Source organism: Amblyomma maculatum, chromosome 6 (genome assembly GCF_055883805.1).
Source record: "Amblyomma maculatum isolate TAMU_Amacu chromosome 6, ASM5588380v1, whole genome shotgun sequence".
Lineage (NCBI taxonomy): Eukaryota > Metazoa > Arthropoda > Arachnida > Ixodida > Ixodidae > Amblyomma > Amblyomma maculatum.
The window spans coordinates 115,888,392-116,032,570 of record NC_139349.1 but is presented as its reverse complement, the minus strand read 5'-3'; the positions used below and the strand labels follow the sequence as shown (position 1 = coordinate 116,032,570).

Below are 144,179 nucleotides of genomic sequence, written 5' to 3'. Positions count from 1 at the left end.
ACAAACGTTATTAAACAACTTCGAGCAAAAGCGTTCTGTGGCTGTTTACAAAACAATATTTCACAATTGTTAAATGGTAGCCCGCCGCGTATTTCCGGTAATATGATTACTATTGTGACATAGCAATAAGCATGCTAGCGTTTGACAGAGATAATTAGAATGATGGGCCAGATTACGGGCTACCATCATCGTAAAACGGGTATCAAAACGCTCATAACACTGCGCTCGTATTTATCGTTCTTGTTTGACGAACACGGCAACAATCAAATAAAGCGGGGCACTGTAAGCGTTTTGTGACTGGGTTTGTGTTGAGCATGGTACGTATTTTGGTCCTATATTAATCAGAGAAGTTAGCTAACATTATATTTCATTCTTTTAACTAATGCACTCTTCGAATTGTTTTACTTCAAATTTTTCATAAAACTGCTCATTCTGTATGAATATGAATGTATAGTTTCCATCAGCTTTTAATTCAGAACCTCATTATTACACTCTTTATCCGTGTTTAATAATAATATAACTGGTTCACAGGAATAGAACAGCGCAGTATCTGTCACACTTGTGTCTGTGAACACCTAAACAGCACGGTAAGGGAAGGGAGGAAGGTGGGAGTTAAAGTGGACAGAGAAAGAGGAGCTGTAGTGGAGGGCTACGGAGTAATTTCGACCACCTGGGATCTTTAACGTGCGCTGACATCGCACAGCATACAGACGTCTCTTCGTCTGTGTGCTGGACGATCTCCACATACTCGTCAAAATGTTGCACCTATAACTGGAGCGTTTTTGGCGCGTATGTAGAAAGAGCCTAAGAGTTGGTTGGTTTGGTTGGTTTGTGGGGTTTAACGTCCCAAAGCGACTCAGGCTATTGGTACATGTTATAAATTAAAATTCCGCTTGTATAAGTGAAAGTGCCACTTATAACTGAAACTTTTTTTGGCACGCAGGGTGGAACAGATTCACATGGTAATTGCGTTTTAAATTAAAATTTGACTTATATAAGTGGAAGTTCCGCTTCTAACTGGAACTTTTTACACGTGTGTAAAACGAGATTAAGTGTGATCTTGCGCGGCTAGCGCGTCCATTAATGCCAAATATGGTGGTACCTAAAAATCACGCGCCTGCAGTTACCGAAACTTGGCGCCCTGGTCAGCTCGCTATTTTTTCAAATAGAGCCACGTGACAGTCTGTCCCGCGACCATACCGGGGTTGCTCACTGTCGCCTGTCAAGCTCATTTAAGGGAGAACAAAAACTCTTTCACGCTTTCACTTCCGCGCCGTTATGCGTTCACTAATTTCCTCACTAACCATTCTAAACAAAAGAATAATATGTAGGCTATGTGCACAAGTATAGCGAACAACTCTCACGCATTAGACTCATATAGTAAACGGTCGCGAAATCAGAAACTGTGAAATTTAGGCAGGCAGGGCTTCGATGCAGATTAAGTGCTCATAGCTGTACATCTAAAGAAAAAGAAACAGTTTTATTTCTTTGATAGAGTTCTTCGCATAAATGATTTAGTCTTGTATTAGTGCACATTTTATGGTCCCGAAGAGCCATTTTTCGATGATGCCAAACATATGAGCAAAGAAAATGTCACAATTAAGCCCAAAGGCACGCAAGAAAGACAAATTCGCTCGATCTCAAAGAGAGCGGAAGAGTTTATACCCCTAATCCGATTATCAGAGTTCAGGGTTCGAGACTCAGTTCAAAAGCTATGGCAAAGCTGGCGCGCGTGTTTGAAGTCACTTTCTGTCAGATGACAGTAATGCTATTGAGAGCTATCGAAGAAATGCCGTATACAACTACGTTACATTCAAAAAAGCAGCACAGTGCCGAAAGATTGCCTCTTCCATCGGCAAACTGCTGACGAGAGCCACATAGAAGCTCTTCGCAAGTGAAAGGGATTATAGGGATATTCAGCCGTCGTCAAGTGCTTTTGTTGCGACTGAAGTGAGTCCCGGATTAGAGGCAAGCACTTCCCAGGACAGATAGTGGATGCTTCAGCAGAAGTTTGTCATTCTCTGTGTGCACCGTTCTTTCCTTGCAAATGCTTTTATGAAAGGTTAAAAAAAGAAATGTCGAGTGCGACAACCACACTAAAATCGTGTATTCGGAAAACATGTTTCACCGTGGAAGGTGTTTTGCCGATTAATAAAAGCTTTACATTATGTGGTCGAAGGGTGCCGAGCGGGTTTCCTTGCTGGCCCATATAGCGATGTGAGGCATTTGTGTCACAAGCTGCACACAGTCTATACTACTGTAATTAACATGCTCCAGTTGGAAATATAGACGGTGGGAACATTTGGCACGCGAACCAAGGCGACAACCCCTTCCAGCTTGCTATTAAAGGCTAAAGATATCAAGCTGGAATGGAGCCCAGAAATCGAATTTCAACTTATGTTTCAAATCGAATGATAAAAAATAGTATAAAAGCTTTACTGTCTGAAAACTCCTTAAGATATGAGGGACGCCATAGCGGATGGCTCCGGATGGACTTCGACAGCCTGGAGTTTATCAACGCGTACTGATATCGTACAGTATGTGGGCTCTTTCCATCCCCTCCCTCGATACACGGTCAGCGGCATAGGGTCGAACCTTCGTCTTCGGAATCAACAGCCGGTCACTTAGGTGGGAAACAGGGCGAGCAGTACGCAGTGGTTTAATACATTGCTTTTTTATTCGGTAAAGTAGTCGCTCGTTCGAAATATAAAACCTGGCTTCGCAGTGAAGCATGTACATCAGTCGTATAAGTCTACAAATACTGTACAGTCAATGAAGTTTATTATTATCACGGCATCTAGGACATTAATATGTAGAAGACTAAGGTGATGTTCAACACCTTAAGGAAGGAACAGCAGTTTAGGTTAGGTAGCGAAGCACTGGAATCAGCAGGCAATTATGTATACTTAGGACAGGTAATAACCGCAGATTCGACAATGATAGGGAAATATCAATGAGAATAAGATTGGGATGAAGCGCATTTGGCAAGCACTCGCAGATTATGACTAGCAGCTTGCCGGTATCGTTCAAGAGGAAAGTATGCAACAGTTCCATTTTACCTGTACTTTCTTGTGGGGCTGAAACGTGGAGGCTAACAAAGGTGGTTTTACTTAAATTGAGGCCAACGCAGAGGACAAGGAAAGAAAAATAGTAGGGGTAACGTTCAGAGATAAGAAACGTGAAGAGTGGATCAGAGAAATAACTCAAGTCACTGACATTCTAGCAGAACTAAAGAAGAAGAAATGGGCATGGGCAGGACGTGTAGTACGAAGAGAGGATAACGGATGGTCGCTTAGGGTAAGAAACTGGATTCTAAGAGAAGGAAAGCGTGGCAGGGGGCGGAGGAAGGTTAGGTGGGCGGATGAGGTTAACAATTTCGCAGGGGTCAAGTGCATGCAGCTAGCACAGGACCGGATTAATTGAAGGAATATGGGAGAGGCCTTCACCCTGAAGTGGGTATAGTCCAGCTGGTGATGATAATCATGACCTAGGACATCGCCTCATGGATGGGCTTCAAAACGACGATGTGCGCAGAGGTTGGCGAGAGTTGAACAAAACTCACAGAGTCGTCCAGTACGAGCGGCACTTCCAATATTGCTCCTTTTACGATACCTGACGCCGGGACACACGACCTAATAGCGGAATCCGATGTGACTGTGGGAATCAACTACAGTATGTTGCTGATTTGAACTGAGAAAATGTTCATATTCGAGACAACAGTTCCCTACAGGATGATTTTCTTTTTTAATTGTCGTTGCTTTTTGAAAATCATAGATGAGCTTGGCATGGATGTGTGAGAGAAACAAAAATGGGCCATGCGTCCAATGAAAAACTGGACATATCGTGCCTTCTACTCCCCAGTAAGCTTTTGAAAAGTGATCGCTCGTCAGGGAACCTGTCCCGTGAGGGAAATTGCGTAGTAGGTGACGCTTGCGCGTGATACGAGCTTGCGCGCATTAGTGAACGCGCACTGATGTGGTTGTCTAACTGTTGCAATAAAATGTCATAATACCTGCCACGCGGTTGATGAGATGCACAATGTTCAAGTATTCCAGAAAGCTTTAAGTCGATTCACCGCCATTCCTAATTTACCTCAATATATCGAAATATTTTCGGCCCATTTTCGTCGTCAGGCTTCTGTATGTCCCTTAAGAACTGCATGCATAGAACTGCAATCGAAACTTCTAAAGCTAGAGTAAATCTGTTTTTATCCCTTGAAGTGTAATGTCCAACGTCTGAGCCATGGTATTTTTCTGCTGAAAAAGCCGGCACGACAGGGCGAGCTGCTTACTCACACAGCTATCAGACACCGCACCTGTTCCGCCCTGCAACGACAGCAGCAAGTGACACGCATACGTAGTTGACGCAGTTAAGTGTTCTGTCTTGATGATGATCTGTTTTTTCCTCCAGTCACATGCCATATGTTTTCCTCTTGGCTCTTATGGGCAGCAATGCTACTGAAGAATAAGCATCCTGGGCACATGAACGGTAAGGCAGGTTCTTTAGTAGACGCCGCGTGTGATTAAGTGACGGCGCGCTTCTCTTCCATCCGGGCTGTTGTTTGCCGCACCTGAGACAAGATAAAAACATGTGTATGTGCAGGCGGCATTTCTGCGCGTGGGAGGGTATGATTTGCGGCGGGCTCGCTACTGTGTCTTCTCTTACCGGAGCGGTTGGTACATGTTAGCGACCACTCATCGACCGACGTCTTCAAAGAGTTATGACGTGTTCGCTATCTTCGGGTCGTTACGAGCTTCCTGATGGGGACGAATGAAGTTGGTACGGTCGCTGGCTGTTTTCATTTTTAGAGTATACGAGGGGGCAATCTTCCTAGTCTCAACGCAGCTAACAATCCACCAGCAGCCCGTACATTTTTAGCACTGGAAGTGTGTTAGGCCACCAATAAAAAAAAAAAAAACACCCCATCAGTCTTCATTACTAGGATGTTTTACTTTGAGGCTTCTGGCGACGAGGACGCATCAAGACACTAGCTACCGCTAGTATGGTGCAGTAGGTGCAGTAAATTTACGGTGCAGTAGGACGCTAATGGAGCGTACGCCACCATGGCAGCTACCTAGGCGGTATGTGACCTTTGAAAACGTTTTGCGATATCAGCGGTTTTTATAATCGCTATTTCATAGTGACAACTCTTAGTGCCGTAGCTACCCATATCTCAGTCACCCGCAATGAAAAGTTGAAAACCACGGTAGAACTGCGGAACAGGTTGGCTCACATGTTCACCTGCAGTGCGGCAATCGCGAGGAGCACCTGTGTCAAAAGCAAAAAATGCTTGCGCTTCGCTACGAGCCAAGAAGCTGCTCGGTTTTAAGCATTAATCTGCAATAGATGCGAAACTTAACGCAAATGCCTGCCAAGCAAGGCCTGAGTACAACGTTGCAGGACGAGTAAGATTCTGCTAGCCCGAATTCTTGACTTATTCAATTATCAACGGTGACTGATGATTGCAATTGCAACATTTTTTCTTTCAATTGTTCTTTTTTTTTTTGTCCTGGCAGTCGGTGGCACAGCCTACAATTTCGCAATCGCTGTCAATGTGTTTCCACCAGCACCCCTTATAAAAGTGTGTTGTAACCTCTATCACAAGGGACGCGGTTTGCGCATCCGAACAGGAACAAGAGGAATGAATAAATTGAGTGAAACTGAGACAGAACAATGCGGATGCAGATGCCTCAGATTCCTACTGCATGTTTAATGTATGCTAAAGATACCCATTTTAAGCTATATGCGAGCTTTGTCAGTGATGGCAGTCTCGTTTAAAGCGACAGGAGCGCAGTTCGTTGTCCGCCATGTTCTTTTTATTGCTGTTGTACATGTCAGATTTACACCCGTACAAATATTTTTTCGTCCTTCAGGGCGTATCTTATGAATATATTGTTGTCTATTCGGTTTCAACTTGGAGGCCATTTAGCGACGATGTCCGAATTACAGTTCGCTGAATGGGAGCAAAGAATATTGGCTGCTTATAAAATAGCAGGACCAAAGTCCATATAGAGTTCCTTCATAGAATACTGAATTACACAGGTCAGAAAACTAACACTGCTGCTGTTAATATATGCACTCTATTAAAAGTTCCTACATTTCTTAAGGGCCAATTCATGTCCTCAGTTCTCCGGTACCTTCCTGGATAGATAGGAATCTTAACAGCTGAAATATGATACTTTGATAAACGCCGCTGGGCTGGTTAATTTGTATGAAGGAGTGAAGTATGTGCTGCGCGAAGTACTCAAGGCGGCGAAGAATATTATGGAGACACAAACTCACGTACATTTCTCTTAATAGTTTCTTCCTCGCACTTGTTACCGCTCTCCTTGGCTTCTGCTTCTGCTTGACTGAATCGCCCTACACTACCGCTCCCATAAAAAGCAAAGGCTAGAGTTCTTCGGAAGAAAATTTCGTTTTGAGAGTAATTTTTTTTTTCCCATGGGCAACAGCTCTGACTTGAAGTTACTAAGTAATTCCACACGGACGTTCTTGGAACACAAATTGGAGTTACTATCCTGTCTAGGCTCATGGAACGAAATCACGAGCGCGAGAGTTGTGCACGTGATCTGTCATATACGGTGAGATTCTGCGAGAGGTGTTCTTGTTTAGCATTCCTGCCATCTGAAATGCAGTGCAAATTTAGCGCCACAGTTCTGTGTCACATTTCGATAGGGATTTCGCGGCCAGTTTTTTAAAAGGGTTTGTGTGGCGCGTCTTCAGTAGATACTGATAGATCGCGATAAGTGGAACTGAGTGCTATTAGCGCCGTTCCTGGGAATTCTCAAACCGGTGGTTGGCGACGAATTCGAGAGAGATGTACACCGTACTTTCATGTGTTCTAATACCAATAATAGGGGGCTAATTTTTTTTCTGTACGGAAACACATAGATTACTTCGCTGCTTGCCCAAAGCACATTGTCTCCTGCGTTCTTGTCTGCTGTTGTGCAGTGCCAATTATGATATCGCAAAATAGGCGATAACACACTTCTTTCTCGTGCGACGTTTGAACGCAGCTTCAGTAAATTCATTGACGGTCTAAAACCAACTCGCGAGTCTAAGAATCAGTTCCTGCTTTTTCCCCATTTTTTCGTGTTCCGATCACTATACACAATATACGAGATTTTCGCTTAGACGGGCGATACACGTACTGAATGATGTTTGATATCTGAAACTGCACTGTCGCTCAAGACACCGTTGCCATCCGATCTCCCGAATGAGCATCGGCTTCATTTTGCTGAACGCACTGCATGAAACAGATATTATGAACTACGTTGGAACTTAGACACGCTTGTGTGTCGCAAGTTGAGGTATGCAAGTGTTTGGCTGCATAAGATGTTTATTTTTTAGACCCATAAGTAATGATTCTATGTATGGTTAAGCTGTTTAGTGCAAGACTTTACTCAGCCTAGAAAAACTTTGAATTTGGCTAGTTTGCAGACGTTCATAATGTGAACAGCGCAAGCTACAAGAGTCAAGTCGCGTGTGCCCTCTTTTCTTGTTTGTTGTAGTTTACGTTGTTTACATTATGAATATTTACTGAGCCTACTTTATGCCTTTTTATTTGAGCGTATTACATTACTTACAGCCCCATAATGTCTCCTCAATGTCAAGGAGAATCGCATACCCGCACATTCAACGTTATATGTCTCACTAAACATAAGCGCATACTTTATTAATGAAGTAGGAAGTTCGCTCCACAAGGATAACCTAATGGATTTTATTTGCGCAAGTAAATACGATGATGCTTATATGAAATAACTTGTTTTTTTGTTGTACGCCTTTCGCGAAAGTAATGCAGGTATACTAATATGGGGGCGCATTAAAATATATACAAGCTATTGAGAATGTGTAAAGTATTGTTAATACAGACATTTTAACTAAGAAGAATATAAATGCGAAACAGAATATAGCCCGAAGATTACAACAAAGAGTTACCAGGAATTATCAAAATACATAAACGGTGCATGGTCAAATGAGGACATGAAAGGCTTGTCGTGAAAATACCAGAAAAGCACTGAAAGTGCAGGTAATGATATTGACGACTTCGTGGAGGTATGTGTAGTATAAAAATCTTATCTGCTTTTGTTACGTCTGTTTTACTTCGCTTTGTGAATAAATATGTTTCTCTGGTGGCATACATTTCCCACTATAACAATCTTCAGTTTCTACAATCGATTTCATTTATTCCTAATTGTCGCGCCCATCAAGACATGCAGTTTATTTTCCTAGAAAAAACACTGCCTCAAGCGCCCCTCTCTAATTCGGGAAGGTTATTGTTGAACTGATAAAAGAGCACAGAAGCAGCATCATCTTCAACAATCTGCAGCACACATTTTTCTTATAAATACAGCACTATGGTGCCGTGATGTCTCCTTGAGGCTATTCCTCTCCTGGTGTTCTCTTCATTGGATATTTATTTTTTTCTTCCTGAAGCAAAGGCCTCCTCAATTAACGAACCAATCTTTGTTCATCCTGAGGCTAGTAAAAATAAAAGCAGATGACGTAGGACTGAGGCTACGTCTTAATTAATGGTGGGTCCCTTGCGTATCTCTTGCCCGCTTCCCTGCATATTTGTTTTCCTACTTTATCAACAAATATTTTGCTTTGAGTTAATTGGTGCCGGATCTCATCGATATGGAAAACGAAGATAACACATTTTTGCCAACTTGATCCGCACCGCTGCCTTGTAGGCTCAGCCGATTTTTTCTTCAAATAAAGCGCTCATAATGTCCTTCAAGGTTTAAGCCTCTTGTGAACAAGGACTTAGCTCTGGGCCTAGTCTCCAAGCATTCCAGCTTTGAGCAGTATGCCAAAGCACACAGGATACAAAGCACACTGCTTACCGGCACCGGCAGTGGTTAACCGCATAATTAAACGTTCGCGGTGTATACCTGGCTTTTTTATTGACGTTTATAGTGCACAGGTCAATTACGCTTATATCGTTTATTAAGTGATGGTGGTGGCTGCTCCTGGTTCGCTTACCCCTGGCGGTTGCAATTGTTGTAGGCCGACATTGCACCCGCCACCGCTTCGATAGCGCACGACGGCTGTTGCGACGCGCATCTTTCTTTTTCCCTACTCTTTTTCTTTCTTCTTTATTTTCTCTTCTGTACGCACGATGCAGCAGAGGTAGTTAAGCTACAGAGCCAGTAGCAGACCAGTGCATTTTCTTTTCCTTCTTCCTACAGTACCGACACTACAGTTTCATTCAATAAATATACTGGTGCTACCAGGGTTCCAGAAATAGGAATAACGCAGAATCCCATTTCTTTGGAAACTGGAGAATTAATCTGGAACATTTTTACCATAGTTTGAATATTTTGCTGCTGTGTAGGAACAAGTTAAAAAATGAAACGTAAGTTCGAACCAGAGACGAAAAAAATATCACGTAGCATTGAAAAGCATCTACCTCTCTTTGCCACAGAGGGCGCACAATGAGATGGGAGTCTCTTCATTCTGAAGAAGGCGCCATCTGAATAAGCAGCTTAATGGATGAGCGCACTTGAAGGGTGCACCGAACCAAAATAGGAATGGTGGGTCTCCGCTATGGGGAACTTGCACTTCTCTCCTGATCACAGCTCTGCATACACAAGCGAGATTCAATGTTAAGATAGACGGAAGAGGAAGCAGGCCAAGCCGACAGCTCCGCAGCAAGCAACAACTACGGTGAGATCAAAGCTCGAGTGGAGACGGCTGCCTTCTATGGAAAAAAGAGAGCCTCAAGGATGTGAGTGAGTTTGGCTGGGTTCATTATCCAAGCCTCTTCAAATCTTCTTGGCGTCTTCTGTCGTGGCATTTTTTGGCGTTTCTTCCTGCTTTCCTATTCACCACTACTCGCTTTACAGTCAGTCCCGAAGAGAGATCGACAAACAAAAGTTGGCGTCTGGAAGTAATCGAGGCTGCTGTAATACTCTGTCATGCGGGTAATTAGGGTAGAGAACCAACAAAATTGAATGAATGCATATTGTTTTCTTGCTCTGTTTTTGTTTTCTCGGCACACGTTTTTAATTTATAATATAGCAACAGATTGGTAACGATTAATTAGTGCTAAGGGACCTGAATACCTTATTAGTACCGCAATAATTAACCGGACGAAAAGAAACTTAGCTACGCTGCCATCAAAATAATGTACTGGAGCAGTAATACAATTAATTCACATAAACAGAATCATCAAGACAGAATGACATTAAGCGTCTCAAACAGAACGTGAACAGGTTGCTTTAAATATCTTTGCTCCGTCTTGCAAGTAGTTTGAAGCTACACGAAAGTCCAAAGGCGACCGGTGTCAGCCGGGTAGAAAACACTACACGAACCCCATGACCGGTTCAAAAGTTTGATAGGCGCATGGGAATACACTCTTGTAGTGCGCGGCACGGTTACTCTCCCAGGTCACCCTTACCAGATATGTTCGGACACAGCTTGTAAAACAGCGCGCGGTAGTCGTTAATGAAATGTTAGGTATTTTAGGATAAAGTTAAAACAGCCACGCATAACGGGCTCAAGATAAAAAAAAACTGATTCCTTGTCGAAGAGCAGGCGTTGTTTGTAGGATCGATGCAGACATTAGTCCGCCGCCTCGCAACTAACACTTCGTTAACCCCGTCATTGAGGCAAAAATTGTTTCACAACGACCCCGACGAAGAAATGTGCTGTCACTGCCGAAGTCAAGCGACCGCTGCTCGTATAGTATGCGACTGTCAACAGTATTCTGACATTCGAGTCAGGGCTCTCGCTGGAATTCCAATTGTCATCCGACAGGCTAGATACATCGACTGGGTCCTTCCGCTGTCTCTCGACAACGCGCCCGTCGCTATGCTCTGGATAAAACTCGGAGAGTTTGTTGACTTTGGCCCAAGAACCAAGCTTTATGGCAGATTTCAAAGACAATCAAACCAGCACCCGCCTCTGCCACCGTGACTGTGGTGGGGCCAGATGCCAGCACGCATGCCACAAGCAAAGGTTCATGACTCAGGGCTGTCAATAAAAGTGTTGCAAGCAATCAATTAACCAACCGATCAATCAATCTCCTTTACGCCGCAAATACTGTAAATGCGTAGTAGTGAACCCTTGCTACCTCAAGGAGACAAGCATGGCGCCTTACACGTGTAATGATCTAGATTTACTCATGGTGTCATCACATCATCCATCACTCTTTGTGATCACGGGGCCTCTTTTTTCTATTATTTGCTGTCATGCATGTCTCGACTTTATTTCGTGGCCTCAAGCCTAGTAAACACTGGGTATTCGAAAGAGTATGTGGAACTTTACCCCAGGTAATTTACCCTCCCCCCCCCCTTCCCAAAACTTCCCGGGAGGACTGGGAGGCGGCCCTGCTCGGCTGCTCTGACCTGGCGGCTCAACAAGCCTTGGTCGAGCGGGCTCGGGTACTCCCCTGATGGGGCTGGGGCAGGTAGGTCACCGCCGCTTGCGGTGGGGGGTAGCTTGCCACCGAATTTTTATCTGTTGTAGGCCGTCATTGCGCCCGCCACCAATTCGGTGGTGGACGTCGGCTGTTGTTGCGGCGCGCGCTTTCTCACCCTCTTCCTTTTCTTTCTTCTATATTTTCTCTTCTGTCCGCACGAGGCAGCGGAGGTGGCTCAGCTACAGGGCCACTAGCAGGCCCGTGCATTTTCTTTTCCTTCTTCCTACAGCCACAACAACAACAAACGGGCCGCGGCCCACGCCAATGGGCTCTCGTAAAAGGGAGACCACCAAGTAATTGTAAGGGATGGCCTCTTAAGGACCGCTCGTGTACTCTCCCTGTATATGTATGTAAAATAAATGTTTTTCTTCATTATCGCCTACAAGTAATGATAATGAAATTAGTTCACAGAAAGGGAAGGGCGCAATATCTGTCACACTTGTTTCTGTGGGCACCCCCCGCACCGTAAGGGATGGATGGATGGAAAAACTTTATTTTCGTCAGAGAGCATGTATGGATGAATCCGTGTTAGATGGCCATCAACCCATGGCTGACGGCGACCTGGGTGGCCCACTCCACGGCCCTGGTCTGGACGACCGAGTCTGAGCTGGCCAACACGGCCTCTTACTGCTCGAGGGAAGGATCACGCATAATATCCGCCGGTGGCGGTGCTATGCTACAGCTCCATAATATGTGGTCACAGGCTGCCAATTCCTGACACCATTTGCACTCCGGCTGAATGTCCGGGTAGATTTTGCTCAACACTTGTGGGTTGAAGAAACATCTAGTCTGCAATCGTCGCCAGACGCATTCCTGCGCCTTCACCAATTGCTTGTCCGGGGCTGGGTAAATCCTCCGCTCAAGTTTGAAATGATTAGTAATGTCATGAAAGGATACCAGCCCATCTCTCGTGGACCTTCCCGGAACGTCCGGCTCCCCTACTCGGCTGACGAAACCTCGAGCATCCATGTGAGCCGTCTCGTTCCCAGGATTCCCAGAGTGTGCTGGTACCCATACAATTTCCGCCTCCGTAGTCCCTCGCCCCGTGGCCCGATTCAGCAATCGTGCCGCTGTGACAGATATTCTGCCCCTCGCCAAATTTCGGATGGCTGTTTTGGAATCGCTGAAGATCAAGTCGGCATTACTACTAGTAATAGCTAGAGCTATCGCCGCTTCCTTTGCAGTTTCTGGGGAGCGGGTTTTGACTGATCCGGAGGCGATCAAGCGTCCCCGCCCGTCCACCACCGCAATTGAAAATGCGTCCTTGTCCTTATACTCGGCGACATCTACATAGACTGCCCCGTTGTACTTCCCGTACTTAACATGTAAAGCTTTGGCTCTTGCCTTCCTGCGGTCCTCGTGATGCATTGGATGCATGTTCTTGGGCAAAGGTTTTATGTACAAGCCCTTGTGCATTTCCCGCCTAATCTGAATTTTAGTGTCACCAGCTGGAGCGTCAACTCCAATGCCGATCCTTTCCAATATGTCCCTTCCTGCTTTTGTTTTTGAAAGCCTACCAAGCTGCATCACCAAGTGCGCCTCCCGTAGTTCTTCTAGGGTGTTGTGCACCCCTAATCCCAGCAGCCTTTCGGTAGAGGCATTGTGAGGCAACCCAAGGGCCGCTTTATACGCCTGCCTATTCATAGCTTCCACCTTGCCTTTTTCCGTCGCGTCCAACTTCAAATAAGGCGTCGCATACACTATTCTACTGAGCACAAACGCCTGCACCAGCTTACACAAGTCCTTTTCCTTAACACCTCTCTTACGATTGGCGATTCTCCTGATTAGCCTCACGGTAGCATTGACCGTATTTTTAAGCCTTTTCAAGGACTCGCTATTCTTCCTGTTAGTCTGCAGATACATACCCAGGATCCTGATCGTTTGGACCTCAGCGACCGGTACGCCCCCCCCCCCCCTTTCACCTCTAAAGGCGGCGGCGGCACATAGTGCCTCGCATATATCCCTCTTGGTTTGTCCCTCAGCACAAAAAGCTCGGACTTGGGCTGAGAGCACGAGAGTCCTGCTTCCCCTGCTAGCTCCTCAACAATATCCACCACGTGCTGTAGAGTTTCTTCCAAATGTGCTTCACTGCCTCTTGTTACCCAAAGAGTAATGTCATCCGCATAAAATGTATGTTTAAGTCCCGATATCCCTTGCAGCCTGGGTGGTATCTTGATCAAGGCGAGATTAAATAGGAACGGCGATAATACCGACCCTTGCGGTGTCCCCCTGCCCCCCAAAGGGAAGGGATCCGATTTCATTTCTCCGACTAAAATCTCCGCAGTCCTACCCTCCAGAAACGATCTGATGTACCGGAAGGTTCTACCCCCCGGTCTTATGTCCGATAGGTTCCTCAATATTGCCTCATGGGTAACATTGTCAAAGGCCTTAGTTAGGTCGAGCCCCAAGATAGCCTTGGTGCCCGTGCCGTACCCAGGATTAACCACGTCTTTTTTGAGCTGTATCATGACGTCTTGCGTTGATAAATTAGCCCTGAAACCAATCATTGTTTCAGGTATCAACTCCTTGTCCTCTACATAACCCTGAAGCCTGTTCAGGACCACATGCTCCATCAATTTGGCTAAACACGACGTTAGCGAGATGACGCAGATTCTCAATGCAGAGCTTCTTCCCTGCTTTAGAAATAAATGTAATCCTAGCATGCTTCCAGTCTGGCGGAATCTCCCCGGCCACCCAAAATTTATTCATCAAATTCGTGAGTGCCCCTACTGACTTGAAATCCAGGTTCCTCAGCATCTTATTAGTAACCCCGTCCGGACCCGCTGCTGATGTGGTACGAAGCTGACCCATTGCAAACTTCACCTCCGCCACCGTAAAGTCTGCATCTAATTCAAGGTTTTCCTCTCCCGAGTAATCCGGCAAGCAACCGCCCGCCTCTGCGTTTATGTAACGTCTTCGGAGTTCATGTATAAACTCCCCAGTCGTGCCTTGATACCGATGCACTAACCTAGCCATTTGCCCCTTCTGCGCAGATTTGGTTGCCGTAGGGGCTAAAAGGTGTCTCAACAACTGCCATGTTTTTTTACATCCGAATCGCCCATTCATCCGGTCACAAATCTGCCCCCACTGTTTTCACTGCAACTCCAATGTATACGTTTCAATTTCTCGTTCTAACTTGGCCATCTTTCTACGGAGCACACCATTATGCCTTTGTTTCCTCCACCTCCGAAGGAGACTCGCATGTGCTTTCCACATGTGTAACGATCTGGAGTCAGCCGTAGAGCCCTCCTCCTCCGCTGGAACCTCTTTTGTGGTACTCTTCACTGCCTGCTTGAGTGTCTCAACCCAGGCTCCTAAGTCCTCGCTTTCCCCGGTCACTGTGTCATTCCTGACTTCCCAAAATCGGTCCCAGTCCGTCACTCGAGTTCCTTTCACCTTGTCTTTGTGCTTAGCAGCACTAAATATCGTGGAAAGGATATAGTGATCACTTCCCAGTGGCTGTCCCGTGTTTACCCACTTTGCATCCCTGATACCATTCACAAATGTGAGGTCTGGAGAGGTGTCAATGCTCACGCTGTTGCCTATCCTCGTATGATCTAGCGGGTTGTTCAAGATCGTCCATCGCAGGTCCTGGGCAACCTGCCAAAGTTTATTTCCCTTCGGGCTGGCTCGGACGTAGCCCCACTCCGGATGAGGCGCATTGAAATCTCCCCCCACGATGAGTTGAGACCTAGCCGCTAGCCGTTGCGTCTTTATCAGGAGGTCTGGCAAGCCCACCCCCTTATCTTTTGGAGAAGAGTATACATTAAGAGCAAAGAGACTCTTATCGCCTTTTCTTTTGGGTAAAATCTCCAGCAGGACGTAGTCCTTCCTGCTGCTATCTATGGTATGCTGAATCACTGTGGTGTTACGACGGACTAGCATGGCCGTAAAGACGCTCGATACGCCCCCTCGATCAATCTCTGGTGGTGTAAATGTCTTATATCCCGGTAATTTAACCGAGCCGCTAGCCTCCTGCAAAGCTCTAATGTCCGGCTTATTATCTAGATTTTGTATGTGCAACTGCAGGTTCCCCGCTTGCGACGGAAGCCCCTGCAGATCCACTGCCAAACCTCAATTTGCTGGCGAGGGGCCATGGTGAGGCACTAGGTTCACTAACATCGGCTCCTGGCCGACTACGGGAGGCAATCTAGCCTATAGCATAGCATTTAGGTGTTTAAACATACCCATTACTTGGGTCTGGAAACCCTTTAAGTCATTGGTGAAGGCGTCAAGACGCTCCTCAATCTTGCCTAGTCTGGCTTCGATCTTGTCGACCCGACCTTCCAACCTATCCTGTCTTTCTTCCAGTTTTCCTACTCTCTCCGCAAGGGTAAGCATGTCCCTCCTAAGGCTAGTGACTAACTACTGGCTGCGGCGTGTCCGCCGCCGAAGTTTCTGCTATTCTCTTTGCATGAGCTCCCTCATCTGCTGGCGGCGGCCTTTTGACCGTCCCCCGATTCTCCACTTCCATATCTGTACAGTTATCGTCCACGCTAGAAGCGTTCGCCTGCGCCGCTTTCTGTGGGGCCTGGACCAGCGGCGTCTGTACCCTTTCTACTCTGCCGGTTTTAAGCGCGCGTTCCATCTCTGCCATCCTAGCTTCCATCTTTTTGATAGTTTCGGCTTGCTGCAACACCTGCCTTTGTAGCTCCTTCTCTCGAGCAGTCTCATTTTGGGAGCCGGCGTTTGGCCAGCTCACCTTTTTCCTTGTGGCACTTGGACTTCTTCCATGACCGGAACCTTGCCCTCCTCCTTTGCCAGGCTCGGGTCCGGGCAGTGACGGGAAGGAAGTTGACCTGTCCCTTCTCATGCTATCGTCTCTCGCACCACTAGATGACCGCTTCCTTGGCCTCGAACGCCGCTCTTCCTTGCCAGTTTGGCTCTTGTCCTCTTTGCTGTAGCGATGAAGGTGGGAGTGAAAGTGGATAGAGAGAAAGAGGAGCCATAGTGGAGGGCATTGGAGTAATTTCGACTACCTGGGGATCCTTAACGTACGCTGGCATCGCACAGCACACGGACACCTCTTTTCGTTTCGCGTCCATCGAAACGCAGCCGCCGTGGTCGCGGTACATCCCGGCTACTAGGGCACAGATAATCGGGAGTCTTACCAGTGCGCCGCGTATTTGGGTTTGCTCGGTACGGTGGCCCCGCAAGGGACAAAACGACAAAAGAGACGAAGAAAGCGGGCTATTCCGACTAGGGTCTACCGCCCCCAGGAGCCGAGCAGCCTAGCGATTAGCGGCGCATGCTTTTTCAATGGGCGTCATGTTGGACGCGGCACTAGCTTGAGAGAGCCTATAATACTATACTACTACTACTAAATAATAATAATAATAATAATAATAATAATAATAATAATAATAATAATAATAATAATAATAATAATAATAATAATAATAATAATAATAATAATAATAATAATAATAATAATAATAATAATAACAATAATAATAATAATAATAATAATACACACATTAATATTTCTTTGCTAAATTAAGACTGTGAAGATAATATTTAGCCAGTTAAATCGGTCGTTACCTACAGACAATTCAGTGCCAACTTCGTGTAACGAGTCTTCCTCTATACTACTCTACTACTACTAATAATAATATTAATAATAATAATAATTGTAGTAGTAGTAGTAGTAGTAGTAGTAGTAATAGTAGTAGTGGTGGTGGTAGTAGTAGTAGTAGTAATAGTATTATAGGCTTTCTAAAGTTCGGGCCGCGCGTCCAACATGACGCCGATTGGAAAAGCATGCGCCGTTAATCGCTAGGCTGCTCGGCTCCTGGGGGCGGTAGACGCTAGTCGGAACAGCCCCCTTTCTTCGTCTACTCTGTCGTTTTGGCCCTTGCGGAGCCACCGTACCGAGCAAACCCAAATACGCCCAGCGCACCACCCCGGCGAGGCAGTCACCCACCAGCTGCTGATGGTTTCGTGCCAAGGATAGGAAACATACGCAACTTCAAGCTTTGCTTAATTGCTAACGTGGAATTGCTACTTCCATCAATTAGATACGAATAAGACAAAGCAGAATGTCATCGCATCTCGGTTTGTTCACTTCGAAAGTGATTTGTCCTCGCTGCAGCTCACAATACTTTCTCACGTTAGTAAATTTTTCTTCCACATAGTAACGTCCTTTGCTGAAGAGAGGACAGATCCCTGAATGCGATGTAGTGCTGAGTGATGCCTCCTTGCATCAATCACTATGCTTTCGGGATGCTCTCTCCTCCGCTAAACCCCTACATTGAACCCTGCCATATACCCTTTTTCGTCTCCTTTGGTCCCGAATCCTGGAAATGTTAGACTTACTACGAAAACGCCAAGCCGTTCTTGCCGTTCATTCTCCTCTAGTTTAGGATTTGCATCAGAAATGATGGCACTTTTACGAATTTTGACTTGGACATCGCGTTTGTTTAACCGAACAAAATCATAGGTGTTAATAAATATTCTTCCTGAGCGTGACTTGGGTCTTCCTCTGTTATTTCGTTAAAGAATACGAATGGAAAAATTCAACTGTGATTTCATTCATCGCCGCGATGACCACCCAACTGCTGGGTCAAGGTCCCTCTGACGTCTCCAAATAGAGGCATCTTGTTGTATTAATTATCGCGCCCTTAAATAAACCGCTCACACAGAGCTTTACCTGCGGTCGGGGAAAATGACACTGCCAAATTTCGAGAGCAGGCTGTTCGGCGAACCTTTGTTGAGTTCTCTAAGCTAACTTCTCTCAGCTACGCTGGCACCACAAAAACCTAATAACGACTGCAAGTGAAGAATTCAAATGGCCGCTGTTGCATTGTGAGTTGCGTGCGCCCAAGAAACCTGCACATGGTGCTGTTGTCAGAGATAGACTTTTTTTATTTCTGAGATTTAATTTGACAGGATTACAGTAGTAGCACTTGCTTATTGAAAATCAAGAGGCGCACCCCATCAATAATAACATAAATCCAACCTCCATATTTACCCAGCCCACTAAAGCAGATAGGTGACTGCCCGAACTTGTAAAATAGCCTGAACAGTTTCTTTAAATTTCTAATTTGCGATTCACCTTACCACTTTGCATGAAGCAATCAAGTGTGGCGCTCCCCTCGTGCAAAACCCAAAACGCGCTCAATGTAGGAACGGCCACGGGCGCATCCACAAGGGCATCCATCCGTCAGGCACGTATTCATGATTTAACGTTTCTTAAGCACGCCGAAGAAGCTAGAACAGACACTGGTGACGCCGACTGGTCAACACTGGTGGTGTGGTGTATACGGCACTACGTGGCCATAATAAGATTGCATCTCTCCTTGTGCCACCAGGGCCATGTAATGAAATTTTGCTTCTTTATAACCAATGCAGTCTCCAGCGACTTGCGTCATCGCGAAGTCACAAATATTGACAAAATAGAAGTGAAGAAAAATATAGGAAAGCTTACCGAAACCTACTCATAAATGGTTTCTGTGAACCGCACACCCGCTCAACCCCGCAATGACGATTCGCAGCCCAAGGCGTCCGGCAACTAAGCCATCGTTTTTCACTCGCTCAAACGTTTGTTTATCCTGTCCTAACTCTGCTTCTCGCCTTGCTCCTTCCATCAAGACATTCAGTGGCCCACAATATCTTAAACGCCAGATAGATGCGAAGTGCTAACATATGTCCTACCCTCGGCATCTGGAAAAATACTTATTGAAGGCAGGAATGCGAAAAATGTTTTAATTAAAAAGACCTGCCCCACAGAACAATCAAATAAAAGCAAGCAGAAGGCCACAAACGGTCAATGTGGTACTGCTTATTTCACCAGATTGACTGACACTCATTCATCCCCCTCTTAAAGTGAAGATGAAGGGAGTCTGCAACGCACATTTAGGTTTTTATCAATCACGGCATCCTGTACGTATGGGCGCACCAGATCTCGCTGGCCTCGTGCTTACGACGTCGAAGCCTGCTCGATTTGCTAGCAGTGACTTATAAGTGTGTTGCTATTAGCCAAGTACATGAATGATAACGGCTCAACGTCTGACACCGAGTGCCGCATTTTCCTTTTGCTTTAGGAGGGTCAAGCCTGCCACTGCCAGTTCGTGAATTCCATGAGACATGTTTATTGAAAAGCTAATCTTTTGCTTATAGTTTATTCGAGAGGACAGCAGAATAAAGACTAATAAGCGTGTAGTTAGTTCCTGCGAGCCCCATGTCGTATATTGTGTTTCGGCAACACTTGTCACATTTTCCTGGTGCTGGAGGACTAACGTTTGTTCGTGAAATGATCGAGCGTCTGTGGAAAGCAGTATGTTAGTAGTTCGAAGCAAGAGCTATGCAAGGATAAGATTCATTGGCGTTTACATTTTTCTTGCAGTTGCTGAGAATTCCATGGCTAGAGCTGTCATTCAGATTATAACATTGAAAAAAAAGACAATGATTACATATAGAACTTTCTTACGCAACCGTTAATAGACAAAACGTTAATGCGGGTACAACATTCGTATCGTCCACAATTTATTGTAAAATAACCGCGCTAAACTTTCTCTAGAAAACAAATGTAAGCAAGAAATCGTTGTTTTTCTTCTCTTCTTGTTCGTACAAAGAAAAGTTGCCGCGCCCACCCCCTCTCCATAAAACCAGCTCCTAGAGCAGGCACTGGATGGACTGCATCTCACAAGTATTCTGAAATTATGAATGACATTTTTTTCCGCCGCCGAGGAAAGGGCGTAGTCTAACAACTGTATGTAAGTGGCACTCAGCAATGGGACAGAAATGTGGCGGCAACCAAAATATTGTACTTAAACTGACACTAACGCAGCCAGCAGGGGAAACGAATATAATAAGAATGACCTGTAAGTTATTCATTAGAGACGAATGGGTAAAGGACCAAAGTGCGTGAATGTTATTATTGCAGAAATGACAGAAACAGCGGCTTGGACTAGACCTGTAATTGGAAGACAAAGTAACGGTTGTTATCAACGGTAGCGCTTGTCTTCCAAAAGAAAACAATTATAGAGGGCGTCGCAGAAAGTGAGGTGTTCAGGTGAGATCAGAGAATCTGCGACTATAAAGCCACACCAGATGGCACATGATTTGATTAAATGCATGAATATGGAAAAGGCTTGCTCCGCATCTAGCGTAGTCAGGCTGCTGACAATAATTACGCATCTTGTGTTGGCTTTTTACTATGCCGCTTGAGGGTCAGAGTGGTCTCAAACTTTCTATAAGCAATACACACATGCAAATGGCTCATTTCAGACACATAGTAGAGAAGGAAAATAATCTGGCGATGCGTACACTCTCAAAACCTTACAACACGCTCTCGCATAACAATAAAGCCGCATTTGCAATACGCACGTGTGAAAAACCAAGACCTTTACGCATGGCATCGCTTTAAACGATGTTTAATGCGCTTGAGCGCGGTGAGCGAAGGAAAGCTGGTGCTCCCCAATCGTATGCAAAATTCCTACCTCACTGGGCTGCTATGGGCGTTTATTCAGGGTTCATATCTATTTTCAATACCTTATTCTGTAGTCAGGTAAAGAAATTAAAGGTAAACCTTAACACCTCAACATTATATACCTATTTATTATGCAAAGGTAATACACATGCGCTACATTTCTCCTTCAGGAACATTCTGAAGTCAAAAGCGCGAAGAAAAGAAGTCCCGTTTCTTTACACTTTTAAGGAGACACGTTTATTTCAGCTACCATTATTCATAAAGGAGGATGCATGCGGTACTCACTTGCTCTCTTGCGTGCAGGCAGTGCCACTGTGGAAAACACTTGTGCAACTGGATGCTGGAGGATCGCGCTGTAAATATTTTCCTGTGAAACCGACCTCAGTCTTCGAAGATGATTATGTAGAAACGTGAGACATGTGAAATTAAACCCCAAATAAAGCAAGAAAAGCAATTTAGATTGGTAAGACTGCAATGCAAGAAAATAAAAAATTTACCAACTGACACAATTTACGATATTTAACTTATTGAAACAATCAACCACGATTGAATGAGTCATGTCATCTAGGTAGTCAAGGAAACTATATGTTTGGCAGTGTTCGAAATTGTCTTCTACATAGCCAACTAAGAAGTAATTACGAAAACGGGCCGCTAAACAACCATTAGCTGTTGCATATAAAAATGAGTTGTGAAGAGGCAGATTTCAATGATAAGAACACAGTAAACATTCGGCTTTTTTGTCTGTCTCTCAAAAATGGCATATGATGAACATTCCCTTTGCTTTTTACTATATCTATTGTTTAGAATTTCGCTTAGGTAGTCTCAAATGTCGATATGCTCCATCCATGGTATAAAGAATAATAACTAATACCTGCTATCTGTATACGACTGAACAGGTCCAGACAGTACCAATATCGGCACGAATCAAAAAGAAGTCACCCACGGACACAAACGTGGAGACCAGCCTGGCCCATTTTTATTTCTGTGATCCAAGATACCAAGAAATCGTGTACAGTAGTTTGCGAATGTATTTCGGTTGGATGTTTACGATCGTTGCGCACTATACGAAAAGCCAGACAAAAAAAATACAAATCATGCGATTTCACACGTGAGCACCGGTACAAACTAACAAACGGGAAGTTTTAAAAACAAATTTAAATAGGCTGCCCTCACACAGTAAACACACAATATCCTAATCAGTGCGAATGTATCTTTAAAGTTTAACTGCACTTTAGAACGGCGGTAAGCTTTATATTTGAAATTGATTATCTTTCTTGCTCTTCCCTTTCCTTGAAGCACTATCCCTGTGGCATTATTCTTGGCACCAAAGCACTGTTATCTAAAACGCTATATTTCTTGGTTTCATCCTGATCTTCTCGTAGGCCAGCCTAATATCTCAATCAAATCATCAGAGACCACACGCCAAATGCCGAAAGAAACATGATTAAAATAGGTGACGCGAACTTGAACTGTTTTGCCTATTTCCAGGGAAAAAGTGACGGCGCAGGAATAGACACTGAATGCCTCTCAAAAGCTAGTTCCAGCTTTCCCTAACGAAGGCTAAAGGTATTTGAGCAACTATGTCTGAAAAAAGAACGAGGCAAAGAAGTTGTACAAAAGCTAATAATTTAATATCGGTGCCGTCAAAAACTTACGGTAATATCTAAATATTCATTACGCAGGGGTGATATAAGCACAAGCTTACCATAATGGCAAGACTTTTCGTACCAAAATGCTGGGTAGCCGCCTTTCATTAACCGACTAAACGGAATAGGAATTGAAGGAATCATATATGCTTGAACTTTGAATATCAGACAAGAATGCGTTACAAGAAAACAGCAGATTCTTTATTGATGTGGATACTACGACAGCTGGCGGCCGGAATATCAATAGCAAGAAAAAAAGCAGTCTTGCTGTCGCCTATCCTTAGCTGACATGCGAATCAACTGCATCCTAATATGAGAAGGTGACAAATTATAAGCACCCTGGCACGCGTAACTGAACTTCAAAGAGGTTTTTCACAATTAATCCTTCTTTACACAGGTAGCAAAATAGGTTCGTACATAACCATGATGGCGTCGAAGAGTGGTCAAAGAACGTCGCTCAGTCTAATCAAAAGTAAGCATGTGTTTAATTTATAAGAAACTGAGAGAAAGCTTGGTCTTTAAATGCACACAAAGGATTACTTCTGTCCGAAAGCATTTCCACGTGACTCTGTTTTCACAAGCAGATATTTTTGACAAAAAAATTCACCTCAGTGGTTATGAACAGCTTGAAGGTGGACATAAGCTCACCTCTGCGTGCTTCCAGGTTTGAATGTGGGGCCACCATTTGCATGAATTTCAATTTCAATACTAGAACGCACCCAGCAGCGAATACAGCCCGCGAGAAACTATGACAGCAACGATCGGAAAGAAATCTCTGATAAAGTGTGTATTTTCCTCTCTGCAGCCATTTGCAATACAACGTAACGTTATCCTAATTCCCTTACAAGTAAGAAATGAGCGCACAAGCGCTCTCTCTTGGACGATAGTGAAGATTGAGGAGTGCGGTTCAAAAGAGAAGTCGCAGATTTGCCTGACCCTTTGATGGCACTGGATCGTCGCACTTCTGTCTTCAGAACCACACTACAGACTTGTATTGGGGTAGTTTAACGCAAATCCACTTTGGCGAAACCCCTGTGATCACCACTGCTTCCTCAATGCGCAGCTTTCGCGGAGTCTTTTATTGATGTGCACGGCAAAGAGTCTCCCTCCAGGAAACTCGCTGCTTTTGGGGAGTCATGGGGAGTCTGGCTGACGCCATCATCACTTGCAAGCATATGTTAAATAGTAAAACAGGGGTAATGAATTTGCAAGTATTAAACTTGAGAATACACTTTCAAATAAGCGGTTGTAATTATAGCCGGAATTGTGCCGCGAAGCTTAGTGATAGTTTTCTTAATGTAACTTTCATAAGAAATTTTCGCAAGGCAATGGTTTGCGCTGCTAAATGTTTTCCAAGAGGGGCCTCTGGCGGAACAGTGATAACGTCTCCGTTGGGCGCTGTTCAATAAAACATTATCTAAATGAAAACCAAATGGCTCTAGGATATATTACAATAATCAGTTCAGTTCAGTTCAGTCGTTCAGTCGTGTCCGACTCTTCGTGACACTATGGACCATATCACGCCACGCTTTCCGGCCTCTCACTATCTTGATAATATCACATAACTTCATCTGCAGCGCCTCGAAATGCCATCTAACCATCGCGTCGCTGCCTGCCCCTTCTCCGGTGACCAGGTCTCAACCTTTCCCAACATCAATTCTTTCTCCAGCGACTCCTTTCTTCTCATCAGATGGCCAAAGTCAATAATACTCATGATTTGAGATGCCCACGAAAAGCGAAAGGCTGCGCTACAGGCCTTTCATAGGTCAGGTTCAAATTTTATATTGCTCTCCAATCGAGCAACTGTGCCCCGAGCAGCAAATATTATTATTTCGGCCTTCGTGCTCAGTTTTCGGAAAACCTCAATACTCTTGCCCTTTAGTATAGATAGTGTCGTCAGTCTCTTTTTTGGTATTGAGCCCCAAACTCAGTAACACGCACAAGCTGTAGACTGGCCTAGCACCTTTCATATATTCTTCATATTTTTTTAGTAATCAGCATACTGTGCCATGTGCAATTACATTCTGAAGATTCTTCATTTCGTGAATGAATAAAAGAGTTAGAGTTCTATCCCTAGGATTAAATGTTTTCAAGAGGTTTTTCCATCTTGGGTAGCATCATATATCCTGCCCTGTGGGAAACGCGCAGACCACTTGCAATATGGTTTATTAATGCCAAAATAACCAGACATTCGAGGTGGATGCACTGGCCAGCCAGATCAAATGTATTTATCGGATATAAAAATGAACAGCATAAACTGTTCACAGGATCATACAGGAGTACCACATAACAAAAAAGGATAAAGTCAGTTTCTATGAGCAATGCAGTGAACATAAGTCACATCTTGATATACTAGAAGGAAGTATTTGAAGGCAAACGTCGCTTTGTTAAGGGAGACGATGAGTTTACAGTACGGCAGTAAGGTGGTGATGCACTGTACGGCATGGTACGGCTCTGCTTAATGGGGTATTTTATGATACGGAATGGCATGCCATGGTATATTACGGTATGACATGGTATGTTATAATATGGTAGGATATTCTATGATGCCATGTGGTATAATATAGTATTGCTGATATGGTATCGGCGTATGGCAAATGTTACAGCCAAAACACAAAATGGTTTGTCTATATAATCGCTTCGGCCTTCCCGAGCTATTCGGTGCAATAATGCCATGCGGGAACTGTGCAGTTTGAGCAAAGTGAGATGAGAAAAGTAAAAAGAAATTAAAAACTTTTGCATCATAATCGTTAACGAGATATGTAAACTATATGACTAGTACAGTCAAGGTAACTTCTATGATTCACTCTCCGGCAAGTTTCTATTTAGCCCTCCGTGAGAGTTACCATGCAGTCTTTCCTACATGCAGATTGATCAAACCTAACGTTGACTGACGGCCCACAAGAAATGAAAAAAATATATAGATAGGCGCCTCCAGTGTGGAAACACGCAATAAAGGTTTGACATTCAGAACCTCTAAATTAATGCGCTGCTAGTAAATATCTTCACAGTAGGATATTAAGCAAAGAATGACAGCAATTAGTAGATCTGCAGCTGCGCTTGCACAATCATTTTTCAAGTCTTTTTTTTTGTTTTTCAGAAACAAGATATCACTCACGAAGAGATTACGGAAGCACGCACAGATAAACAGTCACGTGTGCTCACATGGCGCACCTCTTAGTGCGCCACGACAACAATATAGATGCTGAAGCTCAAGGCGACGACCGAAGTCGACATGATGGCCAAGGAAGACGCCTTAGAAGAACCTGAAAAGGAGATTAAGAGCAAGAAATTTGAAAATTGCTTAGATGAAGCAACAATCATTTAAACCTCGCTAAATATTTTCAAATAACAAAGGTGTTAATGGTGAATGTGAAGGCTAACATCTGTGCTGCCGCATGAGAAACAGGCATCAGTGTCATGACCTCACATTTGGGAAATCCCTCTGCTATTTTTTCTCAGCGCAATGGAACAGTGTACGGATGTTGAGGTAAAGCGGCATTACCTGCTCATATAGGTTTACAGTCAGGCACTTGCCGGTTCTCTGTGCTGCTCCATCATCCGACAGCCAACGCCATCACCTACTCGTTGGAATGAGTGTGTACACGCGCTTATTCTGGGGTGAAGTTACCGATTAAGATTTCCAAGCAGGTGCATTCTTTTTAATTTTCCTAACCATTACAAGTAGGAATAAAAGTTTACCATGGACTTAACTATTTGTGGCAGCAAATCTCCAAAGAACTTCAGGAACTCGAGTGCAATTTGCTTAAATAATGTTTTTAAGGAGGCACTCTGACCATTTTTTCTATCAGACTAGATTTTCGTTGGCGCAGAGGTTTCGAACTCGTGATGAACGGTTTGATAACTTTATCAAATTTGCTACTCTTGACAAAAAAAAAAACGAGATGGTGTCTTTCGAACCTTGTCCAGGAAAGACAGAACAGACGGCCCACTGATGGACACGCCTAGTAACTTTCAATGTTTTCGCATGCATTTTAGCATCTCTATGGCTGTGAATAACAAGAAAGATACACACTGCAGGAAGTGGCAGTCATTGAGAAGCCAAAGCCACAAGCAATTGACTATGCTAGTGATGAAGACTGCTCATCCTTTATGCTCATCTGCTGCCTAAGTGTTCGCCCAAAATGACGCTTAAAAAAATGTCTCCACCGGGAATCGAGCCACTATCCCATCAATTCCCAGCCGAGCGCACAAACCACTTGGCCAAGCTAAGAAATTGTTTTGCTTCTTCTTTCAGCGTGGTATTTATTACGAGCGTTTAAATGCAGGAAAGTGCTCATGGGAATCGTAATCCTTTTTATCTAGTATGAGGACAACGGTAGCGATGACAACGACAAAGCAGACCCTGACAAGGACATTGATAATAGTAGCGATGACAATGACGGTGCAGTAAGTGAAAACAGTCCTGTGAAGTGGCTATCGCCATTTTCTCTATTAGGCAGACTTAAGCGCAGTCCTGTAATTTTTCGGTTTTAACTGCCGTCTGGTTGTGGATGCATATTATCTCTATATTCTTGTTTTGAATATTTTCGCAATGTCTAAAAATCGTCTGGTAATGATTTTATTTTTACTTAATTTGTCCGCAATCACAAAATGTAGACATTTTACATCAAAATCAGCGCAGCTGTATCATGTTCAAAATAATCGCAGCTACGCAAGCTAGCAATACGCAAGAGAAGGTACACTTACCATAAGCTCCAAAGGTCAGCTCTGTGGAAGAAGACAATAAAAACACAATGCGCTCATTAGAGAGAATATTGACCGCAAGAGGGGAAGCATGCGAGTCTAGTTCCTCCTCCTCTTGATGCAGAGGATTGTGAACCTCATGTCATTAAGGTGATTTCAAAAGAAAGGTGTGTATTCTCTGTCATCTGCTAAAATTCCGCTATAAGAAACCAAATACTGATCTCTGAAGACTCTAAGTTTATTCCTAGTAGTGTTTTGGTATCGTAAAAAGTTACAATCTGTATTTCCATGGCAGTCATAACTATTTAAACTGAGCGAAGGAAGGACTCTAAAAGAAATATTTTATTGATCATCGCGTGATTGGGCCATCCCGATCAATATATCTGAGCTTTAACTTAGAATATCTAGCACCATCCTATCCCTCGCGAAGCTGTTCTGTGACTCGAGATATAAGTGACTAACAAATCACAACAGCTCACCATGTGCGTGACTCATTCTGTGCGTCAGGGCGTAGTTGTTGTACGGTATCTCTAGCACGCACTCGAAGAGGTCTGCGAGGGATGGAAGCTGGCCCTCAACCATGTCGGCGTGCAGGGCCACGTCAAAGAGCCCGTCCGGTGCGGCTCTCGTGAAGGTTCGGACTCCGACTTCCCCTGTCGGTTTCCGCGTGCTTCCTTTGATCCGCGTGCTTCTTTCAGCTCTGGCTTTGGATAAGTGCCCTGGGCCATGCACAAAAGGCTGACCGTTTGCTCGGCCGAGTGAGACCTTGGCTGCGGCTCAATCGGGGGCGTCGAGCTGCTGTAGTTGAAATTTGGATACATCGCAATTTGGACACATCGCAAGCTATGGATATTCTCAAATGTGCTGGTTTTTCAGCCTCGAGCGTTGTTTACGATCGCTCGTTTTGTCTACTTTATACCATTGCAGCTTCTTAGCTGGCATATGTAAACAAAATATGTGTCAATCATGGTAAATGAGTGAATTTTACTCTGAACGGTGCTCATATATAGCTTTGATATTTCGGGTAGTAAGGCACACCCCTTGGCCAGGCTATTTATTATGACCTTTGCTTCAGTAATGTTATTCTGAAGCTGAGTGTCTCTGGCAATTCTACATGACTCATTTGGCTTTCTATCAAGTGTCATTTTGCTCTATGCTCTATCACTGCAAACCCTCGCTACTATTTGGCTGGGGTCTTGCCAGCTCTCGCAAAAGGGTCCAGACTATTGCCATTAAAGTTTTTAAATACAAAAGTTTCCCAATGAGTTATAGTTATTCAAATTTAGTTCTGGTAGGATACTCGATCAACTCCTGTCACGGCCTAATTAAAAGAAGACATTCTAAAGAAACTCGACATTCTTGAGGCAATCTCATAACTCTTCTTTTCCTATAATATAAGTAGATTAGCCACTGTCATTGCCCTAAATAGCCTATTGTCGCCTCAGAAATGTGCCCGTTGCTTGTCGTTTGTTGCTTCAAGGGTGTATTTATTTTTCTATGCTTTCTTTCCGAAGGAGTGCTCTACATGCGAAGCAGAGATAGCTGTAGGGCGTTAGCTGTTTAGTGGAGATTTCCCCGACTCAGTGCTGAGAAACAAAGTCGGAGAGCTAAAAGAGTCCACGCGTTAACGCAGTAATCGTCAAGTGCGACACGGAGGACAGAAAAGAAGTGTGCAAAGTTACTTGAAATTTCTTCATAAAGCCATCTGATTTTAAACATCCAGACAAAGTAACTCGACCAGTTTTGTACATGATCTGCGCCTTACGACTTTGATTGCGGTTCCGACGAACCCACTGTGGCCTACTACAGTTACATCGATCTGTGTTCTCGCGTGGTTGTCCTACTTCGCCAATAAAAGGGCCATTTGCGCGGAGCTCAGCCACTGAGTGCCTTGTGACCTGCAGTAAAAGCACGGGAACCAAGTGAATTTTGTCATTGTTCATTCTTTCATCCAGCTGCACGGTGATAATCACAGCAGAATTAATTTGTCAAAAAGGTCATGAAAATACCAGAATATAATCATCGGGCTGACGAGGTAAAGGAAATCATTTACAGTGGGCATGCGACCATTGCCAAAAATGTTATCCTCTTTGAGTTTGGGCACTAAATAGATATGCAGAATCTGCTGGTGAAAATACTGCTTTAAACCACAGTATTTCAAATGAAATAGTTTAATTTTCGCTAAGGACGTCATCACAATTTGGCTCATATATGATAGAAAAAACAGGCCTTACCTCACACCTGTCAAAAGCAACCTAGCGCAGTGTACTGTGGTAAATCAGGAATCTATGCAGCATGAAGGTACGAAGCAGTCTGTGACACTTTTGAAGGCAGCTAGCAAAATTACTGCAGTTGTGGCAATACTTTTCACGGGTATGGTAAAGGTCCGGAGGCTGCAATAATTCCTGCTTTGCAAAATAAGCCGGTCGTCGCCATTTAAATCTTGCAATTAAAATGTACTCAACGATACTTTTTTCAACATTTGAAATTCTAACTTGACGATTTGATAAAAATTAAGAAAACATGTTTCTTCATAATTCTTCAGGCGGAACATCAAATTTTGAAGTGTAAGAAAGCAGCCGCATACGTGGCTAGAAATCTAAGCAAGGACTTGACAGTTGCATAATTGTTTCGTTTATAAAACGAAAACGTTACCATAATTGATTCGTTTCTACAAAATGATTTTGTACGTCCAGACATAGTCACATAAGACATCATTGCCAGAACGCTTCTTTCAACCGCAACCAATTGCTATAAGAAAATTTGCTTAGGGACATAATTAAATCAAATGCATCACCTCTGTTTTGTGCATGAGTTGAAGAAAGCCAGTTGTTGGGATAGAATACTCATTCTCTAAAGAATCATTAGTCTACAGCAGGTTGACTTCCATGCTTTTGTGGGGGCAGGCTTGTTTCCATTTTTCTGTCAATCCTTAGCATTTACACTGCTTCAATATATCCTCCCCACTTCTCCCAATGCTTCTTCAAGAGCATCCCTCTAAACAACGACACAGTAAATTACAGCTGCTAGCCATACCTTCTACCGCGTTCACGCAGCTTCTGGTGCTTAATTTCGTTCCCTCCTGGCTGAAAAAAAACTTCAAAATGGGTGTTCCGGCAAATCTGTTTTAGGGATGGAGAGGCAAAGCCTGTTTTGCCTAAACCTGTTTTGCCTCAGTGCATAAACGGTTCGCTCAAAGCTCAGAGAAACTACCATTCCATTTCTACGTATGCTAAGTGCTTTGAAAAGAGAAGATGGTCCTCAGGCTGGTAGCCAGCCCGCTTCCGTATACATAATAATGCTGATCCTCTTCTAAGTACCATTGCTTGACAAAGTCGCCGACCTCTCTCAATGCAGAGCCTATTTCTAGCTCATAACTGCACGGTAATTCTCGAGGTCATCAGTGAGCCTAGCTTCTGTTCAGCGCTATCAGTGAGTTGAGGAACGCAGGGATTCAATGTGCTGTGACAACCCAAAAAACCGACCACTGCTTTCATACCGGGGATTCCTTATACGGCGCGTATCTTGGCTCCCGCAGTTTAGTTTCCGGCATGCATATTGTAAACGACCGCTTAGACAGGCTTATCGACCTGGTTTGGCAGATGCGCACGTGGTCTTGGATTTCGCATCCACTCACGTTTTACCTTAGTAACGTTCTTTCTCCGTTACATTCCTTTTCCTGTATTTTGTTCACCTTTTTTTACGGCATAAGTTTCCTTCCTCATTTCCTTCTTGCTTCTTGTGTGGTGAAAGCCGCGGGATAGACAAAAACTCATGCGAAAAGGCGTAGGAGACAGCTGACATTATCAGCATATTTACCAGCGAAGCGAGCAAAAAAAAGAACAAATGCTGAAAAAACTCTTTGCCGCGTTTATGTTCCGCATATGAATTATATTTTTATGACACATTTATTGAAGGCCCATTGATTCATGTCTGTTGACAGTTCACCAAGGATTGTTTAATCTCAGACAATTAGGATCTCGGTCTGGGCTAGTTGATTCATAACTATCACGAAGTAAACACAGCGCGAAGAAACAGGACCCAGCGCCAGTCCCGTCTTGTATGTGTCTTCTTTCTGTGTCCTGTTTCTTCGAGCTGTGTTTATTACGTGATAATCTCCGACATCCGTCTATTCCAGCCTTAGTTTACCACAGCGATTTGCCTGAGAATAACTTTAATATGCTTCTGAGAACGCGTGGCAGAATTACTACGTGGGGTCCCCCCAGCTTTATATTTTGTTATCGAGCTCTGTCATTATTATGCACCCATATGTGGTTGTCCAGCGGCCAGCTAGTCCCGAAAACTGAGGCGACGACATGCTGTAGAAAACCCGCTTGACAAGAAGCATTCTGCTCTCCTTTGATTGGTGCAACCGTGAAAGGCGTGCTCTAACGCTATTGTGGGAGCTACATCACAGATATAATCTTGCAACTCCAAGATTTCATTGTAAGCTCTTCACTGCCTTGATTACATTTCCAAATTTTATTTACTTAAATAGTCTTGCTTAATTACTACCTGTACCACCTAATGTTTTTTCTAAACCTTTTTCATTAACATTCACTCGAAATCCATAATCTAGGCATGGTATAACCTACGTCATGGTGAATATCATTGTTTCTGTCTGCGCTAAAACTTAGCTAACTCCTCAGTGTGGTTATGTGCCATGCCTTATGAAACAAGAAGAAGGAGAGAGCGATTAGTTGACATCGCGGAAGTTACACGGTCGGGTGGGCGGCGTGCTGTCTCACTTTGCCTACTAATATACTCCCTTATTTGCGAGCCTTACTCAAAGATATTTTCGGACACCAGGCACAGGCTTTTGTCTGGGTATTTCTGCGCCACAAATATCTCGAGTACTCTGAACATTTAGCTAATGTACTGTCAGCCGCACAAGAACAAAATATTTGTGGTTTCATTCCCTGCTGACACACTCATGAGAATTGCGTCTGATATGTTTTGCATCTCGTACGAAGATACATCCGCTAAACTTCCGGCGGGGCCATCGACCCTTAGGAGGGTCGGAATACGTCACTGTTACTCCAGCATTAGCGGCAATCCTCTTTAGGCTGCTTGCTATGCTCCTAGGACGCAAGCCGAGTCAACGTTTCGACAAAGAGACTGGTCTTCTTCTGGGCCAAGACGAAGACAAGTCCCCTTGTCGAAACGTTGGATCTGCTTGCGAGCATGAGATTCCCCCCCCCCCCCCCCCACACTCAACCTCTCAACCCTTGTTCACTATCCTTTCATATTGCGTAGCGATGTTCTCTCGTTCTAACTTGGTATGCTGTCGACGAGCGGCAACACTATATATTTCCCGATCTCATTCACGTAACCATTACCGGTTACGAAACTCTTGCCCTTTTTCCCAATTTTTGATCAATTCTTAAACCCTTTAGCTAACCTCGCTGACATGGTCAGCCGAGAAGCCTGTGCTTTCAATTTCTTTAGCAGTTTCCTTTAGGATACGCAGAGAAGGTATAATGCCAGGAAAAGACATCCGATTTACTACATTTGATGCCAAGAGCCACTGCAAAATTACAACTTAGCCGTACCTCGTTGCATTGATTCTACCTGTGTTACCTGTTAAATTGCAGTGAGCTCAAGATAATATATAGTGCAGGTTAACGGAAACGCGCAGATGGAAAAGAATTCAGGCCATTCAGCTTCATTCGCTAAATAGGATTTAGAGCTCATCAACGCAAGAACGTAAGTATGTAGTAAAGTGTTTCTTTTGGCACAACACAGCATTTCAGTAAATGAGGTTGAAAAAAGCCACGCTGTAAGTCATTCCAAAATAAATCGACTGTGTGATAAGCTCCCATACTATTGAACGCTGCGACCTTGTGCTTAAAATACATAGGCCACAAATATATTTTGTTAATTTGCTTACCCGGGAAGAAATAATACGTACAGTGAGTTAAGCCACACCATGCCTTAATTATATAAATTTCATTGATGAGCACCTACGCCACACCGTTATTTAAGTTTTCTGCTAAACTGTGCTCTCTCCTGCGTAGGGAAAGAGGGGCAGAGTCTTTCTCTAGCCTCTCTTCCTCTCTCCCTCTTTCGAGTAATCAGGAACATTCCAAAGATCGCAGCTGGGCGGCCAAAATGCTTTCGCCTTGCTGCGCGTAAGTTGACAAGTGCGCCCCTGAAATGTTTTTTCGCGTTCTGAATTCCGCAGTTCTGACCGTGCACGAGATTGGGGCCAAGTGCGTGAATGCACACAGCAATTCTTTTTGTAAACTGATCATAGAAACATTTTATAATCAGCATGTTCTCTTTTACACCAGAAAACTGCGCTTTTTAAATGTCACTATACTGTAACTTCTAAACAGAAAGTCCTGACAGAAGATTTCGCACCATTTGAGGCAACAAAAAATACTACTGCTTAATTATGTTATGAAGCAATTGAAATGTTCGGCGAGTGCCGCCATGCTCATCTTCGTGCCCAATAGTCCTGATGCTTCACACAATCTAGCTGCTGCACAAACTCCTAGTGCAACCTCCAAGCAGATGGCAGTCAACCCCTCCCCCCCCCCCCCCACCTCTTCGCCGAAAAAACAATTGTCTGGTTTATTTGCCTTTTTCTTTATGTGTTTGTACCGTAGCGTGAGTGCCCACGCGACGCCTGCTTTTCTGTGTGCCCGTATGCGTGGATGCACCGACCGGATAGAGGAATGTTTCACGCGCGGATAGGTTTTATTTCGAAACGTTGCCCATCTGACTTTCTGCCCAATTAGATGAACTTCGGACACGCCGAAGAACAACCAAGGCAGCTATCAGGCCTTTCACTATAGAAGCCAGGAACTTTCCGCTCGCCGAAGCCATGTAATTCTACAATAGAAGCGACGTAACGTCCTATATGCACATGGTCCGCATGCGCCGTGTTCAGGCAGGTAGACATCGGGGTTAGTACGGTTAGCAGAATTACACAGTTTGGCTGGGCCTGACCAATTATGCACCAGCAGACAACATTAGCGGAACGTACATCGTGTTGCCGTGTGCTTGACTGAAGTGCCGTGAGGCCACTCGCCGCCAGTGCAGACGCACGTGATTGGTCCGGACGCGTGGTAGCTCGCTATAAGGGTACCAGATGGCGCTAGTTGCTCATTAGCTTTAGTGTTCCTGTATATGCTTTAGGAACACTAATCAGCTCAGCGCACGTCCACGGCGTCGGAAATAATCAGTGCGGGAGCTCTGCTGGTGCGACGGATTTAGGCACTCTGCTAAGGCAGAGGGCAACACGGTGCACGGTCTGCTAAATATTTCTATTCACTGCGGTATGCTACACGGTGCAAATGACGACGCAAGCAGGTAACCACAAAATACCACATTCCGGTGTTGAGAGCGTTGACGCAAAGATGTAGGCTATTTTAGAAAAAGCTGCATCCCTGCCCTACCACTTGCATAATAGTTGTATGATAATTATCATTGTAAAGAATATGCATGATAACTATGCATGATGATTTAGTGAGAGGTACTTTTTTGACCTCGGATCAGTTGTTAGTGTGCTCCTGTCCGTGTTGTTCTCTTCTGTGTTTTCGTGTTTTGTGGGCTGTAATTACGCTTCATTTTGTTAATATGATGCCTACACCTTAGGCTGATTATATTTAATGGACGTTAAAGATGTGCGTTCTTTTACATTTGATACTCTGGAATCAAAAGCCATGTTTAATTAAATAACACTCTGTACATTGTGCGCACACTGAAACCTAGTAATGATACTAATCACAATGTTTCACCATGCTTAATTCGGCGATAAAGAAGGGTGCACTTATATAGCATGAAATTCCACGGGGCGAAAGCGTAGCCATAGCGAGCTGCAAGGTACGAAAAAATTGTGAATATATGCTGGCATGGGGTCTAAATGTTTAAATTAAATTGAATTTCTTTTATAAGCCAGTACTAGTTGCTTCAAGGAAAAATGTTTTTGTACCATCAACTTGGAGGTAACATCAAAATTCAATTAGGGAAAGGGTTTTATTTTCACATCTTGTTACGTAAGATGCACAAACATGTGTATTGATCATGTTTCATTAGGTCCTTATGCTTATAACAACCACTTTCTTTTCTCGCCTACCTTGCTCTGTTGGTGTGGTGCGCAATGCTTCAGATTCTGGTTGTTCATGATCGCATATTCACCCTGCAAGGATTCTGCTTTCTCTTGCTTTCCACTCAAAAACCCGAAAGCTGAATTCCAGGGCCTACAGTACCTGACTGCTAAGTCACACTATGTCGCTGCATCAAGTTTGAAAGCTTGTGCACTGAACCTAAAGCGCTATGATGGCGGCCAAACCCTGGCTAGTATGCCCGCTTCTCAACAGATACGAAAAGCAAGGCGTCCGTGCACTGTGCAATGTCAGTGCCCGTAAAAGAAACCCAGGAGGCGAAGATTTCTGTACGGCATCCTTCATACCATTGGTCTTGTTCAGAAATGTAACCTAGTGAATAAAACTAGCTTGTTATTCTACCTTTTTTGTGTGGGGTCTTCGTAATGAGACCATATGAACTTTTATATGCTCATATTGTATTGACTATTCCGATCTAATAAGCCTGAAACCACTGGCTAGGATTTCATTCCCTTCACATAGCTGTCTCTCTGGCACCTTCCAGCAGCCCCTATGCTGTTGGCGATATCCTGCTGAAAGTTTCAGAAGTGCTACACGCCCCATTGTTTGTGGATGAGCGGCGGTCACAAAGTCCTCAGTGATCGAATCGCGATTGAACGCCGTAGCCAGAGGAGTGTACAAAAGGTCGGCTTGACCAGAATTTGTACATAAATGTCATTTTCAGTGGCGTTGCTTCAATGTTTTTGCATACGATTGCAATTGTAGGCACGTTCGCACTTGCATGGGCCGAGAATCGTATAAAGTCCCCAGTGAACAGCCTGAATTCCTTTTTGCAGACGGAAAATTAATTTGGTGCATTCTGTATTAAAATTTATTCCATTTGCGCCAGATATCAGCCAATAATATGTAAGTGAGTGTACACAATGCCCGCGAGACCACTTACATTAGACTTCCTCTTTATTAAATAGCTCATCACATCCAAAATGTGCTTCTGATTTACCTTTTTTCCTCAAATAACATATCAGAGGCGTGACAGCTAGTACAAAGTGATAACATTGCCGTAGAATCAAATTTAGCTGTGACATTTTGATGCATTCAGTAACTCGTCCCTCCGGATGTTTGTTTTTATATCAATAAGCTTAATTTAATATCAACACCACAATATATGCTAATCACCTTCGTCTGATCGAGTGCTAAAAGTTAAGAATTATCAACATGACATGCTGCACTTAGAAACTGCCGCTAACTAGTCAGTTTCTCTATGGCTGTGGAAGCTAAAACGAGATAATGGTGGAATCCACACTCTCTTTAAAATATGTTCTGACGGATATATGAATAATGTGACAATATATGACTAAATGAGATAAGTACCTGCTATCTACTCAATCTACTCGCCGAGTAATATATCTGGTAGAAGAAACTCAGCCTGGAAAAAAAATGAGAAGGGTTGAATGCTGCTGAACCGAACATGCAGCGAAAGCATTAGAGGCGGGTGAACGAGCGTTCTCCTTCTTCTTCTTTTTCTTCTTCTTCCTTTTCTTCTTCTTCTTCTTCTTTTTCTTCTGTTTCTTTTCCTTCTTCTTTTTCTTTTCCTTTCTCTTCTCCTTCTTGGCAGCTGTTTAATGCCATTCGGGACTGCGGCCACGGGCGACGGGCCAAAACCTGGCGTAGTGTTATAACTAAGCCCTTTTATCGGCAGTCTAGTTCCTAGGTTATGAGAAATAAAAACAAGTATGTGGCAAACAGAAAGGAAATAGAAATATCAGTCTGAAGCACAAGTGGGTATATTTTCTTTGCGATAGGGACTTACGTGCGCTATTACTGATTGTGACGCCCAATTTCATTTGCAGTATCACAACCAAACATGAAATGACGAGGAGGCATGAACTGACCAAACTGTGTTGAAAAGAACTATTTTATATTCTTTAGAAAATGAAATATAAAAAACCCCAAGCATAAGCAAATTCCCATGTATGCCTTCATCTAGAACATAACAGCTGCCTTATTTTTCAAATCGAGTCAAAGCACACATAAAGCCTGTGGAATTGCCCATGCATGGCCAGACTATTGCGCGAATGTTTTTTTTTTTCCTAAAAGGAGGCAATATTCCTGTTCTCTGCGTGGGTTGTGAAAAACATGTTCGTTTCATATTTTCCACTTGAGTGTTGTAAAGGTATCCTGTAATTGTAACAGCATTTTCCAATAGTCGGAAAATCAGAAAGTATTATTTTTCTACTTCGTAACTGTTCCTTCTAGCCACTAAATTTCACAAATCAAAGAGCTTCGTGTTGAAAAAATATATAAGAGGTAATAAGGCTAACTACGTGTGACAGTGCGAAAGCATTATTGCGTTACAGCCGAGCTTTCTGTTCCAGTCTGTCAGCGTTTCAACAGGCAGTATTCAAAAATTACATCTCTACAAACTCAAGTCCCAGCAAACCATAATCAGTCACATACGTACAAATACGGCCAAAGGGACCTCGAATTAATGAATTGTGGAGACGGTTTCCGGCAGCCTTGTATAGTCTTAGCTCGTGCTCTTGCCGTTGCTTGTTGTTGCCGTCTCTGGTGTGCTATCTTTTCTTCTGATTGCTTCAATGCTTCGTTCTCCTCACGCTTGCGACGCTCCGCCGCCTCGACCCTGTTGGCATATGTCCACGTTTACTAGCATCGTCCAGGCTTTTCAAAGTTGAACTTCGTTCGCTCGTCATCGAGCATGCTAAATACAAGCGTAGTACTTGGTTGGGGGAACAAAGACCTTTTCATCACTTCTATCGAGGCTCTTTTAGCACGATGCTCGTATAGTAAATCTGCATACTTGCGGGACGGCCACACAGATAACCAGAAAATGGGACGGCTAGCTTCCATGTGTGTAATGAAGTGTGAATGCGCTGAGGAATGCACAAACAAGCACGTAGAGGTTGTAATTGTCCCAAGCTCCTGATAATGGCCCCCCTTGCTTGCATGCGTGATTCGAGGGGCGGCATCTCTCCCTTTTCACATGCTTCCGTAGGCTTCGTGGTGCTGCCGATGACGATAGGAAAGGGGGGGGGGGGGGGAGAGAGAGAGGTTCTTGCTACCATGTTAATGGCCTGAACAAACGAACATGGCTTCTTGATTAGTGGAACTTGTAAAGCTCTTGCTCTCAAATGGCTTTTCAACAAAACATCAGATTTTGTCAGCGCCATAGTGGACACTTTTCCTGGGTTATTGGCCTTTTCTATATACACAAACAATCGTCTGGGACGTATTCTGGAGTGAGCTGCAATTATGTGTATGCTGCTGAAAAGTATTGTAATCAAGGTTCAGTTATGGTCGCTGAAGTATTACCCTACGCTGAGGATTTTAGAGGCCCGAGAACAGTCGCGAAACATATGCATCCGGATAAAGATGATGTCCTCAAAGGTTTCATTGAGAAACAGACTGAACCGTACATCTAAAGATCCTTGGAACGAACGTATTCAAGTTTTAAAGTTTTCTCCTGTTTATAATAATCCCCATAGCTGCCGCTCCTTTGCCAAGAGGGCCTGGTTGCCTGTTGAATATTCCTTGACATAATGCCCTTTTAATCCGAAATTGCTGAGCCTCTATATATTTCATTTCGCTCTATTCGTGTTTTGTTTCACTCAGACTGAGGAGTAATTCATAGGCCGGCAACAGGAATTAAAAAGCGAGACTTTCTGAATGCACTTTAGCCTATAGTTACGAACCGTTTGTAAAGAACACACCTGTAAATACAAGGCAACGAAAATAAAGCAATCAGGGAACGCCAAGGATTTCCCAGCGTCCCTTGCAGTCATGCTTTATTTGTTTAAACCTTGCTGCAAGCTACTATGACGTTAGTGCTCTGTGCCCTACGAAACTTGCTGCTACGAAAAACAGCCCCCCCCCCCCCCCTTATTTAAAGAAGCACCGAAACAACAACAAAAAAAGGACAGAATACCCATAAAGCATGAAATGCGTGCGCGAACACACATTCGCACACTTGCATGTTGCTTAAATTCAGCAGAATTTTATATTAATTACAAAACATCGCCGCAGTACTCAGCGCAGTTACACTTTGTTTTCAAGAAAATTTATTTTTCTTTTTATCTGCAACTGCGGCTACATTTCTGGTTATTGAATTCCTGAGCGAGCGAGGCTCGCTGTGAACACCTTCACATAAGCAGTCGTATTTTTTGCTGTAATTTAGAAGCTCAAATGAAGAGAAAGATGTTTATGAACGCCAATATAATTTTCCTGAAATGTGTCATTTAGGCGTTTCTTTAATGTTATACACAATGTGCACTTCTATTTTGTCAGTAGAATCACACAGAGTGTTTTGAAAACACCACATTTTTCTGAAGTGCCGTAATTTTGTTGCGAGTTCAGCCGTGGATTGATTCCTTTGTTTGTCAAGTGAAAATTGTTGACGAAGTGCCCCTTTTTGTTCAATGTCACATTGAGAAAATGGCTTCTTCATGTGTCACAGGGTTAGTAGCGATTATATTTACCTCTATAAAGGCAACTTAAGGCCGCTATAAGATTGCTAAGCAAAAGATATCTGCTAAGATATCTGTGCAAACTGTTCTTCCCAAATGAGAATTTCGAGTAATATCGCCGTTTGAGCTTTTAAAATTCTTATCTCGAGTTATTGCAACGAATATGCACTGGTTAAAATTTATGGTCATGTCCTAACGACAAAGTAACTTGTAATTTTTCTCGGTAACAGTAACGCGTTACCGTTATTGTAGGTAACGTAGGGCGGTAAAGCGTTCCTTTTTCTTTAGCGTAACGAGTAACGCATTTAGTTGATTTTTTTTCTATAACGCCTTCACCACTAATTTATTTCAAAACTGTGTATGCGCTGATATTTCGCTGCATTTGACCGTGCCCATTTTCAAACCTTGGTAAACTGCAGCTGTCACTTATATTTGAAGCAGTGCATTTTTATATTTATCAAACTATCGAAGTGCTTTCAAGTCTAAAATTTCCCATCTATTTAGCCCGATGTTTTAGTTTAGAGGACGGGAAGACGGAAAACCTTCATTGTCCGACGGATAAAGGGCAGTGACATACAGATCCCCCTCAACAAGGCAAGGCAATGGCCATTAGCCCTTCAGCTTCGGTGCCGTCTTCGGCCAGTCGGTTCAGTTGGAGTGTGATCAACTGAACAGTAGTGTCTCGCTGTGTTCAGTCTTTATTCAGTTGACTCTCCTGTGATGCCTGGCTGCAGTTCCTGATCACATGATTTAGATCGGCCATATCAATACTTTTTTGCTTTTGTGAAGGTATTGTCATTCATAATAGAAGCTGCATAGTCGGATGTTTGTAAGTGCGTTGGTCTGGAGAGAGGAATTAATTTTGGTTAGTATGTGCATTAGACATCATGAAAGATCTCTTGGCGACACAATGACGCTATTCTGCGACCATGAAGAAAACCCATAAATTCACAACACAGCTGCGCCAATTGCGTCGTTTACGGAAAAGGAAATACAATAGGCACCATGGGATACAGAAGACCTATGAAATAAAAATTACGTGGATGAATATCACTGTATCACTGATTTTGCTGAAGCTGAGGTATGCATGTAATCATAATATTCAGCCCCTTTCTCTTTTGACTATTGTGGCCATTTTAGGTCTTTTGTGTTTAGCACCATGATTCAATCACTGTATGCACCCCTTTTGTAGTTCAAAATTTCATCGCCTCATAGGAAGTGCCATGTAATGAGAGTGCGTGGTCCTACTTATTCTTCTCTATTCTGTCGTATGAATGGCGCTCTATCATCATTCAGTTTTGAACAGGCGCCTCTTCGAAAGCACCTATGAGTTTAGTGCATCTTGATTAAAGAGCAACAGGCGATACTACCTTAAAATGGGGTGCTGTCCGTCACACCTGAATATTATTGATGAGTATGGTGTTAAGGTGGAGGTAGTGAGACCTCCACTTAACAGCATGAGCAGCTTCACGGCTTAACGGACAAGGTGGAAACACTCACCGAAGAGTCATGTCCTGGTGCCGCGCGTCCTGTCCGGCTAATGAGGCTACGATGCACGCCTACTTGCCGCTGCTCCCATGTAGGCTTCAGGATGAGGATGGCACGGTATTGTGAGTACACGTCACGATAGTTCACCGAAAAGACTTCGTCCAGGCACCCCAGGAGCACTCTGAAAGTTTCGCGTACCCTCATCTCGGGAATCAACTGGTACACGGGCTCGAGTCAGTCGTTGAAGAACCACTTAACCGCCAGCTTGAGGTCATTCTCATTGTACACGTACTCGCAGTCTAGCACCACGGGCGTCTCCGTGCCGTTCTGCACCCATCAAGGTACGCGAAGGCGTCGGATATCACCGCAAGGCAGAAGCCTGCATAAAACCAGTTGGAATGAAGTAAACAAGAAGTTTTCATATGACGGTTGCGGCGATGAAAACGGACCACCCAGTAATATAAAAGTAAAATTAAATGCAGCTCAGCTGAACAAGGAGAAAGGCGACTTAAGAAATGCTTACCCTCTATTTTCAATTGCTGCATTTCGTTTACCGTGACAAACTTCTCCAATCGTAATAAAAGTAAAAGCCCCTGTACTCTGTAAAAGCCTCTATAAAATCAGCCTATAGAAAACTATAGACGCATGTATAGAAAACTGCGAGGGAACGCAATTAGAGCACTTTTTTCATTTAAACAAGTACTTGTTTGTAGACGACAATCGAATTGCGGAGCAGTCTTCGATGGGCGCCTCTGGTAAAAGTATTTGCAGGCGCACGAGACATTGCATATTAAGCGTAGACGTGGAAGAGCGTAACCGGACATTTCTCAGTGCCGACAGCTGGAGATGTATTTTTAGTGGTAAAGTTTAATCCCTGAAAAGAAACAAAAGACTTGCATGCTATTTCTGAATTGCGAGGCTGCGTTGGAGCTTAGCTAGGAAAAAGGCAGAAAACAGAAATTAGAAAACACTTTTTCCTCGAGACAATGAAGCTATAGCATAGTTCTGCTACCTCTATTTGTAGAATGCAGGGCAACGGCTCCATGCTTTCAGCTGCAGCAAGATGAGTGCGTATGGCCTGAACGCGAATTTGTTTTCGTCACGATATGCATACATGCACCATACCGAATGAATGCTGGTCTAAATAGGCTTGATTTCTATGTGCTAAACCCTTAGTGATTATTCTTCATTAGTTGAAAGATGCAAACTCGATTCCATATTACTTTTGAAGATACCATCAAGCCGCATTTGTGAAGTCTTCGAGATCCATACCTATATGAATGAGCGAGGTACTGATCATACCCGTAGCAAAAAACGCCACACCAGAGCCAACAGCAGCTAGTAAGCAGCGCGTGGGCCTCCTGAGTAATTGCACAGTTACGATTTTTACCGGGGCATTTTTCCTATTCTTAACAACAATGTGATTTTCGCTCGAACTCACATGAAGTTCTGGAGACCGCAGACCACCTACTCCACAAAAGGCACATTTGTAAGTTCGCATTTGTTCTGCCTTCTCTAAACCAACCGGTAGGTTTCCTCATTTTCTCTAGATAAGTGAGAAAACGCGAAATATAACAAAAAAAAAATACAGGTGTGCATCACGATGCAAACGTTTTCTTACTGGAAAGGACCTGCCTAAACTCATTAAAACACATAAATTTTGCCTCACTGGCGTCGCCATTTTAGTGTATATCTTAGCACTCAACGATGCTGTATAACTCGATGGAGAAAAAAGAGCTTCAAAAAGAGCTTCTGTCATACGGATCGGCACACTCGAAAACAGTAAAACGAGCCATAGCCACAGCAGTATTAGAAACATGTATTACGAACAGTAGGGTAAGCGTGCGGGCTAGTTGGTAATTTATCATGTATGCATAACAGCTCAAAACAGCAAGTCGTGTTTTGCTGTTTTGCGCTGGTATACATACATAACGTATTAAGAAGTCATGTGAACATTGCATGCAATGTTCAGTTCAAAACTTGATTGCACAGTTAGAAAAGGCAGGCTTTCCTAAGACTCTATCTGCGGTACCTGAGACATTGCTTTAAAAATAAAAACTAAAGACTAACAAAGTTTAAGAGGAAACCAGGAGGGTAAACGTTGTAGTCGTTCCATTCTGTCACCATGTTGTGCAAACCTGAAGGAAGTCGACAACAAATTAAAAGTTCCGGTAGTTTTCTCCGCGCCTTGGTGGTGGCTTCCTTGTGCCCTCGGATTAATAATAATAAAAAAACTAAGAAGGATGACTCGCGGAAATGATCATGTCCACTAGTCTGCTAGGTGCAAGGTGTGATTGGTGTACCACATTCTGCTCACATGCTGTAAAGTATATATCGGGCAAACGGGGAGGTGTTTGAACGAGCGTCTCAGGCATCATGAGCGATCACTTGAGTCTGGTAGTAGGTATAACCTCCTGCCTCATTGTAAAACTTGTAAATGCATGCCTCGCCTAGATGAAACTATTATCCTGGACAGAATTTAAAATAGCGTGGCCCGTGAATTGAAACAAGCCTTCATTGCTAAAAGAACGGGTTAAAAATGCGTTAGTGACCTTCGGAAGTTTTGTACGGCATTGAACTGTCTTTTTTAGGAAGCCACTGTTAAAATTTGGGAGATTACACAGACCATGTTTACGACATATGCTTTGTTTCTTGTTGCCCCCAACACCTTGTTGTAGTTAATTTTTTTTATCGGTCTTTTTGTTTAGTATTTCATCTCTCTTATGTTTTTATCGATTTTATCGCTGTTAATGTCTCTGTTGAGCAATACCGCTCCCTGCTTATATACCGTACGTGTCTCATCCAATAATGAATCAGTTGTCAGTAAGCGTTTGTCCGTGTAACTTCCTTGTATTCATTCGTTGTTTGAGCTAATTTATGTCATAACATGCACCAACTAGCCCAGCAAAACGTTCTACTGGAGAAGTGAGCACGCACTTCTGAGCTTGAATGCTGCTCCACACTAATGGCCTGTCGTAGGCAAGCCTGCCCTGTTTCTAATAAAAACACACTGCTAAAGTTTCTGCAATTTCACAGACCGTGTAAATTTATTCGAGATTATTTTTTTTAAATGGGGGTAACGCACAAAACCTACAGTCTCGCCCTTTTACTTTTTTTTCTCTGAGCTTTAAGGCTGGTCACAGAGGCAGGCAGCTGTTAGTCCGTTGTTGCGATATAACAAACCCCTTCGGAAGCTTCGTAATCTAAACCATGTACGCTATAAACAGCACAAAACTTACTCTTTTTTTGTTAATAGGTCTGTAACCGGAAAAGAAAAGGGGGCTTTAAATCTCTGAGGAAACTTCGGTGATGCAGAAAAAAAGATGCGTGGTATCGATTCCTAAGAAGGCTGTTTTGGTGCGCCGCCGACGAAGTTTTAATAGGATCAGCTGTGGATGGTTAACAAGCGTGGCTAATGGGATGCCATGGTAGCGACCTAAAGATCCGCTGAGGGACTGCGTGGGAAGAGAGATGTGTAGGAGGCGCACGGTCTCCAGTGGGAAAAAAGGTGTTCCTGGCTTGGTGGCTTTCCATCCCTTTTATGAAAACAGCATGTCACGAGGCCTAATTGGCCAGACGCGTATCGGTAAAGCCTAATTACCGGGGCGGTGCGAGATTGAGGCATATCGCGTCTGCACAAACTTCATGCTTAACTTCAGGATGCCTACCGGACTTTCTCATTAATTCTCACGCCTCAAAGGGCAAATCAGGCACTTTAATACTTTGATCAAATTCTGGTGCCTTTATAGCATCAACAGATTTGAGATGCGCTTAGGTGCCAAGTATAAATCATTGGCATCTTTTCGATAACAAGCCACCGTGTTCACCTTTACCGTTGTTAAAGCTTCACATAATTTACGCGTGGTTAAGAGGGGAAGTTAAAGAGGGTAGAGGTTCTGATGTAAGATCAAGGTACAGGGTGAGAGTGACACAATGTCGTTGACTGTTCTGAAGGGTCATCGGCATCAAGTTATTATGACTGCATCTAGCGGTTCTAAGAACTGCTCCATTTAGCACAAAGAATTATATCACGCAAAGCTCTAACTCATCACGTTATTGAAGTTGCTTGTCTTCCACATAAGTGGCTTATACTGCCGAGTGTTCACCGCCTCGCGAGCCCTCCGTTCTATTACAAAATAATGTTCTGGTTGAGCACAACTGGGGCAGACAAGTTTTAAGGATTTGCTTACAGCCTGTTCTGTAGCAGACTGTATACAGCGAACTAATTGAGAAAAATGTTTGGATTCTCAGCAGGCAAACAAAAAAATTAGATGTGTGAAAAGATTTCAAAAATAAACGTATCTTGCTTATTAATAAAAAACGTGTTATTTGTTGGTTATTATCAAGCAGTCTCTCCTGAACGCGATAATGGAAACATTATAGCGCCTAGTTGAGAGCCCGTAAGACTTGACAGGTGAGGACAAGGCTGACCACAGGTGGCTCTGAGAAGGGAACAGTAAAAGCGGACGTCTGTCATGGCGGTTGCCGGCGTGCTAGAAATGATTACCAGTTGTCTTTTATGATACTTCATTCACCCACGTTTCGAGTGGAGCGACCTGTGTGGAGAAGTCGGCTGCACTGCGACACTGCGAACGAACGATTCGTGACAGGAATACTTGCGATGTGCAGAAAATTAGTGCGAATTTTGGTTGTATGTGGGCAGGCGCATTTCGACTATTCAAAACGGTCCCCCGCTCTCAATTCTTGGTAGCTTTGACAGCTTAAGGGCTCACTGAAAGGAAGGAAGAGGTGTCATCGATGTGAAGAAGAGTCGAAATGATAGATATTAGGGAGTTTTAGAATAGGGGGACCCTATCGGTTAGGGGGATAGGGTAATAGCGGGGCGCGAGTGCGCATGCGCAGAACCCAAGCGGGCTTTGGGTTTTGGGGTCAGCGGACGACGGTCACCCAATCTCGTCGAAATAGCGTGGACCCTATCGCCGGATATGGTCGGGGAACATGGCAGTGTCCGGCCAAGCGGCGGCCGCTCGCCTCGGCACACATTCGTCGTGCCCGCTCCATGGTGCCACGCGTTCACGACAAACAAAAGGCCAACGAAGCTTGTGCTATATCTCATGATGCCCGGACCACCCAAATTTAAGAGATAAAACGCCCCATATTTGCTGATTGCTTCCGGATTTACCGAGTCGCTAGGCTTAGCGAGTTCGCCTCGTTTGGTTGCCATGGGGACCAGGCGTCGGAAAGCGCGGAAGGTTCAAATGAGGTTGGTAAACATTGGCCGATTTCGTCTTGTCTGAAGAAAAGAGTTTGTATAACTGGTATTTTTAAGATAGCTTTGTACAATGACAGCAGTTTCGTTTTAATAAAATAGCATTGGTTGGCTTTTATATATTTATATGCTTTTCACGGTTTACCGTCTGGACGCTGCAATCGACAAACGCAAGCCCCGCTCCGCTGCATCGGCAAAACCCTATTCTAAAACTCACCGGTCGGCTCGAACGTTGCGCCACGGCACGCTATTTTCTTGGGTGCCCCAAGCCTTGGGTTCCGCTATTCTAAAACTCCCTATTGAATGATCCTTTACCCTCGCGCAAGACGCTTTGAGCTAGCATGACTAGATCCAGCGCAACAGCGATTGAAAACGACTTCAGAATTTTCCCTCTCAACTCATACTCCAGAGCGCGCAGCAACGGAAGCGAGACAAAGATTACCGGCTGGAACAATGCTTCGCCCACAACCTCTTCACCGGACAGTTGATTTTTTTTACTTCCGATTGGAACACTCGCTCCGGCTGCTTCGCTCGCTTCATCTGTTCGCCTACTGCGGCTTCTTTCCAACGTGAACTCGACGTGAAGAAGCGGACGCGCAAAACACAACGAGGAACTCTGGAGCCTCCGATAGAAAGATATGGCGGCAGTAATAAGATAACTGACTATGAGCTGATTTATACATTCGTGCACACCCTGACAGCTGACGGCCGCCTGCATGCACGGCGAACCAGGAATTTACGCGCATCCTGCGATGCAAGCATTTGCCGAAGCTCACTGTAGCCAAAACCAGCTCTCTTATCTAAGGACGTTGACCAAGACTATAGTTGATCGCCATTTGCATTCAAGAAAGCTTGTGAAGGCTGCCGCAGACGGCGCACCGATGATCGGCAGACGTAGTTAATTTAAGTCGCAGTAGCCGAGACTATGGAGCGGCGCAGTAGTGAAGCGCTGATTGGTTTGATACGTAGCACACGTTCGTACCAGAAAAGATAAATGTTATCATAAGCAATACCTGCTAAGGGTGTGACAATGAGTAACAAGTTTCCAGAATGTGAGGTGTTATTGCCCAGCTTTTAGATAGCAAATTGGCAACAGCTCTTGGCGGGCGACTGCGACATGTTTCCGAAAAGTTCGTCTTTCCTGAATGTGATACTTTCTGAACCTCAACCATGTGTGCGAAGACAACGACGTCCCTCGCGCACGCCTAAGGTGATCACGTAGGCGCGAATAGACACTTTCGCAGCTGCCGCAAGTGTGTCCATGACGTTCCGGCAACCGTGGCAGCAGGTGGCTGCAGCGGATGCTATCTTGACACCGGTAACGCTGCAAACGGCAGTGGTTTTAGGAATAATTCCGAAGTTCACCACAGCGCCCCCCCCCCGTCTTTCCCCGAACTTTAAAAAACACTCGTTTAATAATAAACCTTTGACTATGTTACAAGTTATCATACTTTGTGAGATTGCTCAAAACCACTCGTTCTACACCTACACATACCGCCAACCAGAGATATAAGGGAAGCTTTTTATATCGCCTAGTATGGTAATTGTGTAAGCACGCCATCGATATCGCTAACAAAAAATTTGATACGGTATCTTTGGAGATCACAATGCTGGTTTGACTAGTGTGTAGTACTACTGGTTACATTTGCGTTTTTTCTCTGTGTCTCTGCTTTTAAGCAAACGCGCTTCTTCTCATAAACCAGCTGTGCAACGGCGCTTGTCCTGTGCCTTCTTTTTCTTTGTGCCTCGTTCAGTTTGTGCACGCGTATTTACACCAAGAATCGTTTATTTACGCAGTTTTATGATTGGCCACTGTAATACCTCGCTAGAGCGGAATTCTGTAAATAATGCTTTCGCCGCATGCTACATATTTTTGGGGGGTTCGATGTTACATCCGGCTTTCACTTCTAGAAGGGAACAATTTCATAAGAAAAAGTGAATTTACTTTCCTCTTTTCAGCAGCAACACAAAGGATGATCGACACATTTAGGACTAAGAAACGAAACGGGCAACATTTCAGCTTTAGGTTTTCCAGGTGTATTTCGCTTTTTGGATAGATGTGTGTTCCTGGTTTATCCTGTATTCTTGGCCACAATTCCTGAAATAGCTCTGGCCTATGACTATTCTCAAGAAAGGACGTTACGTCACATCAACAAAATTTTGATTTTTGCATCATGCTCAACGTTTGCTCAGCCATTTAGTGCTCTCTAAAGGTCTTCCCAGACTACTTTTCGTTCTTTTTGGCACGACCTAATATGTGCTCGTCTCCTAGCGGAAGCACGACGGCAAGTTCTGGAAGTCAAACAGGGCTACTGCTCCAAACGCGCGCTTCCCAACCCGATGCCATTCAATATACGCTTTGCGAACACTTCATTTCTTGCTATAGCGCCACTGTCCCTGAACGCCAGGCTTGCAACCCGGTTGGCTGCTCTATCACCAAGCATTTCCATATCGCGGAGCTATCTGAGGTGTCAAAATGGCGTGTAGTAAATATTTGACTTTTCGGATTTCATCGTCATATATGCATGCTTCGTACAAGGATAGGATATTATTGGCACTGCTACTTCGCATTTTCATACTAGATGCATTGGTAACAGGATGCTGCCGGTAAAATGACCTCAAACTCAATCGAAGAGCAGCATCTGAACTTTAATCGAAATATTCACTTTCCTATTACTTCGTTCGCGCCACAATCAACATTACGCTCGAGATTTCTTTTGCTCGTCGATATTGTGAGCAAGAGATTCACGTCCACCGACAAATTCTGACCTTTTATGCAGAAAAGCCTCATGTGTACCAATTTCCAGGTAATTTCATAATGATAAATATTCGAATATTCATACTTTTCAGGCACAGCTAAGGAAAGAGTCTGGAATTTCTTTTTTTCGCATCGGTCATGCAGCTTTCAGTTGTCCTCATCGCTTATTCCTTTTTTTTAAAACTCCAATTATGCAGTTCGAAGGGTGAGTTCTCAGAACATCGGTAATATCATGGTCGACCATGACGTGGAAGGTCAACTACGAAGGACTTCATAGACAGAGACAAGGATTTTCTTTCTCGGTTCACGCCTTTTAAAAACATCGCCAGCCCCGTTCTGATATGTTCAATCGCGTGTGCTTACCAACTCCATTTCTGTTTTGAAGTATTTTACCCACTACAAAAAGAGTTGTACATAAATAAGCAGCTATGATCCGTTTGCCCTGAAACTATTCCTTAGTTATAATTTTATGATCTTCCAAGTAATAATCATGACCACTTTTTTTTCTGGAGGTCTCAGCCCCGAAATAAAGTTGTTGACTTGAGTGAACGTTCACACGAAGCTGGTTACGGCAGCTAGAACTGTAAGACATTGGGGTGGATTGAAATGTGGGGAAGCTTCTCAAACTGATATACGCCTTAAAGATGCTCTGTCGTGGAAATGTAGAAACAAGTCGCCTTGTGGCCGGAGTACAGGATGTTTACAACCAGAGGGTAGCGTCTTGTGCTGTAGAATTCGTAAGGAAATGTGAAGCGACAACACATCCGCACTGCCATCTTCCGTATGGAAAGGTCGACAGTAGAGCACGTAATGTTGTCGCTGCCTCATCTCTTCTCTGCTCTCCTACTTATTTTGTTCCTTTTCCGCATGTAAGGAACTGGAGGTCCCCAGAATAACCTCTCTGTCATATTTTCTTCTGTGTACCTGTTTTGTTTTTGCGTTTTCATTTTATTTGACAAAGTGTAGAAGCGCAGTGCAGCATATATAACTACAACTGAATCTCATTGCCATCTCATCATTTGTTCTAACCCACCATGCATTTTTATCGGTTTTACTCTTTGCTTACTTTCTTAAACACCTTCAGGAGTCCTTCAACTATTTACGGAGCTCTGTTCACGAGAACTCTGTTGCAGCTCTATTTATTATCACATCTATTTCGATTCTCTTGCACCCTCCTACAAACTCATGCCAATAATGACCAGGCTTGTTGACAAAATTTACCAGGTACCTCGTGCTGCATTTTTTCTTACTACTGCCGCTTTTTTTATTGCGTTTTCGTTTCTTTTTTCAAATCAGGAGGGCGCAGGCTCCGCGGTTGCTCAAAGCTACCACAAAGGCGGCATTACTTCATTCCTTGCCGTGTTACCTCTTCGTTTTTTCTCTGCTTTTCTTCTCCTTAAATAAAATTATATATCAATCTTGCCAGTGGTGACCAGGCCTCCCAGGCGAAGACAAGCAGGCTTGTCGAGGCACTCTCTAGCGGACCGAAGCTCCCCCTTAACCCTTGTGCGATTTCCTTTCACTTTGAGAAGTCATCCCCTTCACCTTGGTCTATCAAATAGGGTGACAGTTTGCCTTCCTGTCCTCGCTAATATATGCACCCTGCCGTTCAGCACGACCATTTTGCCTACAATCTACATCTAATACAAAAAAAAAAAAACCGCGGCAGAGCTGTAGAAATTTAGGCAAGAGAAAAACTAACAGAAAGATACCTTGTCAAAGCTTCCCTTCTTAGGCTGAAACTTTTTACTGAGTTTGGTAGTTCCGCGTTCACACTGACTTTCTGCATTTGTTACTTTTTTATCTATGAAACACGGATTATTCCATGGCACAACAGGAAAGTGTGGGGCTTGGAATTTCTCAGCTTTACTAGGCTTGTCTCGGTTGAAAAAAAACAAGCATTACGGATTGTAATACTCTATCCATGAACTTACAAGCACGGCTGAGCAATGCCAGTAACATAATGGGAACAAAAGCATACGGCTAGACGCGCAGTTTGGGGACAATGTTCGAGTTCATTTCTTTCACACTGAAGCAAACGAGAAGGAAGGCTGCGAGCGCTAGGCTACGAGGAAATCTTGGGTATAGCCAGGCGAACAATCAATATCAGCAACGTTCATCAAGTTACTCTGTCAATAATGAAGAGACAGAAAATGGGAGTCCAAGCGAAGTAGCCTTCGACATTAGGCTTAATACTGCCATGTCCCTGTGCGCTGGCTAGTGTACGTTGATAGAGACTGACGATGCGGTCATCGCGAAGCACAACGCTCGTCATCAACATATATATAGGCGCTTAGACCAGGCGAAGAAATGGTCGGACGCATCACCCACCGGCCCACCTTGTCAGACGACACAGAATTTGCATTAGCGATGTTAAACGCATCCGCAGAAGAAAACTGTGCATGTACCGCCGGGCAATGTATTCATCACGATTGCGCTACGGGAAGGAGTCGTTCTGGAAAGAAATGAGATTGCCTGCTCCCTCCACGCGTCAACGTCAGCCCTGCAAGACCTTCGTAATGCTTGGCGTAGTCGCGACTCATAACGATTAGTACCTCTCTCCGGAGATTGTAAGTGCCACATGCCAGAAGGTTGGGAATTGCAAAGAATGTTGCTAGCGAGCATTCGACGGCATATGCTATGCCGACGTTCTAAATGACATTTGGTTCCGGCATGACGCCTTCGAGTACAGAAGGAATAGCAATTTCCTTTAAAAAATCAGCAGCCTAATGCAGCAATTATTTATTTATTTTATTTGTGCATACTGCAGCTCCATCTGGAGCTATAGCAGGAATGGGGTGGGGGAGTGCATATTTTAAGAAATGACAAAAGCAAGAGAAAAAATGTAAAAAGAAAAATGAAAAGTGTATCTGAGTAAAATGCAAGTGAAACAGTATAAACCGTCTTTATAGAGACCTCGGTAGGTGTGATATCAGATTTCCTAACCGGCAAGCCAGGGCAATATGGGCGTCAGCCTACACTTAAAAAGTGGAAGTAAGAATATCATAAGTTATTTTACCTGCTCGAGTTTCTCACGTGAGACTTCAACCTATTGGCTCCGCAATGTGTTGTAAAATATGGAATGTTCAAGCAGCCTTACCTTAACCGAAATCGCTTAAATACAGGAAAAAATCGCCAAATATCTCAAATTGGCAGTGACGCCACTATCAATAAGCGAAGGTGGACTTTTTTGTTTTCAATTCAGGGCACGTGTATCTCGATAAAAATATTTCATTGCAGATACCATTGCATACAGCTTAGAATTTATCATTTTTTTGCGACTTTACGCTAAAGTCAGCTGCCAGTCTATTTGGGCTATTAAGCATAAAAAACAATGCAGGCCGCTGAAGTAGAGTAGACATTCCCCAAAAGTCGAAAAAGCATAACACTGACACTTGTTTTTGTAACCTCCCGGGAGCAAGTCAGCACTAGTGTAGGAAATGCACAAAACAGGCGGACAGCCAGAGTCTAGGCAACACGCGAAGGTGCTGTCTGGCAATGTTTGGCAGCTTAGAAGTTGTTAAAGGGAGATGACAGAATACTTCATGGCTGACTATTGACGGAGGTGCAGTAGGGCATAGCTTTGTGATAACGCTACTGACATGAGGTGGCTATGAAAAGCCCCGCAAAATCACGTTTAGAGCAATTTTATTGAATATACAGAGTAAATTCCCGCCCGCATAACATATAGGTACGTATTTGTCACTAACAAAACGAAAGTGTATTTTCATAAAACCCCATCTACGAGTTCAAAAAAATACTCGCGTCTTGAACAACGGGAAGAAGATGAAAGGCAAATTTCTAGCCCTTCTGCTTCCGAGCTCTTCTAGTAGACCATGCTATTGTGTCTAGAAAAATGAGTTTATGCCTTGAGAATCTAAAAACCGCTTTCTTCTTGTTGCTTCTGCTTTTCGCAGCGGTTACATCTCTGAAATGCCCTATCAGCATTAAGTCCTACTTGTTTAAAGTGCCGTTTTTTTATGTTAGACATAGTGATACCTACAGCCGTACATTAAGCCCAAAAACTGCCCTGCTGCCCCCCCTCCCTCCACCCACCTCCAGTGCTACATGAAACGAGAATGGAAATCGCGACAGTACAATGTCCTGAAGCAAGTTGCGAGTGCAAAGAGGGTAAGTGGCGGACAGTGCGAGTATCCAGCTCTCCATCGATCCTACATGGCATATGCTATAAACGAAGGTTGAAATTAATGTATTGCATCAAATGTAGAGGACAGGAATTCAATAGTGAGCAATACGTCGAACCAATATATGACGATGGTTAGGAATTCAGGAGTTCCCGAATTTCATATGATTAGAAGTTTAGAAAGCGAGCCAACATAAAACGAAATTAATTAACAGAGAATTAATAAATACAAGAGCATCAAATGAAAAACAGTAACTTTGCATACACTCTTCCCCTCATCATACCACTTGAGCCCTTGATGAATCTTTGTTCCTTATTCGTTTCGGTAGGCGCATCAAGGTGGTTGGCAGTTCGACAACGACCTCTATCGGCCAAAGAAGTCTGCATGCACGAAATTGCCGCTGACTTCGAAATAGAGATTCAACACAAGTGCCATGAGACATGCGATGAATTTATTTTAGGCGTTCATGACTCTCTCCGTTCCTGACATCGTATAAAAGCACCGATCATGTGACTGCAAATAAATGAGAAAAAAAAACAATTTTGTCGTTAATATAAGTACGCATTTTTAACAAGGATATAATATTTCAAGCGCTGCGGCCAAGACACAAATTCAAATTCAAATGTAGTATCTTAAAAGTCAATTTCAGTGACTTCAAACACAACATGTATCTTTCCACAAATAGAAAAAGTGAGAATTTGTTGGTTTTCTGTCTCAGGCAAAATGCACGGTTATCGTACCCAAAGAGCGCATTATTGACGAAATTTGTTCATTACGTGCTGCAGTCAGTATGAATCAATCCTGCCGTGTAAATATTGTAATGCTGCCAACAATAAAGTTTTAGAAAACTACAAAAGCGGCGAAGCGTGGAAATACGCAAGTAGAATTGCTGCTATTTGAAGGGCAGCGAGATGACAAAAATATGGAACCATTTTAATAAAGAAAGGGCCGGGCAAAAGTTGACATGGGTCAAGGAAGAGAGACAGAAAAAAAGAGGGTTGGCACCCATAAAAAGGAAGGAAAGGATAACCGACAAGAAGCAAAAGAGGAGACTGCTCGCTTTCGCGAGGCCCGGAGGGGGGAAACGATCGCTCGATACATTTTCGCGGCCGCCTCATTTCCGCACGCCACGCGCGACCCGACCCTCGGCGCCACTCGGGGACAAGCTGGCGGCGAAAAGGGGGCACGTGGCACACCACGTTGAACAAAGGAAGCGCTGGACAAAAGCGACGGCTTATTTCTTTATTAATTTTCTCTCTTCCATTCGCATCCCCCACGTCGCAGCACGCTTAAGAGTCGGGAACGAAGGGACAATGAAATACTCCTGCCACGTAGCATTAAGCAGCAAGGTCAAAGTGCAGAACCAACTTAGAAACCACGCGCAGAACATTGTGGCATAACATTTTTTTCTTTATTCAACTGGCCAGCCCCATTTTTATACTATTTCAAATAGGCATATTTAGCTTCGCCTAAACCATCATTTCTATTTTAAACACGTTATACCATTCCTTTCTGCATTATGATCCCTAATGTTCTGCAACAACCATTTCATGTCGCTTAAAAGCTCGCCAAAGCGACAAACATCTAGGTAGCACTTCGATACTGGCTGCCAGGTACCGCTTCTTTGCTGTGGTCTTAGCATACCAAGCAAGACGAATTTCGCGAGAGAAGCACTTTAAGGACTCAAAATTATGCATTGGCACTAAGATGAAAGAGCCGCAGGATCACACCTAGGGCTAATGAAATCATAAAGTGTGCTTTCGGGGGTGTCTTCACATCGCCGCGCCTTCTTCTCCGACATTGGGCGGGTGGTGAGGAACGCTGAAGCTCCCGAATATTGATGATAGAGGATCTCCAAGCTCCACCCAAAGCTGCGTGACGGCAAGCCGATGAAGATAACACATCACGGCTCTTGATGGCTCGATTTACTTGCTGCGGACGCAGGGCAAACGCCCCGTCTCGTGCCACACTCCTCTCCGCAGCGTCTTCTGCTACTGTATCAAAATATTACACCGAGAAAAGTTATATATGTACGTTCTTTCCTTTTTGAAACAATTTCAGCTGGGTATCCCATGTCGGTGTTGGCTGCAGCTTCTCAAAGGTTAAAAAAACATGTAAAATCGAACTTTAAAACCGCTCAACGCAACTATACACGTGTTTGAAAGATTTCTGTCATTCTTTACAAGCACCAACTCTCTCATAATATAAAAAATGTCGTCGATCGTATGGGATTAGATTGTATTTTTTTTTCTGAACCCTTCAAATTAGTCAGATTAATGTAACCCCGTGTATACTGAAAAATTGATTCATGCCAGAGTATTGGCCCATTTAAGTGTAGTATTGAGCACAGATCATGGTACGTCCCCTTCGTGTGCGCGGTGTATACGAGTTGCCTTTATTTTTGGTTTGGTTTGGTAAAACTTTATTTCCCACAGTAGGGGTCCTGAAGGAGATCTGGCTAGACGCCAGGTGTAGAGGGCAGCTCCCAAGCCTTTATCTTGCGGTAAGGTCTATTTTGCCAGACAGGCCAATGTATAAACGTACAACTGAAGGAGCATTTAGGGGCAATTTCATTCGTCATTTATTGACACGTGGCGGTGCATTGCAGGAAATGCAACGAAAGGAAAAAAAATCAAAAAGGTAATAAAGATAGACAAAGCTGCTACCCGCTGATCTCAGAAACTAGAATTCTTTTAAATCATAGAGATAAACTAACGCGAGAAGTTAAGGCGGCCTACTGTATTATGAAACAAGGTAATAGGTGCATCAGCCAGCCTTCTTTCTCCCTTGCAGAGTGTTAAGTTTTATACCTTGATAAAACTTGAAATGGAATGGTTTCTTTTTGACAATCTGGCGGTTCCTCCCAGGTGTGTCTGTTTGTTTCTCTGTATATATATCTCGTATGTTTGTTCGAATGAACTTAATTGTGAGTCTGCGCTTGTCCAGTTCTTTAAGTGAAACAATTTAACACTAGCTTGGAAAACGGAATGAATGAGGCATTTATCAATAATTACGTATTACTCTTACGTACTTTACTTAAATAACTAGACTTTCGGACCAATTAGAAGTCATGATTTCATTACATCGCGCCGGCTTTAAATACGTGCAACACTAAAAAGTTAAAAGAATAAACGCGTATTATTTAGTACTCAGCTCTACGATAACTGTTCATGTTTTTGGCTGCTGAACCTGTCATTACTGAGCTGCTGCTTTTATTAAAAACTTTGCGGCTGTCACCATGGATTAATGCCAGTAAATTTAAGCCTGTTAGGCGAAATTACGTAGTGAACGTAACTATAAATATATCCCACTTTTTAGGTGCATTACGTGTTACCAGCTTTAACAAGCGGCGTGCGATTGTCTATGAAGCTTGTGACTCTGCTGTGTTAAAAAGAAAGAACGTAAATCCTGGCCGGCCCTTTTTCGTTTCGGTTCAATTAGGAAAATACGTTTTCCTTATGGAGGTATAGGTCGTAAGTTATCTCCGTAGAATCACCTCTACAAAAACAGCCACTTACATTCTGTCCCCTCAGACAGCGTAAAAAAAAAAAAAAAAAAAAGAAAAACAAGGTGTTAAAGCATATCAAAGCATTATCTTTCGAACCCACAAAAATTGCAGTAAAGTGCTTTCAGGAACAAACAGATATGGTCACAATGGTTAGGGGCTGTATTTTGACAATGAAAACATGATGCTACTAAACAGGGGAAAAAACAGTTATGGCTTACATTGACGACCGCTGCCTTGTCTTCGAACGCCATTGCGGCGCTGCTTCCCTCACATTTCTTTTCAAAGAAAGCTGGCATGGGGTAATTTCACACTCAATTGATTTTTAAGCACCCGGCGAAATGTCCGCCCCATTGAAGCACAGACAGCAAACGACAGAAGAACCATGAGAAATAACGAGGGAGGTCGCAGCCGCTACGTCTGCAGAGCCCGATATTTCTTTTCGTTGACCGCTCTTGAGAGATCTTTTAGTTCTTCGTTTTAACCGATTCCTTTTTTTCTTTTCTCGTAGCCAGCTGGTGAACCGATCAATAGTTGCCAGTGACCATTGCTCGGAATTACTGCTTTTGTCAAAGTGGTCGGCTCCAAATGTTCTGTTCTGCCTGCTATTTTTTCCTTCTATATTTTTCTGGCTAGCGTCGTCAATCGCAGGCATTGAGTTCAGATGCTAAGAACCTGCACCTCTACCGTGCAAGTGGGCAAAATAATGTTTTTGGTTCTGATTTCAGGAGGTCGGAGAAATGGCCACCTTCTATTGGAAATCTCGCTGTGAACGTGTTTGCCTTATCTGGTTGGTTGGTTGGTTGGTTCATGGGAAGGGAAAGGCGCAGTATCTGTCACACTTGCTCTGTGGACACCTGAACCGCGCCGTAAGGGAAGGGATGAAGATGGGAGAGAAAGTGGATAGAGAGAAAGGGGAGCCGTAGTGGAGGGCTACGCAGTAATTTCGACCACCTGGGGATCTTTAACGTGCGCTGACATCGCACAGCACACGGACGCCACTTCGTTTCGCCTCCATCGAAACGCAGCCGCCGAGGCCGGGATTCGATCCCGGGAACTCCGGCACAGTAGTCGGGCGTCTTACCACTGCACCACCCCGGCGGGGCCCTTATCTGGAACAATTTTCAGTTTTCGCCACAGAAAGCAAGGAGGAAACCGTTACTATGGAGGTTGTAATAATAATGCAGAAGAAGTTATAAAGAGTAATGAAGGGCACAAAAAATGCCCATTAGCAAGACAAATGCTTGGCTATATTCATTCTCGTTATAACTTCGTTTGGTTCTTTTCCTTGCCTGACCCATGTTATGCGGTGCCTTAGAATTCTACAAACCGAAATCTTCTTTGCGCGCCGTTTCCTCATACAAGCGAGAGTGCGCCATGTTATATCTTCAAACTGCATATTGTGGTCTACAGTAGACACTATGCAGCAGCAAAGTAAGGATGAATACAATGACGAATTTTTACGTTCATAATCGGCGTGGTCCAAACCAAAACATCAAGCAGGGTTTCGGAAAAGATTTTTCATTATCGATGACATCCATGATATCAGAAAGTGATAGAAAAATGCTCGGAATATAACCAGTCCTAGTGCATGGCATTCATTGATCACGAAAGAGACATTTAACTAAGTCGGAACCTCGGCAGTCAAGCAGGCATTGCGAAGACAAGTTGTAGACGAGCAATGTACTGGGAAATATCTATAGTGGCTGCACAGCCACTATAGTTCTACACAAAGTTAGGAAATTCCCAGAAAGACATGTTTTAGGCCAAGAGGCATCATCTTCCAAGCACAACTCATAGCTTGCTTAGAGGAAGTGTTCAAAGGCTTCGAATGAGAACATTTCGGGATCCATGTTCCTGGAAAATACTTCAGTAATCAGCGTTGCGTCGCAACAATTTCCAAGCTAATTACCTCTGAGGATGAACTGCAAATAAATATTGATGACCTGGAGAGGAAAAGCAGACAGGCAGGCCTAAAAATTAATGTTCAAAAGACTAGTTAAGGATCAGTGTTATCGGAAAGGAAAAGCAGTTTTAAATATTAGTAGTCGAAGTAGTAGACGAAAATGTCTACTTAGGACAGGCAGTAAGCATAGATCAGTACAATGAAACAGAAATAAGTAGAACAAAACTGAGATATAGCGCACTGTGCAACTTCTCGTATATGTTCTGACTACCAGCTGACCGGTATCTCTCAAGGGGAAAGTATATATAGTAGTTGCATTTTACCCATACTCACCTATAGGGCTGAAACTTCGCGGCTAAGGAAAGGAGTTCTACTTAAGTTAAGGACAATGCTAAGAGCTACAGATCGCAAGGTGGAAGCTGTAAATGTTAGCAGATAGGATGGACTGGGTCAGAGAAATAACTGAAGTTAACGATATTTTAGTAAAAATGAAGAAGAAATTGCCTTGAGTAGGACAAGTATTGCAAAAAGAGGTTAATCGAAGGTCGAAAAGGGTAATAGATTGAATACCAAGAGAACGAAAGCGTAGCAAAATGTGCTGGAAAGTCAGGTGGACGGATGTGGTTAAGAAGTTCGCAGGGAACGATTGGATGCAGCTAGCACAGGACCGGGTTAAGTGGAGAAATATGGGAGCGGCCTTCATTCATCTGCAATCGGTATGGTCCGCTGATGATGACCGTGAATTGGCATGGTACTTATAGTAAAGACGGTAAAATGAAAATCACAATTGCATTTGACATCTACTCATGCGGCACCAAGAGCCAAATGTCATAAACTCTGCAAGGACACTGCAACACTCGATTCCACTAGTGCTACATGAGAAAAACTGCAAAAACTTGAAGTTTTCACGAGCTTAAATAGACATTTCCGGTAATTCCGCCGCGCCACCAAGCGGACGCGCAAAGCAACCCGGGAAAACGGAGCGCCGTCGCGCTCACGTTACTATATACACTCACGTCTCTCCGTCTGTTTCTCCGACTGTGCCGACACTCAGGCGAACCTTTCTCTGCCATCTCGGCTTCATTGCTGCGCTGCTGCTTTCCGCTGTTTTCTGTTGTGTTGTGTCCACCGCTCCTTTGCATCGCGTTGCAAAGTTGGGTGTTGCGTTTTAAATCAATGAATCATCAGCCAACACGAGAAGACCGGTGCTCCGTGGCGGCGCTTGCGCTCGCACTACTGCGGAAACAAATCCCGTCTTTCTCTCCTCACTGACGTGCGTATCTGCTGGGATGCAGCTAGCCTCCTCCTCTCTGTAGCGAGCCATGCAGCTGAAAACGTGTGGAAGGGTGTCACTGATTGTTATGGTTACGGCTCATCCGCTGTAGCGGCTTGTACATGTCACGCTCAGCGGCCTTGGCTTTGTCGTAGTAAAGCTTTCGCTTCAAACATCACGATAAAACTGCACAAAGACTAGCAGCTAACCATCATAGCAATTAGTGCTTGCTGAAATTTGCATGGTATACACTAACAAAGCTCACGAAAAGAAGCATGACGGCAGAAAGCAGCACGCCGTGACGTTTGCTAACAGCCAACGCTGCAGGCGATCGCTCCGTTCTCCCATCATGCTTTGCGCGGATCCGGCAGCGGATGTCGCGGCGCTGCAATTTGTGCAAATGTCTGTTCGATGTGTTGTTAAAGTGGCCACACTACCATTGTGTAAGGACGAGCAAGCAGTTATTCCACAGCTGTTACGATAGTAATTGCGAAAGAAAACGTTTCTACTACCTGAAATTCAATATCTTGTTAAAGTGTTTGCGGACCCAAAGTGTGAGGAGGAGCAAATTGTGTGTCCACAGGAAACGGCTATATTTACCGTCTTTTAATTTCAATACTTGGCATTTCAGGCAACCAGCTCATGCGGGGAATCCTGGAAATGAGGCTGCCCACCAATACGCTCGAGAATTGGCCGGTCGAGCGGTGGCGCATTATCAGGAACCGGAACCCTTCAGCGAGCCAGCCGTATAATACTACGAACTCACTGCACATTACAAAGCAATGAGAAGAATTAACACTCCCACCACCCCATAAAACACTGACCAGACAACAACAAGTAATATGGGGACAACTACAGACGGGGACCCTCCTCAAATCAAACTACCATATCAAAATTCATAAATAACGATATGAATCCCTTCTGCCGGTTTTGCGGGGAGAAAGACAACTTCGAGGATATGATCTGGGCGTGCAAAGCCCATAAGCCTCCTCAGAACTCTTGCCTGATCCCTCTAAAGAAGCTTGGGACAAGCTAAGGTCCTGCGATGACCCTGGCATTCAGTTCAAGGCCATCGAATGGGCCGGCGTTGCCAAAAGTCTCCGCGGCCTGCGGCACGCTAGCTGACTTCCCCTATTCCTCCCACTTATTGTGAATAAAGTTTTATCAGCCTCAGAGGCAACCTAGATAGTAGATTTTGATGGAAACTTTTCACAGTACTAACAACAAAAAAGACTAAATTTAGCCTGGTTAGGACAAGTTCGAACAAAGTGCTCTAGCATTTCACTTTTTAACTTCTGTTTGAGTCTTGTATCAGGATTAAACCTTAGAATACAGCCGTATTATACCGTAGTATGCCGTATTATGCGTATTATGCCGTATTATGCGAAATACGACCCGCAATAGATATAAATCCACGCTTTAACATATCCGTAGGAACGTGCGCCTTCATGGTTTAGGAACAGCTGTCTGGTTTGGGATCCGAGGGTCCCTAAAACTACAATACAAATTTAAGAAACTACAGCACAAGTAGGCCGCTCACGCGAATTTCGCCAAGGAAGTGTGATCTCTTGACGTCATGCAAGGCATCGGCCAATCAGTTCTCGGCCATGTCAACTGCCCCCTATGCATTCCAGAGACATGCTCACCAGGAAGAATGGAGAAACAAAAATGGATCAGTGAAATAGTGTAGTTGGATACATTAGACACACGAAATAAAAAAATAAATAGAAACATTCAGAGAGACCAAGAAATATATGAAAAAACTTATTTGTGGTTTAACTCTGGTTATCACTAGTTGAATTGCGATAGCAACGGCGGAAGCTGCTTTTGCCTGCTACCTTATTCCCCTATCACGCCCTATCAGTGTAAACTGCTATATTATTGGGGCACTTAAGCTGTTAGTTATATGAGGTTTTATGGCACAAGAGCAACTATGGCTATATTGCGCCAAACGCACGCTTAGATGATTTGTTACGTGGAGTGCTTACAGTTATGTTACTCATATGAGATTTAAAACATTGGCTTTCTTAAGAAATGTACAAACTAGAGACAAATCGACAAATGCTTGTTCGCCTTAAAGTAAAGCTTGATAAAATGGAATGTGTTCAATATAAAATACAGTAAAATATATTTTCGTAACATTCTCAAGTTCCAGGCATCAGATTATAATGCCTGTGATTATAATGTGATTTCTTCTCCGCACAATTCACACACTGGTTTTTCTTTGTTTGTCAAGAGAAAATTATGAGTAATGTGTGTGGGTCCTTCGCGTAGACGACATAAAATAACTTCTCTAAAACTTTCCTAATAAATGCCTAGATAATGCTATTTTTGATGCTCTGATTTCTTATTTTCTCTACTGCAGAACAAACAGCTTAACACACTGCAGTGAAGACTGATGTATAAGGAGGTAGTCTTGTGGGGACACTTAAGCTCATTCTTTAAGATTATGACGCGAGAGAGTAAGTTACCAGTCTTCTCCTCCTCCTCCTCCTCCTCCTCCTCCTCCTCCTCCTCCTCCTCCTCCTCCTCCTCCTCCTCCTCCTCCTCCTCCTCCTCCGTGGCTGTTCAAGGTGAAGCGTGTGCTCCGCCGGGACCACGTGACGGCTCGAAACCTGGCGTAGTATTGCTATCGCAATAAAAAGGAACCATGTTTAGTACCCTTGGATAAAGCACTGGCAAAAGCGCTTCCAAACAAATATGTACCTTTTCTTGCCACACTGTACGAAATTTGAGCCATGTTCTCAAAATCTTGCTGTTGCTTAAAAAGAGCTGTCGAGAAATCCCCAGTATAAAATTGAACTGAAATAAAGTGCAGCAAAAGGATGCATGATACACGCACCAGGCGGACGATATAGGCGTCGACGCGCTATTATCCTTGACTCGCACACAGACAACGGAGACGTAAACATCGATGTCATCGTCTGTCGAGGCAAGCTTCTGAAATGGCAAAGCGGATTCCCGCAAGGCCTAACTTTTAAGTTAAGAGGATTCAGCCTGACTGTTGCTAAGCTTGTGAAATTGAAAGCCGACTGGGTTTGCACATCGCATTTAATGTTTACCATCAAACGACAGGCTTAGGGGTGACCGGTGCTTTAGTTTTTGATAGTAGGCTCTCACTCGTATCCCTCGAAGCGTTAATGTTTGAAAAGCATTTGGTTTATGCGTAAAATATATCTAGAGGTCACGATACAGGACTTAAAACCGCGAACCCTTTTAGTAGTGAGTGCACCGAACCTAAAACTGCAAGTTCAAGCCAATTGTATGCACGGATATAACGAAGGCATTTAACGCAATCAGTTCTTTGTGAAATTAATCAATTCGACATTTGAAAACCAGTACAGCGCGTAAATTAATCAGTATTGTCCCGCTAGACAAAGCTCATTGGGAGCCTTGCAGAACGTTTTCTGATATTTTTGTTTCCAGCAAAAATTCTTTATGTGATGTGTTTCGCTCACAATACAAAACTCAATGCAGTTTAGTACACTCGTTTATTAGCTAGCACAGCTAACCGAATAATCGATGTTCAAGAAAATTATTATAGCAATTAAAGAAATTGATTTTTGGGCACATACAAGGCATGTGTTATCTCAATATTTTTTCGATAGTCAAACTCCGTTAGGTCACATCAAGAAATGTTATCCAATTTTTCCCTTCAGTACAATTTGCCTTCATTACGTGTCCAGCAGCGTTTAAGTGGGGCACAAATTTACACATTTGTCGCCGATAAATTTGCGTTTAAAAAGGCGGACGCCGGTGTATTCAAATTTCAACGTTCTTAGCTAAAAGGATGAGTTGGCCGTGAATAAATTCGATGATGGTTGAGAGTCTGAGGCTCACCTAATAAGAGTACTGTGCACTCGTGCATTTACTCTCAAAATAAGCCGATGATGGCGACTAACGTGTTTACAAAAGTGCATGCTCCATTTGAGAGTGGCCGGTTTGTAAGAGATTTGTCCTCAATGTCCCCTTACGTTATTGCAGGCCCGAAAAGAAAAGGCCTGTTTGTTAATATATACCACGAAATTAAGCACAAATAAATAAATACGCCTCTGTCCTATGCGTGCACAGCTCCAGTACTCTACAAGCGAACAGCTTCGTGATCTCCTGTTGTCTGAAACTAATAGCCTCCAATTAAAGGTAGATGTCACTGAATTTTGTTTACGTGAAATCAATGCAGATTAAATTATCAGGGTCAGTGTTGGTCAAGGCAAGGGTAGGAGTGGATGAGCTGCGTGTATCTCCCCCTCCCCCTCACCCCCATCACGTTTTGTTCCGACTTTTGGCATTTAAAGGGCACTTCAGTCAGAGCTCAAATTGATATATTCGTGCGCTGAGTGAGAAACACGCGTCGACACTGAAAGAGAACACATTAGATGAATACGCACAAGTTGAAAACCAGTCTGCCCTAGATAGGGCAATGCAGTACACTCAGGTGACCTGCGTACTTAGCATCTACAGAAATTAAACTACCAAGAGGCCAGTGTTGCAGGCCAGTACACGATAGGAAGAGATAATCTTGGAGAAACCTTTCTATTTAAGATTAATGTCCTAAGCAGCAACCAGGCGATTTACCTGCAGGTAGAACACTGAAAAAACCTGTGAAATGAACGCAGCCGCAAAAAGCGAACACCTTCATTGTGATAGCCCCGAGTCCACATTCCCAGCAAAACCGACTTGCATTTTTTGTTTGACACACAAATCTTTTATTGGCGAAAACCGCGTTCTCTGTCTTTCACAAAAACATTTAACGCTTTAGAGAGCTTCTTGGGTCTGTAACCAAAATACCTTTATGTTCTAAAAAAATCCCCTTGGCCTCGGAAGATTCCGGCAACCAATCAGGGCTTCGCCGGGGCGAGTCACACCCATGTGACATCGCCAAACCGTGGAACAATAAGATAATTTTATAGCTGAATTGCCGGGTGTTCTGGCAGGTGACACTTGTCCTTTGACTTGCCCTAGCTTCTGTGAAGTGTGCAACGTTAAAAGGACAGGTGGTGCTGTGGCAGGGAGTACCGCCGGGTCCTGATTTCATTCTCATGATCCCAATGTGAACCGAACTGTGTCAAAAAGTGCCTCTGAGGAAAGTAAATTTCTTTGGACGGAACGAAAAAGGCGGTCAGTCGGAATCAAAGCGCTGCCTTATAGGCATCGAGGTAGGAGCGCTACTGGAACTCCACTGAAGAGCCTCTGTCCAGTGCAGTGAATAAGACGCCTTCTGTCACCGCTTCATAGAGCAGTGAACATGGCAGCCGTATATTTCCTTAAAGCAACTCAGATAAAATACAACCACTAATTAGCGCAACTAAACAGCCAACCCAAAAGCGCTGCAACCCAGCTCTTCTGCTTAGGAGTACTAAGTAGCGTTACTACAATTTAGAGCTGCAAATTATCGCAAATAATTAGAGCAATGAATATGTAGATAATTACGTAAAATCTAGACAACGTCGCAGTAGTGAGGGTATGCTATCACACCCACTCTTGTAGGTACTTAGGCTTCCCTTAAGTGTTATCGGAAAAGTAGTTGTCGCTTGATAAAAAAGGAATTAAAACAAAAAAAAAACTCACAGTCGAAATGCCAACGAGGCGTAACAACAAAGGAAGGCAATGTATGAAAAACTTACATGAACACTGCTTTCCAAATCACACTAAATTGAAGAAATCCTGAACCCAATTTAGCTTGAGGAGATACATTCGTACACCGTTCTCGAAATGTGTTATATTGTCTAAATCTAAACAAGGCCATAATCTGAACACTTACTTCTTTAGAAAAAATTCCTAATTTATTATGTAAAAAACCTCAATCAACAAAAATGTCAATCATAAATTTAGTATTTAGCCTGTGTCATAATGTTTTTTTCTTTTTTTTTTGTGTCAATGGAAAGTTCTCTGTATTACGGATAGTAACATCTCTGTTATTTATTTTATTTTTTAGAACATACTGTTGGTCTCCTCATCTTGGGACCAACAGATGAAAGTTAACAACACAACAATACAAAAGCCAGCAATCAGGTCTAAAAAAACAAGAAATCCGCATTCATATGCGGAAACATCGAGGGAATAACAGAAGATGAAAGGTAGCCAACTCTGGCGTTCAAAGCATGCGTTCAGACACGTCTGAAGGTATTCCTTAATACAATCATGCACTGGGTACACGATCCAGTGAGAACAAAACATAAGACTATACAGACTGTACATGGTCATCAAGTCTTGCTTGATGACAGAGCTGATGAGGCTGCAAGCTCCATGAATGTTTTTAACGAATGCTGGGCAGTTAGAGATAATATGTGTTGTTAGCACAAGCGTATTTATTAATCGGAAACTCATGCTTGTGGCGTGTTTCTCTAGAACGGGTAAAAACTAATGTAAGTAGCAGGATCCATGTTGAATGCGTTTTAAATTAATTGATATAAAAATGTTAGTCTATGAAGTGTTACGCGACTTGATAATGTGTCTAGGCCTGCGCGGGAAAGCAGCTCCGTGGGAGAGTCAGTGTGCCGGTATCTGTGGCAGATAAAGCGAACCGCTTTTCGTTGAACTGATTCGAGCATGTGTACATCTTTTTGCATATACGGAAACCAGACGGCGTTTCCGTATTCTAAGATTGGACGGATAAGGACCTTATACGCGATTAACTTAGTATCTGAGGTTGTAAAGCGCAAGGCGCGTTTAAGGAAGTATAAACTACTCATGGCTTTTTTGATAATGTTTTGTACTTGGGTTTTGGAGCTGAGATCATCAGAAACTATCACGCGAAAGTATTTCTTTTCAGTTACTGTTTTACGAACTTCGTTGCCTGTGCCATAAGGGAAGCTAAGTTTTGTTTTCTTATTTGCGACTGACATCCCTACCGTCTTTTCCATATTAATGACCATTCGCCATGTATTACACCACTGTATGACGTTGCTTAAAGCTGTGGTAAGCCTTTCTTGGTCTGCTTGAGTGTTTATTTTTTGATATAGCACGCAAACCTCAGCAAAGAGACGCATCTTTACATCCACGTGATATGTTATGTCATTTATGTATAAAATAAATAAAAATGGCGCAAGCACAGAGCCTTGTGGCACCCGAGAAATAATTGGAACAATATCAGACGCATGGTCATTGTATTGCACGTATTGTCGGCGTTCCGATAAGTAGCTGGCTATCCACCTCGTAACAGGACTGTCGCCAAGTATCTTATTTTGTTTGAAGTTCAGTTTGACGTGTGTTACACGATCAAAAGCTTTCGAGTAATCAAAGAATATTATATCGGTTTACTTTTGGTCGTTGAATCCCTGCGCGAGGTCATGACAAATTTCTGTGAGCTGGGTAACAGTGGAAAAGCCTGCTTTGAAGACATGCTGGCTTTGATGAATGATGTTGTTGTTCTCGGTATGTTCTTTAGGAATTTATAATAAAATATGCTGAAGTATTTTTCAACAGGTGCAGGTGAGAACTATAGGCCAATAATTAAACGGGGACGGTACGTCGCCTGATTTGTGAATGGGAACTATTTTGCTATCTTCCATTAAGCTGGCTGACAGCTTAGAAAATATTAGGTGGAGATATTCGCTAATTGGTTCAGCATAACGCTTAAGAAAGCAGTTCGGAATTTTATCGGGACCGCAACTCGTTTTTTTCATTACCGTTCAACAAAAGAGATAGAATCCCAGGTACACTTATGTCGGAACGCCTAAAAGTTGTGTTGACTCATTACTCTGACACAATAATGTTCTTAAAGACATTATTGTCTGCAGGGAATGTGGACTGGAAGTAACTGGTAAATGAATAAACTTGCTGCTTTTCGTGTGCAGGAGAAGTAGCAACCTCATTTTTCCGGTTTATATACCTCCAGAACGTCTCCGGAGAATTGTTGATGAGGGTGTTAAGTGTAGTGCCACAAAATTGTTTTTTCGCCTCATGTACCTTATTCTTTAGTTGTTTTGTTAGCTTACTTATGATTATCTTTAATTCTAAGCTTGCTCTTGCCTATTTCTTTGCCTTAACCTATTAGTTTTTCGTTTCATGTGAATTATATCTCGGGTAATCCACGGGTAGTGGTTGCTTGTGGCCGTCTTTATCAAAGGGATAAAAGTTGTGACGCAGTGCATCACATGCTCTTTAAAAGCGTCAACAGTAGTACTACTATGGACATACACATCATAAAAATATATGAATGAGGATCTTTGAATCGTGCGTGATGAAGAAAAAGTGAACTTCTTGTTTTCTTTTACATTAGAAAATAGTTGAAAATAGTTGCAACTCGCCCAACTCGCAAATTGGGGCTGCGTGTATCTGCACATGTTTACTTCTGTGTATGTATTTAGAGAAATGCACCTTTTAAGGCCGGGAACAGCCCGAGGGGTGCTGGCCTTTATCTTCCAGCAGTACTCGTATACTCTCTGCATCGGTAACAAATGCTTAAATGCAATACAAAAATAACAAATTTCGGTAAATCAGTTGAAGGCCAAGATAGTGCGTGATTTCTCGAAGTTTTTCCACGCCCGTTTCTGTCTTCCTTTATGTTCCATTTCCTGTGATTCACATCAATAATAAATAATTAGGCTCCAAAGGCAACAACACCGTTCACTACCAAGTGATATTAAATCATCATCAATAGGCAGCCTATATCTGCTCTGGAACGATGGCTTCTATATATACCTCCAGTGAACCCTATACTGTGCTAACTGCATCCACTTGGCCACTGCAAAGGCTTCTTAACCTCACTCACTGTCACGAAATCGGCGCACATTTTCATCAAGCCGGTACGGTGCGAGGCCCGCGCGGCGTCGCGTGGAAAGCATGGAGAGAAAAGCCTCCTTCCCCGCGCGGGAGAGCGCGTAGCTTTGTACGCGTTGCCGTCACCCTCTTCCCCATTGCCCGGGGAGGACGGTGGTTCATCGGTCTGGAATACGCCAGAAAATTCCAGAATCTTCTATGGGACCTAGCCAATGACGACGCGCGGCAACGACGGGAGGAGAAGGGAGCGCTATAACCATCGAAACTACGTGTGTGTGCGCGCTAGCTTTGACGCGTGCTAACAAACAGACGCGGCGCGCCCTATTTAAAGAGACCGCGCCGCTTGTGTAGTCAGTCAGTCAGTCAGTCAGTCAGTCAGTCAGTCAGTCAGTCAGTCAGTCAGTCAGTCAGTCAGTCAGTCAGTGTTTTCGACGTGCTCGCCTGTGCTTCGGCTGGACTCCCGGGGATCACCGCCACGGACCTGCAAGGGAGCGGCGCTCGTCTCGTATGGCGGCCACATCGTCACTCTTGAGGCGTCGGACTGCAACAGTGCCCGGTGAACAATTTGGTGTTTGTTTATGTAACTCTCTCGTGTTTGATCTGTTGTAAAGCCTCTGTGTTATTGAATCATTCTGTAGTTGCATGCTTAGCCGTTTGTATTCTGTGAACCTCTCGTCTGTGCATTTCAAGTGGTCTTGTGTATTCCTTTGTATCGTCTCTTGCTGTGCATAAATTGTGTTTTGTTTGTTAAGTCTGACTCCGATCCTTACTCTGGTTTGAACCGGCGACAGCTGGGCACCAAACGGCCATCCCCTTTTGTCACTACAAGGTAGTTGAATTCCGGCTGAGCTTGCCACGCAGGTCGAGGGCATCTCCTTTGCGACCGGAACAGCTACCCCCACTCACTCTAAGGGTGTCTGGGAGTGTGCGCATCGTTAAGGGCGCATCGTTAATAATGCCCCTCTAATTATTAACGGGTGACAATTATTCTGGCGTCCGCGACAGGACGTTTGGTGCACTCAAGCTCAGAGGACGGAGAACGAGTTGGAAGAGTTTACGAAGAGGTCGTAAACAGTCTAACAGCAGAGCGATAGCGAGAGGTACCGCGCTGAAGCGGTTGTGTAAGGTCCATTGAGAGTGCTATGTATTAGCATTAAGCAGTTCAGATCGAAGGTGAATCTCAAAGAGATTATTGCGTTGGGCCTGGAGGAAGGTCTTAAAAGAGCTGAACTGCGAGAATGGGTGGACCGAAAAGAAAGGGAGGTTCTAGAAGAAGCTGAGAAAGAAAGAGAGAGGCAAATAGAAGAACGAGAGAGAGAATGGCAAAGGAAACAAGCAGAGGCAAAGGGACAAGAAGAAGAAAGAGAAAAAGAATGGCTCAGAAAGAGAGCTGAAAGAGAGCAAGAATGACTGAGGAAGCGAGCCGAAAGAGAAAACGAATGGCTCAGGGAACAAGCAGAAAGAGAGAAGGAATGGCTGCAGAAGCAGGCCGAAAAAGAGAGAGAATGGAACAAGCGTAGGCTTGAGAAAGAAAGAGAATACTTAAAAGAGGGAAATATCCTTCAGAAGAAGCTGGCTGAGGTTCGGCGTTTGAAAGGTATTACCGAGCCTCCGGAGGTTACCTTTCCTTATATTAGGATGTACATTATTACAACCAATTCGTCGACAGCCACCGGTGCTGTAGAAATAGCTCCAGCAGCCAGAATGAGGTTGTGGAACAGTCCGTTCCCGCGACAGAAAGTTCAGAAAGAAAACACTTTTCCGGAGCTAAGATTTCTCAAGAAAGTGAGATTGTCCCCTCCAAAATGACAGGTTGCGGTGAAGCTGTAAAGCTAGTTATCGAGCCAGAAACCTCTTTCGTGTTTTCAACGCCTGAAGATGAAGGGCAGGATTGTAGCTCCTTATTAAATGACACCATGGCTGAGTGCATGACTGACCGGGATGAGGAGCTTTCAAATAGTAGTGAGCACGAAAGCTTGGATGAAGGTGGCAGTACAGATCCTAACCTTGAGGATTCAGAAATGGAAGAAATCGAGGACTGCACTGCGATGAAAGAATTCAAAGAAACTTTTGAGGAGCAAGAAGTAAAAAAATGTGAGGACAATGAACTCCCAGTAGAAAAGGAGCCCTGCTCTAAGACGTTACGACTGAAGGTCGTAAAGAAGAGGAAGAAAATGGAAATAATTAAGGGAGAACAAATTGATTCTCAACAAGACGCTCTTCTCAGACAACAATGTTCTGATTATGCGGGTAAAATCGGATCAAACGTCCCTCAGCCAAAGGTGCGGATAAAAGTAGAAACGAAAAGAAACAAATCCAAACCTGCCAAGTCAGGCAAAGTCGACAGAGAAATGTCCCATAGAAAAAGAAGGAAGATGCGGTTGAACGACTGGACGCGCAAGCGCATGGAGAGCCGCCCAAAACGAGAAAGAATGAGACGGCCTGCTCGAAGCGCCGCTAGGCAAGGTAGAGTTAGTTCTGGCCAAGCTTCCGATCGGGAAGCAGAACTCAAGATTAGAGGGAGAAGCGAGATAAAATCGCGAATGAGAGGTATCATTTGAAGCAGAAAAAGAGCCAGGACACAAGTGAGAAAGGAGCACCAGTAATTCGTAAGAAAGAGAACTGGCGCGCTAGGTAGTTTGAGAGGAGCTCACCTGTTCGAAGGAAGAGCCACGAGCCGTTTTTGGAAATATAGGCGAAAGCATGCCGTGGGTTTGTGCGCATCACATTTGAATAACTATGTGTTTCTGTGTTGTTGATTCCTATGTGTATCCGAGAACAGCGTGTTGCTATGTTTGTGAACATCATGGCATTCATGTGTGCATTTTGTAATGTGTTATTGTAGTTGTGAAATTTGTGCAATGTGTGTGATGTGGACATTTGCCCCATATACTTGTGAGCGCATGCATGTGCGCGCGATGTTCGTGGTTGTTGTGAATATTGTGGGACAATATTCTTTAAGGGAGGGGCAGTGTCAAGAAATCGGCGCACATTTTCATCAAGGCGCGAGGCCCGCGCGGCGTCGCGTGGAAAGCATGGAGAGAAAAGCCTCCTTCCCCGCGCGGGAAAGCGCGTAGCTTTGTACGCGTTGCCGTCACCGGAACAGCTACCCCCACTCACTCTAAGGGTGTCTGGGAGTGTGCGCATCGTTAAGGACGCATCGTTATTAATACCCCTCTAATTATTAACGGGTGACACCCACCCACCTAACCTTCTGCCGCCACGTGCTACGCTTTCCTTTATTTGGAATCAAATTTGTTACCCTAAGCGATCATCGGTTATCCTCTCCGCATTGCACATCCTGCCCATGCCCTTTTTTTCTTCTTGATTCTAAATTAGATGCCACTAACTCGAGCTATTGATCTGGACCACTCTGAATGCTTGATATCCATGATATTAGGCAGGAATGTGAAATCTAATAATGCGCACCATAAAAAATACCAAGGGGATATAGCTCTTAAAAAATTTTGTGCAAAAAAGGGGGATTCCTTGAAAAGTCATAATCACGGCGTAAGGTTGACACCATTATGCACTCTTTAAAGACAAACTATCGCAGGTATATCGGGTATCTTTTTAACCGTTTACATATCGTTATGTTAAAACGTGCGAGAGATACGTCGGTACGGTGAGTCCAGGTAGAATGTACAGCAAGGACTGTACGTGACAGAACTCAGTAATAAGCAGTCAACTAAAATAAGTAATCAGCTTCTGTATTTTTATTTTAGGGACCGACATTATATTAAGAAAACGAAGGTCATCCACATAAAAGCTAAGCCACTTTTTAAATTTACTTCAGCGGCAATGCAGTTGGAAATATTTAAAGTAAAAAATGCGCACTTTTAGCTCGTAGAGCTGGCTACCCACAATGCACATTTATAAAACGGCATCGCTTGGCGTTATTTTGGAAGGGAAGCAGCACTAACTGCGTCTGTGGCATAAAAGAATGTGGGAGCCACCTAACGCCCCTTAAGAGTGATAAGGCAGGAGCGTTTGGAGCTAGTACTACTGTAGTGTTTATTTCACTGAATGTTTTTTTTTTATATGCATACCCAGTTGTTCAACGCTGCTGTATCGAAAGTCGAGCGCTAGCTCTGTTTATCTGAGACACAATACCGCTTTCAATATTTGTTTTTTTCATTTTTTCACAAGTAACGATTGCAAAATCATCAGAAACTGCATGACGCCTCCGCAGAAACGTCGCCGCACTCTGACAGATCAAGGTTTAGATTCCACGAATATAGATAGGATGCAGACAACGCGCCGCCTTATTACGCCCGTCAGTTGACTAATCGAAACTGAATACCACTCGCCCATAACTCGACATCCCGTCATTAAGCGCAGCTGATGCGGCAGCCTGCTCATGGGCGGGGTTACCATTCTCTAAATCTCTTTGGGGCAGCGTGCACACCAGGAATGCTCACATTTAGTTGCGCGTAGCACTCGCGATGCTTACCCAGCAACGATGCAGGTAACGAATGCACATGCGCTGATTCGTGCGTAACTCGGCCTATCTTTCAGGCGCACGCACGCAGCAAATCCCGGCGTGCGCCCATCGCTGTGTGCGTTGCGGGATGTGCTGAACACATGGCAGACCGCTGGCCGCCCCCTTCTGAACGAATAGACCTGGCCGCTACTTTATCCGATGCGATAGCTCGCTTTAAATTGTGCATTCTGTTCTATTACAGCCACTCTCATCCACGAGATAAGGTATAATCTACAAATATTGTAGCTTTCTTGATAACGTCGCGAATTCCAAGGTGGTGGACCCAGCTGTATGTACCTCTGTGTCTATCTGAATCTGTATGATGTGGTCTTCATAGCAACCAAGAGCAACGACATGAATTCTCAAGTTTCTTTCGGTGCTTTCATTTCTTTACTTCGTGTAGTTTTTCTCCCAGTAATAAAAAGGTTGATAATCCTCCCATCAATATTTACAGATGAAAGTTTTTCTAAACCAGCGCGCATATGTTTTAACTTACTGACACTAGCTGGTGCCACCGTGCATACCACATGTGGTGGACGCTGCGGCGCGGCCAACTGAAACTGTCGTGTTCGCGCCATTTTCAGTACATGCAACGTAGTGAGCAACATGTACACACATTTACTACGCACGCTCAGCTAAAGGTGTCTTGATTCCTTCTCTACGCAAAGCGACGACGGCGGTGCAACACACATCTGCTGGAGCTCTCCACAACCTCGCGGGCATGTACAGTTGCGCCCCCTACATTGCTTAGGTTGAAAGCCGGCTAGAGAATGAGAATTATGATCCGTTTATTACAATTATTGTGTGTCAAAACAAGGCAATAAAGAAAAATATCTTAGCGTAGCGCATCTTGTATGCAAGATTATGGAACCAAAAAAAAATATTTGTGGCATATTTACAGTGGCATGCACCTTTTACTTTTTGCCGTGAAAGGCATTTGGCGGCTCCACTCTTTGCTTTGCTTCCTCGCCTGAGCGAGCCTTTGCGCATCGTATAGGTGCTAGCAAGCAGTAACTGAAACCGTACAAATCCTTTCTTGCTACCTTCATTCTGCGCTCAAACATGTCATGTGCACGCGTCTCCCCACATGATGCGAGGCGCTCACACGTGCCTAATAGTATCCGAGAGAAACTTTCGCCACAGCTCGCCCTTCAGGCGATCCTACAATGGCAAAAGCCAATTCAGCAAAAAGAATAGGCGAGCACAGCGTTCGGTGGAGTGAAAAATTAGACTCGCGTAGCGCCGCAGGTTGGCAGGCCCAACTCCGATGCACGCCTGCACTGTGTGTTAGGCCCTTAGTGATAATGACAGAAAACAGTATCCAAGGCACCTACAACATGTGTAAACTTCCTGGGGCCGTCTGCATTTCTAATTTCATTTGTTTTTTTTGTATCTGTAAAAAGTCTAGACGTTGCTAAGAGGCTTTTCAAAACTGAGGGCCTTTCAAGCAGTTTGGCTCGCGAAGTCGTACACAAAACTTAAGTTCTGAAGCGCTGAAGGAGTAAGATGCCTCGGTTGGGGTGTTTCAATTAGCAACCTACATTGAATGTCTGTCACACTTGATGAAAGAGACCTTCCTCCCCGCCATGTGCACTTGTCAAATATCCTGCTCGCTCAGTGTCTATACGACCATAAAGAAATACGATGCTGCGTGGTCGCCATTCGTAACTTAAGCCCTGTTTCTTTCTGCCTTGATTAAGACTTTGTTCTCTGTTGTTGCCTCCATTAGTTTTACAGAATTTTTTTTTCCACTCGCCCACGTTATTCTAGCGCTTGCTCGTGTATTTCTTGAACAGAATTAGGGCTTCTGCTATATAAGGTGGTCTCGCTTACCCTCTGCATAGACCGGCTTGGTTAAATCACTTAGCTCCTTTTCTAAGCCGCTGTTACGATTGCTATAGGACCAGTATTTTTTGTTTCCCCACTTCCGTTTCAAGCTCGAACATAAAAAGAAAATCAGCGCTGTCCTTAAAATTGTCATTGCACTCTTTCTCCGTTCTTGCACCTTGGCTACTGACACCTGAAAAGCGCCCCACACCAAGAAGCGATGCATTGAGGCCGCGAATGTTCGCCGGACGAGAGTAGGCCTGGTCCCGGAAGCGAAACAAAAATCTAGTGAAACAAAGAGGGATCGCCCACTGGTTCCCTTCTGCTCCGTGATAGAGAGATAACGGCGGTCTTATCGACTCGAAGAAATTGGTGAACTGCCGACCTGTTTACCCCACAGCCACGACCAACGCTAAGCAAACAGATTACCTTTATCGAGCCGTCCTTCTTATTCTATGATCCTGGCTCTCGGTGCACCCACAGAGGTTTTCAATGGAAGTCCTGAGTTAAGAGCTGAGGACAGAAAGCATGCGGAAACACATGAGCATTTCCAGTTATTTTTCTCCCGCAATGTTACAATCCGACAATGCGAGTATAGTTTAAACTTTGCATTTTGTATTGCGTACTGCTGCTTTAAACAAACGGAAATGATTTGTATTGGGAAAAGGGTCGTAGAAAGAAGCACCTACAGGGACATTCCCATGACCGAGACTGTAATGCAACAAAAATAGGTTACGGCATGCATAGATGCCTGTCGTTTGCATCCCACACCCGCATACCTTTGGGGCAATCTCAGAATGCACCACGTTAAAGCCCTCTCCAGGTGCGTCTCAACGATCGTCGAGGTTAGAGGATTATTAACGATGCGCCCTTAACGATGGCACACTCCCAGATACCCTTAAAATGAATGGGGGTATAGCTGTTCCGGTCGCAAAGGAGATGCCCTCGACTTGCGTGGCAAGCTGAGCCGGAATTCAACTACATTGTAATGACAGAAGGGCGTGGCCGTTGCCCAGATTTCGCCGGTTCAAGCCAGAGTTAGGGTCGGGGTAAGAAGTAACAAACAAAAACTTTATACACAGCAAGAGAAGATACAGAGGAATACACACGATCACTTAAAATGTACAGATAAGAGGTTCACAGAAAACAAACGCTAAGTATGCAACAAGATAGGTATTCAATAACGCACAGATTTTACAACACAGAACAATACACGTGTCAAATAAACAAACACCAAATTGTTCACCGGGCACTGTTGCAGTCCGACGCCTTGAGAGTCAAGATATGGCCGACGAGCGCCGCTCCCTCGCAGGTCTGTGGGCTTGCCAGCTGCGGGTGATCCCCGGGAGCCCAGCTGAAGCGCTTGCGAACACACCGCAATCACTGACTGACTGACTGACTGACTACGCAAGCGACGCGGCCTCCATAAATAGGGCGCGCCGTGTCTCTCTCTTAAGACGCGCCAAGGCTAGCGCACACACACACGTAGCTTCACTTGTTGAAGTGTTCCCTTTTCCTCCCGTCGAGCCGCGCGTTACCATTGGTCAGATGCCGTCGAACGTTCTAGAGACAGCTGGCATCTTCCGGAGTGATGAATCACCATTTTCGCTGGGTGAGGAGAAAGAGGGTGACGCCGACTCGTACTAAGCTACGCGCTCTCTCGCGCGGGGAAGGAGACTTTTCTCGAACGTCGTAGATCCTTCGATGCGGTGCCGCGCGGGTTTCGCGCAGCGCCGGCTTGATAAAAATGTGTGAATATTTCGTGACAGTCGGCAAAGGCGAAAAGCTAAAGCCACTAAGGCTTCAGGTTATCTGTGTTGTTTGAATTCTCAGACACTGCAGGTAGCGACGTAAAACTAAAAAGGCAATGACAACCTTTCGTATTGGGCTAAAATGCGTATCCGCTTCAGCGCGTAACTACAGAACGAAAAGTGAAAGCAGGCCGATTAAGTGTGTCGCAACATTCGGACGCGTCTCTAGCTGTCTTACGTACGGATGAAGATTACGATCACTGATATTTAGGTGTCTTTTGGTTTATAGGCTTTAACGTCCCAACGCGACTCAGGCTATGAAAAACGCCGTAGTAAAAGGCAGCGGAAACTTCGTGCACGTGTAGTTGCTTTACCTACTGTGGCATCGCACAGCACACGAGCGTCCTGCGTTTCGCCTCGATCGAAAAGCCGCCGCTGCGCCCATGATTCGATGCCGCATTCTTGGACACATCATTCGAGTGTGCTAACTACTGTACCGCTGCGGCGGGCTCTATTATTTATTGTCCTTTTTCCTGCTTCAATTGTTAGACACTTTAGACATTTATGACAAAACCATGCAAAAATGAGATCTTAATCCCACTTGATTTTGTTCTTCACGGATGCCGCGTGTTCCGAAAGTGCTCTATATGCGGCCTTCTTTCATTTCAAGACGAAAAAGGCTTATATGGTTAGCGGGAAGGTTTTTCAACTACTTCATTTAATATCTTGTGTTAGCATCCCTTTTACTTTTCGCGTAAATTCATTGCCGGTCCTCGCCAGCTGTCAGCACACTAACTTTCAGCCGTAGATTTGACGCAGCTTTGAATATTTTATTTGTAGGTATTATCAGTAGATAAGAAATAGCTAATATTCTCGCCCGCTGTGCAGAGGAAGTCAGTAAGTTGATGGCATCTCGCAACTATGAGGTGCATTAGAACCATTCCGAAATTATTCTTTCTTTACTGTGACTGGGGGGCACCTATTCTGCACATGACATATCTGAAGTGGAGTCAGATTTAGTGGACACCATGCTCGTCGCTCATGGGACAGCACAACACTAGAGCCCATTTCGCCCGCTTCTGCTTCCTACTAGAATACATTTCTCTGCTAACTATTGCCTAAAGTCCAATTTGCACGGCAATTATAAGTGCATTTTATTTCGCGCGCTAAGAGCTCAAGCAGAGAACTTTCAAATCCAGGACGCGGCGGTCGTTTTTTTGGTGGAGGGAAAAGAGCTAAGAGCTTGTAAAGAGCTGTGCAAAGAGCTTGCAGCACATGCAGAAGAATCCGCAGATGGTCAAAATTACCGGTACCCTCCACTACCATCTCTCTTATAGCCTTAGTCGCTTTGGCAGGTGAAACCCCACACACTAAACTTAACCAAACATGCGCAAAAATTCTCTGCTCTCTGAGGGTGGTTTTATTGCCTAGTGTGGCAATGTCCTGATGCGCGACAGCTATGCACAGACAGGCGACACGGAAATAGCATGAGAGCACAGAGAACCTTTTTTTTTTCTATTTCAGAAAAGGAAAAGTTGATGACTTACTAAAATGAGGTGGATAAGCATGTCTTCACGACGCCACAAGCAAATGCATATTTATTTTTAGATCTTGGGGCCCTAACGTGTGTTTCTCATTCGCTTGTATTGTCATTCTCAATATGGTCTACAGCTAATAAAGAGGTACCGAACAGTGCCCGCGTATCAGCATAAGGTGCACTTTTGTTTTGTAAATTTTAAACCGCTGCCCGTGTTACAATCGTTCTGACCATATCAATAAATTTGAGCCAACTGCTTAGCATGAACGCTTTGCAGACAGCGGTTTGTCTTTACTGACGCTGATTTAGGAGCACATTTTGCTAACAACTCCTTGAAGTCAAAGATAATAACTTTAAAGTGATTCTTATTTACAATATAAATTCAAAAAAGGTAAAAATCAATCTGGTCGGCATCAATCGCGTCCACTGTAGGGACATCATCTGAGGGCATAGCTGTTATTTTTAACTGGTAATCGCTTGCCTGCGCAGTTGCATGTTGCAATCAACAGAACGCAATATTTTGTATTCGCAGCCATACATCGAGCGAATGTAGACCAGGCTAAGAGAGGCGGCGCCGCTAGCATTGAAATGGAAAATGTATTATCCTGTTTTTAGGAGTAAACATTGTAAGCTCCATATTTTTATATCGACTTCAGTTCAGTTCAGTCGTTCAGTCGTGTCCGACTCTTCGTGACCCTATGGACCATGTCACGCCATGCTTTCCGGTCTCTCACTATCTTCCTAACATCACATAACTTCATCTGCAGTGCCTCGAGGATGCCATCTAACCATCGCGTTCGCTGCCTACCCCTTCTCCGGCGACCCTCAATCTTTCCCAACATCAAATCTTTCTCCAGCGACTCCTCTCTTCTCATCAGATGACCAAAGTAGATGAGCTTTAACTTTAGAATTTGACCCTCCAATGAGCAGCCACTGTTTATGGTCGACAATATCGACTGAATTTGATCTTCTGGCAGTCCAAGGAACTCTCAAGAGTCTTCGCCAGCACCACAATTCAAACGCGTCAATTCTTCGGCGGTCAGCCTTTTTCACAGTCCAACTCTCGCATCCATACATCACAACTGGAAAGACCATAGCACGAGTTATACAGATCTTGGTTGGCAGACTAATGTCTCTGCTCTTTACTAGGCAGTGAAGGCTAACCATTGCTCTCTTTCCCAAAAGCAGGCGTCTCCTAATTTCATGGCTGCAGCCTCCTTCCGAGGTAATCTTGGAGCCCAAGAAGAGAAAATCTGTCACAGCTTCCACTTCTTGTCCCTTGATGCTCCAGGACTTGATAGGGCAAGACGCCTAGATCTTTGTCTTTTTAATGTTTAGTTTAAGCCCAAACTTCTCACTCTGTTCTTGTACGCGCATCAGAAGTCTTTTGAGTTCCACTTCACTTCCTGCCATTAAAGTGGTATCATCCGCATATCTAAGGTTGTTGATACGTTTTCCAGCAATCTTCACTCCAGCTGAAGACTCGTCCAGACCGGCCTTCCTCATGATGCACTCGGCATATAGGTTAAATCGGCAGGGCGACAGTATGCAGCCTCGCCTCACTCCTTTCTCAATCGGAAACCAATCAGTAAGACCATGCCCAGTTCTGACTGTGGCCTCTTGTCCTTCATACAGGTTCCTGAGGAGACAGATGAGGTGAATTGGAACTCCCATCTCTTAGAGAGCTTGCCACAATCTGCTGTGATCTACGCAGTCAAACGCTTGCGCATAATCAATAAACCAGAAGTAGATGGGTTTCTCGAACTCTCTTGCTTTTTCCATACTCCAGCGAAGGTTGGCAATTTGGTCTCTAGATCCTCTGCCCTTGCGAAACCCAGCTTGCACGTCCGGAAGCTCCCGATCCACATACTGCTGCAGCCTACCTTGGAGGAGTTTCAACATCATCTTGCTAGCATGCGAAATATGCGCGATCGTGCGGTAGTTGGAACAATCTTTGGCACTGCCTTTCTTTGGAATGTGGATGTAAACTGACCTCCTCCAATCCTGTTTCCACTGCAGGGTTGTCCAAATCTTCTGACATAATGTATGCAGAATGTTAACAGCTTCATGGTTGAGGTTTTGAAGCAACTCAGCTGGAATCCCATCAATTCCGCTAGCTTTCTTCTTAGCAAGGCTGGCTAAGGCCCATTCAACTTCACTCTTCAGGATGCCTGGCTCGAGATCAGTAATCACAACCGTCTTATGTTGGGTTTGCACATTCGGGTCCTTCTTGTACAGTTCTTCTGTGTATTCCTGCCACCTCTTCTTTATCTCTGAGGCTTCAGTGAGGTCCTTGCCTCGTTCGTCCTTTATCACGCCCAGCTTAGCACAGAAGCTTCCTTTGATATCTTTCATTGTCTTATACAGAGCTCTTGTGTTCCTTAATTGGCTGTTGTCCTCAACTGCTTGACACTGTATGTTCAGGAAGGCATTCTTATCTTTCCTTGCTATTTTCTGAAAATCCGCATTGAGAACCATGTATCTTTCTCTTTCCCCCATAACTTTTGCCATCCTCCTTTCCTCAGCTATTTGCAAAACCTCTTCAGATAACCAGTTTGCTTTCTTGGATTTCTTTTGCTTTGGAACTACTTTAGTAGCAACTTCTTGTATTATATCACGAACATCAGTCCACATCTCTTCGGGCTCTCTGTCTTCTAGACCTAATTCTTGAAATCGATTCCTCACTTCCACAGCATATTGGATTCCTCACTTCGACTTGGACATCATCGATTATCTTTTGCTATTTATCGTATGAACGTTTCCAACTTATACAGAGGTACACGACAGTCACAGAAGTTGTCGTTTTACAAATATAGCATATGAATGTATCTTAAATGACACATTTTGCTACTGTAAAAGAAGCCCGAGAACGTAGACCATTTTTGAATTGAAGAGAACTGTAAAAAAATGTACTTTTACCTTGCGCCACAACTCATTGGTTGTCGAACCTTATCTGAATATTTGCGTATAAACGCACCAGCTGTTCACATCAAGTCATTTTTTATTTACACCAAAATGATGTGGGTAGGCCCGGACAAAAAAGTGAAAAAGATTTCACTTGAAGGCAGTCCGAGCCCCCCTGTACAAGGCAGCGCAAAGCAAGGACAGAACAAAATGCTGGACACAACGTCTATGTTAATTCGATAGGAACAGCACAAGGTGAGCTAATCACATGGTTAGGTTACGTTGTTTACAAGATAAAATAATACAGCATGTACATGTAAATAAACAATAAAACTACAATCAAGATTTCGCGGACTGGCATGCTACAATCAGGAAAACAAAATTAATTAACTTTGGTGGAAACAATAATAAAATAACAAGACACATAAGCATTATGCCAACAGAAAACAACAGGCCAGTACAGACGTGGAAGGCGTACAATCACGTTCCTGCCTCGTGCTAGACTTAGTTAATTTCCTCTTCTTCATATTTCGCACAAAGCATAAGTGGCACATCGGTTACATCGCTATTCTGCTCCAGAGCTATATTATAAGCGAAGCGTACAAGGAAAATAAAGTGCACCTAAATTTGCAAGCAGATTTTATTTGCATGAGATCTTGCAGTTCATCCGTGTTTTTAATTTGCTCTTCTATGTTTTAGAAAAAGGTTTGCATCATACCTGGACCTACTACGAGAGAATAACGCTTGACAGCTAAATAGCAGACAAGTGACATTCTGGTAGATTCATATTGAAAAGGCACAGCGCAAAAAGACATGAGACGAAATGAGGAAGACGTACACACGAGTGCTTCCTTTCTTCTTCTTCCTTTCGTCCCGAGTCTTTTTTTTTTTTTTGTACGCAAGCTTGCCATAAGGTATATTATACCGTGTCTTTTTGCGCTGTGCCTTTCCAATATGAATCGATACCAACTCGCCCAGTTGCCTATCCTTCTCAATACATTCTGGTAGCACGCGCCGTTATGTAACTAATTTCAAATTACCCGCGCATCCGTGGAACTCACCTCGGAGCAAAAAGAAAAGCAGCAGGAAGAAGAGAGCACATGGACGGCAGTTCATTTTTAACAGGCGGTTTGAAGCAGCGCAGCTCTTCCTCCAAATCTTTGGTGCACAGGTCCAGGGCGCTATTTAATGCGTACGGTCACATTGCTTTAAATGTCTGTCTTAACGCTGGGAAAGTAAACCCACCGGTTAAATCTTTTTTGGCACGTGTGCGAGGAGTATCCCACACTGACGTGAGTCGTACATTCATTCACTGCATCAAGGACAGTCTGGTCCTTTGAAGAGCACGTACGGCCTACCGCGTTTCCTTGACCGCAACGATAAAAAAACGTGATGCGACGCCGTTCCTTTCGCAGCCGTTGCAACTGCACTTTAGTCCAGCAAGATGCGCAAGCTCAGGGGCGCATCTTCGACCGCAGCGTGGTGTTCACTCGCGCTCGACAGTCGAGGTTCTTTTGAGACTCCGTCCCAAGCCACGTGGCCTTTCGGGCTTGCAGTGACGTCATGGATAAGGGTCTGAGAGGTGGTGCCACCTATCGAGCGGCAGCTGAGAACAAACTCAGAGAACCTCTAGGGACTCCGATCTCGCGCGCTTAGCGCCACTCAATATGAGCCTCTACGTGACGTTCCTTCAATTGTACGCAGTATAGGGAAGTGTTGCCCTGATGGTGTTGCCCCTATCGCCGCTGTAGCTTAGTGGTTGAAGCACTCGGCTGCTGAGAAAGAAGATGCGCGTCGAGTGTAACTGATGGAGAGGCATTTCTATGGGGGGAGGAGGCAAATATAGATGCTGCCGTTTACTATGGTATATAAGATCGAGTTAAATATCCCAAAGACGCCAAATCTATAGTAGAGTAATCGGAAAAGGCAATCATTCCTCCCTGTTTCATATTCTACCTCATCCTTTTCACATTGCGCTGTTGATATTACTACCGAGAAGCTACCAAGGTACTACCGCTTTCTTTTCCTCAAGAATTAATTTTAAAATTGTTGTCAGGGCACTCTATTTTGGTGTGTGTGTTTTTTTAAAGGGTGAGCACTTTTGCTAAGTCGACGTTTCCCACTTCCATTCTTTGACAAGAGTGTAAATGAACACTCAAGGCAAATTTGTGAAATTGGTGTTTCTTGCCGTGCGGTAGGTTGTTCAGAAGCAAAATACTTTCGCTGGCTGCAAAACTGCACCTATACGGTCTGCATTTTTCTAGAGCCGTTTTAATTCAGCTGCTGGCCTCGGTTGCGATAAACATCCATTTCTTAATTTTCCCCGCCCATTTTTGCTTCGCATTTCTCCTTATAAAAAAATGCGGTATTGGCACAGAGGACTACTTTAGGAATGAGCTTCTATTGCTCTTCAAAGTGACGAAACATTCACACAATCACGTCCCACTGCCAGACCCAGGCCTTCGGGTTGGCAGTGTTTCTGCTTTCGCTTCGCAGTGGTTGGTTGGTTTGTAGGATTTAACGTCCCAAAGCAACTAAGGCTATGAGAGACGCCGTAGTGGAGGACTCCGGGAATTTCGACCACCTGGGGTTCTTTAACGTGCACCGACATCGCACAGGACACGGGCACCCTTCTTTTCGCCTCCATCGAAAAGTAGCCGCCGAGACCGGGATTCGATCCCGCATCCTTGGAAACAGTAGTCGAGCGCCGTAACCACTGCGCCACCCCGGCGGGGCATTTCCCTTCGCAGTGTACTGGCGGTCATTACTTTAGCAGAAATATGACAGCTACAAATGATGCATATGTATATTGTTATACACCATTTACTCATTACTCCATGTATACTTCTTTTGTTCTATAATATCAACAGGCAGCTAAGGCTCTAATGATATTACAGCACCGAAAGTTCTGTACTGGGAGGTGCTCCATAGCAAGGGCCGGAATGACTCAAATATTTACGGTGTCTATGCGTCATTAGAAAACACGACCTCTCAAGACCAGCTTTGTTTTTGGACTTGACGCTTACTGATCACACAGCTTTGAAATTTGTAAGGTAATGTTAAAATCACAAAATCTCTGAATAGTCTAAACTCCCGAAGCGCAGCAAACGTTTGATCTTAAAGTTTGTTTAGCGGTGGCACAGAGTAAATGAGACCTATAGCTTAAAACCAGTTGAATTAGCTTTGAAAATGATTGTGAGATTCATATGAAATATTAAGACATGGTTATGAATGTACACCAGTGAGAAGTGTTATATCAGATGCACAGCATGATCGTGCTTCCAAAGTAAGTCCTGCGTTAAGGCCGAGTAGTAAAAGCTACTATATAGACACTATGAAAAGCGTCGTTAGTTGCAAACATAGACGATTGCAAGCGTCAGAGAGAACATCTGCAGACAGACTGAATGTTTTCGTGGAACGATACAATGCGAAAGAAGAGTGCGCGCATAAAACGGTTCTGTTAAAACATGTCTTGTCCAGAATATCTGTGTATATGTGATCTAAATAAGCAACCAGAACGATCAAAAATTACTTTAACTTAATAAACCTCTAATTTCTGCTGTTCAAGAGAATCAAAAAACAATATTGGTGTCAATTGTAAGATGCTGCACTGATTCCGAAAGTTTCTGAAATGTCTCGTGTACTCTAAGTAAAAGGAAGCAAGAAATTCCCTTTCCCAATCAATGCCACTTGTGAAACCGTGCGAAAATGGAAGCATACAATGAATAATTTAGAGAGAACATAAACGGTAAATGCGTGCCTATATGAGCAAGTGTTGTGCTTGGTGTGGCCGCGAAAAAAATATTGAAAAGAAGCAGCTGTAGAAGCCTTTCGACGCATGCAGTCACTAGGTAAATGACGCCTAACCACAGCTGGAGAGGAAGCGGTCTTTCTTTCTATGTAATCGGCTAGCGTTTTCAGCTCAGAGTGTGATCACGGTTTTTCTGCGAAACTGCGGGCGCTTACCGGTGCCAAAAAAGCATCTTCGTCGTCTTCTTTCGCCGGCATATCAACGGGGGCTCGTGACCAGCAATCTGCATCGGAGTGCTTGCGGCCTAACTTGCAGACTGCTGTGATGACGAATTCTTGAAGACGTAGGTTCCGTTGGGCAAGGCGGCCGGAGAGGTCTTTCAAGCAGAGCAGAGCGCGTGGTTATCGCTTACTACCTTGAATGGTTGGCGGTATAAGTACGGGCGGAACTTTGAAGTGACCCAGATGATCGCTAGACACTCCTCCTCGGTCGTCGAGTAATTGGTTTCGGCTTTCGAGAAGGGCCTGCTAGCGTAGGCGATTACTTTCTCCTGTCCGGCATTTTTCTGAATAAGAATGGCGCCTAGGCCCAGACTGCTCGCGTCGATATGTATCTCGGTCTCGACCTTCTCATCAAAATGGCCTAGCACAGAAGGGGGCTGTCTAGAAGTCTCGAAGGCTACCGCTTGCGGTGCTTTCCGTTGAAATGGCACGTCTGCCTTTATAATCCGCGTCAAAGGTCCGGGGAGGTGCGAAACATTCTTCACAAATCATTGGTAATACGCGCAAAGTCCGAGGAATCGGCGCGCAACGTTTTTGTTACCAGGCTATGGAAACTGTGCGATCGCAGCTGTTTTCTGTGGGTCGGGGCGAATTCCCTCTTTGCTGACGATATGACCCAGAAACAACATTTCTTCGTAGGCGAAATGACACTTCTCTACTTTTAACGTTAAACCTGAGGACTTGATTGCGTCAAGTATACTGTACGAAGCCTGCTCAGATGGTCTTCAAAGTTTGAAGACGACAACGTCGTATGAGTACACTAGACAAATTTGCCACTTCAAGCCAACCAACTCGGTATCCATTACAAGCTGGAACGTCGCTGGTGCGAGCAGAGGCTGAATGGCATTACTTTGAACTTGAAGAGACCATCTGGCGTGATAAACGCGGTCTTATCGCGGTTTCTTTCGTCGACCTCAATTTGGCAGTACCCGCTCTTCCGCTCTTCAGGTTCATCAACGAGAAGTACTTAGCATTACAGAGCCTGTTCAGTATGTCGTCGATGTGGGGAACCGGGTGGACATCTTTCTTTATTATGCTATTCAAGCGGCAGTAATCAACGCAGAAGCGAAGTGTGCCGTCTTTCTTCTTCACCAAAACAACTGGAGCGGTCCAGGAGCTGTTCGATGGCGGGATCACGATATCACGCATCATTTCCTCAACTAGATCGCGCATGGCCTGGCGTTCTCGCGGCGATACACGCCAACGGAGTTTGCCGCACCTTCGGCGCTTAAGAAAAGCACACGCTGTAGCTTTCAAGAAGAGTCCGAATCCGGTCTTGTCTGTCTCGGGGTAGCGCTGGGTTGATGTCGAAATCAGGCTGCTTGGCTCGGCTGGGTGCATCGGCTTCAAGGTGGCTGGGGAGGACGGAAATTTCTTGGGTGTCCACTAGCTCGTCAAGGAACGCAATCGTCATGTCCTTGTTCAGGTGCCGGTACCAGATTCGTCGGTGCGGGCAGTGGCGCAGAATGTGGCCGACCTGACCGCAGTGGAAGCACATAGGTCGCTTGTTCGCAGTCCTCCAGGCGCCGCACTTCCTTGGGCTTAGAGGTAGTTGGTTGGCTTGGCAGGAGGGGGCCAAGTGGCAGCTTTCAGGAGCAGGACGGTAGCGGCGAGGGCTTGGAAAGTCATCACGTCGGGGCGCACGGCCACGTAATGCAGCAGCGTATTTCATCGGTCTTGCCTCTTGCGCTGGAACCGTCGCAGCCGTCGCTTGAGGAACGCCCAGCCCCTGCTGGACGTCTGGGGCTGTTGGGACGATGGGTGCAAGTGGCGGAGCTCCTCTCGCACGATCTCCCAGATGAGGTCCCGAAGGCTCTCTCCACTCGCAGAAGAGTTGCTGTAGTGACTTGCGCAGGCCGGTGCGTGTGGTCGTTCGTAGTGGCGAATTCGGGTGTCCATCGTCTCGTCAATTGTAAGCGATTCCGTTTGAAATTCCCCCACAGTTTCTAGCGGATTTCTGACAAGACCTTCAAAAAGCGGCTCTTTAACAACTCGCATTAAAATTTCACTTTCTCACCTTAGGTCATGTTAGGGTTAGTGTGGCGAGAGAGGTGCTTCATCTCCTCAATGGAAACCATGACGGACTCATTTGGTAGTTGAAGTCTTGAATGAAGTAGGTCCTGGGCTCGTATCTTGCCGATGACAATTGCAAAGGCTGTCAAAAATTCAGTCCTGAAAACCTCCCAATCTTTCAACGCTGCCTCATGAATTTCAAACCATATACCAGAATATCTTTCAAGAGAAAATTATACTTGCCTTAGCTTCGCTTCGTCGTTCCTGGCGCTGAATGTTGCCACGCGTTCGAACAGCTTGAGCCAGACTTCTGCATTTTCGCCCGGTCGCCCTTTGAAGCAGGAGGGCTCATGGGGTTGGACGAAAAGCAAGGCTGCTTTCTGCTTGACGGGTGCCTTCGCCGGGCCCGTCACGGTGTCGGGATTCAGCACTTCCACCAGATGTCACGTAATAGTGACAATGTCCTAGACACCAAAATAGGACACATGCTTGATGGTACTGAAATTAACTCTTTATTGGGCTGACTTGCGCCCGCAAAGGAACTAAGCAACTCGGCGGCGGCGATAGGAACAAACGTGCTCCTCGATCGTCGAACTGAGAATGCCGGTCGCACACATCAACCCTCAATTTAAAGGCAGCTCAGAACCATGTAGATAACGTCGCAAAATGTCACTAGCACAAGCTGAAACATTGCAGCAACATACGCCAGTGGACGTAATCTTTGAGACATATATCGGCGTATCTTGGACGGCAAAGAATCTGATAAGCGTACGTATCGCGATATCGATTATTAACAAGCAAAGAACACAGAACCGATATGCGCGCCAGACTTAGTGATAAGGCCGCAATCCGGCGGCTACTAAAAAACAACACAGTTTTGAAGGTTTCGCGGCAATATCAGCAGATCCCAGTTTATATTCTTTTCGTGATCTTCCATAATCTAAAAGTTCATTCATGCATTTCATTTTCGGTCTTTTTGTGATATATTACTTATGCTTATCGATATTAAAATACATTTAAAATATGGGAAGCATGGACAAGTTGGAAAGCTCTTGGTGACAGTAGGAGCTTTATTCTGGAAAATGCGCTTGTTTACACCAACTCTTTATCGAATCGGTCTAAGCAAGCTATTAAATATTTACAATATTTGTAGTCTATCATTTAGCAATGCTTTATATGAATATTTGAAATGCCCTGAAGTCGTCATAAGCTCGCACAACAGGACGGCCATCCAGTACCTGCAGAGGAGTTGCCTTACATGGCAATCTAATGTCTACGAAATAAACAGAGATACTTGCTTCTCGTACCGTTTACGGAGATTAGGAGCGCTACAGATACTTTATGCTTTCTCTGCATTCCTTCATTATGCATTGCGATTGCTGAGGAACCAAGTGTTAAGCAATGAATTGTGATTGCATCGAAAACGGAAGCAGGTACGTTGGGATGTTCATTTATAGTCAGTGCCAGGCTGTGGTAATGGCAGAAGCTTTTTGTAGTTTGACAAAAACCTCTGGTGATAACACTGGCCGCCATTAATTCATCATATCAGAAATACATTGTAATTGTTGGGCTTTGCTTTCGTAATTTAGTACTAATTGATGTGCTACGTGAATACCTCTTCCGGTAAAGGCAGTAGAGATCTGGGATAGGTGTTTTGAAGCCCGGAGTGGGTCTCGGGGAACGATAGCCGCAGCTCCTTAATTTTTAAAAGGTTGAAAACGACAACTGAAGTAGGACTGTGGAAATCTCGGCTAGGACCTGGCTTTCTATAAAAAATGCGCGCCAAACTTCAGTACCTGTATGCGGACTCATTGTATTTCACTTCAAGCGTTCAGCTGGGCCGACCGCAGCTTGTCCGATGTTATCGAGGCTGCAAATACACTGCATAAATATTCGTATACAATTTTTTTATTTTGCGTATAATGGAACACACTCCTTGCTTCACCATTACCGACTCCCTACTGAAACGAATTTACAGCTCTCCAAAAAACCTTACCGTCGACTATTGGTGTTTAAGAGTCCTTGAAATGCAAAAACCACAAAATTAAATAAGAAAAGACAATTTCTGTTCCCAAATGAAGCAGTGCGTTTGAAGCTGAAGTGCTGCCCTTGCATCTCAAACCACTGAAATTTTTCTGTCTTTCTTCACTTTTTTTCGCTTTCCTTTCGTCAGTTTCCTAAATTAATGCGACTTGGATCACGCCGGAAATTTGATATTTTGGGCGATATTTGGATGCTCCCTCTCTCCCCACTCCGCCCATAATTGAAATTTGCAGGTGACCAACTAGATCAGCAAAAATCTCCTCCTTCGACAGCGGCCGAAGATAACGCGGGTATTTATGTCCGTGAAGAAACAAGTAAGAGTGTACTATACATCAATGGCAAGTGTCTTACTTGCCTTCCTTGCTGAGTTTCTATTGGCCATTTAAAGAAATTCAAGAGATCTCGCCTTCGCTTTGCTTCCGGGCATCGCAATTTTAAATTCACAATGATGCCATCACCTGCCTGTTTTGTTCTAAGAGCCATCTACCGTTCTTCGCACTCTGATAAGCAGCAAAAATGTTTGCCCGAAGTGAGGCAATCGCTTAGAGCTTTCGTCACCGCGGGCATTGATGTGCGTTGTTGTGGCCAAAGTGTGAAAGACGCTTGCGGCAGAGTAACAGCTTGGCTATGGTTCCCCCAGGTGGCTGCTACTGCCAGAAATGACATCTCGCTTTGCTTCCTTTCTCGCAACAAAATTCGGCCAGAATTCAGGCATTACCTCTCCTCCTTCCACCCCCCCCCCCCCCCCCCCTTGCGAACAACTTTCACGGTTGGTGATGGAGGCACCGGCTGTAGGAAATCGCTACTCCTCACAGCTAGGCTTGAGGCCCCTTATTTTCCATCGCGTATTCTTTTATTTATATTTTCGAAAATAAGCCGTAGAAGCACCCTTATAACATTTCGTGAGCACGAAAAAGTGGCGAGCCATTGGAAAGAAAATATACACCAAAATTTCTCTTAAGAATACGGGAAGCTTTCCTAGTACGTGCCTCATCGCACAGGTCTCTAGGGGTGGCATTGTCGACGTTAATAATTCCTGAACAGAACCCCCCCCCCCCCCAAAAAAAAAAAAAAAAAAACGGAAACCATTTTCTGACCTAAATGTTAGTATTGAAGCAAAGCGCGTTTAAAACTTCCGTAAGTCTGTCACTTTACTGTAACGGGAATCATTTTTGATGATTGAAATATACTTTTTTTACAGTTACTAATTTCGGGGTGTTGTTGAGAAAACAGACGTAAAAAAGTTTCTTTAGTGTAGGCCTCCCAAAATCGGTACCCTATCATCGATAAAGGCTTGGAATAGCATTATTGTTCATATGCGCAAAGTTGTCAGTGTACAGTGTAAATCGAGATCAGTTGCGCGGGCCGTGATGACAGGAGACTCTGCCGAAGCTCTCACCCGATACACAGCCAAAGCTGCTTTTGCAGGTGATAGCTGGGTAGCGCTTCCTCCCACTCTTCGGTTACGTAATTCATATGCAGGGAAATAGTATATTTTCCCTACATCGTCTTCGTCTTATAAGATGTAGTTTTCAACCGGCCGATTTTCTTCTTGCAAGTTGCAACTGTCACGAGCTCGACTAAATATTGTTGCGTCAATACGCTGCTCTGCGTGGCGCCGCGTAATTGAGGTAACGTAATATTATCTGTGCATAGGACTGGCAGTAATAAAGTTTATCAACTAGCGTCAACCTTGCACTGATGACGTGAATACCCTATCTTCTTATTCTTCCCTCTAATCGCTTTGATGACACCTTCGACGAAATTTTCACAACGTGATTTCATAAAATTAATACCTAAACCAAATTGGGTCTAATTCACTACGAAAAACTCAGTATTCTAAAAAATTTAAGAATCGATAAAGTAAAGAGCTATTGGAAGGTTAATATCATGTGTTAAGACATCAATATTAGGGAAAAAGACTTTTTTCACCACGAGCCTTCAGAGCGGCGCGCTCTTTCAGCAAGCGCGGGGGCCTAAAAGAGGGCAGTATATCTTGAAAACGTCTCTAGACATTCGGAGCAGACACTTGCTTCTGAGATTGCTTCCAAGCTTCCTGTAATGAGGGGCTTTCTCGAGACTGAAGACGCTGAAGGCACTTTAGGATAGATGATTTCACGCGACAAGCAATTTTAAGGAATGCTTTCTAGCGTGCGCACAAGGCAACGCGGCTGTTCAAAGTTATCCTGCTCGCAGCCAAGCTCGATTTAACGCTGAACGCTGTGCAGAACCAACACCACCTAGATTACAAGGCCTGTGCAAGCTTATGGGACGTCATCGTAGCGAGATCATACTGAAGGTCGGCTTCACCCTATGCGGTTGCGTTTTTTTTTTTTATTTAACGCTGCTCTGGAGCTACCTCTTGAAATTTTAGTGCTAGCGATGAAAAGGGTTATATTGGTGTTACCTCTGTTATCTAATATTGCAAGTCTTTTAAAGTATATGAGACGTTTGACACAATCCACCTGGCATTTATTTCAATGGCAGAAATGAAGTTGGGAGGAAATTTTCACCTTCATTCAGTTACTTGAATACACATTAAGACAGGTATAAAATTCATCTGAGAGCACATTTACTGTTAGATGGATAGATAAAGATAAGAATGGTAGGCAGAGATATTACTCAAAACGGTGACCTTGACGACACTCAGTGTAGCTTGTCGTGAGTACGAGGTCACTTTCACGGAAGTGCTGGTCACAAAGCTGTAACGTAAATATAAGAAAAGCTGCTTAAGCTGGGATCGCGATTGCCATGAGTATATTAACGCAGCGAGCTGCTCGGCTTTAAATCAGTCATTTACAGCCGCAACTATGCGATCACGTAGCCACTAGCGAAATAAAATTGTTTCCGTAAGAAAATAATTTAGGTTGCAAAACAATTTTGCCCCGTACTCAAAACAGGGCGAATGCTACTCGATTATTAGTAGCTGTGCCGTCCAAATTGCATGCTCGATATAGGCCGGCCTACGCTTTATTACACTATGCTAAATCAAATAGTGGTTAATGGCAGCACGAGTATTAGGAAGCAAACAAGGACGCTTTCTTACCACAGTGCACTTCATCGATAATAAGTTTTAACACGGCAAAGCCTTTGTTCACGCTGTATTTTGAGCCGTGTCCGACGGGAACTTGTGCACTTGCGCTTTGGATCCACTGGCATAGCTAGAGCGACAGTTTAGCGCACAACAACACCCAGACATTGTAGACACCTTACTTGCAAGCGCCTATGCAGCACAGATTAGGAACACAGCAAACACAAGCTGAAAACACGCACACTCAGGCCGAGTCGTTCCAGATTGCCTTGCTTGCGTATACGCTTGCGCTTCGCGCCGCCGATCTATCCTCAGATCTGACTGTCGTGACGTAGGAGTAGTGGAAAGGGGGACTTGTGCTGGCCTTCTCTTTGTCTAGATGGTGTCGGCAGAACCCTCTAGACCTCTTTATTGGCTACCTGCCGCAGCAAGGAAAGTAAATTTAGGAGCTTGATTCCCTGCCTTCTATCTTTTATTATCATTTTATTTGCAAGACGCATCGCAATTTGTGAAGTCATGCCCAGAGAGAAAGGACTGACTTCCAGTCATTAAAATGACACTAAGCTCCGGCTTTAAGGGCACGATGCGATAGCGTACTTCCAGGCGACATATAAATCCCAGTTTTAATCAAACCGTATGAACGCTCATGCGTGACATAGGCACAATGTGAACGAAAGTGTCCTGGAAGGATGATTATGAATATCAACCTCCCACATGAAACGAAAGGACCTAGTTGACAGCTCCTGCCAAACATGGCGCCAGGCAGCCCTACGCTCAGTGCTCGGCCATGTCAGCTGCCAGATACCACCTGCTAGTGCCATATGCTCGCTCACAGTGCCAACGCTGAACGGGCTTTTTACGCTAGCGCATTAAAACATCCCCGAGTCATGAGACTGCTGGCACTCTCCTTTCTAGGAGCGGAATTACTTTAAAATTTCCAAAGTTATCAAACCTCTTCTTATTATTTAAAGTGCAGGAAAGGAGTGAAATACCCGGCTGGAGATTTGTCTCTTAAAAAACTTTAATTCGCTGTATTGCGATCGATTAACTCACGATGAAATCTAAAAGGAAGACAAAAATGTACCACGAGGAGGTATATGAATACGGGGTTAAATATAATTCTCTAGGCTGCTTGATTTTTGTAAATGTAAAGCAGAAATTTAGATATACAGTGTGGGTCACGAGGCGCTTGCGTATCCGATCATCCTGCTTCTATTGTAACACTTGTTCAAGAAACTTTGCACTAGGAGAGCCCTTTCCAAAAGCAAGGTGCACCAGCAACCTCATGCAGCGAATGTGCGACGGCATTTTCTCTTCGACCGGATCCACCACAGGACGAAACTGCAGCTCCATTATTCTTGGTTTCCTCTTCTCGCGTTCAGAGAAAACAACAAGCAAGTTGTTGACAACTAGGAAAAGATGAAACGGTAGAAAAGCGGTTGAGTGACTACCTCGGACAAGAAACATGCGGTACAGACAAGGTGTGCTTCGAGGAGGAAGTGAAAAACAATCTCATCTCATTTGTTAGAACAAAAAATTTCGAAAAAAACTAGGAGTCGCACTTCGCAAAGCACATCAATACACTGCAAAGACGCAGCTCTGAACGGCGCCCAAGTGGTTTGAAGAACACTACCTATTTTGAATCATTTATGCCAAAGCAAGCGTGCCATGTGCGCTTACAAATCCTTCTGCTGCCGTCTGAAGACATCACAGTAATACGCACAGCGCAGCCGCTTCGGAACCTTTCCGGGGATCAGTGAACAAAAGAGTCGGCGACACGTTAAAACGCATTAAGCCACAATGAATTTAAAGCAGCAACACATTCTCGCGCTGGGCAGTAAGCATCGTAGCTTTAATCAAATTGCAACTGCAAAGCACTCTCGTGCCGTGCATTGAGCATCGTCGTCTTGATAAGTTCCATCCGCTGCGCTTCTTCACTTAACGAGATTTAACCTAGGTAAACGCACCATACAAATACGCCATCTTGGTAAAGATGGAGACCGAAGTAGAGCCACGACAAGCTTTCCAGACCATCGGACAGCGAGAAGCCAGACTAGACCGTTTCAGAGAAGTATGCCAATCGCGGAAGCGAGCCAAAATCTAAGTGAAGCAAACTACTTTGTCTCCCGCCCATAGATAACACTCGTGTTTTGTTTAAAGGCCGGCACGAAGCGAGGCAATTCATTGAGGTTATTTGCCGATTGTGAGCTCCCTAAGATTAGTGTGGTTAATCACGGGTACACCGCGTGCACTCGAGTTCGCTAAGTAATCGGCACGTTAAATAAAACAGTGGCCTCGTACGGCACGTTAAAAATATTTGCCCATTCCGTCTAGCAGTTTGTAGGAACCTTTGATACCTGCGTGCCTTCCAGAAGCTACACGAAAAGTTTCGCGACGTAAGGTGGGCCTGGTACAACGTGCGCTTGCTAGAGTGCGTAACAATGTCTTTTCAAAAATGTGCTCAATCTGGTCCCAGGTATGCTTTAAAAAAGTTCCAGTTAGAAGTGGCATTTCCACTTATAACTGCTTCTGTTCCATTTACATGGCGCCAGATTAGGAGTGCACCATACGAAAATAGAAATGTGTTGCTATTTGCGTTGAAGTCGATGGCAACGTTGTTAAGTTTTCTCAACGGAATAATCGTACTTACTGTTTTTGTGGCATAGTAGCTACTTGCGTGTGTGTGATAATTTTCCTCAAACTACTCATTACTCTGAGTATTCTGTGCATTAATCGGCCGATTCACATAGGCACTAAGCGTAAATAGATATTGGAGCACTTTAGATTGTTGATGCGTGTTTGGGTCATTTAAATTCGAGTTATAGATCGGGTAATAAGCGTTCATGTAACCGTCGCTTTCAGTGACTACGATTGGTGGCTGCTTCCACATTTTAGATAATTCTCTTTAAACACGAGCGGTCACCTGTAAACCAGTTGAACAGATTTTAACACAAAGTAAATTTCTTGTTGCCTGGCGTGCTCGTGGAGTAAGCAGAAAGGCGTGGTTACGTGCTTTCGGTGGCGCAGCCGAGGGCTTCCCGAATTTTTTCGTTCATAGATGCGCTTTTGAAAAGTACATGCTGCTTTTCTGTAAGATAAAACTGCTTCAGTAAATATCTTCACTCTAAATAAGATTTTTTCCAAAACGTTGGTTTTAGTTTTTCCGACTACATAATGTTAAGTTGACTGGAAATCTAGAAAGGAAAACCCGCACAAATGAGTACTAAAATATAATTAACAAAATGGTAACTGTTCGAAGGTGTGCTTCATTTGACCTCCACGAGTGACGCGTGCACTCTTTGAGTTACGCATTTTATTTATGTGGTATTGATTCCATGCCCATTGTAGGGACAGTTCATTGCTAAATCTTTTCGGTAGACCTTATTCGCCACAAACATTTAAGTGAAAAAATAGGGTAAGAAGAGAACTGGACTTAAGAACAAACCGCTATTTTCAAATAACGGTACACAAGCTTTGTCATTAAAGAGGAAGTCTGGATCCAAACACTCACATCTAAGTGGAGCAGAAGAAGTTGAAATTTGTTCAAGCGCTGAGAGCGCTTTTCTGGCTGCCCGAGTGTTTCCTGACGTCTTTAAACAAGCGTGACTTGGGCCCGCCATTTACGCAAAGGCATAATGATTTTGCGTTTACATTGCTCATGCAGGGTGCAGGGGTAGGGTATGCCTGGAGGGTGAAAAATCAATTTGACTAGGCGATTAAAGAGAAGCTTTCCGTCTACCGCCCGAGGCTCAGAGTGTTTCAAGAATCCCACGGGATCGATAACATTGGCGGTCGTTCATGAACCATTGCTCCCCGCCCTGGTGTCGCTCTTTTTCCTTCCGCCCTTGACAATCGCATCACTGGAGGTTGAAACGGTATGGAATTGATGGCTAAATTATAAAGAACTGCTGCTTTCTGCGTTCCCAGAGTAAACGGAAAAAAATTAGTAATGTTTCAGGAAAATAGTTTGCACAAAAATCTACGATTTTTTCATTTTTTTTTTGATGGCACACTACTTTCTTGTCTAATCTGGTTACCGGCTAGATTTTCCTAGGGTGATTGTCTCAGGTTTAATTAAAGAAAAGTAGGACGTCTACGTGGCATTCCGCAACCTTGGAAATCCATTTCCGGTGACCGAGGAGCACGTTGCTTCAGTTAATGTCGGAAGTCATTTAACTTTCTTCGGTGTGGGGCAAGCATAAACACACGTGCAGATGTGAGTGCTGAGCGAATGTCAAGAATTTTGTGTATGAAAACGTTTCCTTTTTATTCCAGCAGTTTCAGCTGTAAAATACAAAACTACCACGCACGGAGTGGTATATTTTGTCAAGGATGTACGTATATGGTGTGAATAATATTATGATGAGGAATTATGAACGCGAAATCCGACGAATTTATTATCCTTGGCTGAAGACACAGTCCTATGGCAGTGGCTTATAACGGAGGCATCGAAGGTGCCTTAACGAGAGCTCAACGCACGGGGCGTGCTTTAATTATTAGAACATGGAATATTGAAGCTAGCGCCGTCAGTGTTCACGGTTACACGCCTTTCTCTTGTGTACCATTCTTCTCAGTGAGGTGATTTTGCGAATTCAATCACACATCATTTCTCTAAAAGCACCATGTAGCCAGTTTAGGCTACTCAGATATTTTTCTGAAACTTTATCGTTGTTAGCTTAATTACACTCACGTCGTGTGTAGCAACCGGGAAAACCGGAAATTGTCAGGAAAATTTCATGCACCGAGAAAAAATCAGAGCAATGTCAGGGAAACCTTCAAATATTTCGCCAAGTCAGGAACAATGGTACGATATATGCTGCGGTTCATTTTCATTTCAAGCTGGCGTACACCAAGTATGCTATGCATGGAGATTATTTATTTCTTTTGCGCAGCGCGCGGCCCCTACTGCGGCCGCGCCGCAAGGCGAGCTAGCTCGATATATTACTTTGAAGCCAGCGCATGGCTGAGCTGCCACTATAGAAGAACCAATACGTACATGAAATGGGTACTCAATAAAATGTGCAGAAACGCTGCGTGAGAGTAGTACGCAACAAAAAGCAGGAATAATCGCGCCGGTAGAGGCCTTTTTACCTTTTATTAGTCCTCTAAGAATATGACGAAAAAAATGTAAAAGAACGAGAGAGGGAGCCCGGACCAGCAAAGCTTTGCTAGGCTTAATCCAATTTAGGATAAAAGAAAAAAAGCTAAACGCACACATTAAAAAAAAAAAAAAACTTACTTTAGATAAAAAAAAACATGCATATAAAAAAAATGTATATACAATACCTTAAAGATACAGAGGCCAGCGGGAAAGCGATCGGCGAGCTGAGCTGCAGCTGAGGTCCGTTGTGACACACCAGCGGTTGACCGCTCATGCCCTCGCGATATCGCCGCAAGTTCAGCGCTTCGTGTGCGCGATAAAATTGTGTAACACTTTTATGTCCACAATCACGAACACGGTATCGGCATCGCATTCCGCACTAACCCCGAAGTGAAACTCGCGTTGGGTCGCGGACTTTCCTAACAGAACGGCAGTGCGCCACTCCGCCGTAGTTGTACGCGGCGACGGCTTTAACTCAGTGTACTGTGATCCGGGATGCATTTTGCGCTGTAATTTGAACCCGCGGTGTCATCATCAGGTAGCGTGGTTGATTTCGTTGTTATTATTTCTGTTTTATGTTCTACATCTGCTATTGTAATGTCCCTCAGCATCCCGACCGTCCTTACCTAGACAAAGAGAATTATGGACTGTTTCTACGGAAGTTTGCGTAGGTTAATACTTTGCGTGCTCGGCGGTATGATGGTTTGAGTCCTGATGAGGACATCATTCACTTATAGTAGCGCAGCTTCTATTTTCCTAGCCGCAACATTGAAGGTGGCGCAAGATATCGTTTGAATTCTAAACTTGTGGAGCGGCCTGACGTCATACCACGTAAACGTCTATGCACGGCACGGGTGGTGGCATTACTATATACCGAAATGGCAGATGTGGCTGCCTGCAGCTCGCCCGATGACGTCAATAAATAACCATGCGACTGACCACTCGACACGCTGCCGCTCTGTGTGCCACCCCAGCTTCCACTTCGCTGTCGTATCGACGCCCGTGCAATATATAAGCGCGGCATCTGCGCTCGCTTCCAGCACTCGTTCCGCACATCCATAGAGGCTGGGCCTATATGGAGATAACGGTTAGGCATAGAAACCAGGCAAACCCATGTGTAACCTTGCTTAACTACAGCTTCCGTTCGTCCTACTAGGTATAACCAAGTTAAGCCACTGTCATTTTTTTAGTTTCTTCTGATTATTAATGATTAGCAGCTCGCGAGACTATAGCCGCGGTGACAATTCGTGTGCAGGCCACCCACAATACAAGAAATACTTTCGCATTAAACCCTATCCCTGCGCAGCACTGCGCTTCAGTAATTGTAGTAATCCGTTTACAGTAGTTAGCCATGCTTCTGGAGAAAAGGCTAATGTAGCAATGATTTGAAATTCATGACTCGGGTAATTTTACACGTATTAGGAGTAAATTGGGGCCGTACAGACAACGACATTTGCAGAGACATGTTGCCATTTAAGCGGGAATAATAGGGAAATAATAAGGCGTCTAAGATTTGGTATTGGCTCGCCCTCTTTCATGCCATTATTTTCTAAAATATAGTTGCCGTAGTCGCAAACTAATGCTAGCGCCATTTTAACGATAAAAATGATAAACGTCCAAATTATAAGGGTTTGACAAGGCAAAACCAATCTAGTGCTGCGAAATTAGCACAACCATTGTTCTAATTTTGAGGCATCAATTCCAACATATTCCTAGATGACGGATCAGTTAGAGTCGAACGACACCTGGCTGCGTGCAGCTGTCGAGTGCCCACCTCAATAAATGATTTAAAACTAATTTCTGGAAGGCGTAACCCTCGGACGTAATCCAACTCACTTCCCTCCGCTGGAGAATGAGTGGCACTCCATTTTCGATAACCGCTTAATAGTCAGCGTAACTATACAAGCTGCAGGACGTGGACACATTTCATATCTGTTCAAATAACCCTCTTCAGCCTATATAATTGCGCCAACGTCTTCTCGGTACACTTATTTAACTGATCTGCTGAACCTTAATTTTTGCCCCAATTCGATACGCTTACCTTCTGTGGGAGTCCAGGTCATTGCCCTATCATGTGATTCTTTTCTTCTGAGAATGTGCTCGGTCTGAGCCAATTTCTTCCTCCTTATCTTGACTGCGAGGTCTTTCCCTGGTCTTTGCTGCCTTTTCAGAACACGTCTGTTACGTGTTTTCCTCATCAGGCTGCATTGTTTATTTTTGTTAGCGTGCGCGCGTTTCTGACCCATGTCTTAGCACCAGAAAGATGCAGCTGTTATGTAATTTTCTTATTATTAATCCCATTCATAATGGGTGAATGCCGGCGAGATGCGATCAAGCCCACATTATTCGCCTGGTAATTTCATTCTCCCGCTCAGCATGAGCCAATTGCATGCATTCTCACACCAGTTATATTGCCCGCATGCCTCTTCTAGGCTCATTATATCTCTTTAGTCTTTTAGATTATATCACAGCATTACTTTTGTAAATAATTATGTTAGACCCACTGTTCTGCATCGTCTCTTAAAGTCATTGATCATACCGCGCAGTTTGTCCCCGGGATTCCTTATCCTACCGCCTTAGATGTAGGCGGTAGTACCGTTTGGGAGGATACCGGTAAGGTGTCTGTGTAGATGAAAGATTTGATTAAGAAATGTCAAAGTATGAAAGCTTCCAATCCAACAGACCTGATGTAATTGGCAGAGGACTAAAAGTAATCATCAAGCGCAAAGTGGCCGATATAAGGAAGTATAACATGGAGAAAAGTGATCATGCTGTAATGGACTGGGGAGGTCTTAAAGCGGTGAAGAAGAAATTGGGCATTGGCAAAAATCAGATATATGCTCCAAAGAATAAGGCCAAAATAGCCAAAGTAGTCAGCAAAATATTCAGATTGGCAGTAGTGAAATAAGCAGTCATACGTTCCGCCACTGACGAAAGACGAGGTTGAGAAAGCGTTAGAAACTATGAAAACGGGGAAAGCAGCTACAGAGGATCAGGTATCTATAGATTTGTTGAAGGACGGGGGAGATATCGTGCTAGGAGAACTAGCCACCCTGCATACACTTCGCCTGGAGTCATCGGCAGTACCGTTAGCATAGAAGAATGCAAATATTTCCTAATCCATAAGATAGGGAACTCTAAGGACCTCAAAAATCACAGACCAATCAGATTATAATCTGTTACGTTTAAGGTACTTACTAAGGCAATCGCTATCAGAATCAGCGGAGCTTTAGGCTTCAATCAAGCTAAAGATCAAGCAGGTTTTCAGAAAGGGTACTCTACTATGAATCGTCTATACTATCAATCAGGTGATAGCAAAATGCTCGGGATATAGCCAGCCCTTATACATAGCATTCATTGATTACGAAAAAAACATTGCCTCAATAGAAACCTCGGCGATCATGCAAGTAATGCGAAATGAGGGTGTAGACAAGCGGTAAGTAACAGTACTTCAAGATATATATATATAGTGGCAGCGGAGCAACTATAATTCTGCATAGTGAAAGTAACAAAATTCCTCTAAAGAAATGCGTTAGGCAAGAAGACACAATCTCCCGTGTACTATTCACAGCTTGCTTAGAGGATCTATTCAGAGACTTGGGAATGGGAGCAGTTAGGGATACGAGAAGGTGGTGAATACCTCAGTATCCTGCAATTTGCTGATGACATTTCCTTGCTAAGTAATTCAGGGAATTAACATCAAAGGATGATTGGTCACCTAGACAGACAAAGTGGAAAGGTAGGTTTGAAAATCAATACGAAGAAGACTAAGGTAATGCTCGGAAAGGAACAGCAGGTTACGTTAGGCAGCGAAGCACTGGAAGTAGTAGGCGAATATGTCTGCTTAAGTCAGGTAGTAACAGAAGATCCAGACCATGAAAGGGAGCAAACAAGGAGAATATGATTGGAATGGAGCGCATTTGGTAAGCACTCGCCAATTATGACTAGCAGTTTACCGGTATCGCTCAAGTGGAAAGTATACAACAGTTGTATCCTAATTGTACTCGCCTGTGGTGCTGAAACGTGAAGTCTAATGAAAAGGGGTCTGCTTAAATTGAGGACAAAGAAGAGGGCTAAGGAAAGAAAAATGGTAGGGGTAACGTTAAAAGATAGGAGGCGGGCAGAGTGGGTCATAGAAATAACTCAAGTTACCGACATTCTAATAGAAATCAAGCAGAAAAAAATGGCATGGGCAGGGCATGCAGTGCACAGAGGATAATCGACGGTCGCTTAGGATAACGAACTCGATTCCGAAGGAAGGTGAGCGTGGCAGGGGTCGGCAGAAACTTAGGTGGGCGGATTAGATTAAAACGTTCGCAGAGGTCAAACGGAAGCAGCTAGCAGCGATAGGGTAATTGGAGGAATATGGTAGAGGCAGTTGCTCTGCTGTGGTTATAGTCAAGCTGATGATGATGATGATCAAAAATTAATTGGGTTTTATTTGGACATTTTCTATTCACTTCTATCTCAAGCTCTTTTCTCTCTACTTAGTTGAGCAAGCAGCGCTGCAGCACCGTAGAGTTATTCTTCCCTGCTTGATACTTTATTGAGAATTTATTTACAATTTAAAGGAGGGACACAGGGCAATGCACCCACTGAATGAAATTCTCAGCACTTCTATAATTGCTCCTTCTGTAGTTTGCCTCCGCAGTTCCACTGGGCTTACTGAGGGTTCGGCTGAGATGAGATAAGAGGGCTCATTAAGGCGAAATGTGGTTGCCTGGGAATTTAATCTGCAGGATTAACCTCGACTTGAAGGAGAAACATAAGCAATTGGTAAAAAGTAGCCCTTTGAAAACTAAAAGTAAGAGGGGAACAGGCCTCCAACGGAACTTAGGATGCTGAGTGTTGTAAATCGGCGCACGTTTTATTAAGTCCCGCCGCTGCAGTGCAGTAATACGACGCCCGACTACTGTGCTGGAGTACCCGGGTTCTATCCCGACCACGGCGGCTGCCTTTCGATGGAGGCGAAACGAAGAGGCGTCCGTGTGCTGTGCGATGTCAGCACACATTAAAAATCCCCAGGTGGTCGAAATTACTGGGATGCCCGTCCACTACCGGCTCCTCTTTCTCTCTTTCCACTTTGGCTCCCACCTTGTTCCCTTCTCTTACGGCGCGCCCCGCCGGGGTGGTGCAGTGGTAAGACGCCCGACTACTGTGCTGGAGTACCCGGGTTCGAACCCGACCTCGGCGGCTGCGTTTCGATGGAGGCGAAACGAAGAGGCGTCCGTGTGCTGTGCGATGTCGGCGCACGTTAAAGATCCCCAGGTGGTCGAAATTACCCCGTAGCCCTCCACTACGGCTCCTCTTTCTCTCTTTCCACTTTCACTCCCACCTTCCTTCCTTCCTTTACGGCGCGGTTGCGGTTTTCACAGAAAACAAGTGAGATAGTTACCGTGCCTTTCCTTTCCTATAAATAAATCAGTTTTTAAATCTTACGGCGCGGTTCAGGTGCCGACAGCAAAAGGTGTGACCGATACTGAGCCTTTTCATTCCTGTCTACTGACTATTATTATATTATGTCAGAGCGGTGAGCAAGGAAACCCGCGGCCTCTTCGCAGAACATTCGAGCAAGTTGGAGGAATGTCTCCTTCTCCGCGCGAGGGGAGACCACCGGCTTTCAGCCACCGGTGTCTACCTTCTTCTCATTACTCGGCGGCGACGGCGACTAAACCGGCCGGAAGGTACTCGCCCCTCCAGAATTTTCGGCCGCGCTTAACCATTGATGACGCGCGGCTCCGCGGCATCAAGAGAGGGCGCTTAAAAGAGCGATGTTACGTGTATGCAGGCCCCGGCATTGGCGCGTCGTAATATACAGACGCGGCGCGCCCTATTTATTGAGGTCGCGTTGCTTGAGCAGCCAGTCAGTGTTAAAGCCAGTGTTACTGCGTGTTAGCAAGTGCTACTGCTCGACTGCCGGGGTCAATCCGCGGTTAGGCATTCCTGCGAGATCTGTGAGGGAGTGCCGCTCGTATACAGGTCGGCCACATCGTGACTCTCCAGACGTCGGTATGCTACAGTGCCCTGTGAGCAATTTGGTGTTTGGTTCTTTAACTCTCTCGTGTATTGTTGCATTGTAAAGCCTCTGTGCTTATTGCGATCCTCTTTATTTGGATGTTTTGCATTGCTTTTCTGTGAATCTCGTGTATGTATTTTCTCAGTGTTAGTGTTTATTGCTCTGCATCGTCCCTTGCTGTGATAAAGCGTGTTTTTGTTTGTTTATTCTTAATCCGACTTTTACTCTGGCTTGAACTGGCGAAAGCTGGGCGCCAAACGACTACCCCCTTCTGTCACTACAGGTAGTTGACTTCCGGCTGAGCTTGCCACGCATGTCGAGGGCATCTCCTTTGAGACCGGGACAGCTACCCCCCCCCCCTCAATCTAAATGTGTCTGGTAGTGTGCGCACCAATAGTGGCGCATTGTTATTAACATTACGATTATTAACGGGTGACAAGTGTACGCAAATTATCGACTGATGTCATTAACCAGTGCGCAATAGACGAAAAGACAGGGCAGCTTGAGAAGTAGCTGGCCGAGTCTCTAGTGAGACCGTTTAAAGAATGCTTACTCATAAAACAGTCACAGATACATTACAACAGAGAGTTCCTATTAATTAGTTGCCAATTTTAGGTAATTGAAATTAGAGCTGATTTATGCAGGTAATTCAGGGTGCTCAAAAAGAAGTAGGCTGCTGAAATAGGATAAGAACATTATGCATAAGGACATTGAGATGCATGGCATAAGAGACGGGCTAATTTATTAGTCAATACGAATAACAAAGTTTCTGAAGGTGATAGTATTTATATACAGCCAAGTAAATCAGAAGAGCCATGAAGAAGACGCCTGTACAGAAAAAGTGGACATCCAGTCACTAAAGAAAGAGAAAGTTTAGAAAGTTAAAAGAAATGAAATTGAATAAAGAGCCGGTGGGTGTTGGGCAACTGCAGATGTCTCGAATGAAGGTGAGTTGATTTCGCTAAAACATCTATCCACCCATAATGCCAATCACGTATGTCGTCAAGAGTAGCAGAATTATTGAAGAACGTGACAAAAGGTTATTCAACAACCGAGGGCAGCGGGAAAAGAAAAGGTGTCAGGAAGTTGAAAACTTATAACCCAACCTTCCCTCCAGACCATTTTTTCGCGGGTTCAGAATACTGATTTTGTGAGCAGATAGAAAAATGTGCATTCTTAAACTTTATTAAACCACAGAGCCAGACTCTTCACATTAAAAGGAACACCTTATTTTCATCATCAAAAGGGCGGTAGAGAAATCACCTCAAAATTCCGCCATATGCGTACAATTCGAATTTTATAGATGTGAAGCAAAACAAACGCGGATAAATGCCTGAAATCCATTCTTGAAATATTTCAGTCGAAAAAGACCAGTATATTCGGCATATGCCGCGCCACGATGGGTGAGGGTGTCTCCAACTATTAAGCAGGGCGGCCTGAGTTTCATCCAGGTCGCGCCAGTCAGTGTCCCTATTGACGCAAACCGCAAGGCGCCTGTGTACTCTGCGATGTCTGCATGTGTCAAAGGACCCAAGTAGGCAAAAATTAGCCCCAGTCTTTCACTATAGTGGGCCTCATAGTCTGAGCCGCCTAGAAAAACGAAACATTCCAGTGACGTATGATGCTCAGTAAGCATGCGTAAAACTATACAGAAACTGCACAAGTTTCTTGTAGTATTATTCCCAGTGCAGCGTGCGTTTATAACAAAGCACCCTCTTTATAGGATAAAATGGGGGAATGGGGAGGAAGGGTTGCGCTTTTTTTTTTCTCATAGGAAAGGAGAGGAGGCAGGGCTCATTTTGACCCTCATTTATCATTATCTCGCTATAGGAACGCCACGAGGGCATGTTTGGTGGGAACGCAGAAAAAGCAGCCTTTTCTACCCGAGTGAGAGGTCTCATAATTAGGTCCCGTCCTTCCTGGCTGATGTAGCAGGACGATGTGTCGGCGAGCAGAGCGGAGAATCCATTACGGAAAGTGATTCCAGAAAAGGTATCGATTCAGTCCAGAGGGGGTGATTAATGCGTCCTGCTTCCTATTAGATCATTAGAGCACATGTTTTCTTGAAATATGAACACCGGTGTTTATGCCTTTGTATTTGAGCACGCTTCACTGACATTGCCTAAATGTAGTCGGAAGTTTATAGTGGACCTCCTAACGCGCACAAGCCGTTAGTTCTCAAGTTTCTGCTCACGACCGTTTTTATCTTTGACAATATGGCGCTTACCCGCCTCACTTGACGTCCTGAAATGTGCACCTGATTGCAGAGGCTAAGTTCTTCTGCAATCCAATGCAATGCAACTTACAACAAAACATAGAGTAACTTATGTAGTGTATAGAAAGCAGCCTGACAGCAATCTTGTGCTACGCGTAATTACTGTACGTGGGTGAATCTTATGCAGTTACACAAAGACGGGCGAGATTAGTCTCCTGATGAGATTTACAGATTACCACACTACAGTATATATTTATAGTATACCCGAACAATCAAGATTGTTCCTTGGACATATGCGAAGTACCCAACATTATGTTTCTATAGTGAGCGAATACTCAGGCACGGTAACCCAACGATTTCGAAACTACTCTGAAAAGTAACTCTCATGCCCGTTTTTATACCCGCCATGCCACACGATAGTTTTATTTTCCCCAAGATTTGAACTTTTATATAGTTCTATTGACAAATACGAGCAAATCGAATTTCCCGATCTCATACGAAAAGTACAGTGAGCAGCAGCGATGTGAATCCAAGCAGTTCCTTATGAAACCCAAGTCCACGTAATTTTCGAACAGTGAGCGACAATGTCGCTACATGCTGGTAAACATCTTGAAGTCCATGTAATGTTCCATGCTTCTTTGCGGTGCTACCGTGATCATTGTGGGTCTGCCAGGGCCTAGATCCCCTCGACACATGCCTAATTCAGCTAGTCACAAATTACGATGCACAATTCAGATGTGCTTCCAGGATTGCTTGCTGATGTCGCAGTGTGTGAACTGCAGGTCAGATTTCAGGAAGCGTTTCCTGGACACTTTTCAAATACTATATTTACATGCATATTGCTTTCGATGCCTATACTTTTTATCCATACCGTTGTGGTCCTCAAACTGAAAGCCTCACAATCCTCCTCGACCAAGAGTGCCGTAATCATGCGACTGCTTTTCCGGTACATTAGAAAACCCAAGTTCATTTTAGTCGAGCGCCGACAGCACCCTGCTGCTCCCCTTGCGGCAAGCCGTAGAGGATATTAGGGAGTTGCACATGGGTACTGCCAGTTTACGGCGTTGTTAGCTGGCCGAGCGAGAAGAATGACGCGCCACAGGATGGTTGCTCCCTCTCTCTCTCTCTCAATGAACGCCTTTGTTTCGATTGATATAAATAACACTATGCCGTGTTTTATGGAGCATAAGAAAATGAAGCTATAGTGCGCCCATCGCTTAAAGATATTTATGGAGTAGGTTTTGTTTCTTCTCGCCTCCTGTCATTGCCTCTCAAGGAGGATGAGCGGATAAGTGAACAAGTTAACGACAGATTCGTAAATTGGAAACTGAAACTTCAAGGCATGCCACAGACGCTAAAGGTAAAAAAATGTAATTTGATCTCTGCTCACCAGAAAGCCCTTGTCGGTGGATTCGTATTGAGTATCTGGTTTCATCGAAGCACTGTATTATACACCATTAAGACTTTTCTTACTCGCAGGCGAAGAGTGCCATGTTCCCTGCGGCTTCACACACGACTTGCCCAGATGCTGCATGAATTCGATTCGTTATAATTTACCTGAAGTTCGCCGCAGGTTTCTGCTTGTAATGATTGTTAATGCGAGCCTTGCTAAGTCGTCTTCTTCTTGAAAGAAGAGCTCCCATTTTTCATGGTATTCCCATAGCAGCTAAAAAATATGCAAATGTGAAGTAGATGATACTTAAATCTGTCTTTGAAATGCAGTTACCTTCCCAAACGTTCCTCAGAAATTGTTAACCAGATATGAGTCTCTGTTTATTATGCGAGTAGGTAAAAAGCAAAAATATCCCCTGAGAACTTGTTTGAAAGTATGTTTGCGCCCTAGTTATTTGCACGAGCTCCTCGCGCCCATTGGGCTTGCACCAATGATGGAGAACACTGCATTTACACAGACGGTTGTGCGTGTGTGAAACGAATATTTTTCAGAAAACTAAGGATGAAAATAATTTAGCCTCGCAGTAAGACTAGGCTGACAGAGCTTAGGAGTCTATCTGCTTGATAGACAGCTCAGCGTGTGGCACTTGAATTCATTTGGGACGCTCGTCTCCTACATCAAAGGATTTTTGGTGGACAGTACACCATTTTTGTCGAAAAACGTTTTTTACTCCGTACAAACATTCGTCTTGAAGAAAGGAATTTAATTAAAAAAGGAGGCCATATACAAACGAAATAAAGCGTTCATTCTAAATTTGTCAGCGGAGAATATCAATAAAATGCACTTTGAGTGTTTGACTTCGCAGTGCCCATAGAGCATGGGGTAAAGAGAATATAGAAAAGGTGCAAATAATAAGAAATACTCAGTTTATTCAACGTCATCGCTGACTTCCGAAATGCATTCCCCAGCCCGTTGGCCTTCTGCGTTGTTGACCGTGTTCACAGAGTACACGTTATCAATAGCCGCTTCAAAGTTCATCAAGTTCGCTTTCCGAAAAGAAAATCCAGTCAAGCAAGCACGTCTTTTATGGCCGTACCGAACACTGCACACTGCTATGCTTCAAAGATGCAGCACGAGAGCTCTGCGCGTGCCAAGTGCGGAGCGGGACTGCAGCAGTGCAAGAACGCGCGATTCCAGTATTCCAGTTTCAATTTTTTCTGCCCTAGATGGCGAGCAGGGTGAAAACATCCTGTTTCCATCGCGGATCGAACCTCCATCAATAGGTTACCCAGCCGGGCACTTTAACAAACTGCTCCACACCCGGCATTTTTTTTTTTTTGCTTCTTAAATGGGAAACTTCCGTAACAAAAAAAAAAAGAAAAACTATTTACTCAAACTTATTCATGTCTCAAGGTACCGGGCTGCTTAATACGAGGCTGCCATATCCCTCACTCGGTACTGCACCACCATTAAAACATCAAAATTCAGTAAGGCACACACATGCATCTAGGTACGGCAGCCAGTTTGAGGTTCTTCACTTGCAGCATATACACTCCTCACCGAAGCACACTGATCCCGAAAAACGGATTTGGACGATCTCGGTGGCTCGCCATGTCTGCACATCATACGGCTTTTCCAAAGACTTAATAGCCCCATTGACAAAAATAGATCATAAGACACAAGTTTTTGTCAACAGGCAAAAATCTAATATTATATGGTGTAATTTTAATGTCCTTCGTAAGAATTGATTGCAGCACATCCCAAAAGAACACAGCATCACGACACAGAATAAAGCAATGGTCACTTGTGTCGGGCCCGTTATCTAGGCGGCAATTCACCGTCCAGGGCACAAACATATCCTTATTATGAAGAAATGTATTGAGAGGCAGTGCTGCTTGTGTAGTTCGAATGTTTTTGTTACTGCCGGAATGCGCATTTTTCTAAAACGCTTTAGAACACTGGCGTCCAAAAACCCCAGATAAGGCTGCCAATGCAACCATGCAGGGAACAAAGACTCAGTGAGAACCTTGGTCATCTGCTTCCTCAGGAGGCTATACTGGTAATCTGAGGAGAACCGCACAGTGAGGAAATTTAAAGTGTAAGCAACCTGCTTAAGGAATCCCTATAAAGCCCTCTCACGAGCCTGCCGAGTCGGTACGAGTAAGGCAAATGATAACTAAGACGCCTAATGAGCACAGCGTCAAGAAACGGGTGGTTTGCCGATTTGAAAAAGCCAGAAAAAAGAAAAAAACGGGAAACAGGTTTATGCACGAACAGGTTAACAAGGCCCACTCCACCAGACTCAAAAGGCAGGAACACGTTGCCACGCCTCATGGTCTCCTAGTGAGAGTGCCAGACGAATGTTGCCAATATTCGGTGTATTACTTGTGCCTTCCTCCTCGCACAAAGCAGTACTTGAAGGCCATACGCAAGCCTTACAAAAAAAAAATACATATCTTCCAGATCTTTGTCCTAGCAAACACTGAGAGTTCCCTACTCATTCAAGCCTGTGTTTGTCGCCGCATAGGTACAATTTCTGGATCCCAGTAGGCTGCACTGTGGCGAACTTGGTGCAACGGAACCCCTAGGTAGCGAAGAGGGCAATAGTCCCAGCATATACAACAAACTAGTTGGCCTAGTGCTCCAATGACCCAACAAAAAGCTTTGTATTTATCTAAGTTAAGAGCCGCGCCTAACACATCGCAGTACTGTTCAGTCAAGTGTAAATCCGCAAGTACACCCTTTTTGTCAAAGCAAAATACGGCGACATCATCAGCGTAGGATAAAATCTTAACTTCACATTGTATCCGTAAGAAACAACGGATAGCTGCACTATTAATTATATTGGAAAAGCAGGGTTCCCGATGTAGGGCAAACGACAATGGAGACAGTGGACATTTTAAAAGAACAGAATTCCAGTGTGTTTGGTTGCGCTTGTCCTTAATAACAATTAGCCTTGTATATGAGTTCTTAAAGCACAGCGTTATGCTTTGAGCAAAACGTCACCAATATTTGCATACTCCAAGACCGCGAACAAGAAATCGTTCCGAACTTTATAAAACGCTTTCGCCAGGTCAATTTGAATCACAGCTATTTGGCCTCTCTCATATGATAGTGTCTGCAATACTGAACGTGCATTATGGATATGTGTTCGAGTACCGGTGCCTCTTATACCACAGTCCTAATGCGAACCTATCAAGTCCACTCCCGGGAGCCTGACACGCACATCATAATTCTCCTCGTCTACTGTGCAGATGAGAGTAGCGATGACAGTGAAGCTGCAGGCAGTGGTAATGACAATGATGACATTAACAATAATAATGATGGTGCATTTAGTTGATAATGATTATGAAAGCAAACGTGATGCAACATGTGCACCAGCAACGATTACTCTTTCTCATTTCTGCAGTGTAGGTTTCACGGTGCTCACGGAATGTCTTTTTTAAATTCCTCATTTACAACCAACAAAAAAATTTTTTTTTCAAAAAAACACCTAGAAAATTTACTTCCACATAAGGCTTTTTTTTTTTAAATTCAAGAATGTCACCTAAAATATTTTTGAGCATTGAAAGACCAAATAATTTTTAAGCTTTCCAGAGGGGCCAAAAATAAAATGGCTTACATTGGTTCCAATTCGCACTTGAGTGTTATTTGTATAACGCAATTTGTGTGCTAGAAGCAACCATTTCCCTCTACTCAATTGAGTTCGCCTGTTACGATTCAATCAAAAACGACAGAACTCTCATGTAAATTGATAAAAACCAATTAAATTCGATGCAAAGCATCCTAAGATAGATTCTTTTCTTCGTAATAATAAGTATCGGAAATGCCAGAGCTCAGCATTGAAGAAACAACAAAAGAAAAGCGAAGTTCTAATCCTGCCTAAATCAGAATGCGTATGGTGTCTCCACAAAGATAATGGGACGAGTGCCATGCGCTCTCAATTTAAGTTTTGTGCTACTCAAGCAAAACACTGAAGGGGATTTTATCTCCGCCAGACATGACCGAAAAGTCGTCGTCGCAAAAGTCGATGCGTGCTTACTCGAGCACTTGGCCGTTTCCTAAAACGCCGAATCGCAGCCTGCGTTGCGGCATAATACTCAGCGCTTTCTTTTCCCCTTTCATTTTCGCCCTTCGCGAACCCACGGGTGCTGCTCCGCATCATCGCCGCCATCGATTCCCGACGCTGGCTGCGACGTGCAAGGTTTCACACGTCAAAAACATTTCGCATCCTTCAGTGCACCCGCACCCTGACACGAGACAAAAGAAAATTTAAAGCACCCAACAATTGCCAGCGCAGTGTTTATACAGAATGAAAGCAAAAAAGCAGCTCCAATCTGACGCGAGTCGATGTAACTTCGGCTTTCCCGCTATACATATATTCTTCATAGTCTTTTTCTGCTTATACTACCGTGTATCTAAAATCGAAGGTATCGGGCGACCTCTATTGTGAGGTGAGGACGTTTTTGATGGCTGGAAGCGTCGTATTTGAATAATATGCGTATTTTGCATGTTGTGCGATTTCTTTCTTTTTTTTTTTTTTTTGCCTGCAACCAATTTTGATGACGCGACGAAATGGAGGGGACTTCACGCATTTCAGTCTTGCTTCGAAAGATTTCTTTTGCTCATAAGGTTTATTTTTTTTTCATTGAAATGACTCGAAAAATATCATTCCAATCCTGAAGCGGAAGCCTGAGTCGCTTTGGGATGTTAAACCTCACAAACCAAATCAAACCAAAGCAATTTTGTCGCGATGGAAATACCCTTCCTTGGGATAAGTTCGTACTCCCTGACACAGCATGATAGCATCAATGGCCACTAGTGAATGACATATCTCATACTTGCACATTAATACTCAGCCAGTTGGAAACAAAGAAGATGTAATCACTGTGGAGTGTTCAAACTACATAGCTACATGTCTTTTTTTAAACCGCTGTAAACTAAAAGGCGGTGGTGCTAAGCTACTGACCAAAAATGTTTTTCACTGGGAAGCGGTTAGCTTTATATTAAAAATTGCAGCTGACTACGAAGATCTGACAATAAATAGGAAATTCGGTATTTTTTAGACCATAGACCACCTGGTGGGAATATGAAAGGTTTTCTTTTCTTTCTTGACACACATGTCGGTTGCATGTTTTACAAGAAATAAAACTTTATTTTAGGTGGCAATATTAACATAGATCTCTTCAGCCTTTCCAGCATCGAGATCACTTTTGTGACTTACTGACAGCTCACGCATGTTCAAATGTTTTACGACTCCAAATCGCACCCAGTGAAACACGTGAACACTTCTGGACGTTTTTATTATGCACTCTAAGAACTCTAGTATTTTATCTCCACATGTGAGTGATCATTTGCCAATATTCTCGGTACTTCGAGGATATACGCTCTAGTGAAAAGATCCAAGGCATGTGTAACCACATTAAAAGGTATACATAGTGGAAGAATCGACCTTTTCTATTTCTGCCTATCTAAAATTGATTGGCAGAAACTCTACTGTTCCAAAGATGCTGACGAGGCATATGGCCATCATATAAAAAAAATGAAAGCATCCTAGAGAAGCTGCTTATCGTACGTGTCTTAAAAGCGACCACGATTAGTGCGTAAGCATTGGGTTACGTTCTAATGTTTAAGGGCGATTCGCGAAAAAAAAAAACTTGTTCGCGCACTTCTTAAAAACAAGGAATCCAGAACACCTTAAATCATTCAAGAAACAAAGAACTAAAACAAACAAACTTTTGCTTACAAGTGAGAATAACGTTACTTCGAAAGCCTTCTAAACGATGAAATATCGAAGCGATCCGACAGTATCTGTTGGCGACTGAAACCTGTTCTATACCGCAATTCACACAGTGATGACTGTCCTGTCAAGTTGACAATCAGTAACGTACTTCTTACTGATCACGAGCTCGCTGAAGCCAGTATTAGCTTTTTTTGGTTTTTGACCAAAGTGGCCTGCAGTAAGCACGACCCTAATTGCAATGTTATTTCAGAAATAGAACACCAGAAAGGGCGCATTTTTTGTTGGCAGTGACTGTGTCTGAAGTCCAAGAAGTGTTCACATCTGTGAAGCCCAGTAGATTTGCTGATGGTAATGGCTTACAGATCCATTCAATTAAGCATGCTATTTATATATTAGCGTCTTTGTTAGCACCTACTGTTAGCTTTTTCTTTTCGACGGGGCATTTTCCGTGCCGCTTGCAAATAGCGAAAGGGTCAATTATTTTTAAAGGGGGCGATAAAAACAATATGTCAAATTGTAGGACAATACCTATCTCGCCAGTCTTTTCTAAGAGAATTGAAAAACTGTTGCATAAAAGAATTATCAGTTTTTGGCAAAGCATCACACATCAACACCCTTGCAGTCTGGGGTTACAAAGCACCGTTCAATCAAGACAACGCTACTAGAAAAAAAATTATCTTGGGCTCTTTTGAAAATGAATGCTACATGCTAGGTATATTAGTAAACTTCTTGAAGGCCTTTGACGAATCTAATCACCCTACTCTTGCAACTAAACTAAACCATTACGAATTTCGAGGTGCATTCTTGGATATTTTACAGATTTATCTAAGAAATTAACAGTACAAAATACGAATAAACGTTTGCGCGTCTAACTTTACAGATCTTGGGAGTGACGCCCCTCAAGGCGTTACTTTCGGATCGCTGCTATTCAGCACCTGCGTAAAAGACGAAGTAAATATTAATGCTGACACTAGACTTATCGTAAATGACGATAATACAAATTTATTTTTTTCCAAGGCCTAGTTTGACTGACCTCGAGTCTAAACCCAATGATGCACTTACGCTGTTAGCAATTGGAAAGCAAAAGCTGTTGCCTTCAGCCCTTAGAATAAGCCAGTAAATGTAAACTTCAATCTTAGCCTAGCTGAATCCACCGTAGAACTGGAGTCCGTTGCAAATAGGCTCGGTCTTTTTCTAGAAAACATGTTGTGGGACGCTTAAATTCAGATGACCTGTTTCAAAACATCTCGTAGTGTTGGGATGCTATCACGCCTGTGATTTCTCCTGCCACAAAATATAAAGTTAATGCTTTATCATAGTCTCTTTTTTTCCTGCACAGAGATATTGTTACATAGTTTGGGGCCCTACTACCACTACCAACGTAGAGAGAATGCATTACTTAGAAAAGAAAGCAGTCCGCAGCTTTTCAAATGCGGTTCACTACACACACATTAAGCTGATTTTTTGAAAACTGGACCTTATCTCTCTACCAAATCTCTACAATTCAGTTTTTGCCTCATCCTATCAGAGCTCGATAAACAATAATGATCCTTATCTCAAAGAACTTGCAGCTGTTAAATCCCGGCACTCTGTCTATAACATAAGAAACACAGGACAATGACACGTTGCACATGAACAAATTATGGTCAGCAGATGCTACGGTACACCTTACCGAGTGTATTAAGTTTTTGAACGGTTTGCTGATTTCTGAAGAAATGCGTTCTCTACTTTAGTAACCTTTCTATAATTCCATTTTATGCGTATAGTATTGCTTTTTCGCGAGTTTCCAATCATAAAAAAATTTATTGCATTAGCTTTCCTCTATAACCTGCTTTTTCTGCTATTTTTTTTTCTTCATTTTTGTTTTCATTTGTAACTGTTGTGATGTTAACGTTCTTATACTTAGTTTTGTTTTTGCTGTCATTTGTGTTATATTTTCTGGCTTGTTTCTGTGCAACTTGCATACATTTCTTATCATATCAGCTCTGCGCCGCCCTGGAACGTGCAGACAAGCTGCAACGCCTTTGTCAAGCCTTTTTAGTCTTTTTGCTTGCCAGCTAGCAAATCAGATCGCGAAAAAGTTCCTGTCCGTTGTGAGTTAACAGCCCCAAACTACAGCTTTTAAAAAGTATTGCATTTTTTCAGGTTAACTATTCTGCTGCCGTGACTTGAATACTTGTGATTTTAAATTCTTTATTTTTTTCACTTCAAACTTTTGCTCATTTATCATTTGTAAATATGCAAGCCGCATCACAAAGACACTCATTTTGGTCAGAAAAGTCAGCTTTCCACGCTGCAGGTAACATTGAGGCCGCATTAAGATTCAGTAGCCTGACAGGTTCATGCAGTTGTGCGGTTCCTGTGACAGCAGTTGCCTGACGCACTGCAGAGCGTTGTAAATCGCAATATGCACGGAGAGACGCAGGGCCGGCATTTGGGGCTCAAACATTCCGACACGCATATTGTATCTTAATATTCTTTTTTTGCATCGGTAGTCGTAGTTATTATGACTCTTGTTTTGCTCACATGGCTCTCCAGAATAAAATATATTGCGCAGAATTCTCGGGAAGAACAGCACAGCATGAAATTGTACATGGCCGGTGGTGTTTCTGTTCGCTTGGCGACCTGCTCATGTGGATAAAAGAGCGTTCTTTGAAGACGCCTTTTCTGCTGCTAATATTTGCACACGCGTTCCTTTCGTAAACCTCATCTCCCGCTCCCAAGCTTCTTGTTTTTTTCGCGCAGCCCGGTTACCGAGGAGGCGTCTTCGCCAAGGGGTTCCCGGAGTTGATTGAGTGCTCAGGCGGCCCTCCTATCCGCCACGCAGTGGATATCGGATACCATTTCTTCGCGTACGAGATCCTGAGCATTTTTCACCATGTCGCGTGCTGGTTGCTGATAAATGGCTGGGAATTCAAGAAAGACGGATAATGCCTGCTTTGGCGACATCTCCGCACTTTCGCCGCGCTGAGCATATGCCCCAAGACGGGCTGTTTTTGTCTCTTCGGTGCACATTTTTCTCTTTCCTTGTGCAGCAAGTATGACTTCGAAGACTATTATGTTTTCAGTATAGAGCGCTAAATTTATCTTTTATAGTGCGCGCTAGTTCTCTTTTGAGTTTTTAATATTGATGCGTGGGAAGGTTAGTCCGAAAAGATTAGTCCAAGATGACACAGCACACAGCACACAAAAAAACAGCAGCGTCAACCTTCTTCTAGCACCAACAGTTGCTATCACTTCGTCTTCTGTCTCTGTTCTTGATCTTCATTTTCTGCCTTCTGAGATGGCATATATGTAACACTACCCCCGCGGCGAAAAGCACAGTCCCGGTGCGTACTATGTCGCAGAACTGCAGTTGAAGTAGTAAGGCTTCATGCGGGCGACATGAACGATATCGGTAAGCGGCAAAGCGGACTGTTGTGTCGGATGCACAGGGGTGACCTCATATGTCACGGAAGTGACTGGTTGTAAAACACGGCAGAGGCCTGTGTAGCGCGGCAAGAGCTTCTCACACAGCCCAACTCGATGAGCGAGAGTCCAGAGTAAAACGAGAGAGCCCGGAGAGTAGTAGAAAATCCGATGACTAGTATCATGGCGTCGTTTTTGTGCGTTTTGAGAGGAAGCCAGTCGGCGACGAGCAATAACACGGGAGGCGTCAGCTCGGGTTATGGCATCACGAACGCAGGAACTAGCGTTAGCGGTGGGAGGCAGTACGCTGTCAAACGGAAATGAATGGCCGAATAGAAGATAGAAGGGGGAGTAGCCCATTGTATTGTGACGGGACGAATTATAAGCGAACGTTACAAATGTCGAAATAATGTCCCAATCACGGTGGTCATCCGATACGTACATTGATATCATGTCCATGAGCGTGCGGTTGAGGCGGTCGGTAAGGCCGTTCGTTTGTGAATGGTAAGCGGTGGTGAAATAGTGCTTAATGGAGCAGTACCGGAGGACTTCGTCGACTACTCGAGCAAGAAAGCAACGGCCACGGTCAGTAAGCAGCTAGCATGGCGCACCATGGGGCAGGATGACGTCGTGGAGAAGACACGCAGCCACGTCAGTTGCACAGCTTGTGGTTGTGGTGGTGGTGGTGGTGGTTGTGGGTATCTACTTGCGCTTCATTGGCCTTTTCCTCTCAGTCACCGCGGGAACGGTGCAAGTCATTAGGCCTATCAGTGCAGCCGGAAGAATTAGGCAAAAAATTTTGTCCGGATAGTCGCTAAAAATAAAGTGACGTGCCTCTCTGTCATTTACAATTGACTATAACATGCTTCATTTGTTATTTAATTTTCGCCGGAATCGTCGCTTTAAACACATCTAATGCTGGACATATTACGTTGGGTGACTAAGGGTAACTATCTTCATTGCTGCAGTCTTCCGGCTAGATTCAAGAAACAGTTCATTAACCCGGAGATCTTACCTATAAGACGGCCTACTGCGACTTAGCAAATACAATGGGCATACGTTTAACAAAAATTCCCTTGGTCGCATTTTACGCGTTTTCAGATTTAAGCCAGGCGCCTGGACGTTTCTGTATATTATGCCATTAACGTATAATTTAAATCTTGGGCTATATCAGTTTATCTTGAAAAATAGAGGGCACTGATGTAGCGCCGCAGGAAAGGAAAACTTCGTTCATTGCACCAAATATTGATCAACGACTCTTCCTTGTTAGCTACTACCATGCGAGAGTTAGTATTGATCGTTGCCTCCCACATCTGTTCACTAACCCATCCAGCAGATCTCAGCGTCACGTACCCTATTGTTTGCCCCCGGGAGCTACCGTACGCTCAGTCCTATGTTCAAATGATTGAAGCAGACAGTGCTGCAGATGGAGAGAGAACTCTTAAATTTTATGAGTTCTTATTTATTTCATGAATAACTGTAGTTATACTGGTAGTGTCTCTCAGTGCAGTTACTTCAGGTCGTTGTTTAAGGCGTGCAAAACCACGCCTGCGATATTTCGAACCATTAGAGAGTGATTCTTTGGGTTTTTCGTAATGGTCTTCCTGCTTCTACGACCAAGTACATTGCTTCACAACCTTCCTTTCAGATTTTGGGGCTACTTTTTTATGTCGAAACATTATTATTGTCCCCTACCTTTTGCGATGAGAGTAAAATGTATTTCCGGTTGTAAGTGTTACACACCGCCTAGTCAGTCGCGGATCGATTACTTTAGACCAATATTTGATCGGGACAATAACAGCTAGACGCCATGTGGGTGACTGCATGTTCGCGTATACTATATAGTTCGCTTTATATAATGTCATAGACCAAATTCCGTGCTTCTTTTTCGTCTTGGAAATCAAACTAGCGCACTTCAAAACAAAGACACAGACGAGATAGGTCGAAAGAGAAACACATAACTTTTTCGTCACTACTCCTCCGGGGTGGCGCAGTGGTTACGGTGCTCAAATACTGTTCCCAAGGATGCGGGATCGAATCCCGACCTCGGCGGCCGCTTTTCGATGGAGGTGAAAAGCAAGGTGCCCATGTGCGGTGTGCTCTCAGTGCACATTAAAGAACCCCAAGTGGTCGAAATTTCCGGAGTCCTCCACAACGACGTCTCATAGCCCGAGTCGCTTTTGGACTTTAAACCCCACAAGCCAATCGTTTTCACCTTTAGAAGTCTTCATACATCAATTTTACCTTCTTTCTGCATGCTATTCATGGCAGTGCGCATGCGTGGCTGTCGCTGATAATTGGAATTGTAATGAAGCACTCTCAGGCTATCCCCGATAAATCTGATGCCTCATTTAGCTTTGTGCACGGCGGGGCTACCACGGGTCTAAAAATACCTAATATTTCGTGTTATGTATTTATTTGTTGTGTTTTAGCTGCATATCCACTACTCTTCACGTATTCATTTTTACAGAAAGAATGAATGATCATATCATTATCGTAATTTTATTTTAAGAAATACATGACATTGTTACATAAAGAGTACACAGTACGTATAATAATTAGCATAGTGGACAACTAATAATTTTCCCATAGTTGAAGCCATAACGACCAAGACGTTATGGGCTCTTGCGAAGTAGCCAGAAGTGCTTCGCGCAAGCAATACAGTATTATTGTTTTCTTATTGCAAAGCTTAACATGAAGTGTTCCGCAGCAGCGATATGGGTTTTGTGACATAGTAACTAATAGATATTTTATATTACCCTTACAAAAATGCATGTTGGATCTCTATAGAAATTCAGATCAGATGTGTCAACATACGCTGTTGAACCTCTATCGATAACCATCAACATCTTTGAAGGTGCTATGTCGACCACATGTTGAGCTTTTTTGGAATAGTGGCACATGTGTTTCTTAAGAGCGCTTTCCAAATTCACACCACCGAAATTCTGCTGATTTTAGGCTCAACTGCTAGTGATGCTTTTTGATTTCTGCTACCTTTCCACTCCTGAACAACAGACAATAGTACACGACCATCGGTTTGCCAGGAGCAGACACAAGGTGACTTTCATTAATGCAAAAGTAGTACAGTACATGTCCTAGCTGCGATCACCACATTCTATGTTCTTCCCGAAAAATCAACAATCCTGTAAGATTAGTGCTGGGTAATTATAAGCGTAGTGAAGCTTAAAAGAACAAAAAAGATTTTAATCTTTTAAGCCGGGCCGTTTCCTGTGCATCCCCGGAGTTTAACACCTTGCATAGATATAAATGCTTCAAAGCTTCTTGTAAAAATATGCAATTACTATAGAGCGACGGGTCTATTTCCGAGAGAACTGGCTGGGATTATATAAAAGCGATAATAACCTGGCCTGCTAGTTCTCACAGGGGAAGGTGATTGTTTATTTGATGGTTGTAGATGCAGATGAGCGAAACAAATAAAATGATATATTCGAGAAGAAAACGCCGAATAAATCTGCGACTCGAAATTCATTTTTTCATTTTTTTTTTCATTTATTTACCCTAAAGGCCCAAGTGGGCATTACATAAGAGGGGGGGGGGGTGGTAACGTCATGAAATAAACACAATGAACAAATCGGAACAGTAACGTGGCGGCATGTAAAAGTGCTAAATATACAAGAAGAAGCAATTAGGAAAAACATGATCACAATATGATGACACGGAAATATGCAAGAAAATACATGACACACAAAGGTTAAAGCAAAAGGAAAAATCGAAACAAAAGTAAACCACAAAAGGTGAAAATTTCCCACTACGCTGTTAGAATATCGTTAAGTAATGAAGTAAACTGGTCATAATCGATAGTATTAACTACAGAAGAGGGGAGAGCATTCCATTCTCTTATCGCTAGGTGTAAAAACGAAAATTTAACTGCGTCTGTTCGTGCAAATGGGGGCTCGATTTTTTTATCGTGGTCAAAACGATGAAACGTGCGTGTGGCGGGCGTAATTATCGGTGCTGAGAAAGAGGTATAGGGTTATGGTATAGTTTATGAAAAAACGCAAGGCGTGATTGCTTACGTCTTCTTTCTAATGTTGGAAGTTTAAGATTCTCTTTTATTGCTGTTATGCTTGAATAACGTGAATACTGACGTGAGATGAATCGACTCGCTCTGTTTTGAAGTGCCTCTAATTTGTTAATAAGATACAGTTGATGAGGACACCAAATGAATGACGCGTATTCGAGCTTCGGTCGTGTTATACAATAGAATCAGTGGCATTCCCTTTGTCTGAAAACCTTTTCATCTGTCCAGCAGAGAGCCAGTTCAGGATCCTCAAAGTGTGACAGGCAAAGCCGTAGCGCTACTCATAGACAGCTTATACAGGTCTCATCACAAGGGCACGCTCGCGAGCTTCAGTGGTTTCCTGAGAACAGTCTGTCGATCTGGACAGAGGGAGGGGGAGCGGTGTGCGTTTACTCTAAATAAAGACAGTGACCTCGCATGAAAGCAGCCCCATCCAATGTTCACAGAGAATCCTTACAGATGTGTGCATAAATGTGGCCTTACTGGGATTGTCGCATATAGCTTTTTAAGAAGAGTCTAATGAAGCACCGGGTAAAGACGTTCACCGGCTCTCGCATACGTCATGATACCAGAATAGTAGAGCTGTCGTCTGGTCCTGTAAACGGCGCAGTAAGTGTATAGACAATAGCGGAGCCCGCTGTGTCTTCCGCTTCAGCATTCTCAATGCACGTCGCATAAATATCGGGAAATTTCTATCAATAAATGTTACAAGGAAGTAACGGAGGCACAGTGGTTGCCAGCGCTCTGAAGTATGGATATATGCAGGAAGCGGAATCTTATTTAGGATGTGGTCATGCAACCAGCGAGCAGGGCGGCCCTAAAGGGAGCGCAACTACTGGAACGTGGAATGAAGATAGAGATATACATTGACAGACAAAAATCACTGCGACCTCTTAGTTAAGATTTTTTTCCCAGTTTTACGCTTGTCCGTTAGATGACGCCAAACTAGTGTGAGATTGTATGACCTCTCCTCATAAGAGTGTCGTTCATCAAATCTAGAGATTCATGAGCTCTCAGTTTGCAGAAAACAATCGTCTTTGAATGTCTCTATATTGAACTTGAAAAAGACTAATGGGTAACACACGTCGAGTGGAAGTCTAGTCTTTGAGCAGGAAGAGATATGCTGCGCACGCATAATAAAGTGGCCGGCACATAAATGAAAATAAATCAGTTGGCACCAAGACACCAAGCCCTCCGCCTCACATCTGCGTTCCTCGCGCATGTCAACAAGTCATCCCAATCCTCACCTTGGAGCGCCGACGCCATCCGTACGTCGCGACCATCGGCCGAGAGCCCGTCCATATCACCGCGCAGCGCCGCCCCAGCACTGCTGCCTAGACCCGCCCAGACGGAACTACCGCCGCCCCACCCCCAGCCCGGACCTGAAGAAAAGTAACAAAGACCAACCGACCAGACCCTAGAAGACCAGACTAATGACCCGCAGGACATGAACACGACAACACCCCCCCCCCCCTCCCCCGGCCGCCCGACGCCACCTCGAGACAGCGGCCCCATGGATGCTTTAGTGGAGGATGCTTGAAAATCTCCAAGGGAGGCAGATCAGCCAAGCATCATTCATAGTTGAGGCCAGCAAATAACGTTCTTCTATCTTTCCTTCGACATCCTCATCGTCGCACGCCATCGTCGACTTCAGCGAAAATATCAGGACGATCGCTCGGTGCCCCCTGAAATGTTGGGAAGAAGACAAGCAGTGGCGCGAGAGGAGCTTTACGATCAAAAGAGGCGCGGGATCACTTTTACGGTTGCTCGTCGTCCCTCTGTGAAGATTGAGAACACATTTAAAAGTTACGCCGGTCAACCAGCGAAGTACGTGTGTCGGTGTGTGATTGAGGAATAAGTTCAAAAAAGGTCACTGTCGTTTACAAAAAATTGAATACTTATAGATAGTAGCCCAAATTACGCTGCATAAATATTAGAGTACAATAACGAATAAAACGCCACGAGAAGATATTGATAAAAGACGACTAGTTAAACGACAAGAGGAAAACCCGACAATGAAGAAAACACTCCAGATAATAAAGCAAGTATTCCAGATAATAAGTATGGGTAAGAGTTGCATTAAAACCACAGCGTAAAAATATTACTAACTCAGGTAAAAGTTAACAAAGGCGAAAACAATGCTCGATTAAACAGTCTGCGGCAAAAGGAATTCTCACGGCATTCTTGTTCGTTGAGGCGATCGGTAGCGGCGGCCGTACATAAGAGGAGAACGATGCGTCTATCGCGGACCCGGTGAAACACAAGACGGTTTCCTAGAGCGGCCACGAGAGAGGCCCGGAAGACTGAATTTTCCCAGAGCGCACTGGCGCAGGCGTGCTGCTGTATATGTTTTTATGCTCTCGGCTGTCTACGCAGTGCCCGCGTCAAGGACTGCGCGGTCGCTGCCCCGCCGTCATGTCGAAGACTGCTCAGAGGAGCGGCGAGATCCCTTTAGTTTCGCTCTATATCTGATATAGAAGATACCGTATCTTCCGCTGCCTAGGTAAGACAGTTTGCGGCAGGAGCCCTCGCACCAGACCAGCTGATAATCATTTGCCATCCTGTTGTCATGTTGACCTGTCTTTTTGCTTGTCACAACGTATCATTTCAGTATCATACTTGTGCTTGTCTACCGATAGGATGATAGTAGCTATGACAATGAGCTGCAATTAGTGATAATGATAATGAGGACAGTAGCAATAATAATGACGGTGCATTTAGTTGACAATGATAACGAGAACAAACGTAATGCACCCCACGCTGCACCAACGCTCAGGCTTTCGTATTTCTGCATTGTAGATTCAGCAGTTCTCTCCGAATTTTTAAAGTGAGATCAGGATTTTAAACTGGTTACTTGCTAACTTCACCGACTCATAGATTTATGACACAGATTTTTGAATGATTGATTTATGTAACCATTCCTCTGATTAATGTTACAAAAAAACCTGTATTTAAATCTTATAACAACAATGTGATCAGTGAACACAGGCCTATGCAGCATATACTCAAATAATGACGTATACAAAAGAACAGTTGATGTTATAACAATATAGTTACGAACGTAACTCTTCACACAGTTTTTTTAGAGGAACTGCACATTATTCGAGCGATTTACCGGGTTGTAAGATGGAATTCATGCGTTATAATAAAAGAAATGCTTTTGCTCTATAGTAGTCCTCGGGATACGCAGGCGAGCTGTTTTGCAAGTAAGCCACCGTACCAAGGTTGAATAAAAAATAGTTATACACCAGAGCGTACAGAAAGAAGGGGCCTTGGATGCGATGGTGTTTCTACATAAACAAATAAAACACTACACCGAGCCCAGTGCCCATCATGTATACATAATTGCCGGACTAAGGATGAAATGTCTATACATTCTGGCTGGTTGCACTGCTGTAACAAACTGCTCCGGTACCTTTGCTTTCAAACGAAAGCAAAACGCAGTAAGGTCTCGTATACCATTAACCTAATGACCTTAGTGCTGAGCACCAATAATAAGATAAAGCGCCCCAAGCGGCACAAACAGCGATTATTGCGAGTGCAAATATGGGGTAGATGCCCTCATCATAATGCAGTGTCTGTCAAAATTATTTTTTCTAAGGACATGCTCAGGCAGTTTAATATATAAAGCGCATAATTAATACAGTAACACACCTCGTCGTCGCATTGTGTGATGTCAACGTTTTCTAGTGGCTATGGGCCGAAAGGACTAAAGCACTGTTTCCTTGATGCCATCGTTCGACATCAGGGGCGCAAATGTAAAGACAAAGCTGCAAGTTGAAACGATCAGAGATGAGGGTCCAGGTATTAAAATGTTTTGGCGCGTGGATTGGGAAGCTGGCGTAAGGACGTGCACCCTAACCTAATGAGGACATTAGCATCGGTCGGCTGTTCTCCGAACGCTTAGCCGCTGGACGTTGAGCGACACGATTCGAGGTTGCCCTCAGGGGTTCATTACAAGGAAGCCGCCATGCCACTCGCCTGGTGCAGTAAGGGCTCATCCCCTCACTCTCTGATTGCTCGCCTCTTTGAGGCTGGCGTGCTATGGCACATAGGAATCGCTTGTTTCTAAGCCAGTTTCAGTGGCGCACAGATTGGTTAAATGGGAATTCGTGGAGCGGCGGATTGGATGAGCGTCAAAGAGCATGAGAGTTTTTGTTCAACCTGCCGTGTGCGCAGCATAACACTGTTTAGAAAGGCAAGTGCTAGGCGCGTTTGCAAACCAGGCCACCAGGCTCACCGGACTGCAATTGTTTACTCCACACCCACTGTGTTACGTGAGCTATATATCTACGTATGGGTAATAAGGACGAAAGAAACCAGACCTGCTGTCCGTGACCAAAAAGTCATAAAAGATAAGTATATAGTATCAGAGAAAAGATTATATTTCGAAGAAAGCCCAGAACAACAGCTGATTAGCCCGACTACATTAGAGCAAACGATAGAAAAGTAGATACAAAAATAGCATAGTGAAGTTCTGTTCCGTTTAAGTTCATTTCGGATGCGATGCGTGTGCGTACATGTTTGTTTACCAATTCAAACAGGACTTTGTACAGCGTAGTCAACATCTTTACTGTTTGCCCACTGTTCGCTCGTCACATACGGCTGGATGTGAGGAGCGTATGGGACACATATGTATGCGACACGTACAAGACCTTTCATTGAATGGGGTTCAGGACATCACAAAATATCTGCACCGATGAATAGAAGTGTGCATTATGGGATATCGTCTGAGGCAACTTGATGTAGCTTTTTTGCTTTCTCCCTGGCAGTTACTAGGCTGAAATGCTTATTCAATGATTATATTCAAACGGCCATATACATACCGCTAATTCCTTCAAAATGCTTACAAATGGCTGACATTATTTTTTTTTTGTGCAATTAAACCACCTTTGCGTTTGCGAAAACATTTACTGCAAGTTTCTTTTTATTTTTTGCTCGATGTGCATCTCTGAAAATAGGCAGAAGCCGACCAGCCCGGCATGAGTAGTGAGCTAAGTTCCTTGATACAAGGTCAGGTGAGAGCTACAAAGCGTAGCCATTTCTCTCGTTTTAGCCAATTTAGGCCTTACTTAAGGTGGCGAAGAAATGCTACGAAATAGGCATGCTGTGACTAGGGAGCAATAATTGTTTCTGGAATATTAATATGTTTTATTAACAGAGCAGGATAGTTTTCACAGAACCATCATGATCCAAGCTGATAAGCTTCCCAACAAAGCTGATGAGGAGAGGGTAAGTTTGATGCAACCAGTGATTGTTTTGTCGCTCGTTGCATCAAGTTTCACTCATAAAGTTTTTATAAGCGGAAACTGCTCACAAGCGCATATTTTCTTTATTGCGAGTTGAGGATCGTGCGTAAAAACAATCTAAGAAGCACTCGCAGTTCATGGAAATCTTATAAGTCAGCTTCTAAGCATACTGTAGCGATCTTGAAATATGGCTTGTTTTCGAAACACACTAAATTATAGATAAAAGGAATTTTGCACGCGCACGTATACAGAAAACATTGCAACTGTATGTTCCATAGCCTCAATGGCGTGCTTGAAATTCTGGAGAGTCCGTGACGTCAATGAAAATACGTACCTGCGTGGGAAAAAGGCGGCCAGGCATCAGCGTATGGAACGCGCTTAGGGAGCTGCTTGCGGTTTCTACAGGAATAAAAGGCATTTTGTTGTACAAATTGTTTTAAAACAAATTTGTCCAGGACATCGTTGGGACTAGCGTGTAAGTGTTAAATTCTGGTTAATAATAATTCGTTTCGCTGCAGTCTTTCTTTCGACAATGGGTATTGAAGGTTCAGACACATTATTTTAGAACAAAACTGAAGCACGTTGCACTTAAGGGCTATCATCAAGAAGGCCTAACTTGTGCGTATATAAGGACGCCGGTGTGAGGAAAAAAAAGCAACATGAATATTTTATTGCACATGCGTAGTGCGCGCTATTTTACGGGTAAATGAGACAAGTCGTAGCACGAAAGCTTTTTAAATGGCTTTCGCGAACCAATGCTGCCTTTAACTTCGATAAAGCCTACAAAAAGAACCGATTGCCTCCGGTATACAGGGAAACACGTTTCTTTAATGAATGCAAACTTGATTACTCGGGCCTTTCTGATGAATCTTAACAACAAGGCGGCGCCGTCTCTTTATGTAAACAATGAATGCTTGAAGAGAAAATTCATGTGAATGTGGCCGATGTTTCCCTATCGCTGTTCGTCGCACTAAACTATGCTCGGACTCAGCCTTGTGAAGTAATAATTTGTACAATGAAGTATTCAAGATATGAAGCAGATATATACTACAGAAGTCATGTTGCCTAAATGAATGTAGAGCTAGAAGAATATTTGCATTTTCATTGAAGGGGTTTAGGATAGGAATATACGAATTGGTTTGTTTCGTTTCTAGTGTTTAACATCCCAAAAGAGACTTGGCTATGAGGAACGCTAGAAAATGTGTTCTTAAAAGCGAACTGACATCGCGCAGTAAAGGGGCGCCTTGCTTTTCGACTTCATCCAAGAGTGGTCGCCGCAGCAGAGGCCTAATTCCGTATTCTGGGGATCAGCAGCCGTAAGTCTTAACCACGGAGCCACTACAGAGGGGCGCATTTACGGTTTGACCCGAAAAGTACGATGCACAGCGTATGTGTCGTAAGTGTTAGAGGCTGCATGTCACATGGTTATGCTGCTTTCTTTCTGTTAATGCGGAAAGAAACTAGCGCATGCTTCCCGCGATACGTATTCGTCCTCCGAATCAGGCCAGAAATTCGTGGTAATCAAGTCCTCGGCAATGGTTTCCTGAGCCCGGTGGTACTAAGATAAGATGGTGGGCCGAGAAAGGCGACGTGATTGATACAGCTTGTTACTGTTCCCACAATCTGCTACGTTATTACCGTCTCCACAATAAATGAACTAAATTTGAGAATTATTCTCTCGATCGTTTGAAAATGTCATTTTTAGGTGAGTGTAACGGGCAATGGTGATAAACAATTTGGAATTCTCGTTGAAATTCAAATGTGATGTATTTTCTTCAAATCCCCATGCCACAACATATAGCTCTAGTTTGAAGAGATTTATCATTTCATTACACCCGAACGTTAACCTTGAACACTTTGAAAATCGCTGCTGGCAATTTTAAGTAAGCACCATCTGCAGGGAAGCCATAAACCTCAGTCGGGTCTTAAAATCGGTTCTTGTTTTTAATTGAGAAATGTTTTCCCGAAATAATACAAAATAAGCAAAAACTAGCCTCATCAGCGCGATAGGCAAGACTGGGATTTTACTGAACGTTTGCCAAACTGCCTAGTGTCAGGTAGGCTCTGTGTAAGCGTCCATGAAGTTACTCAGCAAGCTGGCTAGTCTGCGTTATTTCGTGCCGGAGATAGATGAAGCAGCGTTCTAGCCCTAGGTAATTACCATTCAGGCTCACGCATTTAGTAAGACAACAGCCGGTTGGAAGAGTTGAGCAAACGTGATTAAGCTTTGTCTACTTTACAAACTTATTTCCAGCTCTTTAAATTCAAGGCTTTAGTAAAAAATGAAAGCAATGAATCTGCGTGGGCTGGTACTATTATCCGCCAATCAATATGGGATCATACAAAAATGCAAATATTTATCCTAATTAAAAATTTTAAGCATTAGGTTGTTGGCGTGTGCTATTTCACCACTGGTGAAAGAATGTATGTAATGAAATAAAGTTGCTTTTATCGCATCTCGCCAATGATGTTGCGAAGCCAACAAACTCAAAAAACATTTTCACTGAAGTGCATTAAGAATATGTAACGTAGGAGACACTAACCAACTTATTGGGCTGTATCTTCTCGTTCAAATTATCTTCGCGCATTTTTGTTTGTTCCGGTGAGCTACATTCCCACCAGATAAGCCGCTATAACCAATGCATACGTAGCTTATACAATATGCGATGCTTATATGAATATAACTGACCATCAATTAACGTGTGTAATCAGTGCTTCTAATCATGTTTCTATTGTCGATACGTATATAGCAGAGTTTTTATTTGGTTCACATTGATTATTTTAAACCGAAAAATAATGCCGTGGTTCCTTGAGGAGATTTGCATGTTTACAAGGAAAAATTATATTTCCTCACACATATTTTACGCAAACCTTTATTGCGGGAAGCCAGCTAAGGCAACCTCTAGAAATTATTCCCTTTGAAATAACTTTTTCCTTTAGCCTGCAGTTTTTTGTTCATTGGCTCAGCTAACTTGTGCTGAAAGACATCTCGCGAGGAAGGGGCGGCCTTCGTAATAACAGTGTAGATGCCTTTTCCGTCACATATTCAGAGTTGTTACTTGAGTGAGCCTGAAAGCGATATTTCCATCGCAGGAGCCAGAAGATTGCCCTGTGGACACGGCGTCGTAACGACTAATTTACGTGGTACTTCCTAGATCTGCGTCCTTTCATTCTTCTCCCACAAGCTTCCCAGGTGGCACAAGAATGTTCCGTTATGGTCCCACGCTTCGTAACGCAGAGGAAGTACATCGCGATAAGGCACTTCTGTCCTTTCCGACGAGCGCCCAAAGCTATGCCTTATATTCGCTGATATCTGCACGATAATGAGGTTGCTTTGGGGCTGAGTCGTGCGCATAGCATCTCCCGTAAGTGATCGCTTAGTCAGTTGCCGTGAGCACTACCCTGCTGAACACTAATAAGGGATGCGACGGAGCGAGGATACAGAACCCCTTTTAAGTATCAAATATGAATTTTGCAGTTATTCTCAACTACAACTTGCAAACCAATCAAAATGAAACCATGTGACGAAGACATTGCGAGGTGCTGTGTAAGCCTGAACTGACGTAAAAACAATATTTTTTGTTTTCGTTCGACTGCTTACAGATGAAAACCGCTGTTGCAATACAGTAAAAAATATGAAATTTCCTGTCTGTCAGTTAAACTTGCAACCGAAAGAAAAATAACTGAGATCGTCATTCGAACTGCATTCGAAAGATGAAATTGAATCAGTTCATTTCAGTAGATGACATTTTGATTGCCCCACAATCTCATCGAGGTGTTAGAGCTGCATGGCTCGCCGTTAATGCTGCTAACCCCGTAACTGTCTTCGACAAGCCAGGCTCCTCACAAACCGTCTGCCATTCGACTCGTGCTTCTCATGTGCTTTCTTTTTACTGTGTGTCTGGTTTGCAACGAATAAGGCTCTTCCGAAACCAATACAATAACATACAATTTGTTCGCCAGTTTCTTTTCATACAAGTCTGCTGGTCAGCCTAAGCACATAGCGCTTGTTCGCCGACCTGGCAGCCAGTAGATACATTTAGAGCGCAACTCTTTGGCGCCCATTCCAGGGTTTTGCGTGGTCGGGGGCCGCGTCGGCCTCGTAACTGGCTGCGCCCCCCTTTCATCCCCCCAGTTCGAGCCGTCGCTTCGGTAATCGGAGTCTCGCAGGACGAGGAGGGGGAGGGGGTACACTCAGCGGCGAACGATAGGGGCAGGAGCGCGCGCAGCAAGAGGAGAACACGAGAAAAGAAAGGGGGGGGGGGGGATCGCCGGAGGCAGCGCTAGCAGCGACTAACTGATGCCGCGACGCCGCTAGCGAGTCAAGGCAACGTGGCTGTGTAAAAAAAACTGATTCATTTATAGGAAGGGAAAGGCGCGGTAACTGCCTCACTTATTTTCTGCGGACACCTCAACCGCGCCGTATGGGAAAGGAGAACGGCGGGAGTGGAAGTGGAAAGAGAGAAAGAGGAGCCGTAGTGGAGGGCTACTGAGTAATTTCGACCACCTGGGGATCTTTAACCTGCGCAGGCTGTGTAGAACACCGTCGCCGCATGCAGACAGAGGAGGACAGGGTCCCCCCCCCCCCCCCCCCTCTTCCTGCTTGGCGGCGAGGGTGCTCTCCGGTTACCGAAACGCCAACTGATCATGGTGCGTGCATCCCGTTCTCACTCGCTTCACTCGCAAGCAGCGTCAGCGGCATCAGTCAGTCGCTGCAGTCTGTTCGTCGCGCAATGTTCCTATGGGCCCACGCGCTGCCTCCGACAACCTTCTGATAACTTAATTGGTCTCTTCATTTCTTCGACCACACATTTTATTTCATGACCGCCAAGAACCGTTAGTGACGTGTTTCTCGAAGAAATATGTGTGAAAAAAAAATTTTGTCTGTAATTGTACATACGTGTCTTGCTCGAAGTTTTTGCCTCAATCTATCGAAAGTTGAAACAGCTGATGAGCTGTGCTTAAATTTCGCATTAGGCAGTAACGTAATCGTCGGCAATTTTTTTCAGTTGTCGCTGTTGTTATTGTTGTGACTGCAGTAAAAAAAAAAAAAAAAACGCACGGGCCTGCTACTGGCACTATAGCCGGCAGTTGGTGATTTGGGTAGTAAAAGGTCAGCCTGTTTTGGTGTTTCATAAAATAAAATGTCATTACGCAGCCCTACACTTGGCGCCCCTTTCTTTCTTTCCACTGACTCCCATACCCCTGCTATTCCTTACGGCGCGATACCGGTGTCCACGGAAAAGAAAAATGTGATAGATACTCTTGCTTTTCTTGTAAACCAATTTTTATAAATAATATAACTGCTGGGCTAGGATATTTATTGCTTAATTTCGACTGGAAATGTCTCGCTTATGAAGTGACAATCAATAAATCAATAATAATAATAATAATAATAATAATAATAATAATAATAATAATAATAATAATAATAATAATAATAATAATAATAATAATAATAATAATAATAATGATGATAATAATAATAATAATAATAATAATAATAATAATAATAATAATAATAATAATAATAATAATAATAATAATCAATATTTATTTATTGTGCGCAGGAACAACCATGTGGTCTTCGTACTGCAGCACAAATTAAAAAAAAAGAGAAAAAAAAAGAAAATGCACGCACAAGTTTTACACACACAGATAGAACAAAAAAGAAGAAATAAATAATACATGAAATGAAACTGAGACGAAAAGTCTCACGGAAAGAAAGAAATGAATGAGAAGCATGTCTTATATACACAGTGAGAGAATTGTTGAGCAGATCACGAAAGGAAAAAAAAAGCGATAGAGAGAAAACAACAACAAAAAACTGACATTGATAATAGTAATACAGAAATATACATAAAATAATAATATTAATAATAATATTAATATTATAATAGTAAAGTGAAGTCAATTCTGTAAAAGCAGCCAAACGTTTGAAAGCTAAATAAACGAATAACGCCTCGTAGGAAAATTCATGGTGAAGGCGTGTCTGATGAACTCTGGGCAACATTGTAGCCCACATGCCCGAGAGCTGATTTGTTTCATAGCGTGGAAGGTTAAAAATTTCAAAAGATACGTTACTATGAATACAATATAAATTCCAGCAAAGAGGCGGGAAATTATATTTCTATTACTACGTAACTTTTTCTGTTGTATAGCTCTTTATTAAGGCGCTCATTCTTAGAGACTACACGGGAAATCACAAATTCGAACGGGCTCATCCCCGTTATAATTTGTGATTATACAACACGCATACGGTTGTGCTTGCCTGCAGTCACTCCAGTTCAATCTCGGCGCATCTCGCGATACAAAGAAAGTGACAAAGCCACGTTTCGCAACTACGAGGATGAGCAAACGAACAGCACAAGTTTGTTCCTAGCGCTACAATCACATGATAACGCCGCAAGTCGGCGGCTTGTTGAAAACAACAAATAATAATTCGCAATGTTTCGAGCCAATATTTATGAAATGAAGAGCGGAAAAATTTAATGTCGCGAAAGTGGAGATATCGGCCGATAGTAAAGCGAATAATGAATCATATGACGCAAGTTTCGCAACTGCTCGCTAGAGCATTATGTTCTGGCAGTTCCAAATTGTAAACATAATTTTCTGCTAAATTGGTGAAGCTGCTGTGTTCAGAACAAGCCAAAAATATGTTAATTGAAGTGTGAACATTTCTCTCCGCAAATTAATGAACTGTGGGTATTGTAGTACGTATACTTTTTCGTCTATTATTTCGAGCGATGGAAAATTTTTTCAGGGTACATGAGCCGTGCAAGCAATGATTTCATTTCGAGCTGTGGCGGTTGTGGTAGTGTTTGTATCCTGGCGACGTTAGCACCTTCCTTCAGACAGCACGTACAAAAAGCTTCATTAGATTCTCTTTCCGAGTAACGCAGAAACATTAGGCTCTGCTACAGCAGGCGGTTTCATAATCACCCCTTCCTGGGTTATGTATCGCAACGATGCATGGGCTCCCGTAGGGAGAAATTAATTACCACTGGCGGGCGCAACAATAGAGGCTTTACAATAGTTAGCGCCATCTAGTGAAAGAAACAGAAACTGTGCGCGGCGGCCATGTTTTGCTCAGTCCGCCCGCGACGCTGTCAAAGTGCGCCTTTGTAGAACCCGTGCATGCAGCGAAAGGGGCATTGGAATGCTCACAAGCGATTGTTTCATTTTCTAACATCACAGCAGTCGATGTTAGCTACAAGCTCTGTTCGGAATGATGCCAGCATGTTGTTGCGTGCCCTTCTGCAGGCAGCGCACCGTCGTAGACGCGCACGGAATCAAGGTATACGCGTGTATGCGACCGTTCGTTTGCAGTCCTAATCGGCTTTACAAGGGTCATGTAAAGCATTACTACACGTCCCTCTGACTAGGAGCTCGCTCCCAGAATGTGCTATCACCTAAAACAGCAAGTTTGTTTTGCGCGCTATGGAGCCTTGTGAACTTGAAAGAAAGCTTATGCTGCGATGGAAGACAAGGGAGAAGGAACAATCCATGTGTAACGAACGCTACTGTGCAAATGCGCTCTTTGAAACATTTTGTACGTAGGTGGCATTTACCATTGTGTACTGGATTTAAGACACGGGCATGATTACCGAAACTACTTTTCACAGTCGTACGAAATGGTAGTGCTTGGTGCAGAGAGCAATACGGTTGTCTAGTGTGCCCGAGGTGCGTGTTTCACGCTGCAAAAGCAAGCAGCTGCCAAACCCGTGGCGTCTAGAAAAGCAGGAAAAGATGACATCCTACTAATGGGTTGTAATATGCTCACGTGCAGCCCGTTTCGACCGGTCCACGTCCAGAGCGCGCAGCTCAGGTTTTGTACCTGCCAGCGCGGCCGACAAAATAACGAAGCGTGCGCTTCACTTTTGTGTACTTTTTCGAGTCACCCGATGGTTCGCTAATTCACAGCTACCTGAAATTCACTGGAATTTTTACATATGTCGATTTCTTGTTTATTCCTTCTGCCAGAATGTAAACATTTGAAGCCGTAATCTCATATGAAAGCGCAGACATTGGAAGCTTCGAGGAACTCGGAGGAGGAACTCAGCTGAAACGAAAAGAAATTTGAAAAGTCAACTCACATTACTGCGAAGTTTTTGTGCCTTGTGCAACAGGCTGTGTTCATAAAATCAGAGTTATATTATATTATATCATTATAGAAAAATTAGGGGGTCACTTAAGCTCCGCCGTTAAAGGTATAACGCGATAGTGTCTCTCTCTCATACACACACACGCACGATGTTTTCTTTGTTCATGTGTTATATTTTGGCTCTCTTATTTATTTATTTTATTTACCAAATACTGCAGGTCCTAACTGGGCCCCAGCAGGAGGGGTGAAAAGAATACAAAGCAGTGAAATATGAATTCATCAAAAGTAACATACTACACACAAGTGTATGTTGTTATGTATGCTATATATCTATGTTATGTATGTTATGTTATATTTCTATCATTTCTTTCTTGATTTTTATTTTATTTGACGTTTTATATTTTGATACACCAATACGCTTGTGTCAGCAACAATCGGCTTTCCATTCTGGGCAATTTGACACTTTTGAACACATTCTTCAATTATTTCAATTAATAAATTACACATTCTAAATTTTCTTCCTTAGCATCACCAATCACTGGTTTTTCATTCTGTCACCTTTAAACCCTTACTTTCCAATTTTTCCTTTTTTTAGTTTCTTTATTTCATCAATTAATCAATTATTTACAAAGATTTTATTAACTCGTCATCGCCAATCGCACACCAATCAATATTAAATTACTGGAAGTACAAATTACCATGGCACTTTTTTTTTACGCAGACCCCGATTATTTCCGAGACTAATGCCAACTACTGCGTCGACGGCATGGGAAGGATAGTGCTAAGCGCCAGTCCAACTTACGTCAAATTACGCGCGATCCTTTTATCATAAAATAAAATGCATCCTCGCTCATTTCACCAACCAAGTATCTTCCAGTAGGATGAGCGACGGGGATTGCGCAAACCAAGCAAACATACTCGCGATGATCTCTCATAGGCTTTTAAGTAAACAGCAAAGGCGCACAGATAAAAAAAAAACACATTACAGAACTCTGGATACTGTACCTGGATAGGGATGACGCTGCGGATTGCCGAGGGGCTCATACACGACTCATAGAGCAATTTGTAACTGCGCTCGGCAGCGCGGCCGGTGGGCCCCGCCACGTCTCGGCTGTCAAAATACGCTTCTAGGCGTCGCTAACAGAAACCGCCGGGGACCGAAGAGAGGTCCAAGCACAGCACACAAGGTTAAAACGTGAAAAGCGCGAACAGAACGGCGAGCGCTGACGGACGGACACGAAGCGAACGGATGAAGCGAACAAAATATGGCGGCCAGAGCGGGATCAGCGTGCCGCTCATGGTTGCCAGACGTACTTTTGTAAACCCTCTATTGTATCGACCCATGAATGTGCGTGCGATTAAAGTACTTTGTCTCATCACTTAATGAGTGAAGGTGGCGTTTCATGCATTGTGGACTCCGACCATATCAGCCCTTGACGGAGGAACGTTCATCAGCATTCTTAAAAAGTAGCTGACCGTTTAGTAAAGGCTGTGATTAGAAGGAGATGTTAAAAGGTTGTAAGTGGCCTTGTTTCAGGCATTAATTTGTTTCTAAGTTCACGTTTTGATGTCCGTGCCAATATGACTACTAAACACGAGAACGATTTGTAAGCGGCACCTTACACGGCTCTAATTACAAGCTAGCTAACAAGAGCGAATTACATTAGCTCTCTATGAGTCTGAAAACTACCTCGCTCGCTTGTAAGTGGCATCCTAAGAACGATTACCTGCTATTAGGCATTTATAATGCTGCGTGAGATAATGTAATTGATTAATGGTGATGCTTATTAGGTTGTTGCCGACAGCCAAAATATAAAGGCATACCGCGCATAAATCGCTAATATTGCATTACCACACCATCTTTAGGGACTACCTGCGATAGGGACAGCCGAGGATGTAATCGACTTTGCACTGGGCAATGCCATTTGCCCGTTGGCGTGAAACTTCAACAGCGAGCGCTATGCTCGTGTTTCTCTCCTAAATTTTGGGGTACCCCATGTGGCACAGCTGTTAAATTTTTGAAAAGAGTCGGCTAAAGTTCGGGGGCTTCCATCGCGTGTGGTCCGATTCAATATACTTCAATATCAATTTTAGCCAAATTTTCCCGATGTCAATTCTCGGGTGAAGCGGGCCAAATTTTGGATTTTGCACGGTTTAACATTTAAGGGTCCTATACACCCCGACGGACATGATTCTTGAACATTGGGAGGGTCAAAGGTGAGCATGGTACCGCATACCACATAATGGTTAAAAGCAAGACGCACAGTTTCTATGCTGGGCCCGAGTCACCCGCGCCGCTCTGCTACCGCGTAACGTACTAGGTTCCTCGCGTGTTCAGCACGTCCGACTTGGCCAACAGGAATATGGGGCTCACTGGCGCCATTTGTGGCTAAAAGTTCCAATTTTTGGTATTCGCCTCACGCTTCGCTTTTCATCAAGCTTGCTTGCACTCAAAGGTAAAAAGACTTTGTTGTTATCTAAATAACGTGCGTATTATTTATTATACGGTATGCTTTACCATGTTTTTGGAAAAGAGAGAATATTGGCGTGAGTATGCACTACATGCGCACTCTGAGTTCTACTGTGGATAGTCACATATAGACTGAAGGAGTTGGTACTCGCTCGACCCTGCCAAAACGGCTGTTGCAAGCGGATCCAGTGAGTTTGTAGACAAGCTAAGGGTAAACACCTGACATTTCTCCCGAGGTGGGGGTGGTGTAAAACTTTATGCCATGTTGGGAGCCTTAAGTGGGTACATCCTAATGACGGGTTGGCTCCTGACTACGTGTTGTGGCCGAAAGCTAGTGCTTCCCAGCGACTCCCAAAGCCCAGTCTGCCAGCCGCTTTTGAACGGCCGATTCAAAGCTGGAATCCGCAGTGTCCCATCGATCGATGTCGGAGATTTGCCAAGTGGCTTGAAGGTAGAATTCCGGGCATTTAATCATAATAAGTTCGAAAACTGATTTGGGCGCCACACACAGGGTGCACTGTTGCGAGAATAGTCCTAGATGGATCAAAGCTAAGAAAGCAGGAAATGGTAATATACGAGACTGAAGCTTGCGCCACGTCACCTGCTGAATAAGTATAGCTTAGTCAGAGATTTATGAGGTGAAGGGTAAATGGTTCGTTCATCACGGTTTTGGAGAGATTTTTTGACACGACACTGATGCGCTCGCGAGCATCTCCCCAGGCGGTGATACTACCTGCTCAGCTGATGTATCCTCGAGCAAAAGAGTGAACTGCTTCGTTGCTTGGATGACCTGTATGATCGGGAACCCATATAATTGAGTAGGTATAGTCGGTTGAGGAGAGGGAGGAAAGGAACCGGAAGGCTGGGCTAGAAATCTGACCACGGGCGAAGTTCCGCGCGGCGGATTTAATGCCGCTACGAACGCTCATAGATCCAAATCAGACGCCCACCGAGAAGCAGAAACTCCTACAGAGAGAGAGCGATACACACCAGCTAGCGCTGAACCTCCCAGACCAGTACCTGAGGACGACCCAAGGCCAAAGGCTAGAAGCTTACAGGTACAGTGGAGACAAAAATGCTAAGTTAGAGGAACCTTTCAAACTATAAGAGCTGAAGACGGCCTTATTGAGGATGAAACACGGGACAGCGCCGGGAAGAGACGTAATCACGTTATAAACGTCTAGCCAATCTACCGGAACACGCGTGCCAACCCCACCATAAATATTTTAATGCGATCTGGACGGACAAAGTCTTCTTCCAACCAAGTGGAATACCGCGCTGATGACTTTCGTCCCCAAGGCAGACAGTTCCATAGGTACGGACACTTTCAGGTATATTGCTTTCACGTCGTAGGTAGGTAAATGCTCAGAGACAGGCTATTTCAGTACCTAGAAAACAAGCGAGTGTGCACCCAATCGATGTACGGCTTCAGGTCAAATAAATCGGCTTAGGACGTCCTGCTACAGCTTAGCAGGGAGGTACTAAACCTGATAAAGCAGCCGAACTGGATAAGGTAGTGCTGGCACTAGATCAGAAGGAAACTTTCGATAATGTGACGCACGAGACGATCCCGACATACCTCTCGAAGACAGGGCACAGCGAAAACACCTTCGGGTACGTAAAATGCCCCCTCGCGAACAGACAGACCTACGTGAGAATCTAGAATGCAGAACATGGTCCCTTTCTATTAGGCGCGAAAGGGACGCCACAGGGAGCGCTACTATCTCCGTTCTTTTCAACTTGGCAGTGTAGAATGTCCCGATCCTCGTGTAGAAAGTCTCGGAAGAACAGCACGCGCTGTACGCAGACGGCTTCTCCACTTGGGGCACGCAGGGCTCTGAGAGAAATGAAGACCAGCTTGCAAGAGGCAGCCACCGCTGTTAACGAGTAGGCGAAAAGTTGCGGTCTTCATTGCTCGCCGAAAAATATGCGAATTTGTGCATATCCATCCCTCCAATAAATTCACAGACAAGATAGAATTTTGACTTGGACCGGAACCGATATCCGAGAGAGAGCAAATTAGATTCCTAAGTATTTATTCGCCAGCATAGGCTGGCGAAGACCACCCTCGACAAGCTAAAGAAGGCGAGAGGCCAGGTGGTCGAATGGTCCGCGGTGTCTCAAACACAAAGAGAGACTGAGAAGCAAATTCTCTCTAATACTGGTAACTTTGAAACAAGCAGAATTCTGTACTTGACCCCCTATCTCCGCCTCAAGAACACGACAAGCACATTCTGAAGGTGATCACGCGCCGAATAGCGAAGAAGGCCCTCGAACTCCCGATAACCACGTCGAACCTGAGACCCCAAGGTCTGGATATGACACAATAACACTTCAACTGGCAGACTTATTTGATTTGGGTGGTTGGACTTTTGCAACCTGTTGCTCAAAAGGAGTCACAGAATCTATTTCAGGTATGTATGTATATATATATATATATATATATATATATATATATATATATATATATATATATATATATATATATATATATATATATATATATATAGACTTAAAGTAGGTGACACACGGTAGAAAAAACAACACTTTATTCCGACGTTTCGGCCGGGGTCCGGCCTTTGTCAAGGATTCCTTGACAAAGGCCGGACCCCGACCGAAACGTCGGAATAATGTGTTGTTTTTTCTACCGTGTGTCACCTACTTTAAGTCTATGCCCTACCGGACATATTCGAGCTTCAACCCCCCTGTATATATATATATATATATATATATATATATATATATATATATATATATAAAAGTGAAAAATTGCTTCATACTGTTTCCAAGTTTATTTGTCGACGTTTCGGCAGGAGCCCTGCCTTTCTCAAAACTGATGGTACATGATTCTTGTTTGTCTTCTTATAGGGTTGGCAAGAGGTGATACAAACAATATGGGCACACACAGGTGAGTCAGCTGGACACGCACAACACACACATACACACACAGGTGCGGAGAGCAGGCTAGGCCCAATGGGTCATCAACCCAAGGGCCGCCGCGAGTCATCTGTATACAATACAAGACACAATACAGGCAACCGCGGAACAACCTTAAAAAAAAAAAAAAGTAAGTAAATATGTGGGACAGTAGAATGGTGAAATACTTTGAGGTTTTCGCTAACAGATGTGAGGGCCAAGCAAAAGAAGAAAACAGGTGGGGGAACGTGTTTGCTGCAGGTGGTGAGAAAATTATTTTTCTTGTTCTCACTGGGAGCGCCCAGCGTGATGAAAAAACCAGGTGGGCACTGCTGGTTAGAAGAACCTGACAGCGGCGAGTAAAGTTCGAGCAACTTGCGACGGGAGATGAACCTCAAAGAAAGAATAAAGAAAAAAAAAAGAAGTGAGTAAATATGTGGGACAGTAGAATGGTGAAATACTTTGAGGTTTTGGCTAACAGATGTGAGGGCCAAGCAAAAGAAGAAAACAGGTGGGGGAATGTGTTTGCTGCAGGTGGTGAGAAAATTATTTTTGTTGTTCTCACTAAAAGATGGGAGCGCCCAGCGTGATGAAAAAACCAGGTGGACATTGCTGGTTAGAAGAACCGCTCTCAGGTTCTTCTAACCAGCAATGTCCACCTGGTTTTTTCATCACGCTGGGCGCTCCCAGTGAGAACAAGAAAAATAATTTTCTCACCACCTGCAGCAAACACGTTCCCCCACCTGTTTTCTTCTTTTGCTTGGCCCTCACATCTGTTAGCGAAAACCTTAAAGTATTTCACCATTCTACTGTCCCACATATTTACTCACTTCTTTTTTTTCTTTATTCTTTCTTTGAGGTTCATCTCCCGTCGCAAGTTGCTCGAACTTTACTCGCCGCTGTCAGGTTCTTCTAACCAGCAGTGCCCACCTGGTTTTTTCATCACGCTGGGCGCTCCCAGTGAGAACAAGAAAAATAATTTTCTCACCACCTGCAGCAAACACGTTCCCCCACCTGTTTTCTTCTTTTGCTTGGCCCTCACATCTGTTAGCGAAAACCTCAAAGTATTTCACCATTCTACTGTCCCACATATTTACTTACTTCTTTTTTTTTTAAGGTTGTTCTGCGGTTGCCTGTATTGTGTCTTGTATTGTATACAGATGACTCGCGGCGGCCCTTGGGTTGATGACCCATTGGGCCTAGCCTGCTCTCCGCACCTGTGTGTGTATGTGTGTGTTGTGCGTGTCCAGCTGACTCACCTGTGTGTGCCCATATTGTTTGTATCACCTCTTGCCAACCCTATAAGAAGACAAACAAGAATCATGTACCATCAGTTTTGAGAAAGGCAGGGCTCCTGCCGAAACGTCGACAAATAAACTTGGAAACAGTATGAAGCAATTTTTCACTTTTATGTAACCTCTAGCAACCAAGTACGTCTATATACTTATGCTATATATATATATATATATATATATATATATATATATATATATATATATATATATATATATATATATATATATATATATATATATATATATATAAATATATATATATATATATGAATGAAAGAAGCCAACAGTCGGCGAGGCCAAGGAAAGCATTGGGGATTGTACTTTGTCTGATAATTAAACACAAAGTAGAAGAAAAAACAACGTGCCGATGGTGGGATCCGAACCCACGACCTCCAAATATCGCGTCCGGTGCTCTTCCAACTGAGCTACATCGGCCGCTGTCCCCCCTGCTACTTTCTTGGGTATTAATGTTGTCTGTATACGAACCTTGAGAGTGTTCACCAGCGCCACCCTCAACCAAAGCGGAGGACGTGGAACGTTCTGTGTTACCGCCAGCGTCACGTAGAACGTGATCAAGAGCGAGGGCGAAAGCTGTGCTAGAACCCTCGCACGCTACCTATGGCTTCAAGACTGCCAGAACCGAGACCCCCGTAAGCTACAAGCAGATAAATGAAAGGGAAATGAGGGTGCTCGTTATAATACATGAATGAAAAAAGCCAACAGTCGGCGAGGCCAAGGAAAGCATTGGGGATTGTACTTTGTCTTTTTTTTTTACTTTGATAATCACATAAATGAGTAATGTAATCTATTCAGGTGAAAGATAATTAAACACAAAGTAGAAGAAAAAACAACGTGCCGATAATGGGATCCGAACCCACGACACCTCCGAATATCGCGTCCGGTGCTCTTCCAACTGAACTATATATATATATATATATATATATATATATATATATATATATATATATATATATATATATATATATATATATATATATATATATATATATATATATATTGCTCTCCTCTCTACTTGTAAAACAGGTAGGAAGCTCCGTAGAGCCTTGCGAGAAAACAATTTACCTTTGTTTTAATGTGGTACCAGCGCATCCAAGTAATTATTATCCCAAGCAGAGTTTTCTGGAGAGTGCGCTTTTCTGATGCGTATTGACATAATGAGTAGAAAGAAACTAATATGTATACGTTTCCGGCTCCGAATTAAGAATGACTAAATATACCACAAATATTTGTCATTACAGATTGTGTGTAATGCTAAAATCGCAAGTATATTAGCTACTGCCTCTTCGTGAGGCTATTAGAGCTAGGTGATGGTTAACCTTTGCAAGTAGTGCCCATATGTCGCGTGGACTATGCTGTTAGGCGTCTTGTACTCGGATCCGGCAATGAATCAACGACATTAATTCGAAAGCAACATGAATGAAGGGAAAGCTGTCTTGGGGAATCTTACCACTTATACCCGGTAGGCTTTAAGGCGATAGCCTTTAATGGCTCATGCTCTCTGATCATGTCCTGTTCCTCCGTCAGTCAGTCCGTCCACCCGTCCGCAACGCTTTCGTTATGTGGGAAGCGGTAGCCGGCAGCTGACGTGGCCGAGCACTAACTGGACGTAGGGCTTCCTGACATTAAGTTTCGCAGGTGCTGCCAACTCAGGCCTATCCTTCCATATTGGAGGGTGATATCTGAATCAGCCTGCCAAGATCTTCGCATTCATGTTATCCCTAGGCCACGCAGGCACGTTTATACGGTTCGGTTGTTGTAGTTGTTGTGGCTGTAGGAAGAAAGAAAAGAAAATGAACGGGCTTGCCAATAGGTTCTGAAGCTGAGCCACCTCCGCTGCCTTAATGGACAGAAGAGAAAATAGAGAAGAAAGAAAAAAAAAGAGGGAGAGAAAGACGCGCGCCGCAACAGCCGCCGTCCACCACCGAGCGGTGGCGGGCGCAATGATGGCCTACAACGGATAACAATTCGGTGGCAGGCTAGCCCCCGCCTCAAGCGGCGGTGACCTACCTATCCAAGCCCCATCAGGGCCAGGACCAGCCACCCTTCTCCACCTCGCCGCCTCCGGTTCGGTTGAAGCGGGGCTTTATATGGTGGCTGGTAGCTTATGCTCTCGAGTCATCGCTAAGGTGGGAGTGAAAACAGGGAGAAAGAGGTGCCATAGTGGAGTGCTTCGGACCACCTGCCCATAGAGGCTTTCGCGTCATCACAGTTTACTGATCCAAAGTGCCTCCGAGACTTTTTTGCTGGTTCCTATAAGCAAAACGTGTTAGTAGGAAAATTAAAAACCAACTTCGAGGCTATTGCTAGAAAGTGCTCAGGTAACTACATATGCCTAACTAGATGATGATAGTAACTTTTGCACACGCAGATGACGCAGGATTTATTATACTGTACAGGATGTCCGGCAAGGCGCATCACTTAGAAATGGCAGGTGCAATTATTGTGTTTGCTCCTTTACTATTTAAAAGAATAAATTAACTTCGCGAATGCTCTTTAGCGATTGCGAAATGATCATTTTTAAATGACGTCTCAACTCGCTTCACTCAGCCGGCATTCATATCACAGCCTTGCATGAATAAGCGGCCATCGCGCATGGTTGAACAAAGATTTACAGCGCGACACAAGGTCCACTATTCATTTAGAAGGACTCAGGGAGTGACAACGCGATTGCATTGAACTCCGCGCAATCAGGTCTGAGGCACTTGAGATTACCTCTAATCCCTGTCCGGTCGCCGTCTCCATTTGACGGATAAAGCCAGCAGAGAGTGTACAGTTCTAGGTTGAATCACCTATTTGAAAATGGTTCGATCTCGAAGCGTCTAATTAAACTTTGAATGCAGGATGCAGGTGCGCGCTGGCCTGTACCTTTCCGATATAACTTATGCTTGCAGGACTCCATCAGACACGAGCTTCTTTAGTAGGTAGACGCGGCCATGCTAATGTCTTTCCCTGTCATAGTGAGGCTTGATATAGAGGCGCCTCTTTAATCTGAAGTCAAAGAATTATATTTGCATTCAAAGCGGTGGGGATCTGAAAGAGGCAATTAATTACAAGCTCAAAGAAACGACAGTCGAAAGTATACTTATAGTAATTAAAGCTGCGTGTATTGCTGGCTCAATTTGGCTCCTATAGAACGGCATTCTTGAGATGCTTGAGAGTAATGATATGAGTATCACGAAGCGATTTCACATTTGATAGAACGATGAATATGCCATATGTGTAACGCTTAACATTTCCTCCAAGGAAAAAATTACTCTAGCTAAGTTCGATTAAGCGCGTTTATTATTTTATTCAATATAAAAAGCGCATCATGTGTTGAGGAGCAAGCTATATCGGAAACCTTTATAACTACCTTCATAACTTTATATCACCCGCGTAAGCAGAAACAAAAAAGGGCGCGTAATTCGCAAATGTGGCAATGTGGCCGCTAATGTATGCTTCTTTGTATTATGGAGCTTCTTCTCAACAACAAAGTACCTTAAGCATTGAGCCACCGCAACGAGGGGGGAAGGGGGAGAAAACAAAACGAGAAAAAACAACTGAAGGCAGAACTTCGCATTTCTCCGGACGTCCGTGTACAGTGCGATGTCAGCGCACGTTAAATATTCCCCGGTGGTCGAAATTACTCTGCAGCCATCAACTACTGCTCTTATTTCTCTCTGTCTACTTTCACTACCCCCTTCCTTCCTTCCATTACGGCGCCATTCAGGTGTCCACAGAAACAAGTCTGACAGATACTGCGCCTTTTCCTTCATGTGAACCAATTGTTATTTTTTTCCTCACGGCTAGAAAGTATTG

General features: G+C 43.9%; 1 pseudogene; it reads right to left on the bottom strand.

Annotated features, from left to right (window-relative positions):
- Positions 1-25,678: 25,678 nt before the first annotated feature.
- On the bottom strand, positions 25,679-122,886 carry LOC146186636 (uncharacterized; annotated as a pseudogene).
- Between the last annotated feature and the right edge of the window lie 21,293 nt (positions 122,887-144,179).